The sequence below is a fragment of the Tenrec ecaudatus genome, chromosome 9 (assembly GCF_050624435.1).
Source record: "Tenrec ecaudatus isolate mTenEca1 chromosome 9, mTenEca1.hap1, whole genome shotgun sequence".
In the NCBI taxonomy this organism is placed as follows: Eukaryota; Metazoa; Chordata; class Mammalia; order Afrosoricida; family Tenrecidae; genus Tenrec; species Tenrec ecaudatus.
This window is the reverse complement of record NC_134538.1, coordinates 51,382,225-51,526,403: the sequence shown is the minus strand read 5'-3', so window position 1 is coordinate 51,526,403 and position 144,179 is coordinate 51,382,225. Positions and strand designations below refer to the sequence as shown.

General features: G+C 47.7%; 1 protein-coding gene across 2 annotated transcripts; it reads left to right on the top strand.

Annotated features, from left to right (window-relative positions):
• The first annotated feature begins 88,233 nt into the window (after positions 1-88,233).
• Positions 88,234-137,699, top strand: ABHD17C (abhydrolase domain containing 17C, depalmitoylase). Of its 2 annotated transcripts, none has more exons than XM_075558075.1 (3): positions 88,234-88,903; positions 125,375-125,554; positions 135,482-137,699. In XM_075558075.1, exons 1-3 carry the CDS (start codon positions 88,326-88,328, stop codon positions 135,534-135,536), a joined length of 813 nt encoding a protein of 270 aa, XP_075414190.1. In that variant the 5' UTR covers positions 88,234-88,325; the 3' UTR covers positions 135,537-137,699. The 2 variants fall into 2 exon arrangements, with proteins under 2 accessions (XP_075414190.1, XP_075414189.1); XM_075558074.1 differs by lacking the exon at positions 135,482-137,699 and adding an exon at positions 131,659-133,592.
• Positions 137,700-144,179: the final 6,480 nt, after the last annotated feature.

Below are 144,179 nucleotides of genomic sequence, written 5' to 3'. Positions count from 1 at the left end.
TTGATTTCCAGTCTACTGTTGCTCCATCCACTGGCACTCGTCTTCTTCCCTAGGGGGTCCTTGACATGTCTGAAGAGGGCATCCTTCCTCAGACAGCCCCCGGGATGGCTCCCCAGTGGCAATGTCTCCAGCCCCTCCAGGTGCCGCTGTCTTCATTTGCTTGATTCCACTCTCTGTTTGCTTGGAAAGGTCCCATTGTTATGCAACATATTCCAAAACAGCGTGCTGACAGGCTGATAGAAGGACTTCCCAGGAAGAAGGAACCTTTTCTGCTACAGGCAGCCGGCCCAATTCTGAACAAAGGCAGAGTTAGACTGCTCTAGGGCCCAGGGCTGAGGCCGGTTGCTGAGCGAGGGGCCGTCCAGAAGCTGGATGAAAAGGAGCAGAGTGGGGTGCTGGCTCTTCAAGACTCTATGGCTGGCATGCCGCACTGCTGGCCCTCCAAGGGAAGTATTTCTTCCATCAAAGACAGACACACTACCAAGCCCATTGCTGCTGAGTCCATGGTGAGTGTCCCAGCGGAGAGCTGCCCCATAGGCTTGCTTGACCAGGATCTTTACGGAAGCATAGCTCCAGGCCTTTCTTCCACCGCACTGCTTGGTGGATGGCAACCCCCAACCTTTGGGTTGGTAGCCAAGAACAGACCATTTGCCATGAGCCAACATTCTAAGTTTTCCTCTACCGATTTGTCTCCCCCTCAAATGGAGCTGAATCAGAGCCTGTTTTTTCCACTGGGATTGGCATAGGAATGGCTCATTTCATCCTGGCGGTCCAGGGACACATGAGTGTGTGGGAGGGGTCCTAAGAGGATGAGAGACTATAATATAAGCGCCATAAGGACAGTCGCTGGGCCTGTCCCCAATTCTCACCGCATCCGCACATCCCTCATGGAAACACGAGGCCACAATCTAATCAGAAATTCCCAAGCCCTGTTTCCAGCCGGTAAGGAAGCCTGTAGCTTGTAGCTTCTAATCTTGGAGGTGATGCTGCGTCTTGGACTCTCTCTTCCTCTTGTCCTCCCCCCCCCCCCATGCTGCTTAGGTTTTGTGAGAAAGAGTCTAGAATAGAGGGTAGAAAACCTTCTGTAAAGGGCCAGGGAGCAAAGGCTTTGGTGGGTCACACAGTCTCCATGGCAACTCCAACTCCAGCGCACGGCCATCGGGTCGATGCCAACTCATGGCGACCCTACAGGGCAGGGTAGAACTGTCCCCTGTGGGTTTCTGAGGCTGCAGCTCTTTCCAGGAGTAGAAAGCCTCCTCTTGAGGATGAGCACTGGTAATTTCGAACTCCTGACCCTGCAGTTAGCAGCGCACTATGGCACCAGGGCTCATTTTCCATCCCTGCAAGTTGACTCCACTGCGGCATGAGAGGAGTCCTGGACGTAGCCATCAGTGTGGTTGCACCCCAACAAAGCCTTTCCTTATAGACCCTGAAATTAAATAGCCTATAGTTTTCACAGGTCACATAAAGAGCTTTCTTAGCTTCCCAGCTGTACAAAATGAGGCAGTTGTGCCGTGTTGGGTTCATCGACTGTAGCTTACAGACCATTGGTCTAGAATGTTGACTGTTCTCAAATGTCAGCTGGGAGGAGAGACCCTGGACTCTCTGTTTTTCTAAGATCCTGGGCCTTGCGAGCCTACATCTGGGCCACGTGGGTCTTCCACCGTTAATGAGCCTTCTGGGAAAAGCACGCGTCTCTGCATGGGATCTGTTCCTGCATTCCTCTATCATGGCTGCGTAAGCCCAGCTCCAATAGCCTGGTCACATCCGTTTGCGTCTTAACGTGGTGTCATTGTTTGGAAGGCTTGGCCCACACCAGAGGAACATTTGACGGCTGCCTGAGCTTTGACTCATTATTGCAAAAGGGTAAATGCCCCAGAATTCATGTCTTACGGAAAGAAACATGATTAAACGGAAACGTGTAGGGTTGAGGACCTTAGAAATGGAACAGGAAGCCAGGCCTCTGGGGAGGTTGGAAGTAGCTAAGAGTTGGGATGGGGCACTGAGGTGGACCACAACACGGACGCTATTCCTTGAGCTCAGCACCTGCTCCGTTTCAAGCTCAAAGGCATTTGCTACACTCAGCTCGTTATTGTTGATTGAGGCCACTGAGTCATGTTCAACTCACAACAGGCTCGTGCGACAGAGTGGAACTTCTCCTGAGGGTTTTCTTGGCTGTGAGCTTGTTGGAAGCAGGTCTTCCGGTGTTTGTCCCACAGACCCGCGGCTGGGTGGGTTTGAACTGCCAGTCTTTTGGTTAACCATTTCCACCACCACAGCCGCTTAAACTCAAAGGTTAAGCACCACCACGTATGCTGTGACAAGGAAGAGAGGAATTCTGTTTTGTTTGGTTTGGGCGGAAAATGCAGTGCCTTTTCAGTATGATTTTAAATTGTTTACAGAAAGTTGTTTTCTGAATCTGGATCAGGGAGTTTTGAGTTCTGCGAAATGTTGTTTCTTTTAAATCCTTCCTTTGTCTTAGGAAAGCCCCGGCTCTTGTTACCCTGTGCTTTCTGGCTGCTTGGCCAAAAGCTTGCTCGTTGAACTTTGTCCTTCTCTACTTTACGGGGAATGGAAGACCACATGGCTGGGGTGGAAATACCAGTGAGCTAAGTCAGAAGACGGAGTGTGTCGCTGAGCAGCGGGTCGGTGGACTCTTTATAGCCGGGGTGGCTGACTTTGGAATGGTTATAATTCTCCCCGGTGGGCCTACTACTGCAGAGGCATCACAGCATGAGAGCAGGGTGAGAGGGTTGGGCCAGATACAAAGGCCAAGACTTACTGGCCACAAAAGGAAACCGTTTAGGGACCAACCTTCCAAGTTGGCTCCAACAGGGTGACATCCACCATATCGTTTCCTAAAGCTGGCTTGGTTGTAAATATATATTAATTTTTCTGTACTTTATATTATTTGGAGTTGCATTATAATCCCTATATGTTGCATTATATTTGTATATTATACATTACTATGGTTACATTCCATCTATTAAAGATATGATTTCAGTTGAAAAGATATGTTAACACATATTATGGGGAGAAGACTCCCACAACATATGTTCATCTATAATGAAGAATACATTCAGGTAATTGAGTCTTTAACATATTTTAATAATTATGTCATTAATACATAGTCACTGAGGAACGTTTGAAAAATACAGAAAAACAAAAAAGAAAATAGATGAAAAGGGTATTTATTAACAAAAGGAATACAAAACCTACACTCTCAAAATGAGAAGACATGGCTGAAAGAAATTAAAGAACATCTAGATAATAAGAAAGAAATTTCATATTCACAGATGGAAGGCATAATGTTGTTAACATGGCAATACTCCCCAAATTGATCCTTAATTTCAACACAATCGTTATAAGACCATCAGCTGGTTTCTTGGCAGAATTGACAAGCTGATTCTAATATTTATGTAGAAACTTAGGAGGTCCAGAGTAGCCAAAAGAATTGGTTTTAAAGGAAATATTATGCTTCCGGATTTCAAAACTCACTACAAACTGTAATAACCAATAACACACGGCACTACAAAAGTTAAAGACAGCAAAGGAAAGTACTAGTGTCTACCCAATCCTACAATAATAGTAGCAATAATCTAAAGGGGTTGCATAAATAGAGACCAAGCTGACTCAGGGTGGGAATGTACATGAAGCTACACCACCCTACATAGGCATAGAACAGACACAGGAGATTTCTGCAATGTATTTATAAATGCTGTAACTATATCCATGAGCACAGTAGAGCACACAGTGGGCACACTTAGGAAAACAACCTAGACATCACTAAACACCTTGACGCATGAGTCATTGGACCTAGGGGCTCAGGACCCTAGTCTCAGGGGACACTAATGTCAACTTACATAGCATCGTCCACAAAGACAATGGGCTGCATCTTACTGTGGTGAATAGTGACCGCGGTCTTAAAGGTTTGTAGGCAGTCACTATTGGACTCTCCCTCTCTGGGTCAAAGAAGAGTGAAAGAATCAAAGGCAAAGGAAACGATTAGTCCAAAAGATAACAGACTCCATGAGGCCCAGCCTCTATGGCCCTGAGGCCAGAAGAACTAGATGGTGCCCGGCTACCACTGCCAACTGCTCTGAAAGGATCACACTAGGAGGGTCCTGGATTCAATGGGAGAAAAATGTGGAACCAAACTCAAAACCATGCAACGCCAAGACTCACTGGCCTGATAGTCTTGTGGACCCTCCAAGCCCTTAGACATCCTTCATCCTGGAACTGAACTCACCACACGGATCAACTCTCAGCCAAACTACAGGCAGGCAGGCAGGCAGGCAGGCAATCAAGTGAACCATTACATCAGGGAGGGAGCTGCTACACTCCTTAGAGCAATCAACCCCAGGAGACCAGAGGGGCAGCATTCCCCCAGGGAGAAGGCTCAGATGCAGGAAGGGCTAAAAAAAGGATTAAGGAAAATAGTAATCTTGGGTGGGGGTGGAGGTGGGGGTCAGGGGGTGGTGACCTGGAAGGTACTATTACACTGGGAGGATTGCAATCAGCATCACAAAACAAAATACACATGAACTGTGGAGTATACATTTTCACCCAAATCACAAGAAAAGGTTATAAATAAAAGTGTGATGCTGGCACGAACTAGGCATACAGTCAATGGAACACCGTCAGAATCCATAAGCAGACTCTCACGTTGATGACCAGTGGATGTCCCCCGAGGTGCCGAGATAATTCGATGAAGAACGAATAGTCTTTGTACCAATGGGGCCGGGCAACCAGATACCCACATGCAAAACACAAAACGTGGACCCCGCCTCTCTGTAATTACAAAAAAAGAAAAACATCAGCTCAAAGTGGGTGAGATGTCTAAATGTAAGAATCACAGCTAGAGCAATCTAGAAGCAAACGTAGGTGTACAACTCTTCATTATCTTGAGTTAGGCTATAGTTTCCAAATCGAAAGTACAAGTGACAACAATCAAAGGTAAACCGAATAAAATCAATGTTTTAAAATTGTGCTTCAAAGCACACCATCAAGAAAGTAAAAAACAGCACACAAAAATGAGAAATATATTTGCAAGTTATATGTCTAATTAAAGAACTCTTAGGGTTCAATAATGAAATGAAAAAATAATCCAAATTTTAATGGGCAAAGGATATGACTAGACCTTTCTTTAAAGCAGATACCTAAATTTTCAATAAGCACATGAAAAATAAAACGCTCAACATCACCAGCCACTGAGAAATGCCAACTAAACACGCAATGAAATACCACTTGGCACTCACTAGACTGGCTATAACCCAGTGGTTCTCAAGCTGTGGGTCTCAACCCCTTTGAGGGTTGAACAACCCTTTCACAAGGGTCACCCGATTCATAACAGTAGTAAAATTACAGTTATGAAGTAGCAACAAAAATAATTTTATGGTTGGGGGGGGTCACCACAACATGAGGAACTGTATTAAATCTCGGCATTATGAAGGTTGAGAACCACTGCTCTAAAAAAAAGATACCCCACCACCCCCATACCTAAGAGAAAAATCCGCCATCTTCTAATAAATTCAACTCATCGTAACCCTACAGGACAGAGAAGAACTGTTCCTCTGGGTTTCCACGCCTTTAAGTCTTTTCAGTCTGCAGAGAGACTGGTGGGGTTCAAACTGTGGGCCTTATGATTGGCAGCTCCATGTGTAACCAACTAGCCACCATGAGCCTGCACACAACTTCCCTTGGAAGTCCCTTAGTACCTACTTCTTTTTCAAATACTTCTTATCATTTTTGTCTGATCCTGAAATCTGTGAGTCTGAATTCTTCTTATATTTAAAACTAGAAGAGAAAAAAACAACCCTGCTGATAAATTAATAAATGAGTATAGCTTAATGGCCGAAAATATAGTGGAATTTCATATCTAAGAAACTAGAGTTGATGTGATCTCCCCAATGCAGTTTTCTAAAGCAGGGTCCCAAATAACCCCAGGCACAGGCCTTACAACCAAGACACCAGAGGAACAACGTGCTGTAGTTGTTGTTGGCTGTGTGGGAAGACTGTTGGGAAGGACAGCGGGAGCCTCTGTGTACTCCCAGCGGGGCCATACAACAGTGCGGCCCCTCTGGGCACCAACCCGCCGTTTCTGCCACAGATTAACCATAGCAATGCTTCCTACCCCATGGCCTAGCCACGTCACTCCTAGAACTAGACCTGAGAGAAAAGAAGCCCCACGCCCTACAACGCTATTCAGGCCAGCAAACAAGTAGGGAAAACATCAACCAACTGTAGAACCGCCACCTTCAAGATGGCATGCAGGCAGTTCCCAGGTGGCAAGCAGCAAGGTGGACACCTGGTGCTTGCCTTTTAGTGTTACGCAAATGTGTCCTCACTTTGAAAGGATTGAACCGACCTCTCCCCTGCAAGGGACAATCACAGCCACCTTCCTCTGCTCTCCTGCAGATTTTTTAATCCTTGGAAAAGGTTCGAGCCTTTTCGTGCCCTACATTAAGACTCTGAGTCTCATGCGTGAGTTCTGGCTCACAAATTCTTCAAGACCCACTCAGGAATGACCTCGTTCGTGACCCAGGCCCTGCAAAAAATGGAGTACTATTCAACCCTAAAGGAAACGAAGGACTGACCAATGCTACAGGACGGGCAACCCCGAAAGCATCTTTCTACATGAAAGAACCCAATCACACAAGGGCAGATCACTTATCACTTCATGCACACGAAATGCCCAGAAGAGGCAAATCTACATGGACAGAAAATGTATTCAGGTTTTCTAGGGCTAGGGACGTCGGGGGGTGGGGGGGTGGGATGGGAGGAGACTCCTCATGGAATTTCTCCATGGAGTGATGATGGAAAGGTTCTAAAATTGATTGTGGTGATGGCTGCGCAGCTTGGTGCGAACAGCAAATGCCACTGAGTTGTAGTCTTTTTATAATTGATTTTCAAATGTTTATGTATTTTTGTTGTTATTGAAAATACACAGCATAAGGACCTGATGCAAGGGGCTTAAGCGGAGAGCAAATGTTTTGAGAATGATTGGGGCAGGGAATGTATGGATGTGCTTTATACAATTGATGTATGTATATGTATGGATTGTGATAAGAGTTGTATGAGCCCCTAATAAAATGATTTAAAATTTTTTTGTTTAAAAAAAAAAGAAGAGAAAGGGGGAGCGGGGAAGGAGGGGGAAAAAGAGGACCTGATGCAAAGGGATAAGTGGAGAGCAAATGCTTTGAAAATGATTAGGGCAAAGAATGTGCAGATGTGCTTTATACAATTGATGTATGTATATGTATGGGTTGTGATAAGAGTTGTATGAGCCCCTAATAAAATGTTTTTTAAAAAAAGAAAAACCTGGAACTAAAAAAAGAAAAAAGTATGATAAAAATAAATAAATATAAACTGTTAAAAACAAAACAAACAAACAAAAATAAAAGAAGAAAGAAAATAATACAGAGCACACATAAACTCGCTGCCCCCCAAGATTCCTATTCACTTGATCCCAGAGAGACAGTTCTCAAGGCAGGCAGTTTTTACTAGTTAAGCTAAACTGCTAACCACTAGGTCAGTGGTTCAAAACCACCAGCCGACCCAGGGGAGAAAGTAGAGACTCTATACTCCCATAAAGATTTACAACCTCAAAAACCTCACACGGGGTCATTATATAGTTCACTGGACTTAATGACCACGTTTTTGTTGTTGTTGGATTTAAGAAGATTTCAGGTGATATTTAGTTTAAGGTTTAGGACGATCCCAGGGCAATAATTTCAGGAATTCATCCAGCCTGCATGGCTCCAGAAGTCTGGATTCCATGGGAACAGAAATTCTGTTCTGCATATTCCCCCTTCTGATCAGGATTCTTGTAAAGCACTTTGATCCAAATGTTCAACTGCAGTAGCCGGGTACCATGGAGTCCTTCTATTGTCACGACACAGGAGACATTGTTCAGAAAGACACTTAGCTGCAAATTCCATATCCTCCTCCTCTTCCTGACTCCTCTTCCGCTATTGCTCCAGGTGAATAGAGACTTGTACAAAGAGACAGGGCTGAGAATGATGGCTGTCTTCCCAGATACAATATCAGTGTGGGAGGCACAGAGCCTAGATTCAAGGTATATGTCATTCCCTCAATGGGAAGTCTAAGATTCAAGCTATTTGGCATTCCCTCTGTGAGAAAATATACATGGGAATCTGCTAGGGGCAGCCCTTGGGGGCGGACAGTGTACAAAAAGAGGGATAATAGAAGGAGTGATAATATCAGGTCCCTGCCTTCAAGGGTCACGACTTGATTAACTCCTTTCAACCAAACCAAGCCCACTGCCTCTCTAGCCTGGAGGGTTGCTGTGGGCCAGAATCGACTCAATGGAAGGGTGTGTGTGTGTGTGTGTGTGTGTGTGTGTGTGTGTGTGTGTGTGTGTGTGTGTGTGTGTGTGTGTGAATCTAATGCAGTCTTGCATTACTTCTTTCTTTTTACTCAACATAGCTGATATGATATTAGAGGCAGACTTTCTTATACCTCTTAATGAACTGAAAACTAAACGTCTCTACTATTCTTTAGTCTCTGGGTATGAAGGTGCTGGGGAACAACTCTCCCTCCTGGCTGGCCTCAGTCCCAGTTCTTCTGGTTCCCATCCCACCAGTGACAGGACAGTCTCCATGCCAACAGAGGCTGGGCACTCATCCCTGCCTCTAGGGAATGGGTAACGGCCTCCCCCATGTGGCTTTGTGGCTTGTCCCCCACCTCCATCCTTTCCCATTTGCACGAGTTCAGAGAGAGGGACAGGCAGTGCTGGCAGCTGTGAACTTGGGAACAGTTGTAGGAGCTGCGGAGCCTCTAGCAGCGCCCTTGAAGTTAGATCACTGCCCCAGGCACCAGCATCCCTTAAGCATCCTACCTTCTAGGTAGGACCTTCTGGAATTATGTCTCCAAAGGGGGGTAGGTTTGGTGAGCTTCAACCAAGCAACAGAAAGTTCCCTCGACCCCTAGAAACGGGTGCTGGCATATTCTGACTCAAAGGGCCGTGCCTGGTTGAGTCGTGTTAGCATCACTGGGGGACTTTTTGGAAGGGCAAGGTCTCGGCTACTTCGCCAAGGCCTACGTCGTCAGACACTCTAGGGATAGAGCCCCACGCTGTATTCTAAGAGGCCTCCGAGGAGCTCCTAATGCACTCTAGTGTTTGGGAATACTGCTCCTAAAGGTGTGGTCCTCCCATTTGTCTGCGCTTTGCAATCATCAGGGGAAATTCCAAGTAGGCCGATGGCTGTCCTCGTCATGGGCAGCAGCCAGCTTGTATCAGTTCCTGAGAGCTGATTGCTGAAAACTCAGAAATTGGATGAGCCAGGTAGTTTACACAGTCATGACTTTAAAATAAAATATGGAAACTTATTTTTTTAAAGAAATATTTTAAAACACAGGTAGTAAATATCCAAAATGTATCCTTTCCTAATGATCTTTACTAAACTTTACTATTATCCACGATCTCCAAAAAATTTTCATCTGTTTTCTATTCTTTGTGACTAGATACAAGGATACAGGGATACATGATACAAGGATAATTGGGGGGAAATTGCTGCAAAAGTCAGAGAAAGTTTTATTAAAGGAAACTATTGGAATCGATGCCTATTGTTCTCAACACATCCCCCATCTGGGTTGTACACCTTCTGAAGGCCGTGCTTGCCTTGATCCAATCTGCTCACGAAGGAGCCCTGGCTGCGGTGCTTTAGACACTGCGCTGGACACTGCTTGGCGTCTGGGACACCCCAGCTGCTCCAAGGGAGCGAGGTGAAGCAGTCTGCTTTCCAAAGGAGTTGCAGCCTCTAAGCCCCTCTGAGACAGTTTTACTCTGTCCGACAGGGTCACTGTGAGAGAGAGAGGCTTTCTACTCCTGTGCAGAGTTAGTTTCGGACCCCACAGGGCGTCCTACCCATTCCCCTATGGTCGTTATGAGTCGGCATCTACTCGATGGCAGTCCGTGGGAGTTTTCAGAAGGTAGGATCACTAGAGTCTTCTCGACAGCTATAAGGTTTTTGCTTCTTTCTATTGGAATCTCTTCCCGCGAGGAATTGGTACTCTGAGATTTACACCAGGGCCTAAAAATGGTTCTGGCATCCTTGAGCGATTTCAATTCCAGTTCCTTTTAAATCTTATTTGAGTTTGGGGGAACAAAAAGAAGTCTGCAGGAGGTAAAGGAGGACCATGGGGTTGATGGGATGGTTTCCCAGCAAAATCCTCATAGGACAGCCCTTGAAGGAGCGTTGTTACAATGGAAAAAAGAAAAATTCCTGGGTACACCTTTCCTGGCCCTTTTCTCACCAATGCAGTTTTTTATGTTCTTAAAACTTCTTTATAACAAGCCCCTGTGATCATTCTGTATCTTTTGAAAAAAAAAAATCTGGCAGAAGGTGGCACCCTGGGGAACTGAAGGAGTCCTTCATGAAGCCTAAAAACCTCTCTGCCTTGAATGGAACTGGTCCCCCCAGAAGTACCCCACCCCCCTCCCCCATATTCCAGAAACCATTGTTTTGGTGGGACCTTCCCCCCCCCCATCATTTAAGGTCCCCTAATGTGACGAAGATAAGCGTATTACTGAGAGAACTTGGTTGCAGCTATCCGCTGATGGCAGAAAGGTATAAGCCTGTTTTCTTTGGAATAAGCTGTGCACTTAAGAACCAGAACCCTAAAAAAAAAATTTTTAAAAACCAGAACCCTAAAGCAATGCTGTTGGCTTCTCCTGTTAGAAGGGTTTGCTACTAAACTTCGTTACCAGCGCTGTGTTCCCTTTCAGCACACTGGTGACTTGGAATCAACCACAATAGTCCACGATGGGAATATGGATGCCGTCACAAACAGGCAAGCCAGCCTGCTGCTCTCCAAGTGAGTCTGACTCCCGATGGCCCGCTGGACAGAGGAGAACTTTCCCATTAGATCAGCAAGGCTGCGATCGTTACAAGAGCGGACTGCGTCTTGCTCCTCCAGAGGGGCTGGTGATTTGAGCTGCTGACCTTGTGGTTAGCCGATGAGTGCTGACTCACTGCTGTCAACTCTGCCTCAAAACGAGCCCGTAGGGCAGAGTAGAACTGCCCCCGTGGGTTTCCAAGACGAACTCTTTAGAAGAAAGCCTCATCCTTCTTGTGCAGAGCAGCTGGTGGGTCCGAACTGCTGACCTTGGGGGTTAGAAGCCTAAGGCATAACCCCCCCCCCCACCAAAAAAAAAAGCCACGAGGACTGCTATTTATAGCCCAAGAATCAGCAAAGGCTACACAGCAAGGCATTTCCCCCCAGAGAGCCCATTTTAAGTATTTACCAGGATTGGACGGCCTGCGTCCTGTTCCAGACATGGTGATTTGATTGGTGGCCTGGGGAGTGGCCTGTGGTTTGTACGCCTTTGAAAGCCCTCAGACCGACTCTAATGCACAGCCAAGTGTGAGGACCACCATTCCCAAGGGGGATTGCTTCCAGGGGTCAGTTCATGCATCGCCTTCAATAGGCAAGGCTGACGGTCGGAGGGAGACGCGGGAAGGAACTCTCGGGCTTCTCAGCCACGCGCGTGTCTTCTTGGGGCGAGGCAGGTAAATTTGAGTGAAGGGGCACAGGCAGGTGACAGGAGGGGAGCTGAAGAGTCCGCTTCTCCCCAAAGTGCCCTCCAAAGTACACGCCGCTCCTGTCATGTGTGGCATGCTGGCCCAGTGCTGCCAGTGTTCTGAGTGGGTTGTTTTTTCCAGATGAAAACTGGATTGTACGCGGCACCTCTCTCAACGCATCAGGCAACCCAGAAGGCCAATCCAAGCATATTTGCCGTCTAGCCCCAGCCAGCACCTGCTTCGCAGCCCCTTACCTAGCACGAGTGTGCCCAACGTGGGACACAAACACCTGGCAACATCACTGACTGTGTCCCTAAGATCCTCTGGCGCTCAGGGGCCGGCCTGGGCACCTCTCAGGAGAAGCGAGGACTGTGCTCACTCACTGGCCCTCCTCACCATGGACGGGGAGGCCCCGGCCCCAGAACGCAAGTGACTCGTGCTTTCAGAGCTTGCCTCGTGGGACCCACGACTCCCCACACGCAGGGAGAGTGTTGATGCAATGAATGGTGCAGGTCTATCGTTGTTTGTGGTTGTTGTTAGATGCCCTCATGGGCACCCTGTGGGCAGCACTGCCCAGCCCTGTGCCAGTCTCACCATTGTTCCTGTGCTTGAGCTCCTTGTTATAGCCACTGTGTCACGTATCTCCCCAGAGGGCCTCCTTTTAGTTTTTGGTTGTTTTTTTGGGGCGGGGGGTGGTGGCCACTCTTCTACTGTGTCAGTCTGGGTATTTTAGAGAAACAAATCCACAGAAACTCATGTATAAGAGAGTTTTATATAAAGGTTAAGTGTGTATCAAGAAAACATCCCTACCCAGTGCTGCCCAAGCCTACAAGCCTAACATTAACCCATATTTCCGAAACCAATCCACAAAGCCCTCCTGCATCTCACAAAATACACACAATGATGCCGACTGCAGGAGGAAAGCCGAATCAGTGAACGTGTAAGCATCTCAGTGCTGGCAGGGGTCTCCACACGGCTGCTCCAGCACCCACGGCTCCATCGGGGTAGCTCCATGTGGCTTCTCCTTGGGGATGTCTTGCAGGAAGTGAGCCTTGCCAGCTGGAGCAGGGAACTGACTAAGGCAGCTGCACCCTCGTCCTACTATCACAAAGCAAGAGACCTGAGAACTAGAAAGGTGAGGCTCACTAAGCCATTTATCCCTCCTCCCTTCAATTAACCCCACATGTGTTTATCGGCTAGTTTGGCGCAATAAACTAGGTACCTCATCTACTTTCCCAATCATGATGCCCTTCCCAGGGATGAATCTCTCCTGACGGCGTGTCCAAAGTACATCAGGCAAAATCTCGCCGACCTTGCTTCTTAGGGGTGCCTGGTTGTGTCTCCTCCAAAACAGACTTGCTTGTTCCTCCGGCAGCCCACAGTACTTGGTACACTCCCCACCCTCTCTTTAACTGAAAGGCCTCAGTGTGCCCTCCCTTTGCCTTGTTCAGTGACCAGCTTTCCCGGGCATGGGGCAGTGGGGGGCCGGGATTGAAATACCAGGGCCTGGGTCCTCAACATGACCCCCTTGCTCGTTAAGACAAAAACGTGTATCTGAGTGTCCACAGCGGTGTTCTTCATACTAGCCCCAAAGTACAACTGCCCATCAGTTGGGGAATAAACAACACGTGACCTATTATCTGGAATTGTATCCAGCCATCAAAAAAAAAAAAAGGATGTTCTGACATATGCTACCCCATGGACGAACCTGGAAAACATTATGTTAAGTGGAAAACAAAGAGTCACAAAAGGACATTTATTGTATGACCCATTTATTCAACATATCTGCAATAGGCAAATCCATAGGGACCGAAAGTGGATTAGTGGCTGCCAGGAGCTGGGGAAAGCAGGGGGTCATGGATGCGGGGTTTCTTTTTAATATGATGAAGGTGTTCTGGAATGGGAGGTGATGATGACGCGCCCTTTTGAAGATGCTGAAAGCCAGTGATTTGTACACTTGAAGTGTAAACAATGTTAAGAAATTACCTCGATGTATTTACATCATCTCTACATACCTTGGCAAGAACATATCAACAGCTCCTGTTTCTCATTGTGGAGCAAGTCAGGACAGAAGGAAGCTCAGTGACACTCCCCCGATACCAGCTGATACTACAGAGGCCCAAACATGCCGGCGTTTACAAATATGTATTCCCTCATGGCCAGGCGGAAGCTGGGTCTGAAGACACATTGTCTGGAACCCAAGTGCCTTACAAACACAGAATCTGGAAATGCAGAGAAAATGCCAGCAGACGAGGACCTTCATGTTTAGATTCCTGCGCAGCTGCATTGAGTAGTAGGGGACAGGGGGTGGGGTGGACCTCAGCTGCCCAGAGGCCCTCTCCAGGGACTCTGCCTGCTTCACTCGCCTCTAGCCATTAACCTCATGCAGCTGAGCTAAAATTGGGGCTGTAGTAACATGACCTGAATTTGGCACGCCTAATTCTTTCAATTCATGTAGGCACTTATTTATTTTGAGTTTGTGCGGATGAGCCTGCAGAAGGGCAGCTGACTGTATGATGAAAATCCGGGGGGCGGTAATGTTACCTACCGTCACCTGGGCCTTCCTGGGATGACAAGGCACACACCTGAGAGGAGTGTTTTAAACAGACAATTGATGGGGACTCAGACCTGCAGGAGGGTCACGTCTTGGAGGTGTTGGACGCTGCTTTCCATCTGCAGGAGGAGGATGCGGTGGGTGGTCAGTGTGCCGTCGGGGAAATGGAATCCCCCGCCTGTGTTCCACATCGCAGTCACTAGCACGTTGACGCTCCTTGTTTTGACCCCGTATGTGTCAGAGCGGAAATGTCCTCCAGACGGTTTTTAGTGTCTTGATTTTTTTCCCTTGGAAATAGATCTCCAGGCCTTGCTTCTGAGCCACCTCTGAGTGGACTTTTGGACTCACAGACAAGAGCACTAACCTTTTGCACCCAAACAGATGATGGAATTCCATACCATTTACAAAGTGGTTTCAACGTGTTGTCGGGAGAGACCAGTCCCTGGCAGGACATCACGCTTGAGAAAGTGGAGGGGCAGCGGGAAATAGGAAGACCCTTGAGGAGCAGGCTGACACCATGGGCTACAACAAGGGGCTGGGACAAGCGAGCCACTGGGAGGATGGTGCAGGACTGGGCAGCGTTTGTTCTGTTGTGCACGGGGCTGCCGGTTCCTGACAGCAAGCTCGAGAAACGTGGGTGATCCAGAGACGAGGACTATAGGAAACTTATCACTCCGAGGCTAGAGCCGAGGACCTAGATCTCTGGGACGTTGTAGCTTCTGCTAGTAGCGCAGCTCTGGGAGAAGCCAGAGCCTGCAATTACGCTGCGACTCTTGGAGCCTGGTCACCCGCATCACCCCTGCTGGCCTAATCCCATGCGAGTCACACGCCAGGCCACTGAGGGACCTCCTGCTGTGCTCACCGCAGCCTGATCCGCATGCACTGTCACCACCAGGCTGTAGGAGGCGCTAGACCCAGAAAGAAGGGAAAAGGACTTCTAGCTGGCTGCTGTCCATCATAGCAACCGTGTGCACAATAGAAGGGCTGTCTAACTGAAGACCTGGCCTTTTCTATCATCTATGCATGCAAAGAATGGACGGTGACTGAGGGATGTGGACGATTTGATTAGAAGAACACGGACTACCTCGGTGCGTGCTGGAAGAACAAAAACGTCTGTGTTGGACCAAGCACAGCCAGAATGCTTCTTAGAAGCAGCGGCGGTGAGGCTTCGTCCCCTTTATGTAGACTCTGACATCAGGAGGGGCCGGCTCTTGGAGGAGGACATCGCGCGTGGTAAACCAGAGGGTGGATTGCCACCGCGGCTGCAACGGTCGACTGAAGCAGAGCAATGATTGTGCGGCTGGCCCGGAACCAGGCAGCGTTTCCTTCTACCGTGCATGGGGTTGCTGTGAGTTGGAGCAGACGTGACGGCACCCGGCACCCTCCACACACCCAGGCTGAGAGGTGGCTGGACTTGGGCCCTGGCCAAGTGAGTTTAGGTGGGGCAGGCAGGGAAACAGGCAGAAGAGAGTGACAGAAAGTCGCAAACGCTGAAGGGGAGGTCCACCAGGGGACGCACAGCAGCCGGTGCGAAGGTTTAGCTGTGTACAGGGAGAAAAGGCTGTGCGGGAGCTGAAAGGGGGCCCAAGGCCAATGAGTTCATGCAAGACCACGAGGTCTTAAGTTCATTCTGATTCAACTGTTACGAGCTACAGCCTGCGGGGGTACTTCACATGCGCACGGACTGTACTCCGTGTGCTGTGGTTACCTGTGTCAAGGTGACCGTCCTTAGGAGAATCACTAAAGGGCCATGAGCCCGGTGTGACATGCAACCCAGGTGAGATCAGATCCAGGTCGTGTCCCAGATGTCTGCTGTTGTTGTTGTTGTTAGGTGATATCATCAGGTCAGTTCCCACTCAGTCTCCTTATGTACAACCGAATAAAACACGGCCCCATCCGTATGCAGTGGTTGTATGACTTGCAAAATCTCTATAATGTCCATGTTATCTGTGTAGAAAGACTGCAGACCTTTTCACCGGCAGCATCTCTGGGTTGACTCAAACCTCTGAATGCTCAGGTAGCGACCAAGTTTGTGAAACGTCCGCACCGTCCGGGAGCCCCAGCCCCCTATTTGGTTTTGTCAGGAGGCATCGTTGTAGGGAAATGGAGAAGACTGGAGAAGGGCAGAAGAGGCACTTTCTTCCCGTTTGTCCTGATCTTAGCGGGGTCACCCCGGCAGTGGCAGTTGGCTCCTGATTCCAACTTCTTTCGACACTCTGCAGAAGCAGCCTGGCCCATCTCGCTGGTGGAACACCTGGTCTGCTGCGTCCAAGGGCATCCCCTGAGTCCCCAGCAGTCAACATTGCCCAGGACAAAAAGAAGAGGCCTTAAGAAGAGAGGGAAGCCAGGGTACCGGAAAGGGGAGACCTGAACGGACATAATGGCACTTGAAAAGGTAACCAATGTCCCTGGACACTACGTATCCACCCCAAGCGAAGCGCACCGCCCTGCAGTCTGTTTGCACCCGTGGCAACCCACCATAGCGTTGCCACGACTTTGTAAACCTTTATGGGACCAGGCAGCCTCCTCTTTCTCCCGAAGAGGGGCTGAGGTGTTTGACCTGCTGACCTGCTCCCAGGGGTCCTTGAACAATATGTATCTAAACTGCTAAGGAGGTGCGGAATCTGTTGTGTCAGGTGTCGTCACAAAGACACCATAAGCTGTGAGCCGTGAAAACCAAAGATTGGCCCAGCCCATTTCCTTGGTGACACTTTTGATCCTGCTGGGCAAGAAAAGTAGTTGAGGTCTTAAGTTTTAAAAAGAAAAGAAATGAGGAGAGGGGGAAAAAAGTCATAAATCAGATAAACGGCTTAACTTCTTAATGTAGATAAGGGGCTTCATGGAGAGGTGCCTTGCTCTAAGCACCAGAGACAAAGGGGCCTTTCAATCATGGCAAGAGGTTGATTTAGTCTGTATTGACATTCCAAACTTAAAAGCTAGAAAAAGAAACAGCCTCATTGAGACATCTCCAGACATCAAAGAAATAGCCAGAGTTATGCAGAATTTTAAAGCTAGGCAAGAGGTTTAGGGGAGAATCATCCAATATAATCTTTAAAAATGAAAAACAGACAAGGAACAAAGACAAGCGCAGTGTGCCCTGTTAGCAACAGAGCAAGCCTGCAAAACAACCGCCCAAGGTCATAGCCTGAGGCCTTGAAGGTCATCCATAGTCATCCAAACTGTGTGCCTCGGGTTCTGAGAGAAGACCAGAGCAGGGACCGGGACAGCTGAGACTGACTTCCTGCCCACCACCTCCCTGAGTGTGGAGGGCAACGGACTCAGAGAGGATGCTCAAGGAGAAAAAACAAGCATCCTACTAGTTTCCTTTTTTAAAAAAATACACAACTCTACCAATGTTTTTTTGAAAAAAGAAAACCTCTAAAAAGCCAACGTCATTTTCTGTCTTATATGGTGAGAATGATCAGAGCCACCGTTAGGGAACCCACTGGTATCCAGTCGATTCTTACGCACGGTGACGCTGGGTTAAGACAGCCTCCCCTCTCTCCACTGCAGGCTGGGCTGAGGGTTTGCACCTGTGCTTAGCAGCCCAATGCCTAACGCACAGTGCTACCTGGCTCCTTCTGGAGACATAGGTATACAGATATTTTTGGTGAGGGTATAAATGTTACATGCTTTCTGGAAGACCATTTCTCTGTGTATATCCAAAGGCTTAAACCCCCTCTGAGCCTCAATCAAGCAAATCCACTTCTGAACATTGATTCTAGGGAAATAATGATTGATGGACTCAAAATAGATCTTGTAATGGCTTTTTTATTTGGATGGAATATTCATGATAGGGAAACATGTTAAGCAAGCTAGGTACTCAGCCATCGAAGGGTTAAATAGGTTCCTATAAATTCACCCTATGAAATGCTTGTTAGACATCTAAAATGATTTTGTAGCTAATATGTATCGACACCTACAAATGTTTGTAGCTGGTTAGGTAAAAATATACAAGTTTAACAGTGACTAGGTGCATCGAGGTTGATGCCATTTCTATTAAAGACACACACCCCCTCTCCTCACTCACTCAGAGCCCTGGTGGCACAGCAGGTAAAGCACTTGACTGTGAACCACCATTTGGTGATTCCCAAGCACCAGCCACTCCACGGGGGAACCAGGCTCTCTGAGACCATCAAGATTTACAGACACAGAAACTGGAAGGGCCCGCTCACCTTTATCCTAGAGGGCGGCTGTGCCTGAGAGCCCACCCAATGGAAGTGGGTTTGGGGTTTTTATTGTTGCTCTTTTCCTGACTTCCCTACATGGTTAGATTCCAAAGACCCAGGATGTCTATGTTCATGTGAACATGAGTATAATCACCATACATCACACAAAATGGAAGAGCACACGGCTATGGAGCTCCATCACTCCCAGATTTGATCACTACATCGCTGGCAAACTCCATCTGATCCAGTAGTGATCACAGCCTCGGAAACCCTATCAAGGTCTCTATAGGTAGAAATTGCCTCCATGGCGGTGATTTGGTTTGGGTTGGAGATGTCAAATATACCATTGCATAACTTTCTCACCACCGAGAATAATCATGGAGCAGCCATAACCTTAGCCACCACAGTCTGTGCGCCGCTTCCCTTGCCTCTCAGTAGTTTCTCCATCAGCTAAACCTACATTGTTCGAGGACCCCTGGTGGTGTGGTGGTTACTGGGTGAGCCGCTAACCCAGAGGCCAGCACTTTGAAGCCACAAGCTGCTGGGGGTGGGGGTGGGGTTCTACTTCTTCAGAGTCACAGCCTTGAAAACGCACAGGGGCATTCTACCCTGTCCTGTAGGGTGACTTTGAGTCAGAATCAACTCGATGGCAGTGAGTTTGGGTTTTGGGGGGGGGGGGTTAATGAGAAAAAATAGAGTAGCTTTTTTTGATTTTGTTCTTTTGTCTTAAAAGTGAAAGATTGGATAAATAGTCGATAAGTGAGGAGAAGGTATATGTGATTAATGGGCTACATAAAAATGGTTGAAATGTCAAATTTCACTATAGATGAGAAAGCTCTAAAAACTGTGGAAAAATTTCAGGCTCTCCTGCCCCTCCCCCGAAAAGAATTTGTTCCAAAGGACGACATTGACTCTGCAGCTATGGGAGATGGACATATTTGATCAGAGCACACGGGAGCAGAGGAAGGGGCAGGAGGAGAGAGTGGAGCACAGCCTGGCCCACCAGGCCGTGAGGATGATGTTCCTGAGTAGAGCAGCCAGTTCACAGAGAGAACAACATGGCTGGCCCTACTATGAGACATGATGCCCCTCAGTGACTAAGGGTGATACAGGGGACAGCACCGGAGACACAGTGTGGGAATTGCACCTGACCTGATCCCACCACACCGAGGCAAATCACTGGGGGAGTGCAGTGGAACAGCAAGGGAATGGAGCAGCAAGGTCCCCAGGGAATGCTGAAAGTGGACTTTGGGGCCAGGGCGTGGTGCCCCAACAGACTGGACTGGAAAACGCTCCTAAGGGCCAGCAAACGATCCCTGAACTAACTACAAGTTTTTCTCTTGTGAACTGTTTTGTTCTGCTCTTTTTCAGTAGTTTGTTTTTGTTGTTTTGTTGTCTGGTTGTATACTGTTGCTTTGTTTTCCTCTGTCGAGTTTTCGTGCATGTTAGTGACTCCACAGGTCTGTCTGAATAGGACAGGCTGGATGAACTATCTGGAGGAAAAACAATGGGACCGACAGTTCCGGGGGGACTTGGGGTGGGGGGGTAGGGGGGGTAAGGAAGTAGTGTTAACAAACCCAGGGACAAGGGAAAAACATGGGACCCCAAATGGTAGAGAAGGGGGAGTGGCAGGCCTGGTGGGAAATGATCAAGGATAAGGTTGCTTAGAGAAGAGGTATACTCTAGCCCAGGTGGCGATGAAGCATGGTAGTAGGGCAGGAGGAAGGTCAAGGGAGATGGAGGAAAGAGCTAGGAGTCAAAGGGCATTCATGGAGGTCTAGACAAAGACATGTACATGCAAATATATATAGGAGGATGGGGAAATAGATCTATGTGTCTATATTTATAGGTCAAGTATTAAGGTGGCGGAAGGACCTTGGGCCTCTACTCAAACACTCCCTCAATGCATGAATACCTTCTTTTATTAAATTGGAACTCTATGATGCTCACTCTCCCGACACAACGGCTGGAGCCAAAGTGGGTGAACAAGTAAATGTGGTGAAGAAAGCTGATGGTGCCCGGCTATCAAAAGAGATAGTGACTGGGGTCTTAAAGGCCTGAAGATAAACAAGCGGCCATCTAGCTCAGAAGCAACAAAGTCCACATGGAAGAACACACCAGCCTGTGTGATCGAGTGGTCCCGAAGGGATCAGTTACCAGGCATCAAAGAACAAAAAATCATATCATTGACTGCACACCTCCATGACAGGATCGCTGAAGACAAATGGGTGCATAAGCAAATGTGGTGAAGAAAGCTGATGGTGCCCGGCTATCAAAAGAGATAGTGTCTGGGGTCTTAAAGGCTTGAAGGTGAACAAGCGGCCATCTAGCTCAGAAGCAAATAAGCCCACATGGAAGAAGCACACCGGCCAGTGCGATCACGAGGTGCCCAAGGGACCAGGTATAAGGCATCATGCAAAAAAAAAAAGATATAAGTGTGTGTATGTATGTATATATATGTGTATATGTATATATGTATGTATATATATATATATATCATATTAAATGAAGGGGGAAGTACAGAGTGGAGACCCAAGGCCCAAGTGTCGACCAATGGAGATCCCCTCATAGAGGGGTTTAGGAGAGGAGATGGGTTAATTAGGGTGTGAGGTAGTATCGATGAAGAACACAGCTTTCCCCCGGATCCTGGATGCTTCCTCCCCCCAACTACCATGATCCGAATTCTACCTTGCAGGACTGGATAGGGCAGAGGCTGTACACTGGTACATATGAGGGCTGGAGGTACAGGGAATCCAGGGTGGATGATACTTTCAGGACCAAGGGTGTGAGGGACGATGCTGGGAGAGTGTAGGGTGAGTGGGTTGGAAAGGGGGAACTATTACAAGGATCCACATGTGACCTCTTCCCTGGGAGAGGAACAGCAGAGAAGGGGGGAAGGGAGACTCCCTATAGGGCAAGATATGACAAAATAATGATGTATAAATTACCAAGGGCATATGAGGGAGGGGGGAATGGGGAGGGAGCGGGGGGGGGGGGGGGAAAGAGGACCTGATGCAAGGGGCTTAAGTGGAGAGCAAATGCCTTGAGAATGATTGGGGCAGGCAATGTATGGATGTGCTTTATACAATTGATGTATGTATATGTATGGATTGTGGTACGAGTTGTTTGAGTCCCTAATAAAATGTAAAAGAAGAAAAGAGAAAAAAATGATTAGGGCAAAGACTGTACAGATGTGCTTTATACAATTGATGTATGTATATGTATGAACTGTGAAAAGAATTGTATCAGCCCCAATAAATTGTTAAAAAATATATAAATAAGTAAATAATAAAAACCCCCCCAAAAAATTTCAGGCTCTTTCATTTCCATTTTCCACAAACTTGTTGTAGCCTCTATGAGTCAGAATCAGCTTAGTGACAGTGGCGTCTATTTCAGCATAATATTATGTTTTCAATGTGAATATGTCTGAAAGAGATGTTTTAAGGGAAGTTTTTAAAATTATTATCAATCATTCCATTGGGGGACTCCCATGAATCTTATAACAACCCATCATTCAATTGTACTAAGCACACTTGTACATATGTTACCATCAACATTTCCAAAGCATTTTCTTTCTACTTGAGCCCTTGGTATCAGCTCCTCTTTTTCCCCTCCCACCTTTGAGAATCCTCGATCAATTATATATTATTGTTGTTCTTATTTCATGTCTTACACTGTCTGTTGTCTCCCTTCACCCACCTTTCTGTTATTCACGCCCCATGAAGGGAAGTCTTTGAAAGTCTTGATGCCCCAAATCAGTTAAGCCCAGTAACTCCCTGGGCGGGGCCCAGGCCTTGGCAGTTGCTGAAAGCATGGTGAGTGATTCCCGGGTGCAGGGTGCAAAGCCTGGGTCTAGCACAGGGGGGTCCAACTCAATGACAACGCGGGCCATTTGGGGCAACAGGCAAGAGTCGCATGGGCGACACACATTTACAAATGTTAAATTTACATTTTGAAGTGAGGATTCAGGAATAGGGATAGGATAATTAAAACACTATAGAATTGCTTTTATTTAAACATTGATTTTATTTCATGGATTTATAAAACCAAAATTATTCTTTTTTACCCGAAAATTGCCAGCGCTTTCCTCCTACTAGTTTCACTGACCTCTCATGTTGTGACCGGAAAATATGATCAAGTAACTAATAAAAAACACAAATGATGGACAGCTGACAAATGTGAAGCCTAATCCTAATGGCTTCCCTCTAAACATGTTCACTAGCGCTGCCGCTGGGTATGATTCATAACAGCACAACCCAGAGTGCTCTTTTTAACCTTTTCGCTATTGGGATCTGTTTACATTACGTGACACTGACAGTGGCAGACACATTGCTTCCAAATGTCACCGGAACTGAGTCAGTGCATTTAAGCAGTTAAAAGGTTAACGAGGGAATTGCCTGTACGTTATTGCCTCGATCTCCCCTGAGCACTATTTTCTTCATAACAATTTTTTTCTATTTTCATTTTATTTCAGAACATCGTAGGCCACAGAAAATTACCTCGGGGGCCGCATGAGGCCTGCAGGCCACCAGTTTGACACCCCTGGTCTAGCACATCCGCCTTACATCGCCCTCACCCTCACCCCCAACATGCAATGTCCCATTTGGTCATGTGGCTCTCAACTGATTTCCCTTGGGGATCTGGTGTCTGGGATATTTTTGATGCTGAAAGCTTGGGGACTGACAGATGACCTCAGGTCCCCAGAGGCCATGTGACCCAGTCAGAGTAGACCACCCAGATCTGAGCTAATGCCCATCGGGTCTGAGTGGTATATTAGTTCAAGACACCTGGTGGGACAAATGGGTTGCACTCGCCTGCCAGTCTAAAGGTTGGTAGTTCCAACTGACCTGACAGCTCGGTAGGAAAAGGACCGACAACCTCTTTCTACAGAGATCAGAGCCCATGGAGAAGTTCATGTGTGGGGTGGCCATGAGTTGGAATTCACGTGGCGGCAATGGGTTTGTTTGTTTTCAGTAAGATTCTCCCCCAGTTATTGCATCCTTAGGAAGTGTTCCAGCAGCAGCAGGAAGGCAGGCGGCTCACAGCACAGACGGGGCGGACGGCACGCCGGTTTGTTGTGTCATTGCTGGTGAGTCAGCACAGTCGTGGAGCACAATGCTTTCAAAGGGGAGGAAGGGAAGGAAGGAAAATAGCTCTAAGCACAACCTTCTAGGAGAAGTGTACACAAAAGGTTTACCAAGCAGAAGGTCAGGCCAGCTCCCCAGCTGTTGCCAAACCTCTGAGGGGTCTGACGTGACTTAACCCATCTCTTTCGTTAGTAGTGTTTGGTTCAGTTGAATCATTTCCTTTGGAAAGGAAAGAAAATGCCTCAGTTGTTTTTGACAAACTCCATTCACCTTTCAAAATACTTGGCAAAACCTTTTTCCAAGTTGGAAAGCCTTCGACTCCTCTCGATCTGGTCTCTACTGGCCCGACGGACAGCCACCTCACGCTGCCGGGGAAACTTGACCGACCAGGCACGTTTTTTCACAGGCGCACGGAAAGGGACCTCAGCTGGGAGCTGAGGCTCAGCGCATCAAAGACCTTCCTGGCCTCGAGTCATGCGGAACACTGGTAGCCTGACTGGGAACAGAGCTAGGTTTTCTGCCCCGTTTCTGCCAGACCACCCCGTGCTGACAACATACATTTCCTTGGCACTTTCTCCAGGGTCACCAGACTGTTGCCTAGGGCAGCCCTGAGTGCACATGCCCAGGTTGAATCAAATCCACGCCCAACTAGTTGGTTGTGAGAATTTTGACAAGTTCTGTATCCTCTCCTTGCCTGACCTTCCACATCTGTATAACGGGGGTTGACGGGATTCGAAGCTCCAGAAACCAAACTCACTGCCATCGAGTTGATGCCGATTCGCAGCTACCCCAGAGGACAGGGGAGAACTGACCCCATCGGGTTTCGGAGACTGGCACTGTTTGCGGGAGCATCGTATGTTTTTCTCCTGCCGTCTGCCTGGTGCTCTCCAATGGCTGGCCTCTAGATGGTAGCCCAACGTGTAACTGCTCCGTCCCCACGAAGGGGGTTCCGTAAGGCACTCGCCACAGGGGTCTTCCATTTCCCCCACTGTGTGCCCCCCAGGGGACTGGGCCTCCACGTGGACCCAGTGGTAAAATGGGGTGAAGACTGGAGACCTGCGGGGAGCAAGGGGAGAGGTCCTAAAGCCGGTGACTTCTGAGCACGCTTGTCCAAAGAATAACGGTTGGTTTAGCCCAACAACAAACCATAGTCCAGTCGTAAGTGGTGCCAGGTGAGGATGCCAAGAGAGGGATCCCCGGAGAGCAATGAGGTTCTCAGGAAGAGTTGCTCTGTAAGTTAGGAAGGGTAGGGGCCAGAAGTAATCCGTAGACCCTGTAAAGACAGATACGGGGATCGAGGGTGGGGCATTGCCCTTTCCTTTAACATGTATTGCACAAATTAAACAGCCAGGATGAAAATGAGGGGGAAAGAAAAATTACCCCAGCCCTTCCTCTGACACATCAGCTGTTTTTATTTTTCCAAGTCCCTTTCCAGGCCCTGGTAACATTTATGCAAAAATGTTACGTGGTCAGGGCTTCCAACTGGTTCTTCCCAGTTCAGTCCCAGCTGACGAAGTGAAACTGGAACGGACCCCGATTCGTAAAGTGTGGGTGTACCAGAATGCTAACCAGAATGGGGGACATTACAGCCCGATGCCCTGCTGGAAACGTGATCTCCCGCGTGGAAAACCAGGCAGCCTGTGCATTGCAGAAAGACGCAATCTCTTGCATGGCCAAGTCAGAAACAATGACACCCTGCTCACAGATGGCCGTGGGCCGCCCCACTCTGAATGGGTGTCGTTCTCTGCCCCCCGTGAAAAACACGACTGTCGAGTCGACTGCAGCTCATAGTGACCCTGTCGCGGGGTTCTGGCCAACGTTTACTGGGCAGCCATCGCAGTCCAGTGTTGACCTCATCCCAGCATGGTCCAGCGCCCCACTTCAGATCCTGAAAGGGCTGACCACGCCCATTCCACTGCTCCCACCCCAAAGCTCTGACCATTCACTTTTCTCCTCTAATCATCACCCGCCTGATCCAAATTTTAAAATTCAGGGCTGGTTGGATTGTGCTGCGTCGCCCACGGCTGCACTGGTTCAAACCAACTGGGAGCCTGGTTCTGGTAAACACAAGGCAGACGCAATCCTGAACTCAGCTGCTTTCGTTTAGACTCGCATAGTGCGGATGCTTCCATGTTGTTCCACAAACTGCGTCGGTTTAGTAACTGCGCCGCACTTCTTCAGTGATTTTTCCAGTGCCCCCAACAGCCAATGAGGATACCCCTTTCCCAAAACGTAACTGCTGAATAGATTGATGATTGGAAACATTTTGCATTTGCTAAAAATTTTTAAACTTCATTGTTTTATACACACACACACACCTTTTCCCATTTCCTTGTTAGCCGGAACAGTTGATGCCATACTGATTTCTTGATTTGCCCATTAGATCATCTCTTGCTCAAACGATCTCTTTGGATTCTTTCGGTTCCCTGGATCTACTGCTGCGCACACACACTCTTTGTACAAGGAGACTAACCCTCCCAGTTTCAGCCAGGACTGGGGCGGGCATATCTAGGATGTGGGGCGTTCAGGGCTTAAACCGGGACAAGTTAAGCCACCCTCTCTATAAGATGAGCTTAGCATGTTGAGATAGGTAAAGTTTATTGTGCCAACCTGGCCAATAAACACACGTGGGGTTAATTGAAGGGTGGAGGGATAAATGGCTCAGTGAGCCTCACCCTTCTAGTTCTCGGGTCTCTTGCTTTGTGATGGTCGGACCAGGGTGCAGCTGCCTTAGCCAGTTCCCTGCCTCAGCTGGCAGGGCTCACTTCCTGCAAGACATCCCTGAGGAGAAGCCACATGGGCCTACCCCGATGCAGCCCTCAGTGCTGGAGCAGCCGTGTGGAGACCCCTGCCAGCGCTGAGATGCTTACACGCTCACTGATTCGGCCTTTCTCATGCAGTCGGCATCATTGCATGTGTTTGGTGAGATGGAGGAGGACTTTGTGGATTAGTGTAGGACATGTGGGTTAATGTTGGACTTGTGGGCTTGGGCAGCACTGGGTTAGGATGTTTTCTTGATGTGCACTTTCATATAAAACTCTCTCTTATACATAAGAGTTTCTGTGGATTTGTTTCTCTAATGTACCCAGACTAACACACACGTGCACGTAAAGCTCTCCTCTCCTTTCTCAACAGAGACGTCCTTTCTTCTTCTTCTGTAGTGGTGCTCTGAGGGGCGCTGTCAGACTCGTGTGGATTAGCTATGTGGTGCACTTAGACCTGCAGGTTCTCATGCCAGCATGTTGCTGAGAGACTGCACGCTGGGCCGGGGTCTCAAATCGCAGATCACCAGTTGGGCAGGTTTTAGCAGAGAACGCACATCACATGAAGACCCACCAAGAGACGCCTGGTGAAAACCCCTTTGGAGAAGAGACAAGCCTTTGGGTCACAGCCAGAGTACTGTCCAGTTTGGTTCTAGGCTATGAGTCCCCTAGGTTGGAAGCCACTGAAAACACACAGTGGCCACAGCCCTGGGCTTGAGCAATCGGTGATTTTGAAGACAGTGCAGGACTGGACGTTTCATTCTGCTGTCCCTGGGGCCATCGTGAGTTGGAACTGACTTGATGACCCTTAGCAACAACAGAGCACCGAGAGCTATGCCTAGGGTGAAGGTCGTGCGTCCTCAGTTGGGAGGCAGCGTGTTTAGCCTGTTGACTTAGCGTGCGCACCATGGAATCAGATAGCTTAGGTTCAATCCCCTCTTTCTTCCTCTACAAAATGGAACTAGTAGCTCTCTGCTTCGCAGAGTGGTTATAAAGATTAAATGAGCTAATACATGCAACAGACTGGAAATAGTAAGCTCCAGTTACTATTTATCGTGGTTTAAAAAAAATAGAATAAAGGGGCTTTTAAAAGTTTGTGGGAAAGTTCCATTGTCTTTTCATTTCACTTTCCACAACATGTTGGTGGTCCTTCGTGATATATGTTAATAGTTGCCATTCATGACCCCCTGCTATGTGTCAGGGCCGGCAAGGATGGCTGCAGTCGGTTAAATGGTGTTTCCAAAAGGATAGGTCCACATGCTAACCTCGCGAACGGGTAGATGTGACCTTACTTGGAAATGTGATTAGCTTAACGATCTAGGGATGACCTGGGCAGGTCCTAAATCCAATGACAAATGCCCTTGTGGGAGACAGAAGGGAAGGCCAAGATACAAAGAAGGAGGCCGCCGGAGACAGAGGCAGAGTCGCAGTGATGCGGCCACACACTAGCTGGCAGTGGCAAGCAAGAGTTCCTCTCCAGGTCCTCAGAGAGCATGTGGCCCTGTCAACAGCCTCCTCCTAGAATTCTGGCCGCAAGATGGTGAGAAATAACTGCCTGTCACATTAAACCACCGTGTCCATGGTGATTTATTCCGGCAGGCTCAGGAAATGTCTATCAATGGTCCTAGACTTCCTGGGCTTTGCACAGAGAATCCCACCTGCCAGGGAATCTGGGAGTCTTAAGCCAAGCGGAAGGTTGGTTCCTGTAGGTACTGTAAGAATTTGACTCCTTCCCAGCTTTCCGACCACGCTCCACCACCATACACGGATAGAGCTGGAGGCTCCTAATGGCTAACAGGAGCCCTGGTGGCACAAGAGCTAAGCATTTGGCTCCTAGCCAAAATGTTGTTTGTTCCAACCCACTGAAGCGGTTGCAAGCAGGGGAAAGACCTTCTGGTTCGCTCCCAGAGTGATCACAGCCTGTAAGAGCATCTGGGCCACTTCTTGCCTGTCCCCTGGGATTGCTGTGAGGGAGTGTCCCGTCTGTGCTGCACAACAACAAAGGGGCAAGCACGATGGCCAAGATGACAGAGCTGGAGTGGCCAGAGCCACTGGCCCCAGACCTGACTTCTTCTGAAGTAACCGCCAAGTCTTAGCTGGGAAGGGTCTGGATCCTACCTGCCAAACAGCTGCCTCAGTTGATCCCTTTACCAATTTCAGTGTTGTTTGGGTTGCTGATTTGCACCCACATGCCATCCTCACCATGTCTGCCACGACTTCCTCACCAGCAGGGTGGGCACCAGGGGCGCACCAGGAGCACCATCCACTCTCCCGATGGCTCCCTGTGGCGTGGGTCGCAGTGTTGGATGACCACCTACCCAAACTCTCCCACTGCCTTTGACTTGATCCTGGCTCCTAGCAACCCTGTGGATTTGCGAGGCCATACAAGTCATGATGAGAGCCTCATCTGGTGGTGGTGGTGGTTGGGGTGGGGTGGGGTGTTGAACTACTGACGTTGGAGGTTAGCAGCCCAACACATAAACACTGCACCTCCAGGATTCCTGGAGTGAGGGGTTAGGCCAGTGGAAACTGCCTCCCTCCCCTCTCCTTTTCTCCCCCAAAGTGCATTGTGGGGGTGCCACAGGGGCCACACAGCCAGCGAGCTGAGATCAGCGCTAAGGAAATGCACACGCGTTTCAGCGTTGGGAATGGAAACATCGGAACCTGCCCTGTCTCTGCGTGGAAGCTGTTCAGGGGCGTGAGGCCTCCTGTCGCCTGTCCTGGAGCCCCAAGGACCTGAGGCAAGGACGTCTCTCCATCACCCTGTACCTACAGCTGAACCCAAGGCACCTGGAGGGAGGCTGTGCCCAAGACCAGTGTCTGTCCAGTAGAGCTGCCCAGGCCTGGAAGGCAGCCTCTGGCTTCCCAAGAGGGAATGAGACCCAACAGGGCTTGCTGTGGTGATAGGAGTTGTCTCCCTCCTCTGAGTACTCCCACACCTGCGCTTCTTTGAACAGACGGATGTATCCTTCCATTCCATTCCCTCTGGCCTGCCCTCCCTCATCCCTTTAGATAAGGGCAGATGTTTTAGGACTGTAGACTGTCCTCCCCTAAAGCAACACAGTCTTCAAGACAGAGTGATCATCACTGGAAGGACTCAGTACTGGACAGCGCGTTCCCTGTGTCCCAGAGACACGGTGCCATGAGCTTTGCCGTCCCTCCTCCCTTGCTGGTGCTCATCGTTCGGTGCTGTGGTGTCTGCGCCGACCTATGAGTAGAATGAAGTGCCTCTGCGCCCAGCTCCGTCGCCACGCTTGTTGGCATGTTTGAGCTCCTTGTTGCAGACACTGTGTATTTTAAGTGCTTCTGACCAGGGGGGGCTCATCTTCCAACACAGCATCGGACAATCGCAATATTCTATTGTGACCCATCGGGGTGATACGGGCTAATTTTTGGAAGCACACCAGCAGGCTGTTCCTCTTAGTCTGTCTTTAATCTCACTCTGCTGAAACCTGTCCGCCACGGGCGACCCTGCTCGTACTTGGACTACAGGCTGCACACAGAGGTCACCACAGTCTGGTGCCAGACTAGGAAGAGAGTTGCTATACTGTGGCAGGACAGAGCCGGGCTAGCCTCTCTCTCCTTTTGCGTTCTATATGTCTACTATTGCAAACTAAAGTCACATTCTTAAAATTCCACTGAAATGTTGGCACCCAGAGATGAGCGACAATGGAGGGTGAGTGGTCTTGAAAGGGAGTTCATCGGGGTCGAGAGCCACCCTGCCCCCACGGAGGAGGCCCAGCCCTGCAGGGCTCTGCAGGGGCAACCAGCCGGGGCAGGCACAGGTCCTGCAGGGGTGAAGTGTGAAGAGACCCACAAAGCAGTAGCACAGGCTAAGGCTGGGGATAGCTACTAGCAAGACTCTGACACTCAACACCTTTCGAAATATATGCCAGCCAGTTGGCAACCCCTTGAGGAAAGCTGTGGTTGGGACCCCTTTGAATGCTGCCCTGCTGTGTGCTTGCAGGAGGGTATGTCCTAGGAAAGCATCGTCACCCAGAGGAAGCCCTCCAGAAGAGGCTGTGTTGTTTGCTCGCTCTCTAACGTGCCTGGTACAGCAGTTTTGCCTGGAATTGTTAGTGATTGACACAGTTCGCCTGGCCTTCCCTGGTTTCCCCTCTCTTTCTTCTCTTAACAGAGAGCGGTGAGTAATTTTATCTGACTTCATCATCACATCCACTGGCGTAGCTCCCTAAGAAGACTTTTGGTCTGCTGCCTGCCCTGCAGACAGGGCTGGGCCAGGGGGAGGATACTGATACTCAGGTCTCATTCATTCTTCTCCGCTATGGATTGTGGTTTTCTGGGAGAGAAGTAAATTCCGCTCCAGGAGAAAATGGAAACTCAAATTGTTCAATAGATGATAAACCTTATTTCCTCGCTTTTACTTTTAGAAGATGAATTAGTAACTCACTTTAGGAGTGACTCTGGCGCTTGCAATACAAGGCTCTGAATATTTAGACGTCGTCAGCTTCTGTGGTACCTTTGCCGATTGTTTTTACTCGGTCTGTATTTTGTTGTAAAGACATTAATTAATCTCCCATGCCAGTAGGTTTACTTCACTGGGGCATTTAGGTGTGTTTATTGATCACACAGCTCCTTTCAAAAAACCCTTTTTATTGTGAATTGGATGACGGTTTATAGAACAAGTCAGTTTTCCATTCAACAATGCAGACACTTTATTTTTTCAGATTCATTGATTGCGATCCCTACAATGTTAGCCATTCATCCCACGTCCTCCCTCTGTTTCCGATGTCTATTCCTTCTTCTTTCCCACTCCTTCCGGCCTCCTGAAGTTTGCTTTGGCCAACTGCTGCCTTTTGAAGTAAGAAGTCTGGGGGCACTGAGGAATACGCACCTCCCTAGTGTCAATGCCCCCTTCACAGAAAGATGCACTTCCATCGAGCCCAAGGGAACTCATAGGGACCTACAGGATAGGGTAGAACTTCCCCTATGGGTTTCTGAAACAGTTCATCTTTATGGGCATAGAAATCCTCATCTTTCCCTCGGAGTGTCTGGTGGTTTCGAGCTGCTGACCTAGCAGTTAGCAACTCAACAGGTAATCAATGCGCTATACCACGGGGTTCCTTACCTCCCTCATAGAGTTGGCGTAAGGGTTAAACGTGCTTCGAAAGGTCCTGGAGTGTAAAGAACGCTCCATAAATGTTAACTATGATGTCGTCGTAGGGTGCTTGCTCTCCCTGCTCATCCAAGGTACTTGCATGGTCTCTCCTATTCTACATGAGTCCTGGCAATGCAAGGTCAGTAGTTCAAACCCACCAGCCGCTATGTGGGAGAAAGGTGAGATTTCTACTCCTGTAAAAAGTAATAATGTTGGAAACCCACAGGAGGCAGCTCGACTCTCCCCTGTCGGGTGGCTGTGAGTCAGAATCGACTCGATGGCAGTGACTTTACCTGCTGAGCAGTGAGCCTACAGGGTGAGTTCATTTCCAGGCATGAAGGGTGACGGAGGACCGGTCTTGGGGATCACAGGGCTCTTTGTAAACAGGCCAAGAAAAGGGGGAACCACTCATCTTGCCACTTTCTATTCACTGCACTTCAGAAATACACAATTTCTTCTGACCCTTCCCGACACCCCGTGCTCTCTCCTGCCCCCCATGCCCTTGCACTTGCTGTTCTCTGCGAAGAAAGGCTCTCCTGTCATTCTCTCTGGAGTCTTCCCACACAGCGTTAAAGGACCAGATGGGCGCCACCCCTTCGGACAACATTCAGTAGCCACTCCCTGAGATGACCTTCGGGTCCCTGGTCTGGTGGTTGTTAGGAGCGGCGGCTACTGCTGACTCAGCCCCCAATTCTTGGTGGCCACACACACCCCTGAACACAGCGCTGCCCAGCCTCGTGCAGATTCGACCACTGAAATCCATGGGATTTCCATTGGCCGAGTTTTTGGGAAGTAGATAGCCAGGCCTACCTCGTCTATCCCAGATTGAACTCTGAATTCATTGAAATTGAAATTCATTGTTCAGCCTCCGAACAAGCTTCCATTCACGGATGCTGGTGGCCGCACATGAGGTGTGCTGGGCGAGAATCGAACCCAGGTCTCCTACATGGAAGGTGCGTTAGGTCGGGTTCTCGAGAGAAGCAAATACTAGTGGCGCTTGTACGTTTTTTGCACATAGAAGGGATTTGTATCCAGGAATGGTGTATGCAGTCAGAAGTAGGTAAGTCCCGTCCTGTGTGATGTAGATGAGAGGGAAGGGAGAGGCTTCTCCTGATTCCTGGAGCTGCTGGACCTGGTGAGCAGGAAGCAGGAAGACGAAGCTGCAGAGCCACAGGCTGCTGGACACAGGGCTGGAGGGGCCTGAGATCAGCAGTCAGCTGATGACTTCTGTGACGGGCAGGCAGCGTAACAGCAAACCCATGAACCAGACATAGGATTGAGACCTGGCAGAACATGAAGGGGCAAGAGAGAGTTCATTCTTCCCAGAGTCTCTGTAACACAAAAGGCCACATCCACAAGGCAGTGTGGTCATCAGGATGTGACCTGATAGCTAGGTTGGGTTTCACCCCTTTCACCCAGATAAACCACGTTGACCTAAAATCGACTCATCACAGACCACCCGTGGAAGGGAATTGGTGGAGGCTCAAGTCTGAGAATTGGTGGAAGGGTAGTGGCTCTATTCTGGTGATTTGAGTTAGACTGCCATTCACCTAATCTAGAATCTGTTTTGTTCCTAGGGTAAGGTGACCAGATTTTAACATTGGTAAAGCAGGACACCAGCGGGACACCATTGATAAAAACTCATATCCTGGCGAAATAGCCACATGGCAGCTGAAAACTGTATACCCTAGCTTATCGTGCATTCTTTCCAAAAATCTGGACTTTTTAAAAACACCGTGGGATGTAGGAAAAATTATTAAAAATCGGGACTGTCCCACCCAAAGCGGGACGTCTGGTCACCTTATTAAGGACACCTTGTCTAAATAGCCAAGGCCATAGCTCCGTATGGGTCAGGCTATTTTGATGACTGTGAGCTGTCCATTATGAGGCCCATGCCCACCTTGTTGCTGTCCATTGAGTGCCGCCACTTGGCCCCTAGCCCCATGGGGCCCATTTCAGCACAAGTATCTTAGTTCATATAGGGCAGTCCCCACTGTCAAGCCTGGCTGGCATAAAAGAGCAATCACAGGAGATGCTGGGGGCGCCCATCACAAAGGTGTTTCTTACTCTTTGAGTAAAAGGTAAGTCCCTTTGTGGGCATTTGGAGTTCTCTTGATAAATCCGCCCCAACGGGCTAACTTTTCTAAGCATTTGGTTACTTCCTTTCATAGTATTCCAAGGTAGGTCTGGTTCTTCAACTTACCTTAGTGTGGACCGTCTCAGAACCTGTACTTCCTCGAACCAACCACTTAAACTATTTGACCTGCCTCTAATCTCTCGAGCCGAAACCCTGAATGAAGAACCTGTACCTAACGGGTCCATCTCGGCAAACTCAGACCGATCTAAGCTTATGTTCCTTGCACCATTATCCCACACACAAGATAACCATTGCCACAGTCATGGTCCAGGTGTCTGTCTGTACATATTAGAAAATCCCAGCAGCATCTTCCTAGGTGTATAGTGGGCATCTTCCTAGACCACCATCTGGGCTTCCCCTCTGGGGACTCATGTGAGTCTAGTTACAGGTCTAAAGCATCAGTGGGCGGGGAGGATGTTTCCTGAGAACACGTATCAGTAACTTGTGAGGAAGGTGGCTCTGGGAATGCCCCAGATAGGGCCTCTGGTGCCGTATCAGCATGTAGAGTTAGGCTGATCGCCTTTGGTGGGAGTGGGGTCAATAATGGCTTCACTGAGAGTGGATTAATCTCTTCGGATAGGAGGGTTGGGGCTGGTGTCTGGAGTGGCCCCAAATCCGAGGACTCAATGTCTCCATCGTCTGCATTATCAACCCATAGAGCCCCATCCCAAAATTCAGGGTATCTTTTCTGTCCAATCAATGCTCTCAGTTTTTTATTTCTTTTATGTTTTATTCTTTTAAAAAAAGTCTTATTGGCAAATAATTCACATATCTTACAGTTCAGTGGCTTAATCATATTAAAAATAGTTGTGCAGTCATCACTGCAATAAAGTTTAGAACATTTTCTTCTGTTTTGTGCTCATTAGGGTTAGCTCCCAACTTCCCTCCAACGTCCCCTGTCATAAGAAATGCCTGCTCTGCAGATTTCCCTATCCTGTATTTCAGATACAGAGAGCATACTACAAACAAAACAATGCAGGCGTAACAAAATAGAACCTTAACCAAAAGGAATGCAGCAGATATTAAAAGCTGGTGCAAATTTAAAATGGGTCAGAAGGGAGATCAAATGGCAAAGTGTTCAATTTTCATCCAAGAGCATCTGCTTTGGTCCACTTTCCCGTGCATGGTCTGGTAGCAAGGTTAATTCACACCCCGGGCAATCGCCAGGGGGATTAGCCAGAGGCTCAGTCCACAGAGGGACCCTGCAAATGGGTTCTTTGGGGCGTGCATACCATTCTTTCCTCTGGCCTTGGATTTTATTCTTTACAGTCATTGGATCGGACAGGCTGGTGTGTTTCTTCCATGTGGACTTAACTGCCACCTTCCTTAGATGGCTGTTTTGAACTAGCCTTTAAGACCGAAGACGCTGTATTTTCTGACAGTCGGGCACCGTCAGATTTCTTCACCACCCTTTGCTATAGCACCCATATCTTCATTGATCTCTTCATGAGGGGACTTATCAAGGAGGTCTGCATCATAAGAATTCATTCATCTTAGACTCGGCCTATGATTCAGTGTGAATGTTCTAACTTAAATGCCAGAGACCTTTCAGGTTTAGAATTAAGCTGGCCTTTTAATTCAGCTACTTGTGTGATAAGACTCTCGGTTTATTTTTCAGCAATATCAGTTTTGTTGCTAGAAGAGATCAAGGCTTCTTTCGTAGGACAAGTAGAGTCTTTGAAGTCTTTTATGCAGCATTTGAACCGGCTTTCTGAAGCTCTGAGTCCACCTCTTTCCTTTACCGGGTTGTCTTTTGTCACAGTACACCAGCCACCCCACTTCCCTATGCTAGGTAGGGAGAAACAGGGACAGGGGATTGTCCCCCTCCATGCCTGAGGCTACCCCTACAGGAGGTTGGAAGAGAATCAGGTGACCCCTTAGCCAGCCATAAAGACTACTGGGCATGCGCCAATTCAAGCCTGAGCCAGGTGGGCGGTACACCTGGTTGGCCCAAACTAGGCCCAGGTGGGCTGAATTCAGCCAATGGGGTAAACCAATACCTTTGACCAGGACTCCCAGCCAGCAGCCTCAAGTACCTGGACTGCAGGACCACCTCCGCCCTCTTTTTTTCTTCGCCTTTCCTCTTGGCCATGCCACAGTCTCTCTGGCCTCGGGCTACCACAACGTTGCCCGTGTTCCGTGACTGTAAAACCTGAAACTTCTTCTGTCTCTTATAAAAAAACCCTTGCATCACAAACCAGGCTTCAGCATGAATTCTCTCTCATGTGAAGGCAAGAACCAAGGTATTTCCCACCCAAGACATCAATACCTACACAACTTATTTTAAGACAAGCCTTTAAGACCCCAGACCCTACTCCCTCTGGTAGCCAAGCACTGTCTGATTTCTTCACCACACTTTGCCATCAGCACCCATGTCTTCAGTGGTAGGGCCACGTTAGAATGCAAACTTTACAAGGGTAGATGGGTCGCCAGTCCTGTCAAGAGACTGGATGGGTTGAACTGTAAACTCAGTTAGCTGATGAGGCTTCAGCCATTGGTCAACCAAGACGCTTGTATCCAACCCCTGTGGTTGCCAGGTGTCATTGAACAGTTTTAGATGCATAACAGCCCTATGTCCATGAGAGCAAAGCAGAGCCCATTCTTTGACCGTCCTCACGATGTTTGAGCCCATTGTCACTCGGCCCATTCATTTTGCTAACAGTCTTCCTTGTCTTCAATGACCATCTACCAAGAATGATGAGCTGCTCAAGGGTCTGGTCCCAAGTAAGTTATACAAATCTTCTTAGCCTCATTTCTAATAAGTCTCATGTGGTGCTTCTTCCAACACAGGTGTGTTTGTTCTTCTGGAAGTCTTTGTCAGGTATACACTTTAGATCCTACACACACACACACACACACACACACACACACACTTTAGGATTTGAAACACAAATAATTGATCTTGTGAGGGTAAGAAATTTTACATCTTCTACTACCAAATACTATTGGAAATACAAGGAAGTGGTGGAAAGAGATAACACAAATTCAAGGATCTATTCCTTAATTTACAAAGCAAGATACCTCCTTCTGCGTCTGAAGACCTATGGGAATAGCAAAGGGACTGGGACTCCATTGTCTTTGTTGGCTGTAGTCTGTATCTCTCTAGGAGGGACTCAGCGTCAGACTGAATTTTGTAGTAAACAAAACCTCAGTTGCAATCTTTAGTTCTTCTCATTCTTTGCTTTTTAAAGTGTATCGGGTGGGGAGGGCTAAAGAAACGCAATCCTCGTCAGCATTCGAGGGCAGGTATCTCCAGAATGAATGAAAACAACCAACTCCCAGGAATCTGTTGCGTTCTTCAGTGCTGTTCTGACCCATAGCAACCCTGTGCACAACAGAACAAAACACCACTCAATCCTGCTCCACCTCAAAACTGCTCTTAGGTGTGAGCCCATTGTGTCCGTCCATCTCAACAAGGGCCTTTCTGTTTTTCACTGCCCCTCCACTTTACCAAGCGTGATGCTCTACTCCACAGGCTGGTCTCTCCTGACGACATGCGCACCGTGTGGAATATGAAATCTCACCCTTCTTGCCTTTAAGGAGCATTCAGATTCTACTTCTTCCAAAACCAGATCTGTTTGTTCTTTTGGTAGCCAGCCCCTGGTGCTTTCGGTATGATTTGCCATCACCATAATTCAAAGCATGGATTCTTTGATCTTCCTTATTCCATATCCAACTTTCACGTGAATCTACGGCAATTGAAAATACCATGGCTGGTGAAGAAACTAGATGGTGCCCAGCTATCAGGGAAAAAAATAGCCTACAAGGTCTTAAAAGCTTGTCTTCAAATAAACAGCCATCGAAGAGAGGCCTCAACTATGTCCGCATGGCAGCAGCACACCAGCCTGAGTGACCCAAGGATTATAAATAATAAAATACAAACCTAAAGGAGGGGGTGGTATCACAGCTTAAATTGCGAACGCCTGGTTCACAGAGGCTGTGGATGACAGTGGAAGCCCAGAATCCATTTGCAGGCTGAGACAGTTAACGTTTATTGAGCCAACCTGGCCGAGAAACACCTGTGGGGCTAATTGAAGCACACAGGGATAAATGGCTCGGTGAGCCGCGCCTTTCTAGTTCTCGGGTCTCTCATTTTGTGATGGTCAGATGAGGGTGCAGCTGCCTTAGCCAGTTCCCTGCCTCAGCTGGCAAGGCTCACTTCCTGCAAGACATCCCTGAGGAGAAGCCACATGGACCTACCCCGATGCAGCCCAGGGTGCTGGAGCAGCCGTGCGGAGACCCCTGCCAGCACTGAGATGCTTACACGCTCACGGATTCGGCTTTTCTCGTGTAATTGGCATCATTGTGCGTGTTTTGTGAGATGGAGGAGGACTTTGTAGATTGGTGCTGGACATATGGGCTAACGTTGGACTAGTGGGCTTGGGCAGCACTGGGTTGGGATGTTTTCTTGATGTGCACTTGCCCTTTACATAAAACTCTCTCTTATACCATATCAGTTTCTGTGGATTTGTTGCCCTAGTTTACCCAGACTAACACAATGCCATAAGAGTCCACTGTACTTTGAAAAGCAACTCATTCTCAGTAATATTTTGAGTGCTGTCCAACCTGACGGGCTCTCAGGAATACCATCTTAAAATTTCAAAATAGCAGCGACTGAGATGAAATATCCTGTGTACAGAAAGAGGAAACAAGGCTCAAAGGGCCACATAGGAATGGCCTGGGAGGGAGCAATCGGGAAAAACCTTGTTCCACAGAGGGGAACATGACTCATGTGAGCAAACCCGACGTGTAGACCTTGTTGCTGGCACACTAATGTGTTCTTTAGACGCTCGCCCAAACCACAGTAGACTTAGGAAAGAAAGGAGAAAAGCCTGGCATTTTCCAGCCGTCATTGTAAGATCAGAGCAAAGGCCTCAAAACTGAGAAAATGTTCATTTCCAACTTACACGTCTCCTCCCACCAAATTAATGATAAATTAACATCCCTTCAGTTTCCTAAGGCTTAAAACAACAACCCCCTCCCCGTATTTCCCTTTTCAGGAAGCAATTGGCGGGAATTGGCCATATAAATGAGGACATCTAAGGAAAAGCTTAGATGGACTAATTCCACTCAGCTTCATCTCCTCAAGGTGCGTGCAGGTGGTGCAGTGTTTCACCTCCATCCCTATTCTAGTCTACGGTGGGTAAGTCCCGACGGTTATTTAGCCATCCTTCCACTGATGGGCATTTAGGTTGTTTCCTCTTCTGATGATTATGAATAGCACTGTAATGCACGTGGTGTTTATGTATTGACTCGTGTTTCAGCTCTTATCTCACCAGCCTAGAGGGACTGCTGGGTAATGCGGCATTTGGACCTGCAAGACTGTGGCCCACAGTCTAAGTCATGCCCACTTTAGAACAGCCAACTCTTTCAGATCAAAAGGGCATTGCTGAGTTAAGACAGGAGGGATGGGAACAGGAAACACTGGGAGGGGGAGGGACACGCAGCAGTACACTGAGTGGACTAGAACAGTTGAGTTGAAACAAAATATATTGGAATTATTGGCTGCAAACCTGTTCATCTGCTCTGTATACCTTTACCTAAGTCACACTGAAAAGGCTTTGGGCTTTTCGTATTTTCCTTTTTTTTGTAATTATAAATTGTGAAATATTTATTTCTAATTACAGATAAATGAAATGTCTTGAAGCATGGTGTAGCCTGGCTAACTATCTTTTTAAAAAAATCATTTTATTGGGGGCTCGTACACCTCTTATCACAATCCATACATCCATCCTTTGTGTCAAGCACATTTGTACATTTGTTGCCCCCATCAGTCTCAGAACAGCAATTTGCAAAGACTTTAAAGAATCTAGTGAACGATTCATGGCAAAATAAGGTCATGGGGCCCAAAAGTAAATCCAAGGCAGAGAAAAATAAAGGGCTCTACAAGAAAGCACGGCTTAGCAATAATAACTGATTTTCCTATAACTATGTTGAGAAGCTGAGAGGACGGGGCGAGCATGTAAGCAGACGTGTGTGTGTGTGTGTGTGTGTGTGTGTGTGTGTGTGTGTGTGTGTGTGAGAGAGAGAGAGAGAGAGAGAGAGAGAGAGAGAGAGTTTGTTAGAGAGAGAAAACTCAGAGTGGGGAGAGTTGTGATGCTGTATTGCTATATTACGGGAAAGCTAAGTCTTCGGTCATCATGGCATAAAGTCAATAGACCATATCTAAAATAGATGAACCAATAAATAAGCCTGTAAAGGCAATGCCTTTTTAAATGTACTGATTGTCAGGGGAAACTGCTAGGAGAGAAGACTACAGTCTTCCATGGAAAACGTTGTTGTAATATTTGATCTTTCTAAACTCAAAGATGAGCAGGAAATTGAACAGGATATTTTATTTGAAGAGGAGACGCAAACGTCCAAATCATGAGGAAAAAAAATTGTTTAACCTCTGAGCATCATATACAAATTAAGCCTGAAATATTTGAAATAATTAGCAAGCCAAACAATATTAATGCCCCCAAGGGGGTGGGTTGCTTACATAGACTGTGATAGATTAAAGGGCCATATGAATATGAACCAATCTTGGCATAAATGCAAATCTTTACATACATGTAGAGACATAAATAGTCTGAAGGATATATTGGTTGATGTATTAGTGATGCTTGATCACAGAGTGGGCCTGGGAATAGTCCTGGTTTCATTCAGCTGTTCTGTGGTTACAGATTGCTTTTATAATGAACATATAATGATTTTGTCCTATGAATTCCTCCCCCAGCAGCATCGCAAAGACCTGGACATTTTCAGGTCTGGAATGTTCAGTTGTTCTTTGAAGCCAAGGATGTCCACCATGCTTGTTTGGTTGTGAATCCATTTTGAGCATAAGAGTGAAAGATTTGTTTGGGAAAGGGGAACAGGGAGGTGGGGGGAAATGAGGACCTGATGCCAGGGCCTTCAGTGGAGAGCAAATGTTTTGAGAATGATGAGGGCAATGAATGTACGCTTTACACAATTGATGTATGTATAGATTGTGATAAGAGTTGTATAAGCCCCTAATAAAATGATTTTTTTTAAAAGAGTGAAATGGGGAGAATAAACCTTTGTTCAAAGTGTTACTGCTTTACCGGAGCAGCTGTTTAACTTAAGTGGCACCTTTTAATTTAGATCATTCTAGATCAGCGGTTCTCAACCTGTGGGTCGCAACCCCTTTTGGGGGTTGAACGACCCTTTGACAGGGGTTGCCTAAGACCATTGGAAAACACCTATTTCTGATGGTGTTATGTACTGAGACCCTGCTCCTCTCTCCATCCCGAGGAGGGTCCGCCCACATGCAGATATACCCACATATGAGTACCTGGCATGAAGACTGTTTCCCAGGCTACACCACGCTTCAATACAAAATTTCATTTCTTTGTAATTAGAAATAAATATTTCACAATATATAATTACATACTATTTTGGGGATTGATCACCAGGCTTTAATTATATTCCATTTGTAACAATAAAAATACATCCTGCATATCAGATATTACATGATAATTCATAACTGTAGCAAAATTACAATTATGAAGTAGCAGTGAACTTACTTTTATGCAGTGGGTGAAGGGAGATGTCGGACAATGTAAGATATGACACATAATAATTTTTAAATTATTAAGGGTACAAGAGGGAGAGAGGAGTGGGGATGGAGGGGGAAAATGAGGAGCTGATACCAAAGGCTCAAGTAGAAAGCAAATGTATTGAGAATGATGATGACAACAAGTATACAAATGTGCTTGACACAATGGATGTATGGATGGATTGTGATGAGTTGTATGAGCCCCCCCAAAATGATTAAATCTTTTTAAAAAGAAAAGAAAATACTTTTATGCTCAAGTTGAAAGCAAATGCTTTGAGAATGATGATGGCAACAAATGTACAAATGTGCTTGACACAACGGATGGATGGATTGTGATAAGAGTTGTACGAACCCCCAATAAAATGATTTTTTAAAACAAGAAAAGAAAACACTTTTATGGTTGCAGGTCACCACAACACGGGGAACTGTACTGAAGGGTCGTGACGTCAGCAAGGTTGAGAACCGCTGTGCCAGAGGATGGACGCCAGGAGGGAAGGTCAAGCAATCTGTTTTGATTCCTGCGGTCCCTTCCAAGCTGTTTCTCGGCTTCCCCACTCTGCCTCCAGATAGCCAGCTCCTCTACCAAGGCGTTCCATCCTTCATCCCACGTACCCGAATGGCCACGCTTCCTGGTGGTGCGGGTGATTAAGTGCAGATCAGGAGGGTAATGTTGGGTAGTTCAAACCTACCCAAGTGCCTCAGAAGCCAGCCCTGACAATCTGCTTTGAAAAGATCCCCACCAGGAAGGCCTTATGAAGCAGAGCTCTGCTCTGGAGGCCCGGGGGCCACCAACCAGCATCTGCTCACCAACTGCCCTGCCACTCACCCCATTGCTAACTCGGACCCACTTCTCAGGGACCCTTCCCGTGGTCAGAAGGAATCCGGCTCCTGCCTTGCCGTCTCCCCTCCACCCGCTGGCGGACTTCACTATCCAGGTGTTCACTCGGCTTCTTTACTTTTCGTTTGTCCGCCCCAGCTGCGCCCCCAATTTCCCAGCCTCACACTCCAGCCCGGCTGTGGTGTCTACTGGATTCCAATTTATAGCACCTCAGAGGAGAACTGTCCCATAGCGTTTCCAAGCATGCCGTCTATGGAAGCAGACTGCACTGCCAGGTATTTTTCCGTGAAGCCGCTGGTAGGTTTTTGTTGTTGAATTTCTGGTTAGCAGCCAAACACTCAACCATTGCTCTGGCCCGTCTGGGCTAAGTAGGCCACCAGTGAAGTGACCTTTTCTTAAATCTCCATTTCAAGCATTTACTCTTTCCAACTTACACCACTCCAATCTTCTCTAAGTCCTTTAACCCCCTCCTTCTTCCCATTACGTTTTTCGCTTTCGTGGTCTCTCAATTTCTCATCATTGTAACTTAGTTCCTGACGGTACTTCCTCTTCCCTAGTTCCTCTCTCCTCTCATTGTGTTTACCTGGCAAAATGCCGATGCTGGCTGAACCCAACCTGTCACTTCGTTCTTGCTCCTGATGGCCTGCAGACAGCTAGAGAATAGGTCCAGAACCCGTATGACCTTTTCTGGTTCCGCTTAGAAACCCCATAACCACAAATGGCACTCAGGGTCTACCAGAGAAACAGAACAGTAAGATGTAAGTCCACTACTTGGCTATCCACTGGCCATACTGTGGTAGCCCGTGTTTTGCTGTGATGCTGGTGATGCACCACCAATATTCCAAATACCAGCAGGGTCACCCATGGTGGGCAGGTTTCAGCAGAGCTTCCAAACTATGATAGACTAAGAGGAAAGGCCTGGTGATCAGCTTAGAAAAAGTAGTCAATGAAAGCTATATGGCTCACAAGGGAATATTGTCTGAAACAGTGGGGGAAGGTGAGCCCATGGCGATAGCCCAGGAGTGGGTAACATTCTGTTGTATTGTACTGAAGGTTGCCATGCGTTAGAGGCCACGCAACACCATGACTTCAACAAGATGTATACATATCGTGTGTGTATATCAAGATGTACACACACATAGAGACTTTCAAGAATCAGTTCACATGATTGTGGGGATTGTCCAAGTCCAAGCTCTGCGGCTCAGGCAACAGGCTTGAGGTCTGTCAGCCTTGTCTCCCTGGATGCATGCATCACGTGACGGGGAAGAGCTTTCTACACTCTTGTGACCTAAAAGTCAGGCATGAGTATTGAAGAGTGGGAAGTTTGAGGCAGATGCTGATTTATAGTCTGAAGGCAGATTACAGTCCAGGGAAGACTCCCTTAATGCTCTTAAATCTTTCCACTGCTTGGATGAGTCCCATCCACGTTCCAGAAAGGAATGTGCTTTGTTACTTTAACCTCACATAGCTAATTCACAAAAGAGCCCCGGTGGAGTAGGGGTTATGCATCCAGCTGCTAACCAAAAGGTCAGTAGTTCAAAATCACCAGTTGCGCCTCAGGAGAAAGATGAGACTTTCCACTCCCATAAAAAGTTGCAGTTGTTACACTGGTGCAGATAGGAGCTGGAGACACAGGGAATCCAGGGTGGATGATTCCTTCAGGACCAGGGGTGTGAGGGGCGATACTGGGGGAGTAGAGGGTGAGTGGGTTGGAAAGGGGGAACCAATTACAAGGATCCACATGTGACCTCCTCCCTGGGGGACGGACAACAGAGAAGGGGGTGAAGGGAGATGCCGGAAAGGGCAAAATATGACAAAATAATAATATATAAATTATCAAGGACTCATGAGGGAGGAGGGAGCAGGAAGGGAGGGGGAAAAAAAGGAGGACCTGATGCAAAGGGCTTAAGTGGAGAGCAAATGCTTTGAAAATGATTAGGGCAAAGAACGTACAGATGTGCTTTATACAATTGATGTATGTGTATGTATGGATTGTGATAGGAGTTGTATGAGCCCCTAATAAAATGTACGAAAAAAGAAGTTGCAGTAGGACAGTGTAAGATATGACAAAATAATAATTTATAAATTATCAAGGGTTCATGAGGGAGAAGGGAGGGAGGGGGAAAATGAGGACCTGAGGCCAGGGGCTTATGTGGAGAGCAAATGCTTTGAGAATGATGAGGGAAATGAATGCACAAATGTGCTTTACACAATTGATGTGTGTATGGATTATGATAAGAGTTGTATGAGCCCCCAATAAAATGATTTTTTAAAAGGTTACAGTCTTGCAAATCCACAGGAAAATTCTACCCTGGCCTTATAGTGTTGTAATGAGTCCGAATTGACTCATCAGCAGTGAGTTTGGAGTTTTAACTAATTCGTAACAGCATCTGGACTGTATTTGACCAAATAACTGGCACCACAGCCGAGCCATGTTGACAAAAAATGAATAATCACAATAATCAGCACCATATTGTTTTTCCTGGTCAATTTCTTTTCTCTGTTCTTCAGGGTGACCAAATTCATCTTAGGCTGCTTCTCCTTTTATACCATGTTGATGACAAGATGTACTTTTGGACACAGAGAGGCTGTTTATTGTCCATGATCACTCGGAATGGAACTGAATTTACTCGTCCCGTCCAGAAGGCTCCCTGGTGGCCCTGTGCATTGAGTATTGGGCTGCCGAATGCAACAGGAGCGGTTTCAATGCGGCAGTTGCTCCGAGGCAGGAAAATGTCTGTTCCCCATAGAGATCCATATGAGTCAGAATCCACTTGGTGGCAGTGGGTTCAGCCCAGCTCAGGCTTGACCTCAAACATACCAGTTCCTCTGTACACTGCTGCTGTTTCTGCCCAACTGAATATAGCGTTGACTTTGACGGCACCCGATCCTGATGGCAGTCCCATTCTCTCGGTGACTCCTCAGGGCCCTGTAGTGGCACCAGGACCGGCTGGGTGCTCAAGAGTACATTTCAGAATCTCTTTGGGCGTCCACTTTGGTCTTTTCTTTCATTGCGGTCTTTTTTATGACAGTTTGGTTTTCCACGGATGCTCTCTGATGCCCTCACCGGGCCTTCTTCAGTCATTCGTTTCCATTTTCTTCAGGGTCAGTGTGAACTGGCATCAGGGAAATTGGCAGTCTGCTCTCCAGTCAACCCTGAGCCTTGTTATAACGGATGGCATGCAGGATTTCCATGATCTTGTCCTGCAGATGTAGTCCATTGATCTCTGTGTGTTCTATCTGGCAAGGTCCACCTGTAGAGTCTGTCCATTTATGTTGTTGATAAAACGATTCTGCAATGAAGAACTCATTCATATTACAAAATTCTATCATGTGATCTCTGACTTTGTTTCTATCACCAAAGTTATTTTTTCCAGCTACAGAGCCTTCTTCCCCTTTGTTTCTGACTGACGAGTAAGATATGGATCAGGGCTGTGTCCTTTCTCCATATTTATTCCGTCTGCTTGCTGAGCAAATAACCTGAAAAGCTGGACCTGAGATGAAGAAGACAGGGCCGTCAAGATCAGAGAGAAGTCCATCAACAACCTTGAAAACGCAGATGACGCCATTTTACGTGCCGAAAGCAGAGAAGACTTAAAGCACTAGCTGACGAAGATCCAAGACTACAGCCTTCCATATGGATGACTCCTCAACATGAAGAAAACGCAAAAACGGACAACCGGGCCAACTAGCGACAGCACAATAAAAGGAGACAAGATGGACGTCGCCAAGGATTTTGTTTAATTTGGATCCACAATCAACACCATGGAAGCAGCAACCAGGAAATCAAACAACAATCACCCTGGGAAAATCTGCTACCAAATGGCACTGAGGGAGCAGGGCACCAATCCCCCCACGGGGAGGGTATTGTTACATCTCCACAGGCAAGGGACAGAGAGAGCAGACCTCATCCCCCGGCTCCAATCCTTGAGGACAGCATACCTGCAAGGAGCAGCCCATGAACAGAGAGACTGCCGGCTGGCCCCAACTCGAGGCACCAAGTCCCCTCCCTAGATCACAGAGCTACAGAGGACAGCACTGAAGGGACAACGCAGGGGCGCAGCCAGCCTGACCTCCCTGAAGGTGGGCAAACCAAGAGGGGTGTACAACAGATCACCAATGGGAGCAAAGCCATGAGCTCCCTGCAGATCCCCAAAATAGACTTCTGACATGGGGGGGCAGTGCTTGGCACCTCATCTCAGCTGGTTGGGTGATGTTCCCAGAGGTCAGCAGTTAGACCTGGAATTAGGTATGTGGTTGCTTTTTTTTTTCTTTTCCTTTTCGATGTCTATCTATAGAAGATAGACAGGATAAGCAGTCCCAAGGAGACAGCTAAAGGACCAACAGTTCTGGGGCAGGGGTGGGGGGTAGGGTCATGGGAGAAGAGGAGGCAGGGGGAGGGGAGCAGTGAGCAATTAAGTCAGGGACGGGAGTAGCAAGGGATCTGAAATGGATGGCAAGGAGGGGTTAGCATTCCAGGTGATGGTTGACCAATTGTAATGTATCTGGGAGGCAAATGATGGGTGAACATGATAGTGGGGCAGGAGGAAAGAAAATAGAAATCGAGGAAAGAACTAGGAAGTAAAAATTATATATACAGGTATAAATATAGATAGGTATAAATAAAGCTACATAAAAATTTTATATCTATATATAATTATAAATATAGCTTCCTTGTAGCATATATAGATATAGTGCATATAAGGAAGCCGATGGACTTCGGGTCTCTACTTAAATCTTACCTTAGTACAAGAACAATTTGTTCTAATATTGTGGCAAGGCATGATACTCACCTCCCAGGCAGGATCACTGAAGACAAAGTGGGTGCATAAGCAATGTGGTGAAGAAAGCTGATGGTGCCTGGCTATTAAAAGATATAGTGCCTGGGGTTTTAAAGGCTTGACGTTAAATAAGCAGCCATCTAGCAGGGGAACAACAAAGCCCATATGAAAGAAGCACACCAGCCTGTGTGATTATGAGGTATCCATGGGAACTGGTTTCAGAAGTTCAAAAACAAGTAATCAAATTGATGTGAAGAAGCATGGACAAAGTAGAGACCCAAAACCCACCTGTAAGATAATTGGACAGTCCCTCACAGAAGGGCCACATGGAAGGAATGCTATATTCCAGGTATAGAACAGCACTGAGGACACACATAACTATATTCTAGTTCTTTAATATTTCCTCCCCCCACTATTATGGCCTTAGTTTTGCCTCACTAATCTTGCTAGAAATGCATATGTACACTTGTACAATCAAGATCTTACAATGCACAAAACTGAAGATACATAAACCCCTCAGAAACAGTAATGGGAGTAATGATTCCCTAAGGGAATGGGAAGAGAAGGGAGGATATGGGGGAAGGCAGAACTGATCACAATGATAACCCCATTCAAGGGGAATGAACATCAGAATTTTAGGTGTAAGATACAAGCAACAACAATAATAATATATGATATACGAAGGATCCATAGGAGGTAGGGGATGTGGGAGGTAGGGGATAAAGGGGGGCTGATTTCAGAGAGTTCAAGATGAAAGAAAATTATTGAAAATAATGACAGGAATTGTAACAATTATGCTTCAGCTAATGGAAGTAACTATGAATTGTAGTGTATCTGTAAGAGCTCCTAATAACTTATAAAAAATAAAATAGAGTATTAAGCAAAAATGCCACTTTGAAGACTTACCTTGTGGATCACCCCACTTGCTGTTGTCTAGCGACAATAAAAGGCACCTGTGGGTTTGTTGTTGTTAGTGGCCATCAGGTCAGCCTACACTCCAGATGGATTAACTTCCAACATCTGGGGTCAGCACGTTTTTGCAGCTCTCCAGGTGGTGAGAATGGGCAGACGCACTCCTGGTGATTCGATGTACAGTGAGAAGGGACTGCTTTGATCTACGTGGTTTTCAGTGACTGGGTGTTCTCAGGTAGGTTGCCAGACCTTTCTTCCTAGTTTTTCTTCGGGAGTTCCACTGATACCTAGTCAGCATCCTAGCCAAGCGCAAGCCTCCACTGACAGATAGGTGATGCATGTGTCGGAGTTGCAAAACCCGGGTCTCTGTGGAAAACGGGAATTATACCACCAAACCACTGGTGCCCCAGTTCAAGACTTTAGGGGTTGCAGACATCATATCCAAGCTTTGAAAAACCAACGAGTATCATCACATTAATTGAGACTTTGGGTGGAGCCATGTGTTACGGAGTAGAACTCCGCCTCTGGGTTTCCTCGTCTGTAATCTCACAGAAACAGACCATCGGGTCTGTCTTCCATGGTGTGGCTGTGTGGGTTCAAACTGCCAATCTTTCCATCAGTTGTTGTCAAATGCTGTTGAACTGGGGCTTCCTTAGAGTGTCCAGGAGGAAGCCATGCCCGGGTCCTGGGTCATTCTCACAACCATAGCCCTGTTGGAGTCCCTTGTAGCCACTGTGTCATCCAGCTCATTGATGACCTTCCTTCCCTCCCTCCCCCCCAATGAACCTCTGCTTTGCCAAACATGATGTCCTTCTCCAGTAACTGGCCTCTCCCAGTGAGATGCCCAAGTAAGTGAGAGAAAGTTTCGCCATCCTTGCTCCCAAGGAGAATTCTGGTGGCACATCTTCTAACACAGATTTGTTCGTTCTTCTGATACATCATGGTTTATTCCATAGTCTTTGTCAGCCCCATAATTCAAAGGCACCAATGTTTCCATCTTCCTTACTTATTGCCCAGGTTTCCCACATGTGTGAGGCATTGAAAATACCGTGGCTTGGATAGACACACATTCATCCTCAAGGTGATACATTTAAAGTAGATATTTTCCAGCAGTTTTGCCCAGAATTAAAATTCATCTAATCATGTGAGTCCAGTTTCTATGGATGTTGATTGTGGATCCAAGTATTTCAATTGGTAGTGAAGTGCAAACTCTTTGGGCCAATCGGGGACCCTACCTTCATACAAGAGATGAACAGATGGAAGTGCAGACAGGTCAGCCAGCATGCTCAAAGGAAGCCAGCCAGCTGAGAAAGAACTGAGCGGCACCCAAAGCATCCCCTTCTTAGTCAGTCTAATGCTCTACGAACTAGGCAGGTGGCTACCAAAAGTATCCACAAATTTTAATTCCTTGGAAATCTTTAAAATTTCAAAGCCCTTACAGATCTATCTAGATAGGATGGACTGAATGAATAATCTGGAGGAGAAAACAATGGGACCAATGGTTCCGAGGGGACATGGGAGAGAGGGATGAGGGGGCAGGGAGGTGGTGCTGACCAACCAAGGGACAGGGGCGCAATAAGTGATCCAAAATCAGTAGCAAGGAGGGTGTGAGTGGCCTGGTAGGGAGTCAGCAAGGGCAAGGTAACCAAGAGAAATTACTGAAACCCAAATGAAGGCTGAGCATGATAGTGGGACAAGAGGAAAGCAAAAGGAAATAGAGGAAAGAACTAGGTGATAAATGGTGTTTATAGAGGTCCAAAGACTGGAATGGACATATGTAAATATATTTATGTGAGTGTGGGGAAACAGATCTATGCACATATATTTAGAGGTTTAGTATTAAGGCAGCAGATGGACATTGGGCCTCCACTCAAGCACTTACTCAATGCAAGAACACTTTCTTCTAATAAATTGGCACTCCATGATGCACACCTTCCCGATATGATTACTAAAGAAAAATGTGTGCATAAGCAAATGTGGTGAAGAAAGCTGACAGTGCCTGGCTACCAAAAGATATAGTGTCTGGAGTCTTAAAGGCTTGAAGATATACAAGCGGCCATCTAGCTGAGAAGCATCAAAGCCCACATGGAAGAAGCACACCAGCTTGGCTGAACACGAGGTGTAGAAGAGACCAGTTGTCAGACATCAAATAGCTAAAAACCTTATCAGTGGGTGCTCACCTTCCTGACACAACCACTGAAGACAAAGGTGTGCATAAGCAAATGAGGTAAAGAAAGCTAATGGTGCCCGGCTATCAAAAGACATAGCGTCTAGGGTCTTAAAAGCTTGAAGATAAACAAGTGGCCATCTAGCTGAGAAGCATCAAAGCCCACAAGGAAGAAGCACACCAGCCTGTCTGACCACAAGGTGCAGAAGGGACCAGTTATCAGACATCAAAGAGCTAAAAATCATATCAGTGGGTGCCCACCTCCCTGATACGATCAATGAAGCCAAACGTGTGCATAAGCAAATATGGTGAAGAAAGTAGATGGTGCCCAGCTATCAAAAGATATAGCGTCTGGGGTCTTAAAGGCTCGAAGATAAACAAGTGGCCGTATAGCTCAGAAGCAACAAAGCCCACATGGAAGAAACACACCAGCCTGTGTGACCACGAGCTGTCAAAGGAATCAGGTATCAAGCATCAAGGAACATAAAATCATATCATTGAAAATGTGGGTGAGTGCAGAGTGGAGACTCAAAGCCCAAGGGTAGCCAACCGGACACCCCTTGTTGAGGAGTTGTGGGGAGGAGATGAACCAGGCAGGGTGCAGGGTAGCAACGATGAAACATATAACTTTCTTCTAGTTCTTGAATGCTTCCTCCCCCCACTATGATGATCCCAATACTACCTTGCAAATCTGGCTAGACCAGAGGATGTACATTGGTACAGATAGCACTGGAAACACAGGGAATCCAGGACAGATGACTCTTCCAGAACCAGTGATGAGAGTGGCGATGCCTGGAGGGTGGGGAAAATGTGGGGTAGAAAGGGGGAACTGATTACAGGAATCTACATATAGCCTCCTCCCTGGGGGATGGACAGCAGAGAAGAGGGCAGGGGTAGATATCAGACAGTGTAATATATGACAAAATAATAATAATAATATATGAATGATGAAGGGTTCATGGGGTGGGGGGAGTGGGGAGGGAGGGGGGAAATGAACAGCAGATATTAAGGGTCCAAGTAGAAGGCAAATGTTTTGAGAATGATGATGGCAACAAATGTACATATGTTCTTGACACAATGGATGTATGTATGGATTGTGATAAGCATTGTACCAGCCCCCAATAAAATGATTTAAAAATTTGTTTTCAAAGCCCAGCCTACACTCCCGATGAATTCAATACCAATATCTGCTATCAGTACTTTTTGAAGCTCCCAGATGGTGGTAGTGGACAGTCACACCTGGAAACCACAGGCATACCTACACTCATGTTACTTGTCCTTCCACGACCTCGTGCCCAGCGGAAGAAACAGTGTCTCGGTGCTACACCCTCTTCAGGATCATTGGTCTGCTCAATCCATTGTTGCAGCGAGTGGCTATTTTGAGTGCCTTCCAATCATGGGGACTCACCTACCAGCACTATGTCAGACAATACAAGGGGGGTAAGGCCCCCCCCCAAAAAAAGATCCTCATTTGTTTGTTGTTTTAGGTGAGGGAGATAGTGCATTTGGAGTTCGTTCCACCAGGTCAGATGGTTAATCATGTTTTCTCCTTAGAGGTTCGGGAAAGATTGCTTAACAGAGTGTGACAAAAAAGGCCTAACGTGACATACGGGGACTGGTTTTGGCACCATGATAATGCACCTGTTCATGCAGCCATCTCAGTGCACCAGTTTTTGGCAAAAACAGCATGCCTTTCTTGTCCCACACACGTCACTCACCTAACCTTGCTTCGTGAGACTTCTTTTTGTTTCTGAGAATGAACAGGGACATGAAAGGGCAGCAATTTGATGCCATAGAAGAAGTGAAGAGAAAAAATGAGGGAGGCGCTGTCAGCCATTCAAACAGATGAGTTTGAAAAATGTTTCCAAGAATGGAATTGCAGATTTGACAAATGTATTAAATGTAATGGAGAGTACTTTGAATGTGATAAGGTTGTTTTGTTAAAAAAAATTAAATACATATCTTTGGGGGGAGGGGCCCAGTTTTTTGGGGGGGGTTTGGCACTCCCTCGTATTCTGTGGTGATCCATGGGGTTTTCATTGGCTGATTTTCTGAAGTAATTTTCACCATGCCTTTCTTAGCCCTGTAACACCGAGTGTGATGTTTTTGTAACATTTAATTAAGATGGATATATTAATATATATTGATAACTATGAAAGTAAAGAATAAAAACAAAAAAAAACTTTTTTCCCTGAAATTAAAAAAATTCAGGCATTATAGGGTTAGTTTGGAAGCTCCACTGAAACTTGCCCACCATGGTGAACCCTCCTGGTATTTGAAAGACCAGTTAGCTTGGCTTCCGTCACCATCGTACAGGGGTGGGGGACTTTTTTTCCCAGCAAGCTCCATTTGGATATTTATAATATCATAAAAAATGATTGACTTAAACGTTATCCATTAAATGAATGACACTATCAATAAAATACCTTATGGCCCAGGGAGATGATTTATAATGTTCTCCATCATAAAAAGATCATGTCTCCAAAGTAAACCAGCGACAATTATAAACCATAGATATATGAATGGATTTTGGACTTGGACTTAATTCTAGCCCCAATCAAAGAATAATTAGGGTTTTTTAATTGGCACATAATATTTGCATTTATTGTGGCAGCCAAGATATATACCTGTAACAAAATAGTTTCTGTTTTCAGCATGTACATTTTAGTGACATTTCCATGTTGTCACCATCATCACTTCGTCTATTTTATTTAACAGTGTTTTTATGTATGTTCATCCACATATCATAAAATTCAATCATTCAATGAGATCAAGAAGAGTTGAACAATTGTCACCATACGCAATTCTAGAACGTTTTCCCTCATAGTCATTGTTGTTCATATAATGATTGTTTTCTAATTGTGACAAATGCATACACCACAGAATAGTCTCCAATCCCACAACCTCTACTTGTATGATTCCATGTCATTGCGTACGCTCTTCGTGTTGTACAGTCATCACTGACATCCCTCTCCAAATGATTCCACCACCAATGACATACACACAATACCCCTGCACAACAACTATTTCCCTTCACCTATGGCAACCATTGGTCAAGTTTTGTTTTGTTTTTTTCTCGTGGTTTCTTGATATAGATTTACATATATACTTCCATGGTTAAATTGCCTTTAAAATTAGTCTGTGGGCAATTGGACATCCCTTGCAGAAGGGTTGCCGGGAAGAGATGAGCCAGTCAGGGTGTATTGTAGCAATGATGAAACATACAATTATCCTCTAGTTCTTGAATGCTTCCTCCCTCCGACCCCAATAATGATCCCAATTTTACCCTACAAATCCGGCTGGACTGGGGGATGTACACTGGTACAGATAGGAACTGGAAGCACAGGGAATCTAGGACAGACGAACCCCTCAGGACCGGTGGTGAAAGCCGCAATACCAGGAGGGTGGAGGGAAGGTGACGGAGAAAGAGGGAATAGATTACAAGCATCTACATATAACCACCTCCCTGGGGGGACAGACAGCGGAGAAGTGGGTGAAGGGAGATGTCAGATGGTGTAAGATATGACAAAATAATAATTTATAAATTATCAAGGGTTCATGGGGGAGGGGGGAGCAGGGAGGAAGGGGAAAAATGAGGAGCTGATACCAAGGGCTCTAGAAAGCAAATTGAGGTAGTTAGTTTATTGTGCCAACCTGGCCAATAAACACATGTGGGGTTAATTGAAGGGCGGAGGGATAAATGGCTTAGTGAGCCTAGCCTTTCTAGTTCTTGGGTCTTTTGCTTTGTGATGGCCAGACCAGGGTGCAGCTGCCTTAGCAGTTCCCTACTTCAGCTTTCAAAGCTCACTTCCTGCAAGACATTCCCAAGGAGAAGCCGCATGGACCTACCCCGATGCAGCCCTGGGTGCTCGAGCACCTGTGTGGAGACCCATGCCAGTGCTGAGATGCTTACACATTCACTGACTCTGCTTTTCTCCTGCAGTCAGCATCATTGCATCTGTTTTGTGAGATGGAAGAGAACTTCTTGGATTGGTGTCAGACATATGGGTTAATGTTGGACTTGTGGGCTTGGGCAGCATTGGGTTGGGATGTTTTCTTGATGCGCACTTACCCTTTATATATAAGTCTCTCTTATACATGAGTTTCTGTGGATTTGTTTCTCTAAGTACCCAGACTAATACACAAATGTTTTGAGAATGATGAGTGAAATAAATGTACAAAAGTGCTTGATACAATGGATGTATGTGTGGATTGTGGTAAGAGTTGTGCAAGCCCCCAATAAAATGATTTAATTATCAATAAAAAGAAAGAATAGATCACTCAAAATCAATATTTTAAAAGCCAGAATGACCTTTTACAAGATAAAAGCCAGATAAGAAATTTTTGTCATGGAACAAGCAAGAAATACTTGAGGCTAGAACAAATTCAGGTTGGGTCAAGAAGGAGGTCAAGTGACCAAGTCTCAAGTTTGATCCAGCGTAATCAAGTTTACAATGCTCTTTGTCTGACAGTAAAGCTGTTGGAGACCCTTGCCTGTGGCTAGAGGCGATGTCAGAAGCTTAATCTGACTAGACACTCCACAGATGGGTCTTGGGCTCCCACTGTCCTCCATAGCCTTCTACAAATTGGGCGTTCACAACTTAAGCTCTGATACTTTTCCTTGATCATCTTTGGATCACACAAGCTGGTTTGCTTGTTTGATGTGGACTTCGTTGACTCCTCCCTTACATGGCTGCTTGTTTGAATACAAGTCGTTAGGACCCCAGACACTATTCCGATTGATAGCCAGGCACCATCTGTTTTCTTCACCACAATTTGCCATAGCACCCTTATCTTCAGTGATTCTTTCATGAAGGTGTATCGAGTAGCGGCATGTTAAAAGTGTTCTTCCATTGGGGCTAGAGTTAAGCGGGAGCCCAGAGTTCTGCTTGTCCATGGGTTATGCACGACTCTGGTTTACTTTGGCAGTCATATTATGACAAAATCAAAACCCCATAGACAAACAGCAACAAACCAACCAGGAAACAAGCAAACCAATTAACAATAACAACAACAAAGACAAACAAAAGGCAGAGAACAAAAACCCAAAGAAATAAAAAAGAAAAGTACTGTCAATCATCCCCTGGGGTACAAGGCGATTGCATTGATAATATCAACATTTTTTTTCAATGACACAGCACGCCAGACACTGTCAGTATGTGAAGTCTATGTGAATACAGTTCCATTTCTAGCTGCAATCTCCCAGTCCACTGAGCGCTGTCTACCTTGAGCATGGGGCTCCGTGCCAGGGGAAAGCTTCCTCGATCCATTCTTACAAGTGCAGATTTTCTGCCCAAGAGATCAAAACTGCCATGTCAATGAAAGGGAGCCTTTGAGGTACCAACTACATGGTGATTCTGTGTCTTTTTCCATTGTCAGCCACCAAGGCAGGGGTTCCCCCCACCGAGGTCCAATGACCGCCACTTCCACAGCCCCGGGTGACCACTCAGAGTACTCCAGTCCTCAGTCCAAGGGTACAATTGGCTTCAAGGTAGGGCTAAGTTTATTCAGCTGGGTCTCTATATTGAGTCCCTCTGGTGTGGACCCTGGGGGATGCCAGCCTGCCTGTAAGGCCAGCGTCCATGATCATGATGGCGCTTAGTCCCTGGTGTGGTTCAACAAGGGTTGGGTAGAAACATATTCATAGTGTCTACCCAAGATCATAGACTATGAGCCACTGACCCCCCAGGTTCCCTACAATCATTTTTTAGCATCCCTTCCCAATGTGAGGTTGCTTTTCCCCGTTTCCCCACCATATTTGCCAAAAGAAATATCAGTGTCTCCCCCAAACTGTAGATGCTCCCCTCCCCTGGTTTTAGCTTGTTTTCCAGTGAGGCTCTCCTCTCATTCCTGAGGGTGGGGGTCTGTTGATTTTTCACAGCCTGCCTTAATGCTGTACAGCATCAAGGGGATGCTCTCCATCTTGAAGGAGTGACCCCCAGCCAATCAGAGGGCTCATTCATCAAGGTGGCGCATGAAATGCATACAAGGGAGATGATGTATGGTTCATGGCTGGCAAGTACCCCTTTACCCTTTTGTTCAGTAATAGGTCCCTAAGATTTGCTTAATTGGTGTTTCTCCTTCTAGTAGTGGACTCAAACGATATTTGTCTTTCTGTGGTTGGCTTACTTCACTCAGCATAATGGCTTCCAGGGCCCTCTATGCCATACGATGTTACATGCTTTCATGGCTGTTGTTTAGGGATGCATAGTAATCCATGGTGTGAATATACACCTTAGTTTCTTTATCCATTCTTCCCTCTGGGGCACTGGGGCTGCTTCCAGTTTCATGCTATTGGGAACTGTGTTGCTATGAACATGGGGACCATACATCCACTGTGTCATGTTTCTTGTTTCTTTAGGGTATATGCCTAATAGTGGTATTGCTGGATCATATGGAATTTCAATTCCATTTGCTTAAAGTGTCTTGCATCATTTTTCATAGGGGCTGTATGTATTTACAAGTCCACCGGCAGTGTATATGAGTTCCAATCTTGCCACATCTTCTCCAGCATTTGTTGTTTTTTTAAAAATTGGTCTAGCATTTTGGGCGTAAAGTGGTATCTCATTGTGATTTTAATTTGCATCTCCCTGGTGGCTAGTGACCGTGAGCATTTTTTCATGTTTTTTATAGCCATTTGTATTTCATTTTGGGTGGACTGTCTGTTCATGTCTTTTTCCCACTTCTTAATTGGATTATTTGTTATTTTCTTACTGAGCTATTGTAGAGTTCTATATATTTTGGTAATTAGCCCTTTGTCCGATGTGCTGTTGGTAAAAAAGAATTTCCCAATCTGTAGGCTCTCATTTTACTCTCCTGATGAAATTTGATATGCATAGCGATGTGATTTCAGCATGTCCCAGTCATATATCTTGTCCTCTGTTAAAGGTGCCTCTTCTGTTATACTTGGCAGTCCATGTAGGCCCTGCAATAGGACCCTGGAGCTTTTCCAGCCCCGATGACCCTTAGAGCTTCGGTGTTTACATCTGTTGAAGAGGCTACCTTTATCCCATTTGAAAGATTAGGTGCCTGTGGGCTGATGCCTTCGGGTCTGGTTTTCTGTTCTGACCCATTGGTCTTGCTGTACCAGCACCAGGCTGTTACTGTGACCTCTGTGACTATGCAGTAGGTTTTTAGGTCAGGCTGTGCTAGGCCTCCTACTTGGTTCTTATTTTTAATAAGATCTTTGCTCATCCTGGGTCTTTTGCCTGCCCATATGAAATTGGTAATTAGTTTTACCATTTCTTTAAAATAACTCCTTTGGCGTGGGGAGCCTGGTGCTAAACCAGACGACCTGCTTCTGGGTCGGGGTTTCGTACGTAGCAGAGCAGCTCCCTCGCTGCGATCTATTGAAAGTCAGCCCTCGACACAAGGGTTTGTAATAAAAAAATAATAATAATAACTCCTTTGGGATTTGAATTGGCGTTGCAGAAAAATTACTTCTTATGACACAGCCCTGCTCAGTGCTTGCCCTCATGAAGAGATCACTGAAGATATGGGTGCTATAGACAAGTGTGCTGAGGAGACCAGATGGTGCCCGGTTATCAGAAAGAATAGAGTCTGGGGTCTGTCTTATAGGCTTGCCTTGAAACAAGCAGCCATCCCAGGAAGCCATCAACTAAGTCCACATGGAAGAAGCACACCAGCCTGTGTGACCCAAGGGTTGTAAATGATAAAATCAAAATTCAAAGGAGAGAATGGAATCAGAAATTAAATTGTGACCACTCAGTTGGCAGAAGGCTCTGGATGACAGCGGAAGCCCAACATTTATTTTCAGGATCCCCCCTGGTTAAGCCTCTGGTGCATCCCCTCTGGCCGGAGTATGAGGATGTAAACAGCCTTGTTATCACACAGTGGACGTTGTAAAGTCGATTGTGGCAGAAGGAGTTAGATTATAATGTTAATACCTTATCATGTGATCTCCTTTTTGACCCAGTTTAAAGTTGTTCCAGCTTTTAATATGTTCTGCTTTCTTTCGGATTGAGGTTTTCCGAAGTTTTGTTCAGTGAGTCATTGTTGTTGGGTTTTTGTTTGTTTACTTCTTGTTTATGTTTTGTGCAATCTTTTGTGTATGAAACCCAGGATAGGTTGATCTAGAGAGACAGTAACTGGATGGATAATTGCCTAGGAACCAGGCAGGGGACGGTGGAACAAATGGGGAGCTAGCAACGTTGAGTACAAGAAGCAAATGTTCTGAAATTGATTGTGGCTATGAGTAAGTCTCCTTAATATGATCGAACAATTAAGTAGTATAGGTGAGGTGAGGTATTAAATTAAAATGTAAAAATAATCAACAACAACTTTAGCCTCCTGTGTTTGCTGAAATGTTTCATTAAGTCATCTCTAACGTGATTGCTCTGGATCAGAACCATCTCGTGGTGCCTGGTAAAAATGTGATGGCTGAACTGCTTCTTTCCGTGAGGCATGTGACTTTCTCTGATATTGATTTCTCAGACTTATACGGCCCACGGGCCAGACATTCCCACCTTTGCCACAGTACAGCAAACTGACAGATGGCGAGAGATTACAGACACACCCAAATAGCTGGAGAGCAAAAGAGGACAGATGGGAGGCACGCCGTGCGGCTGGCTTGGATCAAGCGTCCTGTGATTCAGAGGTGGGAGAGGCCACTTCCTGCTCCCAGGACCAGGTGAACTGTCATGAAGGATGTGGCCTTTGAGTCTGGCACTAAAGGCATTGGACGTCCAGGCGTGGAGAAGAGTTGTCTGAGGAGCAAAGAACAGGTGTCTTCAGTCATTCGAGGGAACGGCTGATTAGTCAGGACTCTTTTAAAGGAGGAAGGAAAAGTCTGGGTTCACGGAAGCTACAGATTGAACAACTCCACTAGGGAGGCTTCTGGAGCATCAGGAATCATAGACCCAACAGTACCTAAGATCCACACCAAAGTGATTTGCACTTTGTTATATGTTATATGCAGGACCTTCCATAACAGCCCAAAGGTGGAAACAACCAAAATGTCCACCCACAGAGGCCATAACCAAACTGTGGCCAACATGCAAACTGGAATACTGCTGAGCCCTCCAGGAAAATGAAGGTCTACTGCATGCCAACGTGGCCGGGCCTGAAGGGCGTCGTGCTGAGAGAAGTCAGTCCACTGGTTGCAAAAGGATGCATACTGAATTGTCTCGCTCATAGGACATGCGCATCTACCTACAAAGCAAAGCTCATTGGTGGTTGTTGTCAGGGGCGGGGGAGTTTGTGCCCAGGCAGCACAGAGCTTGCATTGACGTTGGTGGGGTGAATTGGAAAGGGTAGGAAGAAGGGGCCCTCAACGTGAAGAATGTAATCGATGTCCCTGAATTATTCCGATGGAAATTATTGAGATAGCGTGGCTTACTGTAGATATCCTCACCCCAATAAAAAGAAACCCCACCCCCCAAAAGCGACCCCCCTCCTTGCTTTTTTCTCTATGGAGATTTCATCCTCTTTACTTAGACGGACGCTCTTGCTGTGAGAGGAACTCTACCGCAAGTAACTCCTCTCTTGTGTTTCCATCGGCCTCTACTTCCTGACAGCCGAGAGTGAGTCTCACCCTGGTGGAGGAGTGTGTGTGTGTGCACAAAACTACTATTTGCTTCAAAATAAAACGAGAGGAGCAAGTGGACCGTTGTGGAACTGAAACAGGATGGCAGGTGTTGGGACTTCCCTGTAAAATGTGTTTCACATTCAGAGAAGGAGCCCTGTTAGTGGATCCTGACCCAGTTATCTCGGCCTCTGGATCAGACAGGGGTCAGGGCAGGGTGTCATGTGAAGGTCGTGGCAGCTTCACGAGGATCTCCTCAAGGGAGCGAAAGGATAGGTCCCCGGGGTGGTGCAAATGGTGAACCCTCCCAGCTCCCCAGATGTGTACCCAGATGCGCCTCCAAAGCAAGGCCGGGCAATCTAGCTTTGAAATATCAGCCACTGGAAACCGTAGGCAGCACATCAGGAGCAAGGAGTCATCGTAAGTCAGAGTCAACTTGAAGGCAACAGGCTTTGAAAGGAAGGCGCGATTCCCAGGGTGCAACAAGGGGGTGAGGGCTTGCATTTCCAGAGAAAAGAATGGAGGGAAACCTTGGGGGAGATGATCCATTCCATAGTGATCCCCAAGTTTGGGCATTCTTTTTCCTTCAATGAGTCTCCATCCCTCTCCTGGGCTGTGGGCTGAGATTCCGGAGAATCATCAGGTTGTCCCCGTGTGCACCTCTAAGTTGACATGTTCAGAGCATGCCTCGGTATCAGCTCCTGTTCCTCCTCCACCCAGTCAGTCCCGCCGGACGCGTCTGAGTCATGTTCTACTGCTCCTACTCCTTTGCAACCCCCCTACCTCTGTGTTGTCAATTCTACCGCCAAAAGAATGATCTTATCTGCCCCTGCCTCCCGATTCCCAGCAAAATGGTGCTGATTCAGAAAGCTCCCAAACTCAATCCCTTCCAAGCTCACCCTGCCACAGTCAGCCCCCCACAGCTTTCCCCAGCACTCATTTGATGGCTTTACTCTTTATTTTTTCCAATATAAAAAATACTTTTATTTTTATGTTTTAGGTAGATTGACATATTTAAAAATACTTTTGTGGTATATCTAGATCAGAATTTATATACATATTACCTATATATCATGTATGAATCATTTGTCACATATATCATCTAAAGGATAGATTCTATATCTATGAATTACATACATAAACCAAAAAGCCATTCCAACACACTTTATGGGAAAATGTAGGGACTTAATCATTTTATCTTTGTGCGCTCAGTTTTCAATGGCTCCTTCGTGTCCCACGATGACCATCAGCATTAAGGTCCTTCCAATCCCGATCCTCACACTGCGACGAGAGCTCCTGGCCCAAGTTCTCGCTGGGCGGGGGGCCAGGGCCTTCCCCCCTCCTCGGTGCATTGCACAGGTTCGTTCATCTCTCTGAGCGTGCTGACCTCAGTCTACAGGATTTCGTTTAAAATCTGCCTCCTCCAGAAGAATCTCTCGGACTCCTCCAAACCGCCCCTAACCCACCCACTTCTTCTGCTCTCTTGTGTGGTTGTCCTGTACCATGGAGTCCGTTTCAACTCACAGGGCTGGCCCTACACGGCTGAGTGGAGCTGGCCCCACGGGGTTGCTGGCATCGTTAGGGGAGCAGGTCGCCAGGTCTTTGCTCCGGTGCAGTGGCTGGAAGCCCTCACCACCCACCCGCCGCTTCATGGCCGAGCACGCAAGCAGTCACATCAGCAGTCCTCTGAACTCCCTGTCGTGACCTCTTTGTTCTAACTCCTCTCAGGCCATGTGGAAATTACCTGTTGACCTTTGCCTCCTCCTAGTCCCCCACCCCCGGGCAAAAACCCAGCCTCAATCAGAAGGGTATCCCCTGCACATCAAAGCAGAGTAAATAATTTTCAAACGCATTCTAGACCCTGACCACGAATCAAATCTAGTGCCTGCGAACTCTCTCTTGAAGGGCGCGTTCTACTTCTGGGAAGGTTCTCCTGACGTGCATCCCTAAATCCTTTTCCCTGCAGCTTTTGCCCATCGGTCCGAGGTCCATGCCTCAGACTTTCTGGATAGGTCGTCAGCCTTCTGGAACCAGCTCTTACGTTCTTCAAGCTAAATGCCAACCATCCCATGAAGAATTCCTGTTGACATGTGGTTTTTTGAGTGGCTTCACCTCTGAGCATGCTTCAGCCTGTCTCCAGCCTTCTGAAAAAGGGGCCCGGGAATTGTATGCAATACCCAGGTGTGGCCTGATGCGGAACAGGATGTCAACAAGAAGTGACTAAGAAGTCTGCTGAGCAGAATTGAGGCCACAGCTGACATTGCATAACCTGCGTATCTACTTGCTCGTAGTCATGCACAGCAGCCATGACAATTAAGAATAGAGACAGGCGGGTGTGCTGATCTAGAGTGGAGGATGGGCAAACTAAGCGGAGGGAGGAGACCCTCTTGTGAAGTTCATTCCACCCCATCATCCCATCTTTTTACATTCTCATCTTGGGAACACTCCCCTCATTCCTTGAAGACTTTGGCATCTAATATGAACTTGTTCAAACTTTCTTCTCTATCTTCGCAGGATGCATTGCACTATTTCTAAAGGAATTCTACCCATTGTCACCAGGAATCTTGGTAGTGTCGTGGGTTATGCTTTGGGCCACTAACCACAAGGTTATCAGTTTGAAACCACCACTGCTCCATGGGAGAATGTTGAGGTTTACTACTCCCACAAAGAGTGCGAGTCTCACAAGTCTACAGGGACAGTTCTTCCCTGTCTATAGCGTTATCATGAGTTATAATGGACCCAATGGCCATGAAGTTTGCTCATTATTTGTCCTGACAAAGGGAAAGACATGTTTTTCATAATACTTTTCTAATCCTATTACTCCTTTATAGAATGACAGGAGTAAAAAAAATAGAGTTTCATATTAGATGTTCCAAAACAATATGGAGTTTCAAGTCATCCATGATTGAAGTCCTTTGGAGAACAAGTCATCCATGATTGAAGTCCTTTGGAGAACAAGTCATTCATGATTGAAGTTCTTTTGAGAAGCAGGTTCCAAGGCCAACCACTTTGGACCTCTCTTCTTGGTGGGAAGACTGTGAGAGTGGTGGATCTGGGACGTTTGTGTGGAGCCTGCCCCTCCTAGAGTGGCCCTTCTGAGAGACACAAACACACAAAAATGTACTGCCTTTGAGCTGATTCCAACTCCTGTCGACCCTGTTTCGGAGAGAGAGAGAGAGTGCGACAAAGCAAAGCGGGAATGTATATGTATGGATTGTGGTAAGAGTTGTATGAGCCCCTAATAAAATGTAAAAAATAAAAAAGATAAGGAAAATAAAAAAAACAAAGCGGGAGAGCAGCACACCAAGGGCAGGCTATGTATCGCCTCTTAGATCAGCATCCTCCTAAAAAACCAGCTGCGACATGAGTTCGAAAAGTCAGCATTTCATTCAAGCAAAGCTGAGAAGATTAGGGGGCAGGGACACTAGAGTGCTGAAAATGAAACAACCAGAGCACTAATAGAGAGAACACTGACACGTTGTGGGGAAATATCACCAAGGGCATCTTCAATTTGTGTGTAAATCATCAGATGGGAAACTTTCACCAAAAGCACAATGAAATATCCTTTGAGACAAATAATAATAAGATTCAAGAAAAAATCAAAGCAGGATTAACTAGTCCAGGGGAAGGGATTTCTCTGTCAGAATCCAAGAGGCTACATAGGAAGATTTTGAGCAATGGCAAACTGACGCTGGCTCGGAGAGGGCTGAGAATGGAAGTCTATGTCCTAGAGACAAAGCGACCAGATCAGAAGGGCTAAAGGCTGAGTGTAAAAGAAGAGGGAGACACACCTGGAGCGACCTGTGAAACCAGTTCCTTTGGAAGACAGGTCTGACTTCTGCAGGAGGAGCCTCATGATTCACATGAGGAAGCTGTTTGAAGAGGACTGGAGGTGAAGCCAACCCTGTCCTCGCCTCCATGAGCATGCACGCATCCCTGGTATTAAGGTGGATTTGAGATCACGACATGGTCTAATCTTTGAAGGATAAGGTGACGTGGATTACTAGGAACACAAGCTAGGACTGTGAGGATTGAAAGGTATACTCCCCCCGCCCTTTTCTTCCTAATAGCGTTAGAAGGGAAACTGGGAGAGTGCAGACGAAGCACAAACCCATATACCAAGGGCCCGGCTCTGTGTTGGGGCTCGGGAATGTGATCCGCATGGAGACAAACATGGCTCAAGTCTCCATGAAGCTGAGAGGAGAGAGAGCATGGTTTGTTGTGGGCACGGGGCAGAGGTTATTGTGTGGCGGGGTTGGGGTTGGGGTTATTGTGAGTTGAAGTTGGACCCACAGGCAAGGGCTTGGAAAGTATACGGAGTTATTTGACCTTAATTTTAATGTCAAGTGGCTATTCCTGAAGGATTTAAATAGGGACTTAACTGGATCCCATTTTGGGGGGTGGAGAGGGAAACAACTGAGACAGAGACCTAAGGCTAAGAACAATCTAGGTGCGCAAGGGTAGCAGTCTGGTTTCAGGTAGTGATGGAGTCAAAGACAGGAGTTAAGATGGAGATACCTGGAGAACAACTGGAAATACGGCTGGGGTGGGGTGGAGGGAGGTGTGAGGAAGAAGAGGAAGGCATTAAAGATAGTACCCAAAATTCTGCTTTCAGGCAGCACTATTCATTGAGTTCCGGAAAGAGGGTTTGGGCTCGGTGGGGTGAGCGTTTGGGAAGATATTGAGCGCAGTTTGGGACATTTTGAGTAGCAGGAGCCTGTGAGTCCTGCAATAGAGACGGGCAGGCAACAGGTGGAATGGTCATGTGAGGATGCAGGGGGGGAGGGGCAGTTGGCTGGTGTGCCAGACTTCCGAGATTACCAGCCAGGCTCCTGAGTGACATTGTGCATCCGCACATGAACCCGTGAGATAAAGTGAGGGCAGCAGATGGCAGCATTTAATTTTAACACCGATTCGACTCGTGCTCACTCATCCCACAATGACTTGAAAAATAATTTTTTGGGGGTAAACATGTTGATGACACCACATTGGCCAAGTCAACATTTCCTACCATGTACAGTTCAATGCAGTATCAGCCGTGCTGCAACAAACTTCCTGAAAGAAAGACATCGGTAAGGATGCTGTGTCCTGTCCATTCAGAATGAGATTGTCTCCTGCGGAGGTATGAGAGACACGAGTCTGAATGGAGAATGGGAAGATCTAATAGAGGCAGGCCATCCCCGTCTCCCCATCAGACCCTGAATTTGATAGTTTAGCAAAGGATAATGCCTTTGTTGTCAGCACGGGAAGTCCAGTTGTTGACTTAGGTATTATTGACCATAAAGTGTGTGTGTGTGTGTGTGTGTGTGTGTGTGTGTGTTTCTTGTCTACCTGCTTAGGGTAGACCTTTCCTTCTGATCGATGTACTGAAGGCCTGAGGCATAGTAGAGGACCCATTCATCCTTAGAATGTCTAATTGGTTGCTGAGTTCCCAGACCAGCAGACTGTGCCCAAGTAAAGAGATCCCCTTTACTTATCGAAATTCTTCAGAATCCATCTCCGGATGTGCGGGTTTAAGCTGCATCTCAGAAATTGGTGGGACACAAATGGTTCCGCCTCCCTCTTTACATGAAAGGTCCATGCCGTGCTTCAGGGTGTACCCGACAAAATCATGCCCTAATTACAGGCTAGCTCCGGGTACTGCCTTCAATTAACCCAGCTGCTTCCCAGTTATCATTATAGTATCCATATTTATAGCAGTTGACATTTTCACAGGACTCTTTAATCATATTGTAGGTGGGCTGCCTTAATCTAAATCACTCCATGTACTTGGGATACCTGATGTTCCTGTTCTCTGGATCGTCAGATGGAGAAACAAGGCCTGAACTAGTCATCCAATGACAATACCTGAGAGACTGAACAGGTCAGTTCGGTAAAGTTGAGTAGGTCAAAGGGAAGCTAGGACACTGGACTACCGGCGTCTTTAGTTCGAAGATCTGAGCATTGGACTTGGCCAATGAGTGCAGAAAAACCTCTCTCATCCTGACCACCCCAGACCTTCAAGGAAAGGCTGTAACAGGGCCTCTGCTATTTTTTCTGCCAAAGTAACTCTGGTTTCCTCACTCCTTCTCCGCTGGGTCTAGCAGTTCTGTGGTCTCCACAGGCAGTTCTACCTTCTTTTGATTAGACCTTGGAGCTCAGGTGGTGGCTTGCTGTTGTAAGCCTCCTCAAGTCCATGGGCGCTCATGGTGACCCCATGGCGGCCTTGATGAAATCGGATTGCCACCTCTTCCTCCGATGGAGCAACTGGTGGGTTCAACCTGCAGACCTTTACATTGCCCTCCTAGGAGTCCCCCCCGGGGTGGCAATGGGTCTGAGTCTGAGTAGTGTCTATATGACCCCAATCACCTGATCTCGGTTGATTCCTTACAAAGCTGGAGCTTCGCACCTCGATGGCAGAGATTCTGAAAAGAAATCATGTGTGCTCACAAATGGATCATTTTACCCTCCTGGTTTGCCAAAGCTTCACAGAGATGTTGACGCCAACCACAATCGCCAACTCTTTCGGTCACGTCCCATTTGGTCGGCACAGTCACATGTGCAGATCCAGGACATTCCTGGTCCATTCTTCCCCGAAACCATGGCCGAATCCATATGGAAATGATATCCCTCTGTCAGCCCCTCTCTGATTCACAGTGAACACCAGTGAATTAACAGCCCCTCCCAATCCTCCAAGTCATAAATTCCACCCACCACCAGATTTGTAGACCTGGAAATTATGCGGGTACAGGCTAGGATTTATGAAGCCAATTTTTCTGCAGTGAATATGAAAGCAGATGAATGTTCGATTGCCTGGTGTTTTTACTTCTGACTTAATGGTGAATACTGTGCTTTGGTTTTACTTTCTCTCATTAGATGATTCATGTTGACGGAGGACATTTCACAATGTCCTGGGGTCCCTTCCCAAAGTTCAGGGTTACCAAGCACAACTGGCTAGATTTGTAGCTGTCGTGACTCAGCAAAGTTCTCCTTCAGTGACAGCCTTCCTAGACCGCCGGCTGAGTCCATCCTGCTGCTCACCTGTGATCACACCTTGTCGTGTACTAGCATCAGCTTCCCTTGCTCACTGACCCAAAGCCTTCTTTATCCAGCTATGGTCAGCAGATGACCTGATACACAAGTTGCCTGCCAAGTTAAGAAGTCCTTCAACTTTACTCCTTATGAGCCCCAAATCTTCACAACATACGGTTCCTCCCTTGTTCACAATGGACCTTGCAGGTGAAGAATTATCTTTGGTCAAGCCTAGCCATTCATTTTCTACTGTCCTACTTCCCTTCTCCTTGCTCCATCAAATACCCCGCCCCCCAAAAAACCTTCTATTTCTTCTCAGTGGACCCTTCTTCCTCTCCCTGCAAAAGTGCCGAGTGTCCTCTCTCTTAGGTAAGAAGCATCCTTCTCTGAAAAGACAGTGCCACCTGTTCTCAACTGTTCATCGGCAGATTCTTCTAATCACATTCTACATCCGTCTCATCTTCTTCGCCAGATACACCCAACAGAGTCCTGAGTCTTCACATATGTATCTGTACATTCGAGGGTAAGTCGAAAAGTATTGCTGTAAAAACATAAACAGCAACATTGAAGCATGAAGCTCTTGTCTCTTGACATGCCCTCCAGCTAGATCGACATACTTCTGAAAGCAGGGATTCCATCTCTCTAAACTTTCCCTGAAGAATCCTGTGCTGTTTGATTTATACCACCTCAAAATGCCCATTTGGGCACTGACAAGGGACTCAAATTGTGTTCCTATTCTATTTTTTAGTTTGGGGAACAAGAGGAAATACCAAAGGGCAAGATCAGAGCTAGAAGGTGGATAGGATAAGGCTTCCCAAGAGAATCTTCATAGGACAGCCCTGGCTCCCCTTGAAGATTAAGCAGGTACGTTGTCATAATAAAAAAGAATTCTTCGGTATAACTTTCCTCACCTTTTTCTCACCAATGCAGTTTTCCCTTTCTTCTAACTTCTTCCTAATAAGACCCTGTGCTCATTTTATGGCCTTCTTGAAAATCTATCAAGACTATTGCTTTGGAGTCACAACCTCCCCCCCCCAAAAAAAAACAATGGCCATAATCTTCTGAGCTGAACTGTCTTCCTCGAGTTTACCCAGTGCTAAAGCTCCCAACTATTTTGATTAGACCTTAAAAAAATTATTTTGGAAGACACCCTATGGAGATGACAACAAGTGTATTACTCAGAGAGCTGGTCTGCAGCCCTCTACTGATCACAGAGGTGTTTAAACATGTTTTGTATGAACTAGAAGAAGCCCATGCACATATGAATCGAAGCCCTAGCAGCAACCTGGTCGGCTCAATGTAATCATCGGGGTCCTTAGAGAAGGGGGGACGATGATAAGAGTCAGTAGTCGGAGATGTGGTGAGGAAAGCAAGAGACTGGAGTCCTATGAGAACGGGGCCCCAAGTCAATGAACCTCTCAAAGCCGAAAAGATGTGGAAAAGTACCTCTCGGAGGTACATTGACTTTAGTCCAGTGAGAACGGTTTTGGACGTATGACTCAATAACTACAAGCTCATTGGTTTCAAGGTACTAAACCTGCACTGGTTTGTTATAGCTGTCTTAGGAAATGAATGCAGACGCCATGCTCCAAACTCTCAATCACAGTAACAAGTGGCCACTACTTGAGCTTTGGTTCCTTTGAATTAGACTTCCATCCTCACAGCTCAACCGAACATGTGTGCAGAAGGTAAATGCATCAAACGCTTTATCCTCCAGTCTGGGCTGATGGCCTCATCTTAAGCTCCCCATAACTCTCTCCCTGGCACGGAAATCCACTGTCTTCCTTCTATCCCCTAATTCACTGTCAATGTCTTTACTGCTCCTCTTCTACCCACCCTTTAATCTAGACACTCCTCGGGGGTATCTGCTTAGCTTTCTTCTGCCTTTGTCCTCTCTCCCCCGAGAGATCGTCTACCTGCGGAGCTTCAAGCATCACGTCTACCTCCATAGCGCTCCAGTGTGTTTCAAAAGCCCTGCCCTTTTCTAGAGACTTCAAATCACTGTTGGCACCTGCTTCCTGCCTCTTTCCACCAGGAAGAAGGTCCTGCAGAGACCTTCCACGGACACTGTCTCTTTCAAATGTGCCTCCCTATCTAGTTCTTTCCTGGTTGTGGGACCCTACATCTCCCATAACCAAGGCTCATGGTTATGTTTGGTCCCCCTTCCCCAGTTAGCTAGGCGCTGGACTGCTAACAAGGTAACCCAGACTCACCAGCTGCTCCTCAGGGAAAACATGAGGCTGTCTGCTCCCATAAAGACTGACCGTGTTGGAAACCCTAAGGAGCAATTCTAGTCTGCCCCCCATAGGGTCCCCATGAGCTGGGACCAGCTCAATGCAGTGGGTTTGGGTTCCCCAATTAGTTTATAAATCTTAATGATCCTACCTTCTTGTCTCTTGCAAAACTCTCCTTTCTATTCTGTCACCAATGGCTGGGTCGCAGTCTCTTTACTTCTTCCTTGGCTTGTTGCAACGAGCTCTTAATTAGGCTACCAACTTTTGTTTCTCCTCATCTGCAACCCAACTGTCCCTCTACTGCACCTGATATATTTCTGTAATGCATGGTACTTCCCCGATTAAAAAAAATCATTTTATTGGGGTCTCTTGCAGCTCTTACCACCATCCATCCATCCATCCATCCATCCATCCATCCATCCATCCATCCATCGTACATCCCTGACTGAAAGTCCAAGACCGTCGCCTATCACCTGGAAGAGAAAGAAGTTCAAGGTGCTACTCCTGGCACCTTGCATTTAGTTCCCAAACTCCATGGCCGTGGATGCTTTTGTTGTTGTTTGCTTTTGGTGTGTAACCTAGATTTCCCATCATTCCTCTTAGCTTCACCTGCGAATGCTCTGGAGCCCCTAGGAGGTGCAAATAATTCATGTGTTTGCACGCTAGCCAGCGTTGGAGATTCAAGTCCAACGATCAACACTTCCCTCACTGACTTCTGACAAGGCAGCCATTGATAACTCTATGGCGGACAGGGTTACTCCACTACACACAGGATCACCACGAGGCCACATTGAGTAGACAGCAACCGGCATTTGCTTACGTGCTCCCTAGAGCAGAGTTTCCCAAACTTTGTGTCATTATCATAAGTCCCCCCAGGATCCTTTTTAGACATTTTCCCTAATCACATCACCATCCCCACTACCCCCACCACAACAATGGAATTTTACCAGCACAGTTAAGCTGTGCATCTGCTTCTGCACTGTGACCTTTTGAAGGGTCACTAGCCATTTTACTCTCTAAGAGTGTTTTCTCCTCCAAGAACTAGTTTTTATTCCAATGAAGACACCATCACCCCAACAGAGAGTGAGTGTGGACACGGAAATCAGAACCAGCCTCAAGTCTCTGCTGTACGGTGTGCAAGCTGGGTGACATAGGCGGAGTGCTCAACGGCTCTGATCTCGAGGCTCCCGTTTCTCCTCTTGCCCTTTCAGGGGCGGCGATCCCACGAATGCTTCCTGATAAACTGCCTGCACACTCATCTCCGTCGAAGACTCTGCTTTCTGCAAACCTCATTTGTGATCGTGCCTCACTTACTGCCAGGCACAGAGAAAGGCTCACTACATGTGAATTCTCTCCCTCTGATCAGCCTTTTGGGCTGCCAGTCACACTCTGTGTCGACATGTTCAGACCTCTTCTCTGGTCAACAAAAACCACCTTTCGGAAAGCCGATTCAGACTGTCTACTTTCCCAAGGATGGAGCACAACTGCTTCTCCGATATGTCACTTGTTTGCCGTTGTTAGGATCCCTGGTGACGTAGTGGTTACGAGTTGGGCTGCTAGCTGCAGAATCAGCAGTTCGAAACCCACCAGCCACTCTGGGAGAGAGATGGCACTTTCTACTCCCATAAAGAGTTACAGTCTCAAAAACTCACAGGGGAAGCCCTACCCTGTCCTATAGTGTTACTATGAGTCAGCATCGCCTCGGTGGTAGTGAGTTTGTTTTTTGTTGGTTGTTTTTTTACTGTTGCTAGCTGCTGCTAAGGTGAAAGCCGTAGGTATCACAGAGCAAAACATCACCTAGTCTTGCACTAGCTTCGTGATAGTGTGTCTGAGGTAATTGTGTAGTGCCTTCTAGCCTAAGGGCTTCATCGTTCAGTGCTGTCTAGAGCCAACATTGTGCTGCTGTTGTTTCTATGGTTTCCACTAATTAATTTTTGGAAGTACATCCATCACCAGGTTGCTCGTCCTCATCTATCTTAGTCTGTAAGCTCCGCTGAGGCCCATCCACCATGGGTGACCCTGTTGGCATTTGCAATCTCAGTGCCCTCGCTTTCTGTGTCACGGGCTGCCCTCGCTGGGCACTAGAATGGCTCCTCTTACCTATCTTTCTCTCCTCTGTTCTGAATTCTGAACATCCTTTCCACTGTCAGTAATGCTCCAGCCTTCCCTTCTGCTCCGTCCGGTGGGCAAAGAAACCTCTGACTTTGCCTTAATGGTAGAGGGATATAAAGAAAATTAACATAGTCATGATCATTGATGTGCCTGATATGATTCCACTGTTGTGACTTGTAGGCCAATCTGTCTTATTGAGAGCTTCCCCCAATGAAAGTTGGTCCTCTGTTTTTTTTTCTTTTATTTATTTATTTTTTTAGAGTGAGAGATTGAGAGTGTGAGAGAGTGAGAGAGTAAGTGAGAGAGAGAGAGGGAGAGAGAGAGAGAGAGAGAGAGAGAGAGAGAGAGAGAGAGAGAGAGAGAGAGAGAGAGCTGGTCTTCTGTTTTAACGAAGAGCTGGGATCACGATTAAGACCTCCACTGTTAATTGAAAGACGGACAGTTTGAATTTACACGGCCACTCTGCAGAAGAAAGACCAGGTGATGCGCCCTCATATTCCTTTGGGGCAGTTCTAGTCTGTCACATGGGGTGGATATGCGTTGAAATGGACTCAATGTCAACTCAACATCAACAAGAGCAACTCCATGATATAGCCTTTCCTAGTGACCGACGTTTCCTGATGACATGTTCAAAGTAAGCAGGGCTAAGTCTCAGCATCCTCATGTTTAAGGAACATTCTGGTTGTGTTTGGTCTAAGACTGATGATGTGTTTGTGCTTCCAGCAGTTCATGGTAAATTCAACCGTCTTCACCAACACCATGGTGTGAACGCCATCCAGTCTGCTTCTGTCTTCCTGGTTCATTGCCCAACCTCTGTATGCAAGCTCATCTATGTCACCACTTACCTCACTGCAGTGGTACAGAGCAGGCACAAAATGCTTGCTGAGTGAATAAGCAAGTTCTGCCTGCTGAGCAAGACAGTGAGCTGTCAAAGTCAGGTCCACCCTTCTGGTGCCCATCCCAGGTCAGAGACTGTGCCTCTTTGCTGGGTTCCAGGTCCTGCTCCAATTGGCTCACCATGTCCCACAAAGCCCATTTATCAACCAGCCCTGGTGATTGACAAATGGTTAAGCACTCAGCTGCTAACCAAAAGGTCCGAGGTTGGAATCCACCTGAGCAAGGTGAGGTGGTCTGCTCCTGTAAAGATGTACAGCCTTGAAAACCCTCTGGGTTAGTTCGACTCTGTCCTGTAAGGTCACTATGAGTTGGAGTCTACTCAATGAAAATGGGCATGCTGGTGTGTTTAGTCCACTCTAAGGTGCCTTGGTGGTGCGGTGCACTACGTGTCAGGCTGCTAACTGAAAGGTTGGAGGTTTGAGCCACTGCACTAAGATGAGACTGGCCGCTTCTGTAAAGCTTTATTCTGATTCACAGCAAGCCTCTGGGACACAGAACTGCCCCTTAGGTTAACCAAGGCTATAAATCTTCAAAGGGGCAGTCAGCCTCATCTCTCTCCTACAGAGCAATTGGTGGGTTTGAACCACAGACCTTGCAGTTAGTAGCCCAATGTCTAACTCACGGCCCCACCAGTGCTCCTCTGAAACCCTATGGAGCAGTCCGACTCTGTCCTAGTCTGAATCAGAATCTACTGGGTGGCACTGGTTTTTAATCTAAGTGTCACAAAGTTCCAATCTTGTTAGATGTCATGCCATGGAAGGCTTTGAGGGTGAGGAGTTTCGACTTGGTTGGTGGCGGTTCTAAATGCTTTGGAAAGATGGAGCAGGACCAAGTGTAAAAGATATCATTTGACTTAATCATTAGATGGGAAGTGATGTTCTTCAAGGGAGCAGCTGCAAGAGGTGATGGAGATGAGTCTCAAACTTGGATACACATCAGAATTTCTTGGGGAATGGGATTGTGATTTACCTGGCCTGGGATGTCACTAGGTAAATCACAATCTCATTTCCCAGGAAATCCCAAGGTGCATGTGAGTTTGAGGCTCATTGCCATACATGGTCGGCAACCCCAGGACTGTAGTGGTTATGAGTTGGACTGCTCCTGCAAGGTCAGCAGTTCAAGACCCCCAGGATCTCTGTGGGAGGAAGATGGGCTTTCTACTCCCAAAGAGTTGACCTGCAGGAGCAGTTCTACCCTGGTCTTTAGGGTGACTATGAGTTGGCATTGACTCAACGACAGGGTGTTTTGTGTTGGTTTGGGCTTCAGAAGTTTTAAAAGACAATCTGATCATTTTAAGGTGCATACAAATTTGATAAGCACTGGGTTGTAGGATTAGTAGGTATTGATGAAGTGAAGCTTGTATATATAGACCATCTTTTCTCAAAGCTTGGCAGTGAGGGAGAAGGTAGTCTAGACACTTGTGGAGCTAGCTAAGAGGGCGTCAAGAAGGTGAGAGCTTGTCAGTTTATCATACAATGAGGCTTGGGCATTCTTGGCAGCAGAAATGACAGACCCAGGAAGCAATAGTGATCAAAGCTAACAGAGTGAGAAGTTTCTAGAACAATCTCTGGGGAAGATGAACCAACACCAATAGAGATATTTATTTTAGGTGAGGAAAAAAAGGGTAACATTTTCTCCAAGACAAGAGGTGAAATAGAGGGGCCTTCTGAGAATGAATGGCAAGGGCCATGCCATGGGTTCAAAGTACTTTTGCCTTTGTAAGCCCCTTCCTCCATTAAAAAAATTAAAGATGAAAAAGCCTATTTCATGACTTATTGTCACGGAGATGAAGATTGCTTAAGTTCAAATGTTTTCTTTAACTGGAGAGTTCCTTTTTCCTTATGGCTTTAAAAAAAGGAAAACATGTTCATCTGGGAACCCGTGCCTGCCGTGTTTCATGGAGACTCCCATCCAGAGAGGCAGCCGGAGCAGCGAGAGGAGTCATATCATGGACTCTTGATTCTAATAGCCTGGAAGGCAGTCAGTCACCTGCAGAGTGCGCCAGGAGACGATGGGCCAAGGGAGGGGAGCAGATTGGGGAGAACGGTTGGCCAATGAGAATGGATATCAATGAGAGTTGCCAAGCAACAGAGGGCACCGGAAACGGTGGGACCTCCCGCTGGACTGGACCCACATTGTGCGTGACCGAATCCAGGTGCTCCTTGGTACTGGGTACTCCCGGAGGATGAAGCAAATGCCTCTTCCCAAACGCGGCTAGGACGGTCACTTTCCCAGAAACCCCTCCTGGCTCGCTCTGGCCTAGAAAAGGACATTACAACCCTTTTAGCCTGGCACAGAGGTATTAAAAAAATACAGCTTATTTTTATTTCCCTGTGTTCCCAAAGTAAGAATGTGCAGCACAGAAAACTGGATCATCCTGCACATTGCCCCCCAAGAAGCATCAACAACAGAAGCCGTCGTTAGGATGGCGTGCAGTGTGGGATTGGGTTCCGGGACCCTCACTGTAAGAGGTGGATCATCACCAAAGCAGATCCCATGAGAGGACAGGTAACGTACAACGTTTGTTCACGTGGCTCCAACCTCTGACTTTCATGTAATTTCCCATCGTCACTCGACACCCGTGCAAGTGACATCACCTAGCGGTTTCCTGAGGGTGAATTTCTTCTCTGCGACTCACAGAAAGGGTGGTGGCTTGAGTCTTACCCCGCGGCCAGGCTTCTGTTCAGATCACAGTCAGGAACCCGCCCCCCTCCCGTGAAGTTCGGTTCTAGGCTGTCACCGGTGGGCTCGCCATGAACTGCAAGTGACTGAAGACCAATGGGTTGGGTTTGAGTCCCTTGCTTGTCTGCATTGTTCTCTTGGTTTAGAATAAGGTCTTCTTCCTCCAAGCCGTCTGCCACGAATCCTACAGGGGACCGAATCCTGCATTCTCAAACCCTTTGATTATTGCTCAACTCAGTCTTCTCTTCGTTTGTTTGGGTACATGGGGACTATTTGTGCAGAGGTTTTTATCCTTTCATAGAAATGATTTTTTTAAAGCTTGTGAGAATACCTAAACTGTAAGCTCGCATCATTTATAAGTGGGCATTTAAAAAAGGAGGAAACCGGAGAAGCAGCAACATCAAATAAAAAGGAAGTTGTCTTCACAAATAGACCTCCCCACACCAGCCTCAAGAGGAACCGAGACGTGGCTTCACGCTTTCTCTCTCGCAGCCAGCGGTGAACGGTGAATGGGTGGCTCTTTGAACTATACAATTCAGTGTCCCCGCGCGGAAAGAGGCGGCTGCGGACAGACCAAATGCTTGACTTCTCTTGGTACGAGGATGAAAAGGGAATTTCCCCCCAGCGGTTCCAGCGAAGAGGGCTCAACGTGCTATGATGAAAGACATCCTTGTTCCAACCATCTAGTGTCAAGCGCAAGCTGCTGCCCCCGTGTGTGTTCTTTCAAACTCCGGTGGCTGTCGCAGGTGCATCATCTCTCTTGGTTCGAAGAGCTGATGGGCTGAGCTAGGTGCCCTTGCTGTCCCCTCCCCCCCCACACACACACACGTGTGGTTGCTTGGCAGCTGAGGGTTGGCATGGTCTGACGGGCTGTTTGCTTCCATGCCTAACACCTGGGCTGGCATAGCTGGAAGGCTGTGGCTATTCGTCTTTCCCGCTCTCTCTCCATAAGAGCACTCCATTTGGATGACGGGAGCAGCTGCCTTTCCCCGGAGGATGCCTCCCAACCGTCCTACCAACACTGTGACTTTCTTAGCAGCGAGTATGCTAGCACACTCTGGAAGTCAAAGCCATCACAGGCAGACTCAGACGCAAGCGGGCAGAGGATTAGACGGCGCCTGCCCAGGGGAGAGCGGCTTGCAAAGGGAGTTAAGGAACAAGTGCAGGTCTTACTGGAGACAAGCCACCGCCACCATACACAGCGCCGTTCAAATAGGTTCTCTATATTGTATCTCATACCCACTTTCAGGAGCCTCGTGCGTGGCAGAGTGGTTACATGTTGGGCTGCGAACCACATGGTCGGCGGTTTGAAACCACTGGAAGCTGTGAGATAAAAAGACTGGGCTTTCTACTCCTGTAAGCAGTTTGTCTCAGAAACCTACAGGAAGTCACTATGAGTCAGCACTGACTCAATGGCAGTGACCTTGGTTTGGGTTTATACCCACTTTCAGCGTAGTCTGTTTTGTTGATTTGTGCTAAAATACACGCTTCACTGAACAAATATGTACTGTGAAAGGTGGTGTACATACAGTCATCATTAGGAGAAAACGAATCCAGGCTCTTTCATTTGCACCAATGCGGTATAACCTTATGTTACCCCGCAGTAGGCCTCCGGTCTTCTCATTTGAGAAGAAGAAGAAGCGCTGTCAGCACTATTCCTACCGAGGTGGAGGTCAGACATGCCTCCTGTCCCACCCTCGTCACCCATTCTGACAGCAGCCAGGAAATCCTCCCCCCGCACTCACTACTTCTCCGCTGCCTTCAATAATTCATTACAGTGGCCACAGAGAACTCATCAGCTGTACTTTCGGTTAAGTGGCTTATTAAGGAAGTAAAAGGGCACAGCTGAGGAAGGTGAAGTCGGGAAGGCTCCCCTGACATGCAGAGCACCTCCCTCCCTTCTTCCACGCAGGACACCTCCCTCAGCTCCTCTTGGTCACACTCTTGTCTCTGCAGCACTGCTTTGCCAGGCCGGCTTCCCCTTGCCCTTGGATGCTCCTAGCTCAGCCAGGCAGCCCGCCCTGTCGTTAGTCTCTTCTTTGGTGACTGACACAGCTCCACGCTGGGGGAGCAGCTTTGTCCAGCTCTCTTAGCTGTCTTCCCGCTGTCACCATCAACTCTGCTTCTGGTCCCTTCTCACTGCTTCAGTGTGAGAATCCTTGGCCCATGCCACAGCTCTTTTAGAAGGTCCCTTGCCCTTTACCATCCTCCCTCTCTTCTCTTCTCTTCTCTAAAGGGCTCTGTTCAAGTAGGCAGTCTTCCCAACCAAGCCACAAAGGAACCCATCTCCTCAGTGGATGATAATCACTTGATATGCATAGTCTAGAGTCACTTCATTTGCATAGGGCATTGCCCAATCCCTGCAAGGTACATACCAGTCAGCGCAGGCTAAAGCTTAGGGCCAGACAAAAAATATCAAACCCCATATGGTTGTTTACCATTTATCCAGGAATGTCAATCAACCTGGACCAAAATTACCCTTAGGCACAAGGGCGATCTCTCAAGTTGCTTTTCTAAAGACCCAAGGTAAAAGGTCATAGACAGGGATTCATTTCCCTTTATCTTAGAAGTTGCTTAACCTCATTGTTCTCAGTTTCTCATTTATACAAGGAGGTACCCCTCCCCCAAATGGAAAAAAGCTCCACTGGGCAGAGCTTTCTTAATACATGCTTTCCCACTAGGCGACCATCCAGTTACTCACTCTGGATTAGTGCACCCTGTGTCATTGCCTGGGAATGTTCTCTCTGGTCACAGTGAATTTTTTTGTAAAATCAGTTTCACTCGAGCCTCATTTTTTGTGATGATTGATTTAAGAGAAGAGTGTGAGGCTGTGAAATTTTGTTTCCTTGCTTGGGAAAAATGCCATGGAATCTGTTGTGATGTTGAACACAGTTTACAAGGACGGCGCTATGAGAAAAACTCAAGTGTACAAGTGGGGTTCTCATGTCAAAAAAGGTGACAGGTCACTTGATGACAAACCAAATGTCGTCTGAACATTAGTCAATTTCCCCCAAATATGAAAATGTCAACAAAATTCATGCACTTGTGCTAGATCAATTGTGCACTATTGAAGAGAAGGGGGAGTTATCTGGTCTATCTTGGAGCCCTGTTCTGTGAATTTTTGTCGTTGGTTTTTGTTGTTGTTCTGTGAATTTTAACAGAAGATTTGGGCATGAGAGGGGTCGCTGTGACACTTGTGCCTTGGTTCTGACTGAGCAGCAAAAAGAGCATCAAACATGCCATACTTCGAAAGAACAGCTTTGAAGTGACCAGACTTTTTCTCCAAGGTCATTGCTGGTGAGGAGACATATGGCTATTCTTATGACCCCAAAAGCAAACATCAACCAAGCCAGTGGAAGATGCCATCATCACCTTGCCCAAAAAAGTTTTGTCAAGTGAAATCAAATATCAAGGCAATGCTCATTTGTTTTTTTTATGTGAGGGGGATAGTGCATTTGGAGTTTGTTCTACTAGGTCAGACTGTTAATCAAATTTTCTATTTAGAGGTTCTGAAAAGATTTTGTAACTGTGTGTAACAATAAAGGCCTGATTTGTGGCAGACGGGGGATGGTTTTGCCACCATGATCGTGCACACAGCCATTTCAGTGCACTAATTTTGGGGGGGGAGAACAACATGCTTCTCTTGCCCCATGCACTTTATTCACCTGACCTAGCTCTGCAACTTTTTTGTTTCTGCGAATGAAGAGGGGCATGAAAGGACAGCGATGTGACGACATAGAAGAGGTGAAGGGAAAAACGAGGGAGGTGCTGTCAGCCATCCAAACAGATGAGTTTAAAAATGTTTCCAAGACTGGAAATCCAGATTTGACCAATGTATTAAGTGTAATGGAGAGTACTTTGAAGGTGATAAGGTTGTTTTGTAAATAAAAAAAATTAAATACATAGCTTGGGGGGGATCTTGTTTTTTGGGCGGGTACCCCCTCATAAAATGGAATAATAGTATCTTTACTATACCTCTAGGGTCCCTTTGAGTCGGAATTGACACAGTGGCAGTGAATTTGTTTCTTTTGGGGGGATACTATACTTACCCCCATGAAACAAACATCGAAGACTAGGTGTTACGTGAAGGGCAGAGAAAGAATCAGATGGCAACCTTCAAGAAAGGACAATGTCTTATGTCTTCAAGCTTTGTCTTCAAACAAGCAGCCATTTAAAGGAGCCATCAATCAGCCCCTGCAGAGGACAGCACAGTAACCTAAGAGTGGTCAAAGGATTTTTAAAACTCATGGTCAGAGGAGGGACTGTACAAAAGCACACACCCTAAGGCACCTGGTTGATGGAAGGATGTGGCTTACAGTGGGCATTTGGACTCCATTCTGAGTCTTGGCTTACGTGGAGACTACTCTTGAATTCTTTCTGACCGTTTGCCAGCAATGTTGCAGCTGTGGCATCTGGAAGAGTGTTTGAAAGTAAACTATCGCTCCAGGGCCAGCACAGGGAGGGGCACTCGCCCAGGGGTGTCCTTAGGGATGGACAGTCCATGGATGCTGGAATCTAGAAGATGGGTACTGGACGATGGCTATGACTGAAGGCCACAAGGCCATGCGTCATGCCCCAACCTTTGTGTAGTCAGGAGTGCAAGTTCTAGGGCCAATCCTGTAAACTTTTCTGATCTGCAATTCTGCACGCATCCTAATTCTGGTCCTTGCCCAGCTTCTGTGGTCCTAGCTGTACCAGTAAGGATTTGTCACCAATTATGATTCTGTGATGATCTCTTTTGTTTCCCATCATCTTTAATTATCCCCATGGTGATAAATCCATCTGCATTTATGTTGATGGCTGTTTCTCTTATCTGATGATTTGTTTTTATCTTATGTCTTTGTCCTTTTTAGCGTCTACTTGGTGGCAGTGAGTTGGGGTTTTGGGTGTCTTATTTAAAGGGTCCCTGGTGTATGAGGGGTGATGCTGGGAGAGTGGAGGGTGTGTGGGTTGGAAGAGGGGAACTGATTACAAGGATCCACATGTGACCTCCTCCCTGGGAGATGGACGGCAGAGAATGGGGGGAGGGGAGACTCCGGATAGGGCAAGATATGACAAAATAACAATCTATAAATTATCAAGGGCTCATGGGGGAGGGTGGAGCGGGGAGGGAGGGGAAGCAAAAAAAAAAAAGAGGACCTGATGCAGGGGGCTTAAGTGGAGAGCAAATGCTTTGAGAGTGATTAGGGCAAAGAATGTAGGGATGTGCTTTATACAATTGATGTATGTACATGTATGGATTGTAATAAGAGTTGTATGAGCCCCTAATAAAATGTAAAAAAGAGAAAAAAATAAAAATAAAGGGTCCCTGGTAGCACAATGGGTTATGCACTGGCTGCTAATTGCAAGGTCAGTGGTTCAAAACCATGAGTTGCTTTAAGGTTGAAAGATGAGGCTATCTACCTGTGAAGATTTAGTTTCAGAAGCCTACAAAGGAAGTTCTATTGTTTTCTGGGGTTGCTATAAGTCACAATTGACTGGGAAGTAAAAAATTTTTTTTTAAGTTTGTCTTGGTTAAGGTTTAAGAAAGACGTCTTTTTATATTATGTTTGAATTTGGACCTCCTCCACTCCAAACAACCTTTTTAAAAAGTTGATTAGAAATGAGTAAGCATGTAATTCAATCATAATGACATGTCTGGAGCCCTTATTAGGTGCGAAGTGGTGTTTGGTGTTAATTATACAAGGAAAAACAAAGTGGGCTCACTTCCTATCTTCAAGTATCTCACCTAGACTCCCTGGGGCTCCTGTTAAGAGCCAATGCACAGGTGATTGAGGGGGATTAGTAAAACTGCAGGCCTGGGGTGACCTCAGCCACAGGAACTGTGGAAACACATTTCTGAGGTGCCTGGTATTTCTTTCTTTCAGTTCTTATCTCTGAGGCACTTCCTCCGCATTGTGTGGATCTAAGTGTCCTCCCTCACTGGGTCCAGTAACCTCATTATAACACTTGGGGGAAGCATCCTAAGGCTGAAAAAGGTCTTTGGAAAAAATATTTTGTCTCCAAACCTTTTAGATAAATGTTGGGTCCTTTAATACAGAAAGAAACAAACACCATTTTGCCAATTCTGACTCATAAAGACACTATAGGGCATGATATATATGTATATATCTAAATCTTAATGTTGCATTAGGATATATTTTGTGAATATACACACACACAAATATATACATAATTCTTTGGCTGGACTCATTATACGAGTATGTTTATTTTATATAAAGTCTTTCAATGTCATTGTGGTAATATAAAAAGTAAATCTTTTATGTCATATATATGTAATATGTATACACACAGGTATTTCTATTCCTAGAAGCCTTGATCTAGTGTTCTATATATGTGTGTTTGATATACGTGTGTGTATTATGCACACACACACCTATATAAAACAAAAGACCAAAACACAATGACATTAAAAGATTGTGTATGAAAAAAAAAAGATTGTGTGTGTGTATGTGTGTGTGTGTGTGCATTAAGGAGTTCAGACAAAGGCAGTCCAAAACTGGAGAAATTAATCAGCAATGACAATTAAGACTCTAAGCCCCATGAAACCTACTGTCATCAGCTAAAGTCTTACTGAGACTGTAAACCTTTAAGGGAGCAGACAGCTTCTTCTTTGTCCCGAGTGACTGATGTGTTTGAACTACCCACCTCGCCTTTAGCACCTACAGGCCTACCTGCAGCTTTGTGCTTCAACATCTTCAACGGCGAGCTTCAAGCTCAGGGTTCCAGGGTGGCTGCTGGGACTCTAGAGTACTGCTTGCAACCCTTGCGGCGCAAAGGGAACTCTGAAGCGGTGCCGGTCCTACTGCAGCTCTTCCCAGGGCGTCCCTGAGTGTTCTCCACTAGGAACGGTGGGCTCCAGCGCCACACCCACATGGGTCCTAAGGGACGGTTGTGTAACTGAGGGGTAAATTAGAGAGACATGAGACTAGGTATGTACGGGCTCACCTCTTCCATGGCAACAGCAACCAGAGTGAGGAAATACTGTATTATTCTCTCATGAGTTTATATAATCTGGGGCATGCAAGCCAGTCAGGACACACGTAACAGGAAGGGGTTGTGTTAGAGGTGTACATGTAACAGGAGGGGGACGAGCTAGGCATGTACCTGCAATAGGAAGGGGCGGTACTCGAGGCAGACCTGTGCTGGGAAGGTAGTGCGTAAAAAGATGGGTGGGCTCTAGCGTTAAGATGGCAGCTTCACCTGGATCATCTCTGAACTGGCTTGACCTTAAGTGCCCCTGAGCTCTTCTCCAGGGTAACAATCTATGATCTTTATCTGAAGGGAGTGGGCCTACTTTAGGGTGGGACAGACAATAGGGTCTGATTGCTCTTGATGGCAGACAGCCTTCAGGCAAGTAGCCTTCAAGTTGACCTTCAAGTGTACATAGTAGCAACCATGTGCTTGCAAGCTCTTTAAGATTGGCATTATTATTGGAGGGGTAGGGGGTGGCATTGTAGGAAATAACTTTCACTTAGGAAAATGTGAGTGGATAACACTTCCAACCCACAAACACAAAGGTCCCCCTCCACGGGTGCCCCAGACTCCCTAACGTACGAACAGAGAGAATTTGGTGTCATATACTCTCTTCCAGGTAATGTTTCTCACAAGAAACCTATTGGCTATCTTCACACGCAGGAGACTGGGAGACTGTGTATCCGACCTGTGTATCCTATCATCATCCAGACCAAACTTTGAGCTCCATTAATAATGAGTAAGGGGGCAGAATGCATCAATTCCTGAGGCCAAGGACATTAAAGAACATGCCTAATGCTCAAGGCCAGCTGTCCTCAAAACTACGGCCCATGGGCCACATTCGGCCCACCGAGGACATTGATCCAGCCCACTGGGTGTTTTTGCCCCATTTGGTTTTTTACTTCAAAATAAGATATGTGCAGTGTACATAGGAATTTGTTCATAGTTTGTTATTTTTTTAAACTATTGTCCGGCCTTCTGGCCCATTTAAAAAGTTTGAGGACCCCTGCTCAAGGCAGACATGTTCTACTAGTTAAGCTAAACTATTAGGCTGTAAGAAGGCTTTTGGGGATACCCTTCGTGGCTCCAGGAACTCGACTATGTGTTTTCTCCCTTTTGATCAGGATTCTTCTGTAGAATCTTTGATCCAAGCATCCGGTGCTGGTACCCAGGAACCATCTAGCCTCTGCCCTATCCAGCCCTGCAAGGTAGAATTCGGATCATGGTAGTTGGGGGGAGGAAGCATCCAGGATCTGGGGGAAAGCTGTGTTCTTCATCGGTACTACCTCGCACCCTCATTGACCCATCTCCTCTCCTAAACCCCTCTATGAGGGGATCTCCATTGGCCGACACTTGGGCCTTGGGTCTCCACTCTGCACTTCCCCCTTCATTTAATATGGTATATATATACATATACACATATATACACATACATACACACACTTATATCTTTTTTTTGCATGATGCCTTATACCTGGTCCCTTGGCACCTCGTGATCGCACTGGCCGGTGTGCTTCTTCCATGTGGGCTTTTTTCCGAGGCTGCAAATCTTATTGGAGTAGAAAGCCTCCTGTCCCTCCCACAGAGTGGCTGTTGGTCTCAAGTGCTGACCCCCCGGTTTGCAGCCCACGATGTAATCCACTACATCACAGGGCTCCTTCCCTGCCGCTGGTCGCTGGTCGCTGCAGTCACTAATAAGCTTTATTCCCCAGGCATTTGCATTTTACCCGGAATGTAAGCATATCTTTACATTTGTCCTCTTGTGATTGACTTATTTCGCTCGGCACCATCATCTTTTCCAGGAGCCCTGGTGGTGGAGCAGTTAGGCCTTGAGCTGCGACCCACACGATTGGCAGTTCGAAACCAGCAGCAGCTCCAAGAGAAAAGGCTAGGCTTTCTACTCAAACTGCTAAGTGTCTTGGAAACCCCTAGGGAGTCACTGTGAGTCAGCACTGATTTGATGGCAGGGCGTTTTGCGTCATCTCTTCCAGCTCCATCGGTATTATAGTATTGACTTTATTTCTCCTGCTGACTAATCACGCCCTGTTTGTAAGTACCACTGTTTACAAGCATTTAGCTGCTGATGACACTTAGGCTGTATCCACCTCCTGGCTATCCCAAAGAACACTGGTGTGCAAGTCTGAGTCTTGGCTTTCCGAGTTTGGAGTAGATACCTAGGAGGGGAATTACTGGAATCAGAATCCACTCGATGGCGAGTTTTGTTTTTTTTTCCCCTATGGTAGCTCTATTGCTTTATTGTTATCATTATGTATTTATTTTTTAGGAACTGGCACACTGTTCTCCATAACAGCTGTGTCATTTCGCATCCCCCCCCCCAGGAAAGGGTAAGCAGTCCTATTTCCCTACATCTTTGCCCACATTTGCTATTTGCTTATTTAATCTAAGCCGTCCCAACAGGAAAGTAATGGTATCTCATTGTGGTTTGCCCGCGTTTATTCTCTTTGTCCTGTAGTTTACATTGGCCAACCAACGTGCCAAGGCCCACGGGCACCTTATGGATGCATTTGAAATGGACTGAGATACTGCCCTCGCGAGTCCTCCCAGCATCCTCTCGTCTCAGTGTGTGAGCTGCAAACGTCACCATCGTCTGTCTGTGCCGCGAGGCAAGAGCACTTGGGGAGCTCTGTTCTATGGCTCCCAGCTGCACAGCCTCCATTTAATGTTCACTCAAATACGCACCGACGTGCTTTCCTGGGGGAATCATGCTTCTTTCAGCCTTCTGCTGTGTAGCTTTTAACAGGATGAAAATAAATACCCGGCTTTTACTTTTTACTTAGTAGTAGTAGTATGCTGAAGTACACACCACAATCCTTTTGGAGGAAGGCAAGTTATAAATAATCACACATGGGGCTTCTTAATTTCAAAACACTGCTACTGGCCAGCTGGAACGTCACATGTGTCTCCTTTCCATCAACAGCACAAAGGACATGCACTTAAGACTGTATGATAGCACACCACCCCCACTCCCACCCCCCGTTATGAACTGTGAGCTGCTCGTGATGCAGAGACAGGTGAGACGAGTCAGGTTTGAGGCAGATTGGCTAACGGGTGTATCGGGCATTCTTCTCTCTCAGTTCCAAACATTCTATTACTGTTTGAAGTCAGATCCTCAGGAAGGAACACAGTTGGATTTCACCTTTGCTTGCCACAGAAATAAGCACTAAGCCACCATGTTCTCAGCTTTGGAAATATGAGGGGTTAACCCCCCCCCAAAAAAAAAAACCCTGAATTTCTTTTTTAAAGCTATGTATTTATTTTTACAAAACAACCTTATCACCCTCAAAGTATTTGCCATTACATTTAATACATTTATCAAATCTATGATTCCATTCTTGGAAACGTTTTTCAAAATCATCTGTTTGGCTGGCTGACGTGAGCACCTCCCTCGTTTTTTCTCCATCACCTCTTTTACATTGTCAAATCCCTGTCCTTTCATGTCCCTGCTCATTCACAGAAACAAAAAGAAGTCGCACGGAGGAGGTCAGGTGAGTCAGGTGTGTGAGGCAACAGAGGGCTGTGTGAGCAGATACATGATCGTGGTGGCAAAACCAGCCCCCCATCTGCCACAAATCAGTCCTTTTTGGCCACAGACTGTTATGCCATCTTTTCAGAACCTCTAAATAGAAAGCTTGATGAATAGTCTGACCTGGTAAAATGAACTCCAGATGCACTATCCGTTCACATCAGAAAAACAAAGGAGCATCATCTTGATGTTTGATTTCACTTGATGAGCTTTTGGGGAGGGAGGGTGAGGTGAGAATGATGTCTTCCACTGGCTTGATGGATGTCTGCTTTGGGGTCCGTAAGAATAGCCCCAGTAATGACCTTGGGAAAAAAAGTTTGGAACGCTTTGGAGCTGTTCTCTCAAGGCAGGGCATGTTTCTACTTGACGCTCTTGCTGGTCAGTCATAACCTGAGGCAAAATCTCCATTAAAATGAACTAAACCGAGCTCTAAGATAGTCCAGATAACCTCCCCATCTCTCCAATAGTCCATCTTTGAGGACAGGTGCATGGATTTTGTTGACATTTTTGTCCATTCGGGAAGCTGACGGACATCTAGAAGGAGGTTTCGATCAACATTTCACCTTTTGAAATGAGAAAATACTCGTACGCTTGAGTTCTTACCACAGCGGGGTCCTTGTGGTCTGTGTTCAACATCACATCAGTTTCTGTGGCATTTCCCACCCCCCCACCCCCGCACAGGAAACAAAATTTCACAGCCACACTATTCTCTTATATCGGCCATCACACACACACAAAATGAGGTTCCAGTGAAATTTCTTTTATGAAAAAAATTTCACTATGTCCAGAGAGAACCTTCCCAGGCAACGCCTCTGGGTGCACTAACTCAGAGCGTGTTGCTGGATGCTCACCTGGGGGGGGAGGGGAATGCATACTATGAAAACTCCGCCTAGTGGAGCTTTTTCCGTTTCTTGGGGGGCACTCCTTCATATATATAAATGCTTTAAACTTTTTCCCCATAGAGGCTCAAGAAAGATAGTTTTGAATCTCCTAATTAAATTGTGAAGTTCCAAGATGTCTTGCCCATTCTGTGCACCTAATGGACATTGTGCTTGCTAGATGGTAGTGACAGCGAAGACCACCCAGCAAGGTGGACTGGCACAGCCAACAACGGGCTCACGCCTAACCATTTTGTTCTGCGAGGAGGGCTCAGGATTGGGCAGTGTTCTGCTCTGTGGTGCGGAGGGCTGCTGAGGGTGGGAGGGAGTCCCCCAATGACACCTCACAGAGCAGAGAGAAATGACATTTGTGGTGATGACAAGATATGAAGTATTCAAGTATCACCCCCTTGGGAACAAGTTACAAAACTCTTGTAGCAAGCCACATAATTGCTGGAATCTAAAAAACTTTGGCTTTTAAGACTTTGTCCCAGCCATTTCCCCATGTGTATGGAACCGGAATGAATTTAAATGCCTTTTAGGGAGGAGTTGCCATCTCAAAACCCCAGAGGCAGTTCTACTCTGTCCTATAGGGAAGTGGTAAGTCAGAATGGTCTCAATAGCAGTGAGAGTTGTTTGTTTTTCATGAAGAAAGGGTCTTGACAGTTAATGATACCAAAACCAAACCAAACTCAGGGCCCTCGAGGTCACTGCGACTCACAGGGATCCCACCAGACAGGGTGGAACTGCCCCCCGTGATTTCCCAAGACTGTAACTGTTTAGAGTAGAATGACCTGTCTTTCTCCCTATTAATGACATCAGGATGGGCAAAGTCATTTGGATGAGGGTACCTGTGTCCCTCTCCTGCCCCAAAGATATGCCGAAGTTCTAAATCCTGATACCTGCGAATGTGACCGCGTTTGGAAACTGGTTTTGAAAGTATTTCCCATTAAATTAACATGAAGTCACCCGGAAGGAGGGTGGGTCCGTCATCCAATAGGAGCACTCGCCTTATAAAGGGAGCGCATTTCCTATGTGGAAATGCATGGATATGCCAAGGAAAGCTCGGCTTAGCCTGGAGTCACCCGAAGCAAGGAGAGCGAGCGGCATGACGGTTTCTCTCTCAGAGCCCCAGCAGACAGCAACACAGCTGATTTGATTTCTAGCCTCCAGGACTGACACCAGTATCTTTCTGTTGTTCGTACCCCCTGAACTGTGAAAACAGCAGTCCCAGGAGACCAAGACTGCCCTCAGAACCTGCTTCTCGGCATGCGTACCATGGCAGCTAACCGTCTTCTCTGGACATGGTGTGAGAACAAGTGCTCAGCGGTGATGCTGCCAACTTCCGCGCCTCTAGACGCCCTGCTTGGCAGTCCAGGAAGGGTATCTCCTGTCAACTCCTGACAGACAGGTCCGTTGCCAAATCCGGAGGGAAAAGGGAAGTAATAGAACAGTCACAGGCACCTGAGCATCAGGTTCAAGGCACTGGATATAAGGGGATTTAAAGCTGACGGCCAAGATGACAGACCATTTATCTACTTACAGATCTATTTCATGGCCAAGACCCCCTAAAATCCTAGAAGAACACAATTCCAGAGACACTGCGACCACAAAGGGCACCTTGCTACTACCAGAAAATCCACTGCAGCCTGTGACTACACACAACCTCGACGGTCTACTAAGTACAGTACCTGCGTACGACCTCTTTATAACAGCTGTTTTCTAGACACTGGGAGATGCTCCGTGTGGAATCATGTCCCTAGAAAGCTAACACCACTGCTTCTAGGTGGAAGCAGCCTGATCCAACAGGAAAATACTCCATGACCGCCCGGCCGATGGCCCCCAACACAGTTAAAGAACCCGTTATGGCACTGAGGATTTAGAGAGGCGGTTCTGAAAGCAGTACTGACCACAAGGGCCACGTGTTTCAGGTTCCCGCCAACTCTTCAGCTCATTCACTTGCCTTTCAGTAGATCAAGAACCCCATCCCTAACAAACACCTGGCTATGGAGAAGGGAATGCCAGGGGCAAGGATGGGAGCAAGGGATACAGACCACTCCGGAAGGATGCCCGGGGACCCTTTACAGTCCCCTCTGGCCCGGAGGCTCTGGGCATAGTCCAGCTGTCCCCAAGTCCAGCGCCTGGCACTTGTGGGGCACGGCGTTGCTGGCGAGCTCCTGCTGGTCTCCGCATGCTGCTTCTCAGAGCGGAGTGGGCACCTCTGGGCATCAGCTCAGTCCCCCAGTTGGCAGACCCCTTAGCTTCGGCCGGCCTCGGGACCGGGGCTCCCTACTGTGACTCCCAGGCTGGTGTAGGTGGCCCCTGTCCTCGCAGGGGGGGAGCCCGGAGCCGCACCCCAGGCGGTGCCCGGCCGCAGCCTGCCAGCGGCGCGCCCGACTGCGCGGGCCCGGGGAGGGGCGGGGGGCGGCGGCCGCGCGGTAACCCGGAAGTGGCGGCAGCGGGCGGGCGCTGGGGGCGGCGCGCAGCAGCCGGCCATGGCCGCCGCCACCGCCTCGGGCTTTGTGTGCCGCCGCGCGCGGGGCCCGGGCGCCCGCGCCGCTCCCGGGCCGCGGGGCCGCCGCTGACCCGCCCCGCCCCGCCCCGCCCCGGCTCGGCACGCCCCGCCCCCGCCGCCTCCGCCCCGCCTCCCTGCTGCCGCCGGGCGCGCGGGCCGCAGCCGCCCTCCGCGCTCGCCCGCCCGCCCGCACGCTCGCCGCGCGCCCGCCCTCCCCACCGCCCTCCGGAGCCAGCCAGCCAGCCTTCCAGCCAGCCAGCCAGCCGGGCCGGCGGCGGCGGCGGCGGGTGCGAGGCCGCCCCGATGCCCGAGCCAGGCCCCAGGATGAACGGCTTCTCGCTGGGCGAGCTGTGCTGGCTTTTCTGCTGCCCGCCGTGCCCGAGCCGCATCGCCGCCAAGCTGGCCTTCCTGCCGCCCGAGCCCACCTACACGGTGCTGGCGCCGGAGCCGCGGGGCCCGGGCACGCCCGGAGCGCCAGCCGCCGCCGCCGCCGCGGCCCAGCCGGCGCCGCAGCAGCCCGAGGAGGGCGCGGGCGCGGGGCCCGGCGCGTGCAGCCTGCACCTCAGCGAGCGCGCCGACTGGCAGTACTCGCAGCGCGAGCTGGACGCCGTCGAGGTCTTCTTCTCGCGCACGGCCCGGGACAACCGGCTCGGCTGCATGTTCGTGCGCTGCGCGCCCTCCAGCCGCTACACGCTGCTCTTCTCGCACGGCAACGCCGTGGACCTGGGCCAGATGTGCAGCTTCTACATCGGCCTCGGCTCGCGCATCAACTGCAACATCTTCTCCTACGACTACTCCGGCTACGGCGTCAGCTCGGGCAAGCCCTCCGAGAAGAACCTCTACGCCGACATCGACGCCGCGTGGCAGGCGCTGCGCACCCGGTGAGTCCCGCACGGTCTCCCAGGCCGGCCTGCAGCCGTGGGGAGGTGGGCACCGGTCGTCGGGGGAGAGGGGCCCAGGCCCCGAGGCTGTGGGCGAGCGGAGAGCCCCTGGGCGCACTGGGTTTGGTTTTCTTCCCCGTCCCTGGCCTTTTCACACTCCCCCTGCCAGCCCCACCGGGGCCCTGATGGCAGGTTCCCGGCAAGCTCAGGCTCAAAGGGCCCCCCTCCCCCCACTTTGGCTTCATCCTCCTGGGTCTTTTGTGGCTCAGCTTCCCCCAAGTGGCTTAGGGGGGAAGCTTAGGGCCCGGGCCGAAAGGAACTCTGGTTGGTGTTGAGCTTGCATGAGCTGGCAGCCCGATGCTGAAGTGACCTTGGGCACGTAAGTCACTAGACCTCTGGTTCGTTTCCCTGTAAAACGAGGGCCGTGCTGTGCTGAAACGACCTCCAAAAGGACTTGGTGGCTGAACAGGCTCCGCGGGGCAGTGGCTGGCAGCCTCGGAGGCTGCTGGAAGATTGCGTGGTATGAGGAGGAGTTTGCCTCCCTCGCGGGGCAGAGTAGCTGGCACTGGATGGGCAGGAAGTTTGCTGGGAGCCGTCGGCCTGGCACCTTTCACCGAGGCTTAGAAACAGACCAGGGTGAGTTTGAAGCTAAAGGGTTTGAGGAAGCTCGTGACCTTGAATTGGCACTCACAGAAAGACTGGGAAGATATTTATGGAAGGCGGCGTGCGCGCGTGCGCGCGTGCCAGCCACAAAATCGGGGGCATGGTTGAGGGGCATCAATACAAGCCCAAAGCTTGGGTTTTATTCTAAACTTGAACAAAAGTTTAGCAAGTCCGGTCGGTCACCTGTTAGCTTTGATGTCTGTGATCTGCACCCCTGCTTCACTGCAGGGATGGTGACCGGACCTGGAGTCCTGTCCTTAATGTGAATTGATTTCCTCACAGGAAAGGGTCCCCAGAACACATACAGGGGATGCTGTTGCTGCCATGGGCCGGAGTAAAGATTTTATCTCATGTATTTGCTTGGCTTATGCTGATCTCCAACATTAATGCTTTTGTTCCATTCATGCTTATCGAGAGACTGATAAATTACCCCTGGCCTGTGTGGGGAATAACTTGTCCAACTAGGAAGTACTCCATAGCACGCGTTGCCCATCCATGCCCTCATTTGAAATGTAGTCACTGGAAAATGGTTTAGGCAGACGAGTATTTATCATATGCGAGTTACTGAGTCGGATCCACAAGTAGTTCTAAAGTTACCGGTTCCAGTGTAGGTTTCCATAGTACGTTACGTGCCTTCAATAACTCAAAAAACCCAAACCCATGGCCATTGGGTTCCTACCGACTCATAGCGACCCTATAGGACAAGGTAGACCTGCCCTTGTGAGTGTCTGCGACTGTAACTCTTTATGGGAGTAGAAAGCCCCGTCTTTCTTCTTTGGAGCCACTGGTGGTTTTGAACTGCTGACCTTGCCATTAGCAGCCCAGCATGTACCACCACGCTACTAAAATTTGCTGTGGAACTACGAGTTGGCATTCAGTGTTTTAAAATGCAACCTCGAGGAGGTTTCTTTTAAAAATTTCCACAGAATACGGTTTCTGTGTGCGGGTATCTGCATTAAAATGAAGGCCTTTCCGGTATAAGGCTCCTCACCCTTTGCCCTGAATCTGAGGGTATGTCTGTGTGACAACATGTGTGAGGTATACGTAGTTCCTGGAGACTGGTCATACTTCGTGTTATATGACATTGTTCCGGATAATGTGAAGGTGTGCATTATCAGGTGGTTTATCTCCGTAATGCCCTGACTCGTTTAACATTATTCCAGAACTCATATCCAAATTGATTATCCACCTGCAATATAGGTTAAAATGTAGAGACTGAAGGGTAGTCTTAGAATTGCAAGAAACCTTAGAAATCTCTTTGCTCGGTGCTTTTCAAACCCGGTTATGCTTCTCAGTTGGAAGAGTCTTGACCAAGCACACCCCCCAAAGCTGCGTCTCCGTAACAGAAACAATTGCTTCACAACAGTATATTTTCCTTCAGCAGAGTGCATAGGGAAATGGGTTTTTAGTCCTCATAGGAGAAGAAACCGAAGGTGGTGTGGACCACTAAATGCGTTTCCTCACCCATGTGCGGGGCCCTGCAACTTCATTTGACAGAGGAAGATAGCTAATTGCCTGGTCACCTAACTTCTAGTTCAGAGCACTCTTTCCACCACACCATGGAGTCCTGTTTCTCAGACTTCCCAAGAGTTACACGTTTACGTGTCCCGGTTATTCCGATTGGATAGAAGTTATCTGATTCTGGAGTTCATCGGGCCCTTAGCACCTCCCAAGGACCCCCATATTGTTTCCTTGGCTGTAACCTCTACTGAAGCAGTTCACCTGGCTTTTCCTCGGGATACCAGATCAGCTCCGTCTTTGAACCTCCAGCCTTTCAGTGAGCAGCCAAGTGCTTAACTGTTTGTGCCACCAGGGCTCTATTTGCACATGCCGTAATTGGTGCCCTGTACATAAATGGGGTAATTTCTCTTTTTGTGAAGTTGGATTCTCATGAGTCCTTAGATGCTCTTTGACTTTCAGAAGTCGAATGTACAGTAACAGTAGTGACTGATAGCGACCGTGTAGGACAGGCTAGGGTTGCCCCTGTGAGTTTCCAAGATCATCGCTGTTAACAGGAGTAGAAAGCCCTGTCTTTCAGAGTGGGTGGTGGTTTCAAACTGTGGACCTTGTGGATTATAGCCCAACATGTAACCAGCACTGTGCCTCCAGGGCTTCTCCCGGGCTGACTGTAGACAAGAAAGAGGCTAAGGTGTATCAGCTCAAGGTCTGGTTCACTTTGCATCCATTCTGTGGATGTTCCTGTGACATTCAAGTGTCATTATTGACCAGAAGAGGAATGCCCTTCCCTCCGTGTTTCTCTGGGCTCTTTATCCCTTACCTTTCTGTGTTAGCTTCGGTGACTATTTAGTGAGCCCTGGGATGAGGGCTTCAAGGACCAATACTCACGTGTGCAGACCCCGAATAACAGGTAAGAGCTGACACTACCAGGCCCTTCTTCTGAGGCAGCAGTTTTCAACCCGTGGCTCGTGACCCCTTTGGGGGTCGAATGACCCTTTCACAGGGGTCACCTGATTCATGACAGTAGCAAAATGACAGTTATGAAGTAGCAACGAAAACAATGTTCTGGTTGGCGAGTCACCGCCACATGAGGAGCTGTATGAAGGGGTCGCGGCCTGAGGAAGGTGGAGAACCGCTGCTCTAAGGCACCTCTGCGTGAACCTGAGCCACCAGCAGTTTGGAAGGCAGCTAAGGCCTTCACTGTGCTCCTCAAGGAGCAGCCGCCGGCAGTGATCCCTCCAAACGATGAACATCACGGCTGGCAAGGAGTCTCAGCCCTGGGCTTCGGAGGAAGTAAATGCAGAGGCTTGAAGATGGTTCCTGCCCTTTGGATAGCAGATGGCTTTGTGAAGCGTTTACAAAATGACCCCAAAGGCTTGTAGCTGTGGAAGAGTTTGTGAATGTCAGAAAGACCATGGACGTCGTGTCAAAGAAGCTCAAGTTGGTAGGGAACCGTGTGAAGGCCCGGTGGAGACAGGGATACGATGCATTCATATGCCCACCAGTCAGCGAGGTTCCTTTGAAGTACATTGTGAACAAAAGCCACCGAGGAATGAATTGGAGTCACTTCAGCCCACTGGTGGGGTGGACACGGTGGGAGTGAGGGTGGCTGCGTTCTTGTACCATGAGCTTGGAAATGCATGGAAAGGCTGTGGTGGGTGAGTGTGAGCAGGTGGCTTCAGACTCCGCAGCCAACATCCCACAAGTGGGCGGCTGTAACGAAGTCCCACAACCTAGGTGGCTGAACACAACAAACATGTTTTCTCGCAGAGTTCCGGAAGCCAGAAATCCGAAACCAAGGCGCCTGCAGGCAAACATGCTCTCTGGAAAATGCTTCCTCCTTCCCCAGTCCCATTCCGGTCTCTACCTCCACCATCACACTGTGTCCCCATCTTTGTCTCAGAGCCTCTCTTTTCATAAAGATGACTGCCATGCTGACTTCTAGCTGACCCTGACGGACCTCCTCTTAATTTGAGTAGATCGACGAAGACCCTATTTCTAAATCAGGTCAAACACTCACAGGCACCGGGCTTAAGGATGTCTTTGTTGGACCTTGCCCCGCCCCCACTCCCGGTGCCCGCAGGTTTAGAGTGTGCAGAAGTGGAAGCAGAGCACAAGAGAGCATGAATCCAGGGGGTCGGGAAGTCCAAACCCAAAGCATCGCATCACCACGGGGGCTGAGGCTCCAGAGAGCCAGATGTTTCAGGTGGAAGTTTTTCATCTGGCGAGGCAGGAGCATGGGGCATTTTGTGATCCGGGTGGGCAGCAGCGTTTACAGATGCTATCCACAGTCAGTCAGTGGTCTCAGCCTTCTGCCTGATGAGAGCGGCAAAGGCTTTGGAGGAGAAGAGGCTTCAAAGCACGGAGAAACATGGGCCCCGTCAGAGAAAGCGGCTGTAGAGAGAGGAGGACCAACAGGCTTCCAGTGCCTAGATGTGCCAGAGCAAATGACGGCAACACGACGAAAGACAGACAGGTATTCCCTTTCCTAACGAACTTCCGGCTGGGCTTCTGCCAGGCACTTTGCCAGCTACCCTTTGCTAATACTTGACTGACTTTTCTTCATCCCAAAACAATGGGATAGGTTTTCATCATGTCTCACTGTTTTAGACCATCAGAAGCAGGGGCCCTGGTGGCACTCTGGGTTAGGTGGGTTGGGCTGCTAACTTCAAGCTTGGCGGTTCGAACCCACTAGCCGCCTTGAGGGAGAAAGGTGAGGCTGTCTCCTCCTGTAGAGATGGAGAGCAATTCTACTGTCTTCTAGGGTCACTGTGAGTTGGAATTGGCTCCATGGTAGTGAGTTTGGTTTAGTGCGTTGGACAATTGGGAAATCTAGAAGTCAGGGCAGGATGGTAGTGCCATTCAGGTGCTGGGATCCCGAAGCAGTACCTTCTGTTGGTTGTGAATGGTGTATTTGGTTAGCATGCCTAGTGAAGTAGCTTCCTGGGCATGTTGAAATGAATGACCTAGCTTCTTTTTCTCTTGGGAGGCTTGGTGGCACCATGAGCTAAGCCTTGGGCTACTAACTACAAGGTTGGTAGTTCAAACCAACGTGCCACTACTTGGGCAGAAAGATGAGACCGTCTGCTCCCATGAAGATTTACAGTCTCAGAAACGTAAAGAATAGTATTACTCTACTATGAGGTCACTATTACTCAGTGGGCTTCCTTTGGATTGTCTCTGTTCCCAGCTCTCTGAGAGACAATACTGTCAGACTGTTACAGGGAAGACTGCGTGGGACCCCCCACCCCCACCCCCTCCGAGTTTGACTGATGAAACCAGAAAGAGGAGGCTCTGCTCCTGGAAAGATTTGTTTAAAAAAAAAAAAAAATTCATTGGCTCAGAAAGTGTCACTGTGACTTGGAATCAGCTCTCCGTCGCCCTTCAGGCCCACAAGTAGACTTTTCCCGAGCCTCAGTTCTCTGCCCACAGTATACAGTCTATGAGGGAACAGTGAATCTAGGACTGGCCACTCCTTAAACAAGCAGCCTTTGAGATCAGAAGGGTAGCATTTGCCTCAGGACAAAGTTCAGATGGGTTAGCAAAGAGGGCGCTGTGGAAATGGGGAAGGCAGGGAGGAAGTAGATAAGGGATTGCCTCCTGCCTGTTTACACATGTCCTTGTTTTTGGTGCCCCGCCCTCTTGCCAAGGGCAGAGCTACTTACTAGTGTGCATCTCACAGTTACTGCAGGGTCTGGCTTTGGTAGCAGGTGTCCCTTTTTGATGGGACTTTGCCCAGGTGTTGAAAGTATCCATCTGTTTGGAAGGCGGAGGCTTTCTTCTCCTGTAAAGAGTTCCAATCTGGGAAACCCACAGCAGCCAGTTCGACCCTGTCCTATGGGGGCGCTATGAGTCGGCATCGACTCCGTGACGGCGAGTGATACAGGAATTTAGAATCTCCACACAGATGTATTTAGGAAGTAATTACTTGGATAACAGAATGCTTTTTTTTTTAAAGGAGTAGGATTGTATTAAATTTCGAGCTTCCCTAAGATGCCTAAAAAATTTGATTTACAAAAGTTGATGAACACAGACCCTATTCTGCAGCCCTCCTTTCCTAACTCTTCTGAAGTTAGTCTAATTGTAGCTCTCAGGTCACGGTGTCATGTTGCACAAGGCACATCGTAATTTTGACTTCACCTCATTCACAATGAAAAGGAGGGGGCCACCCGACTTGGCTTACTTATGAGGCAGCTAGTGTACGTCTGTGCCATGGTTTTTAAGGAAAGCACTTGAGTTTGCTTTAATTGACTGCATGGTAAAATCCAACCCAGTACAATGAATCTCAGGCCTGGCACCTCTTTAGAGTTTGCTTGGCAGTTGAAAAAGGATATATGCCTCTTTGCATATGTATGTATGTAAACATGTACGTGTGTATGTGTGTAGCTCTATACATCTGTGTACACCCTTCTTCACCAATTTGTCACTTGTTGACTCTCATCTGATGTGCTACTTTAAGGCAGTGGTAAAATATGTGCTAGCTGATTGTTTTGCACGTTAATATCTACCTGACGCTACAGGAGCCCTGGGAACATGGTTGGTTATGCAGTGGGTTGCTAAGAAAAGGTCAGTGGTTTGAAAACACAACTGCTCAATGGGAGAGAGACGAGACTTCCTATTCTGTAAAGAGTTCCAATTTCTGCCCGCAGACACAGTTCCACCCTGTCTCACAGGGTCATTCTTGAGTTGGAATAGACTTGATGGCAGTGAGTTTGGGTGTTTTTGTTTTGTTTTTTTGCTTTGGGGTCTGGCAGTAATGAATGCTGAATCGCTAGGCAAGAATAATGCAGTCTTTATTTTTTTATTTTAAATACTTTGATTGGGGGCTCTTACTTCTCTTACCACAATCCATAATTCATCCAGTGTGGCAAGCACATTTGCACATGTGCAAATTCTCTTCCCACTTGAGCCCCTGCTATCAACTCCCCATTCCTTTCCCTCCCTCCCCTGCCCGTCCTCCCTCATGAACACGTGATAAGTTGTATGTAAATTATTATTTTCATATCTTCCATCATCATCCATGGCGGTGGCACAGTGGTTATGCTTTGGGCTGCAATCCACAAGGTCAGTGGTGTGAAACCACCAGGGGCTGGCATTCAGGAGAAAGACGAGGCTTTGTACTCGCATAGAGAATTGCCGACTCGGAAACCCACAGGGACAATGTCCTATAGATTGGATGGCCGTCAGGGGTTTTTGGTTGGTGTCACATGCCTGGGCCCCCAGTCCCAGTGGTTTGGCAGGGAGGGAATGATGAAATGTGCCGGTTAGGAATGTAGTCACCCTATTTTGTAATCTGATGTGGTCATCCTTTATTTTTGCATGCTGCCCACTTTCGGGTAATGACCTGGCCTTTGGAACGTAACCATGTCAATAAGTGATGTAGGTGTATACATCTATAAAACTCACTGCCATCAAGTTGATTCCACTCCTAGCGACCTTATAGGGCGGGACAGAACTGGCCTTGGGAGTCTCTGAGACTGCAGCTCTTCACGGAAGTGGAAGGGTTTCCCCTGCAGAGCAGCTGGTGATTTCAAGCTGTTGACCTTGGGGCCAGCAGCCCAGATGTGTAACCTGTATGCCACCAGGGCTCCATCTTACAGGTGTCAGAAGCTTACTTTTCAGCCATCTAGCTGAGAAGCCTGTGTGATCATGAGATGTCGATGGAATCAGGTATCAGGCATCAAAGAACAAAAAATCAGATTGTGAATGAGAGGGAGTGCGGAGTGGGGACCCAAAGCCCATCTGTAGGCAACTGTACATCCTCTTACAGAAGGGTCGTGGGGAGGAGATGAGCCTGTCAGGGTGCAGTGTAGCAAAATGAAACATACAACTTTCCTCTAGTTCTCCAATGCTTCCTCCTCCCCCACAATCATGATCCCAATTCTACCTTACAAATCAAGCTGGACCAGAGGATGTACCCTGGTACAGATAGGAGCTGGAAACACAGGGAATCCAGGACTGATGAATCCCTTAGGACCAGTGGTGAGGGTGGCGATACTGGGAGGGTGGAAGGAAGATGGGGTAGAAAGGGGGAACCAATCACAATGATCTACATATAACCCCCTTCTTGGGGGACGGACCACAGAAAAGTGGGTGACGTTGGACAGTGTAAGACATGACAAAAGAATAATAATTTATAAATTATCAAGGGTTCATGAGGGGGGTGGGGAAAGAGGGGAAAAATGAGGAGCTGATACCAAGGGTTCAAGTAGAAAATGTTTTGGAAATGATGATGGCAACAAATGTACAAATGTGCTTGACACAGTGGATGTATGCATGGATTGTGATAAGAGCTGTACGAGCCCCCAATGAAATGAGTTTTAAAAAAGTTTACTTTCACCACTTTACTTTTACAAAACACCTGTACGAATATATGCTTCTGCTAACCAAAAAGACATCAGCAGAGCCATTTAAAGAGGCTGCGTTCTTTTGCTGTGGTCTCTCTCTCAATCCTTTCTTTCCCCCTCCCCCCTCCCCTCTTTCTCTTCTCTTCTCCTCTCTTCTCTTCTGTCACTTTCTCTCCTTAATAAAAACCCATTTGGATCACCAAAAAAAAAAAAAAAAGGGCTGCACATACCCTGACCTTCGAACGGGTCTCCGGGCTCCTCCCCGGAGCTACACTCCATTTCTCAGAGCAAGCCATGCCCGTGGCTTTGAACTGTGTCTGTGAACTCTGTATGCTAGTATTGTTTTAGTGGGGATGCTCAAGACATTTTCTCCCATAGAAATTAGTGGTAATTGCTTCTTCACTGAATGCCATTTTGACTTAAAAAAAGGTTTCATGGGACGCTACCTTAGCAGGGGAAACCGTATATTGGAGAGACTGACTTGCTTAACTACACCAGCCCAGAAGAGCCATCCTGAGGCTTGTTGTTCAGTTCTGTCACACTGATTCTGCCTCATCGTGTCCCCATGCATCAGGGTACAACTGCCTCATGGAGTTTCCAGGTAGTAATCCTGTGGGAGCAGGCTGCCTGGTGTTTTCCCAAGCTGTGGCTGTGGGTTCAAAACGCTGCCCTTCCCACGAGCAGTCAGCCCCTTAATCATGGTGCCACCTGGGCCCTTTATTTGGAAGCTAGTGCCCACTTAAAGATGGGCCACAGTATAATTGGCTGAATTTGAGAAAAGAGAATGATAGAGGTTTCTGGGTTTTTAAAAAAAAATCATTTTATTGGGGGCTCTTAACAGCTCTTATCTAACATTCCATCCATCAGTCATATCAAGCATATTTCTACATATGTTGCCATCATTTCAGAAACATTTTCTTTCTACTCAAGTGCTTGGTATAAGTTCCTTCTTTCCACCTCCCTCCCACCCTTATGAATCCTTGATCAATTATATATTGTTATTACAGTATTTCGTATCTTACACTGTCCTTTGCTTCCCTTACCCACATTTCTGGTATTCATCCTCAGGTGTTTTTAACACATTAATATAAATGGTTTTATTCACAGTTCTAAGGTAGCCAGGAATCCGCTATATTCAGCTAGCTGGTTTTACATGTAACTCTGATCTGTACCAAGTGCCCTGGAGGGCTCTGGGTATCCTGTCTTAGCTTTGGGGAGTGGTGAGTCAGTATTTTAAATGGGCTAGCACTGCCTTAGCAAGGTGTTTAAACCCAAGGACGTCCTAAAAGGAGAGGAGGCCTTGCCTGTAAGCCAGCACCTTGCAATTACTTTGCAAACCATTCCTTTTTTTCCTGCCTCCACCTGTTTCCAGGCGTAGCTGTAAGAAGCTGGGCTTGCGTGTTTTAGTATGAACCATAAGACCTGTTTGGACTTAGAATTCAGATTTAGGAATGAGAAAGTAAAACTCATTCTTGCCACTCTTTCCCCGTGGACTTTCTGGGTAAGTTTTACCAAAAGCGGATACTAGAGTTGTAGCTCCTTATCCCTAAAGTTGGCCTAAGGATCTAAATCATATTTCTTTTTAAACTATGAATGCTCCAAAATGCCTTTTACTCGGTGTATTGGAGAGCCTATTGCTAAGTTTTGTGTTACTGATTTGCATTTGGTGTAACAGCCTGTGGCGTTGTGTTGAAACTAAAAACCTTGGTTTCCAGGAAGCCTCTAAAAACTGAATTATATTCACTGCCATTGAGTGATTCTGACATGCAGTGACCTGATAGGGCAGGTTAGGTCTGCGTTTTTGGGTTTCTGAGACCGTCTTTGGGTTTTACGGGGGTACATGGCTTCATCTTTCTCTCCACAGAGTGGCTGGTGGGTTTGAACCACTGACATTGTGCTTGTCATCACAGTGCGGAGCCCACTACGCCATCAGCACTCCTCCAGGAAGCCTCCAGTCACTCTCACTGTCATTGAGTCAATATTGAAATCTATAGAGCTACTCTCTCAGAAACTCACAGGAGCAGTAGATTTGCCCTTTAAGGGAATAGAAAGCCTCCTCTTACTCCCTCTGAGAGGGTGGTAGTTTCAAACAGCTGACCACATGGATCACAGCCATGCATAACCACTACAGTACCAGGGCTCAGTTGTTCGAATTTAAGATAGTTACCCATAGTGCCTCAGTTACTTGCTGGGTCGCTGAGACGAGCCTCATCCCACCTCACCTCAAGATTACTTGTTTACAAATTGCTGCTTATGTTTCACCTGTCTCTATAGATTTAAACCATTAAGTTGAATGATGAGTGAATTACAATTCAATAAAAAGTTTAAAATAACCATAGATCATAGGAATGGGCTTTGAGTTCACACTTAGTTGTAAATCCTAATCTAATCGAATCTAATAATTTCAATACTTGCCCTCATAAAGAGATCACTGAAGACATGGGTGCTATAGCAAAGTGTGGTGAAGAAATCAGATGGTGCCTGGCTAAGGGAAAGAAGAGCACCTGGGGTCTCATAGGTTTGTCCTAAAAACAAACAGCCATCTAAGTAAGGTGTCAGCTAAGCCCACATGGAAGAAACACACCAGCTTGTGTGATCCAAGGATTCTTGAGTAGTAAAATCCAAGACTAGAGGGAGGGAACAGTATTAGAACTTAAATTCTGAGCACCCAGTTTGCAAGAGATTCTGGATGACAAGGAAAGCCACAAACCCACTCACAGAGTCCTCACATGGATTCCGTTCTGAACTTAGGGTCAACGACCCTTTCACAGGGGTCGCCCGATTCCTAACAGTAGCAAACTTACAGTTATGAAGTATCAGCGAAAGTAATTTTATGGTTGGTGGGTCTCACCACAACGTGAGGAACTGTGTGAAAGGGTCTTGGCATTGGGGAGGTTGAGAACCCTGGATTAAGCCTTCTGAGAATCCCCTCTGACCGTTGACTTGGGGTGTGAATAGGCTTGCTCTCAGACCGCGTGCATCGGAAAGTAGATTAAAGTAGATGTCAGATTCACATGTAGCATCTTTTCATCTGTTTACCCTTTGACTCATTTTAGATTTGTTCTAGCTTTTATTATTTTCTGCTTTGTGTGCTTGAGCTCTTTCTGTGTTTTATTTTGTTAATGTTGTGGGGGGTGAGTGGGTGTTGTATGTTTTTCTTTATATGAATTCCAGGGTAGATACATCTATGGAGACAGTGACTGAATTAATAGTATCTTAGAGTTATGACAGGGGAGGTTGGGAGAAAATGAGAAACAAATAATAATGAGTCTAAGAATGAGGAAGATGTTCTGAAAATTGATAGTGGTGATGACAGCACAACTCTTTAATATGCATAAGCCATTTAATTGTATGGTATATGAATTATATCAATAAAACTTAAAATTTTTAAATAAAATAAAAGAAGCACAACGCTCCTGCAGGGTTAATTGTTAGTTTGTTCTTTCTCTTTCTGTTTGCCAGTGGTTACAGGGACATTCAGGCACTTGGGGGGTGGAGGGGTGGGATGGGGAACGTCAGAATACGGCCACGTGGAGTCCGTTTCCAGATGTTAGTTACAACTCCGCGTGCTGGAGCCTCTGCTGCTCATCAACCGAGGGTGCCGAGAGGCCCAGACAGTTCTTAGTGACCGTGCTGTGCGGGACCAAACCACAGGCAGCGATGTGGTCTGCCCTGCTCTCCCTGCCCCGGGGGAGTCACTTCGGACTCATAATGACCCAGCAGGACAGGGAAGAACTGCCCCTGAGGGCTTCTGAGGCTGTCATACTTTAAGGCAGTAGAAAGCCTCGTCTTTCTCCTGTGGGGAGGCTGATGTTTTCGAACTGTTGACCTTGCCGTTAGCTGCCCAGTGGGCAACTAACGACTGATGCTAGGAAGGAGGGGGAAAAAAGATTTTTGTGGGTTTTAATATAAATAACTTCTCCTTAGTGCCACAAAATAGTTCAAGGAACTGTTTCCGCTTCTCCATTTTTAAAAAATATAATGATGTTTTGCTATCGCTGTTGCCCTTTTAATTTGTAAAATTCATGTCTGTGTGGGTGTGTTGGGGGGTGGTGTACCCGCTCATTACCTCTGTTCATGTACTGTACAACTACCACCAACACCAGTCGATTTCCAGCTCATGGTGGCAACCCTTTGTGTGGCCCAGTAGAACTGTGTGCCCTTGGGATTTCAGTGACCGGTTTTCCTGAACTAACCAGACAGGTAGGTGGTTACACGAGGCCCCTCTGGGTGGACTGGGACCCTCCATCTCTCAGAGTCCTTTAACTGTTGGCATTACCCAAGACCCCCATTGTATAACTAGGCTAGGAAAAATAGCCATTTTAAAAATACAGGTATGTCATCATAGATTTAATTGGGAGAAATTGGGATTTTTTTTCCTACCGACAGGTTCAAGGAAACCCTAGAAAGATAGATGGAGAACATACCGGACCCAAACCGAAGCTCGCTGCCATTGAGCCAGTGCTGGCTCACGACGACCCTGCATGATACGGTAGAACTGCAGGGTGGGCTCCCGGCCGTGTCAGTCTTTACAAGCAGAAACCTCATTTCTCACAGCTAGTGGATCCGAGCTTCTCACCTTGTCTTTCGCAGCCCAATGCATCACCATGCCACCGGGTCTTGTAATCAAGAATATAGTGAATTGAAAATATAATGACAGAAGAAGGATGGCTTCCCAGTCTCTGTCTGTGTCCTTCCTGAGACTGTTTACACGTCCAGCCCCCAGGGAACCCGCCACACCTCAGATAGCGCATACTGGAAACATAACTCATATCTCCAGCTCACCCACCCCCGGTTCTGACCAAAGCCTCCCTCTCACCCAGGCGCCAAGCCTCAGGGTCCTCCCAGATGCCTCCTCCTCCTTCAGCCACTAATCTGGCCAGCCATGAGTCTTACTCTTCCTCTGAAAGCTTTCCGTAGCCATCCATCTCCTTTGCTTGGTCACAGTCCCCGAGAACCTATGTCTGCCGCACCCGCCCAGGTTGGGCTCAGGTTGGCTTGCTCCGCTCCGTTCAGCGCACCATGCCTTCCTAGTACCTGGAGTTCCTGGAGCGGGGCCTAGCCCTTGGTAGGTGCTCATTGGCTATTGGTGGAGTGTTCCCATAAACGAGTCCCTTGTTGTAATGGATCCAGTGTTCAAGCTTTAAAGATGACCAGATACTAGAATTTTAAGCCAGGAGTATGAAGGGTGGGTGGTCTCTATTTTTGGAACCCTGGGACTTTTGATTGTAAAGTATTGCTCCCACCCTCAGGCCCTTTAGAATTTGGGGTGATGCTCCATTGCCCCAAGCAGTGCTATTCATTATGCAATTGTCTTTCTATCCATTTACATTCTGCCTCGACATCCGTTTTTACATGTGGATGATCATATACCATTTGTAAACACGGCTCAGCAGAGGCCTCTGACCTCTTGCCTTGCCTAGGGGAAGAGAGAATCACCAGCATCATGGGCCCAAGACCGAGTCCTCTGAAGTCAAGGTCAGGTGTGCCTGCATTTCCAGCCTTCCCCCCATTCTGACCCCAGCGGAATTTCCCGAGGCACTCTCTATTCCTCTGCTGGGCTGCTTGGTCATTTTTCCAATGGCCACTCACAGCTCGTGGACAATACTCAGGGCTATTAGGGACGTAGGTTAGAATTTAAGGTCAAGGACAACTCAGGGCAGAGTTTCTCAGACAGTTTTCCTCCATGCCCACAGGCAGGCCTTTTCCTGGCTCGTTGGCCCTCACCTCCTTGGGTATCTTTGGCCTCTTGTGTGAGTCTGGCCTCTTTCCCACTCAGGCAAACCATGCGGAGCTCAGTAGTCCCCCCAGTAAGTGCCCATGGAGCCCATGCTTATGTGTTGGGTTGCGATCCACATAGTCAGCAGCTGAACCACCAGCAGCTCCTCGGGAGAAAGACTGGGCTTTCTCCTCCTATGAATAGTTACAGTCTTGGAGACCTACATGGGTCCCACTGAATAAATGCCCTAGGTGGGTCAGCCAGCCTAGCTCGGGGGAAAGTGCAGGGGCACCCCACTCTGCCTGTAAGCCTCCTCCTCAGAAGCCCTTAGTGGTTTACTGCTCAGTCTTTCATGTACTTACTCTGACAACTCCCTTACAAAGCTCTCAATGGGAAGACTCCTGGACTTTTCTTTCCCTACACCCGTATCTCTTATGAGAGAGCTTACCACCATGTATCTCTGGGGTTCCTGAGTGGCTCACTTGGTTAAGTGCTTGCCTACTAACCCAAAGGTTGGTGGATTGAAGCCATCCAGAAGCACCTCAGCTAGGCTCTCACAAGCTTGCCCCATGGGCATGCACAGTAGCGGCACAGTTCTACTCTGCAACATGGGGGTTGTCCTGAGGGGATTTCCAGATGGCAGCTGGGTGGCTGGTTTCACTTAGCTTTTGGTGAGCTGTGACTCCTACTGACCCACCTGCTAGGGGTGCAGTCTCCTCCAGGGACAGTATCTGAGTCCTCCCAGGCTCCCCCTGTAGCAGGTTAGCACCCTGACCCGGAGGGGCCTCCCAGTGCTGGCTGGAGGGATGGGCAGAGTCGACCAAAGCTGGTTTTGTACTGATGGCTCATTCCTTTCAGGTTCAAAACTGTCCCAGTCTTAATCTCCTTTGGTCTCCGGGATGGAGGCAGCCCCAGCTTCCTGCTGAGGCCTCTAGGGCGTTGCCTGAATGTGAGCCCCCTCCAAGGCAAGGTAGAGGGGGCAAGTAAGGACCCAGGGTGCAGAGATTCCTTACACACCTGACTTTCCATCCGGAAGACAAAGGCCATTTTCTTAGATGAAGCCTGAGAGGATCAAGAGTACCCAGAGAGATGATTGGCTTTCTCCCCGTGTTGTCCACGGGGCGGGAAGAGTGCACAAGCCAGCCTGGCACCTCCTTCTTGGCGGTGGTGTCTTCTGGGCCAGACACTCGGCTCACAGCGTGCGTGTTGTTGGCGTGTCCCTCTGGTGCATTGTCATCATTTAATAGCCGAGCACAGGGCTGTGTTGCTCTAGTGGAGGAATGCACTAGACAGCTCAAAGAAGACAGGTTTGAAGAAGGCATTTCCTGTGGCTCACGGACTGCATCCCTGCAGGCCTCCCGGGCTCTTGGATCGAGGGTGAGTGGGCTGGAATGGAAGGAGCCAGGACTCGTCTTTTAGCCCATCATTGCGACACTCAGTGAAGAGAGGAGCAGAGGGCTGGGGCGGCTATGCCATGACCTGGCACCACCTCTCCTCCCCGGTTTATAAAACAGAAGGCTTGCCTCAGTTAGGGTAGCCTCTGTTCACTGGCCATCTGCTTTGTTGAAGATACCTTCCATGCATTACATCATTTTAACCATGACCATGGTGCGATGAGACAGAGTTTAGGACCCAGGCAACCCGACAACAATCAGACAATGTTCTCTACATGAGCAGTTTTCCAAGATGGTGGCAGCGAGTGTTCTGGAAGATGAACTCAAGTCTATACACCGTGTATTATTTAAAAGCAAATATGTGTGTGTGTATACACATACACACACCAGGAGCATATAATTTTATTTGTGTGAAAAAGCAGGCATGATTCAAAGTGTAGACACGGGTGCTGTGGGTTAATGATTGCTAACACGTGAACACGAGGCGCAATTAGAGTTTTAGAAAATCAGCCCTTCTACACAGACTTGAGGACCTGATGCTTGTCAGGTGCTGGGCTAGTTGCTAGGTACAATAGCTTCACTGCGACCAGATCTTCTCCAGTGCTGAAAAAAAATGTCTTGAATTTTAAAAGCTGACTTTGAACACCCTTGGAGAGTCTCGGCTCCATGGAATTCTATTCTTTTGTCTAACTATTCTGAAGACGTAAAATGCTTTCTGAGCCTTTGGAAATCCACTGAAAGGATGAAAAGGGGTCTTTTTCTGATGGGAGGGCCACCGGCGTCCTTTCAGCACTTTGATGGGGGATTCTGACTGTGCTGCCGCTTGTCTTGCTGAGGATTCGGCAAGATGGAGATGGCTAAAGACTAGTGCACAGAAGTTTTTAACCTTTGGGCAGGCACCTGGCTCCGAGACTGAGCCAGGAGAGTAGAGCCAGGCTGCCTGGGTTTGAATCTTGCCTCCACTGTTTACGCATCTTGGCTTCCTTTCTGTCGTGTGGGGAAGTGATGGTGGTATTCCGGTCAATGAGTATGCGATAAAATAAATTTTACACACGGGGAAGAAATGAGTCAGTTGGTAGTATATATTTAAAGAACTCAGAACTAAATCCAAATGAAGCCCACTGCCATTGACTCGATTCCAATTCAGAGCCTCCTTTTTTTGCATTGGGCATATCTGCCGCAAACGACTTCTTGAAAGCAGTGAAGTGTCAGTAAGAAAAGCGTGATGCAAGCCGGGATATCTGAATAGCTTCGTATATGCACGAGGAAACTGGACAAGGAGTGAGGAAGACCAGAAGGGACGGCGGCCTCGAACTTTGTCCCCGAGAGTGGCAAGTGGTGCGAAGGGCCAGCCTCCCATTTAGTGGGTAAGGCAGGGCACTTCACGAGCGGCAATCCCGGGCTTGCTCAAGTGTTTCGTCCTCTTCAGAGCAATATTGCACATCATCGTTGTTCCTGAGCATAGTGGGGGGGGGGGGCACAGTTGGGGTAGATGCTGCTATTGTCACACAACAAATTTGTAAACGGAAGTTTAGGGAGAGTCAGTGATTTACCTCAGCCCATGTAGCTATCAAATAGTGAGTTAAAGGTTTGTTAATTTTTTTTTTCTTTAGAACGTTTCGGGTTCGTGACTGCCACTCTCAATTTGTTGCTATGAGTGGTCATTGTGGAGGAGCTCTGGCGGCCTAGTGGCTTCTTCATGGGGCTGCTAACCATGAGATCAGCAGTTTGAAACTACAGCCACTCTGCAGGAGAAAGACACGGCTTTCCACTCCCATTACAATGAACCGCCTCAGACATGCACGGGGGCAGTCAGCTCTCCATCTCAGAAAGTTGCTGAGTCAGAACTGGCTTGATGGCAGTAGGTTTTTGAGTGAGTAGTCATTTTTGTAGTTTGCTTTCTAATGGTTTTGTTGGTCTGTAAACACAGCATTCGCATCCCAGTGGTCCAGCCATCTAGTTTTCCCACATGTGACGCCCCCCCCCCCTTGTTTTATGAACCCAATTTCTTCATCATTGAAGTCGGCAAACAGTTGCTCTGATAAACTGCAGTGGAAGTCCCGGTGCTCACTCTGGTCTGCTCATTTCCCTGGGGCCGTGGGCAGGCTGTGAACCAGCGTTGTGGACTGCCTACCCTTGATCAGCCTCGCTGCCCCAGCCTCACTCGCCCCAGAGGTGTACGGGCAATTCCATCTCTGAGATCCAGGTCCAGGCCTCTCTTCTGAGCTGCTGTCTTCATCCACCGATGGACCTTTGGTGGTCAGGCACCACTCTGGACCACAAGAGGTAGCCCGGCTTCCCTTTCGACATCATTGCCTCAGAACTCAAACCATAGCAAGCACATGACGAGACTTCCCTGCAACCGAGTTATCCTGCTATGTCTCCTCATTGCCTATTTCACGAGGAGTCACATGCTGGGCTGCTAACCAAAAGGCCGGCAGTTCAAATCCTCTAGCTGCTCCTCAGGTGCAGCAGTCCGCTTCCACGAGGATGATAGCTTTGGAAGCCCGTGGGTCAACTCTGCTCTGTCCTCTGGGGACACCAGGAGTTGGGAAGGACTCAAGGGTCGCAGGTTGGTTGCTTTATTTTTTATTCTGGTTCAGTTCTAGTAGTTCATCACCCACTGTCTCTCCCTGAGACCGTTGCGACAGTCACCCAAGTATAAATTCATACCTCGATAGTTACAACTCCCGGCATTGGCCTTGATTAAAGAGCCACACCGACCAATTTCTTTTCTCAGTCAAGTCAGCAGACAGTCACTCTGTTGTTAAACTGCAGCACAAGTCACTCTGTGCGTCTGTACTCAGGCCCCGGGGCCGCGGACAGTCAGAACCCTTGTCACCGTCAGTGACCCAGAGCACTGGCTTATTCCTTAGCCTTTGAACAAGGAACGATGTTTCCAGAGTTGTGGCAACTTCTCTTTTTAGAGGAGGACGTCCGATCTGTCAAACTCCATCTGCGCCGTTGCTGGATCTTCTCCTGCGATCCCAGCCTGTGGGACCACTGTAGGCAAGGGCATCTCACCCTCCCAAAGTTTTACCTGCAGTCTGCCCTCCAGCCACAGCAGTCGTTTCTCTTAGCCAGTCAGCCTCAGAGAGGGTTTACTGGTTGATCCCACACTTGTGTCTGACAAGCTTTTGTCTCTGCCACCGTGGTCACATGCCTTCGAGTCGACTCCGACTGATGAAATTGCCAGGCCCTGTGACATCCCCAGAGTGGAACTGTGCTTCATAGGGCTTTCCTGGCCATGCCATTTCAGAAGTTAATACACCAGTACTTAACCATTTGCCCCATTCCAGGCCCCCCGCACAGGGACAGCTCCAGAGTTAACAATGCTGTAGCTAGGCCTTGACCAGAGCCAGGATGTGCAATGAAGCTGCTCTTCTCGGGGACTGAAGTGGCCTAACCACGCCACCTGCCCCCTCTATCTCTGTGCATTATTGAAAACATTGGAGAGAGCAGAATGGTAGATTTATGTACTATATGGATTTTATTCATTAAAAGCTGGTTTAATTCCAGGGTGCAGTATAGCACTGATGAACCACGTAACTATCCTCTAGTTCAGGGGTTCTCGAACTATGGCCCGTGCAGGCCACACGAGTCCCGCCGAGGACATTTATCTGGGCCACCGAGTGCTTTTGCCCTGTTTTGTTGTTTTACTTCAAAATAAGATATGTGCGGTGTGCATAGGAATTTGTTCATAGTTTTTTAAAAAAAACTATAGTCCGGCCCTCCAACGGGTCTGAGGGACAGTGAACTGGGTCCCTGTTTAAAAAATTTGAGGACCCCTGGTCTACTTCTTTTAATAGTTCTTCCCCTTACTATTATAGTTTTTATTTGTTATACCTCATTGATCATGTGAGATTTGTGTATGTTCATTTGTATATTTAAGATCACTTGGTACATGAAAGTCAAGATAGACAACCCTTCAAAAACAGTAACAGGAGTATGGTTCCCTGAGGGTACAGAAAGAAGGGAGGGGGAAGATGGAACTAGGGAGCTTGTAACATTGATACTGTATAACTCCACTCGATGGAATTGAATTGAACAATAGAATTGTATGTGAATGGATATATTGGATCATGTAAGATATGGCAAAAAAGAAACCCCAAATCTATTCTAGGGAGAGAAAAAAAGGTTCCTGAGGGGTAGGGGGGAGGATAGAGGGGATAAAGGGGGGCTGATATCAAGGAGTTTAAGAAGAAAGAAAATGTATTGAAACTGATTTTTGTAGCAATTGTACAATACTGCTCGATGTGATTGAATTATGGATTGTTTTTTTAAATGTTTTATTAGCGGCTCATACAACTGTTAACACAATCCATACATACATCAATTGTGTAAAGCACATCTGTACATTCATTGCCCTTATCATTTTCAAAACATTTGCTCTCCACTTAAGCCCTTGGCCTCAGGTCCTCATTTTTCTCCCCCCTCCCTCATGAACCCTTGATAATTTATAAATTATTATTTTGTCTTATCTTGCTGGATTATTATATCTGTAAGAGCTCCCAATAAAATGATTTTTAAAATGCTGGTTTAAAAACTTGATCCCCTTGTTTTAGCTTGACTTTTGGATGACCATTAACACTACAATTTCCTAGCACCTCATACGCATTCTTCAAGTGGTTCTTCCCTTTATAATTACACGCACTGCCAGCCAGAGGCCATGAGCATCCGATGGAGATTGAGACATGTGACACGTTGGCACATCTAGTACTTTTCACCCTTTTCTCAACTGTGCATGTGTTAAGATGATGAGACTTGGGCTTCTCATTAATATTAACACTGTGATTTCCCCCTTCCTTCTATAAAATTAGCAAAATACATCTTAAAGCATAGTGAACCTTTTTTTTCCTTCTGTAAAGCAAGTGTGGTTGAGCTACAGTAGGAAGTCTCACCTCCTTCCCTTGCCAGCGTTCCTGCAGAGCCTCAGATGCCATGGGGCAGACTTCTGCAGGGCTGCAGCTGCTGGGCGCCTGACTGAGCCGCGCGCCTGCAGGGGCAGCAGGAGCTCCGCAAGTCCACCTGGTTGTCAGGAAAGCGGTTGCGGAGTTTGAATGGGGTAGGAAAGTATGTGTTCGGGTGAGAGATAGCCTTTGTGTACTTTCTTGACAACACCCCCCCCCACACACACACACACTCCTGCCTCATTGTAAGGCGTTTGAGCATTTATAAGACTCTCCTCAAATTCATTTTTCTTTCTTTCCCCCACCTGAACTATGATCAAATTATGTCTCTGGCTTGTAATTTAGATATTTTTCCCCCCACCAACCTTGAAGAATTTCTTTACAACCACCTATATTCAATTTTTGTTGCAGTTTTAAACCCCTTATTTTGCCCATCAACATCTCCTTGCCATTGACCTTATTAAGCTTCCATCTTGATTTTTCAAAACACACTTTATTCTAATCGCTGAACATTAGCATCTGCTGAGTTGGAGAGCTGGCATGCCACTGCGACCCAGCGGTGTCATCTTGCTGCTCTGGGAGCAGAGAGACTCTGTTGTGAAGGGCGGGGTGGCGCAGAGGAGGGATGGCTGCTGCATCAGGTGTACCGTCAGTCAGGCCTGGCGAAATGATGGGTAATCACACCAACCCCAAAGCACAACCGAGCAAACTGGCCGGGACCTCCCACGTCCCCCTGAGGGCTGCATATTGGACTATTTGTGAGCCATATGGTTTTGTCGCTGATTTTCTAAAGTAGATCACAAGGCTTCAACGCCACAGAAACTCACTGCCATTGAGTCGATTCTGACTCAATAGCGGCTCTATAGGACAGAGTAGAACTGCCCCTGTGGGTTTCTGAGACAGTCTTTTCAAGAGTAGAAACTCATCTTTTTCCACCCGAGTGGCTGGTGGTTTCAAACTGCTGACCTTGCAGCTAGCCGCTTAACATGTAACTCACTGTGCCACATTGGTCCCATGTGGGTTTCTGAGACTAACTAGAAAGCCTCGTTTTTCTCCTATGAAACTGCTGGTTTCAAATTGGCGGTCTAATCTGTCTTATTGCAGAAGCTTTGGTGAAACCTGTTCAGTGTTTTGGCAACACACGTTTCCATTGATAGACAGGTGCTGGCTGTGCATGAAGTTCCTTGGCTGGGAATTGAACCCTGGTCTCTCATAGGAGGTGCCCTCTCCCTTCGAAAACCCTTCCACCCTCCTCCCAGGGCCCTTGGATCTGAGTTCTGCCCCTCAGTGGATTAAATAGCAGTTGTTCAGTCTAGCTTATTGTCTCTTCCTATTTTCAGTGTTTGATAGTTATTTTTGGTTTTCCTGTTGGTGGTATTTGTAATTTATAAACTGTATATTTAGACTCCTATTTCTTGTTCCATTCAGTTTTGTCATTATCTCAACCCCATTTACCTTCCTGTGCTGGGGAAGCTGATACTTTGTATCATTTCAACTTAGACTACTACAATACCAAGATTGTAAACATTTGCATTCCTTCCGGTCACTTGTAACTATGGCAGTTTCCCCCCACTGGGTTTCTTTGTAACGTTTGAATCTAGTAAGTTAAAAGTCAGTGAATGCTGCTATTGTTGGGTCCCTTGTGTTAGAATAAGTTTTTCATCTCTGCACACAGGCGTGGTTTCATTGCTGCCAGACTGCTGGGAACAGTGATCATTCTAGATCTGTGCAAAGTTACATTGTAACAAACATCAGTTTGCTCCATATTTTAATCATGGTGGCTTTGCAGCGTCAGGAGCCCTGGTGGCAAAGTGGATGATCCATTGGCCTGTTAACCTCAAAGTCAACACACCTGCTGCACCTTTTAAGCCTCAAAACCCAGGATTTGTGATGAAAATGTATCTAAAATATTGAATGTACTTATTTTCCACCTGAAGGAGAAGATATAAAATATGTGAAGGGCTTCAAACAGTTAATAAAAATAAACAATTTTTTTAAATTCCATTTTCTGTGAGATTTTTGAAACTCCATGTATCACCAGTGAGTTAGGGGTTGACTGTGCTTTCAGAGTGCCTGTACTTGCCTGGGACTGAAAGGTAAACTAATGCTGTCAGGTCAGTGGTTAGGTATGTCCCTGTTCAAATCCCCCAGTCCGAGAAGGGAAGGAGAAAGAAACATTTGATTTGAAATGCAGAAGGAAGACAATGGTGACTTGTTTTAGTGGGTCTGAGGAGTTCTTGGCCTTGACTCTGCTTTCTGGGTTCTTGAACAGCTACGTTTTAAAGTCTTTCTTTTCTCGTGTGAGGGATCAGAATTCCTTATTGTAACTCAGTAGATCAATGAGTGACTTCAGTCAGTAGATGGAAGAAACCCTGGTGGTATAAGGGGTTCCGACTTGGCCTGTTAACCCTAAGGTCAACAGTTCGAAACCACCAGCCATTGTGAGAGAGAAAGATGAGGTTTTCTTCTGCTCCACAAGGATTTACAGTGTCGGAAACCCACTAGGACAGATCTACCCTGTCCTGTCGGGTCACTATGAGTCATACTTGACGGCAGTGAATTTGAGTCAGCAGAAAACATCTAGTAACACGTGGTTACAGGTAGTCCCAGGATTGCAAACAAGCTCCATTCCTAAATCTATCCTTAGCTTGAATTTGCAGATGAGTTGGAATTGTTGGCTAGGTTTGTATATGTTTTTGAGTAATCAAATGTCTGCCTTAGTACATGTACATATATAGCATCCCTTTTGATGTGTGATAAACAGCATCAACATAATAACACATGGATAATGTTGTGGTGTCCGTGGCAAAATAGCATGTTACTGTGAACCATTGTATAAAGCTCCACTTTTTAATATGCTCGTCTCTGTGTGTAAGTCAGCTGTTCACACCCAAGGACTGCTTGTACTAGAGAAATTTGAACTGAGAAACTAAAATTCTCCAGCTGATGAGACATCGCTTATCTTCCTCGTGCCCTTGATAAGGAATGTTCTCTGTGCCTTTGTTCTCCTTTCTATCTCAAAAGACCAAATTCTTTTGCGCTGTGCAGGATCCACTGACAATCAGTGACATGTACATAATTGCAAAAGGATATGATGAGCTGGTTTTCCTGAGATAGCTGGGGAAGCACTTGGTGAGTAAAGGGAGAGGGAATGGAGAAAGAGGAGTACTCTTGACGTGGGCCCCTTCCTGGTCTGCAGCTGTTTGTGGGGCTGCTGGGAGACATCGCTTAGGGTAGAGGGGCTGAGTGTTAAAAGCCGTTGCCTAACCTCTATTCAGGACCAGGGTCTGCAACCTGCCAACTTTATTTAAAAAACCAAAACTAAACTCATTCCCAACAAGTCCATTTGAACTCATAGTGACCTAACAGGACAAGTAGAGCTACACCTGTGGGTTTCCAACATTGAAACTCTTTGTGGGAGTAGAAAGCTTCATCTTTTCTCCCACAGAGTGGCTGGAGGTTTCGAACTGCTGACCTTTCAGTTAGCATGTCCTTTGACAGAGCACCTAGCTACTGGAAATCTAGTGTCCTGGTGTTCCTACTGTTTTGTAGTTAGGGTTTAAGATAAGCCAGGTGAAGCCCCCAGAGACCTCTTGGAACCCAGTTATTAGTAAGTATACTGGGGGATTGCCCCTGTGTGAATTACAGCCTGAAAAACACAGGGGTACTTTCCCCCTACAGAGCAGTTGTTCTCCACCTTCCTCGTGCCGCGACTCTTTCATACAGTCCCTTATGTTGTGACCCCCAACCATAAAATTACTTTCATTGCTACTTCTTAACTGTAATTTTGCTACTGTTGTGAATCTGGCGACCCCTGTGAAAGGGTCGTTTGATCCCCAAGGGGGTCTAGACCCATAGGTTGAGAACCACTGCTATAGTGTCACTTTGAGTCAGAATCAACTCAGTGGCCCACAACAGACTACGAAGCCCCTCATGACCACAGTGGATTTAGCTGGGTGCCTCGGGGTCTTTCTGATGAGGAACATGAACCAGCTACGCTGTTGTGAGTCCCCTCCTCCGGGGTCCCTAGCCTACAGGAAGCCCTGTGAAAGTGAGGGGGCCAGATGAGAACTCACCACTGCCTGGGGACAGGAAAGGGGATGAACCCTCTTATCTGCTTCATCTAGTGTGATTTATAACCTGGTGGAGCTGAGCATGGAGGGAAAAAGCAGGCCCCATCCTCATCCATTTCGCCCACTTTGATTGAGAATCCAGAATAAATCAATCACCTCAAGGTTAATGGCTGGGGTTGCGTCTTAGAGTCTTCGTTAGTGATTGGCGATCCCGTGATCTGTGACCTCTTGGCTTTCGCACATCCAAGTCAAGGCAGTGAAACTAGGGGAAGGGTTGAAATCTCTCTCTCTCTCTCTCTCTCTCTCTCTCTCACACACACACACACACACACACACACACACACATACACACACACACACACACACGCGTGCGCCACCCCCCTTTACCCTGGCATTGATTGTGATGCACAGTGACCCATGTGTTAAAGAGCTCAGCTGCGCTGGGGGCAGGGGTGTTCCGGGTGGGTGGGGGGGTTCTTGGCAGTTGTCTTTAAGGCTGCAGGTCACCAAGGCGCTCCCTTGTGTGGTGCAAGGTGGGTGGGTGGGTTTGCTGGCTACCGACCTTTCAGACTATAGTTGATCACCGTCAGTGTGCCACTCAGGAACTTTTTGACCAAGCGTCATTCAGTCCAGTTTCTGGATAAAATGGAAATGTTCCTGAAAAATACGATTTCTCACCAAGTATCAAGTTAAACCTCTTAAGTCCATGTTTTTCTGAGGTCCCTTAATATTTTCCAAAGCACGTGTACTATCAAAATAGCAGGACTTTAAAACCAGGCACCCTTGCTTTTGGGTAAACCTAGCGCACGTGACCAGAGATCATTCAGCTACGTGAAGTACCTGTGAAGGTGAAAACCACAGCTTCCTTGTTCCTCCTCATCCTTCACATGGGCATCCTATCTCCTCTATCTTAGTTCCTGGGAGACTCAGAGGGCACAACGCTGTGACCCCTCAGCCATCTCCACAGTGACACTTGTCAGCAAATTGACTCACTCCTGGCGGCTTCCTGGGTATCAGAGCAGAAGTAAGCGCCCTGCTGTTTTCAATGGTTCTGGGAAGTCCACTAAGACTTTCCTTCCAAGACACTCGTGGGTGAACCCCAAACTGTCCACCTTTTGGTTAGCAACCAAGTACATTAACCGGTTTTTGCACCAACCAGGGCTCTCAGCCCCTCCGGAGGGGGGGCGAAAACCTTGTGTTAAAATTGAGGCATGTGTTGTATAGTCACTTGATTAAAAAAGTCACCGAACGGAAAAGGGATATGACCTTCCTCCTACAATTGACCCAGTGCCGAAAATCAAACCTACACAGACTGTCTGCGGGGAGTCAGGCACATCTGAAGTCATCAGGAGTAGGATAGGTGAAAGAGCCCAAGGCATTTGCATGGAATTTGGAGAAGGATTGATTGCGGTCCAGTGGGCTTACGAGAAGCAAAGGATTCAGGGGAAGCTGGTTTTGGATGGAGGAGCAGCTGAAAAAGTTATGAAAGCAAGCCAGCTCCCCTCCCCACCTGCCCCGGCCCTTCCAGTATCAGTATTCCCAGGGGGAGGCGTGAGACAGCGTTTGGTGTGAGATGTGAAAATAATAATTTATAATTTGTCAAGGGATCACAAGGGTGGGGGACGAGGGGAAAAAAGAGGAGCCGATCCCAAGGGCTCAATAGAAAGTAAATGTCTAGAAAACAATGATGGCAACCTATGTACAAATATGCTCGATACAATTGATGTATGGATTGCTGTAAGAGCCATAAGAGCCCCCCTAAAATGATCTTCTGATTAAAAAGAAGAAGAAAGCCAGATCAATAGAGGATCCAGGCGAGCATGCAGGAGCGCACACGTGGAGGCTGTAGATCAGCCTTCCCCCTCAAGCAGGTGAGGACATTCCATATGCTCAGTGCAAAGGCAGCACAGGTCAGGAGCGGATTCCCCTAAACTGTGTCTAACCCCACCACTCTTCCAGTCTCACCAGCACACGCACGCACGCACGCGCGCACGCACACTTCCTGAGATAGGAATCGCCTGCACCAGCCTCTCTCAGTATGTCCAAGAAGGACATCAGATACTGGTTCTCATCTGCAGCTTTTGCAGGGACAGTTTCCTTTCGGAGCAGAAACCTGGGTCTCTGTGTAACTATGTGAAGCCTGACTGATTATCGGTTTTCTTCTGAAATGGTTTAAAATAGGAGACTGGCGGTGTCTCATGCCCTATCAAGAAAGCCATGACCCCTACAGGACGGGTGTCAAGGAGGACTTAGAAGTTGCTGGCACGGTTTGCCACGTGGGCTTGGGTGGTAAAACTCACGAAAATCCTTACTTCAGAGAATGTGCTATTGTAGGCTTGGGTTGCCCACGAAAGACATGGGTTCTGCTATTTCTCTGCACCCCCTCGCCCCCTCCGGTTATTGCAATGCACTCCTCCAAGGACGGGGTGTTAGGACACCGTCAGGTAGCAGTGCAGTGTGCGGAATGGAATGTGGCTGGGCATTGGTGAATTATTAATGTCATGGTATTCTCAGCGGCTTCCTCTGTGTGATAAATAGGTGTGGGGTTTGTTTCCTTATGTTTGCACATTACTTAGTTGTTAGTTCAGATATGCGGTTGAAGTCATCTCAGGGTCTTATTTTAGACCCACCTGCCAGAGGAAACGCAGCATCTCTCTGTTGGGAAGGCCTCTGAGTCACCCCGCCCCAGTGGGTTATGTGGTGGCCATGGAGGATGGGCTGCTGCGTAGAATCCCAGATCACATGTCCTTGACAGGCTGCTGGAGGTGATATTTTAGAACAGCTGACCTCCTTAACTGCCCTTGAGTGCTCAAATATAGACATTGGGATTCTGTTACAGTTTCATTCAAATTCAAGGGAAAATGGAAGGCACTGCTTAAAGAAACATGTCTGCTATAGCTTCCACTCCTGGCCCTCTGTGATGCTCCCCCGGGGAGCCTTTCACTCCCAAAGAGAGAAAGGGTAGCCGAGCACTTTATTTGTGCTCTTCCCGGGGTGACTTGGCTTCTTGTCTCTTCTTCTTCTCTCTCCTTTTATAGCTCTCCTGTGAGATGCACCTTTCTATCATTCCACCAGATTTGTAAAATAATACAGTACAAACCACTTGCATATCTATATAATCTTTTTGTTTCTTGCTTTTGGATTTTAGACATTTTATTATAAAATAAAAACATTACTGCTTGAATGATGGATTGAAAATAGCTTTCATAGGAGTACCTCATTTGCAACTCAGGAGAGATAAAACAGCCTTTTGTGGCATCGAATAAGAAAGGACTAGTAGACCTCAGATTTAAGAGATGTTCGTTTTTAAAGTACCGTTGACATCAAAGATGCCTACGCTGGTGCTTCTGGACTTTCTGATTCCAGTACACTTGTGTCTTTATGTTTATTATTGAGCACCTAAGCACCAACCCCTTTCATCCCCGTACTTATTCCATCTGTATGCCGAGCAGATCGTCCGAGAAGCTGGTGTTTTCTCAAGATTGGAAGAAGGCTCGTTAACCTGTGGTATGCAGATGACACAACCGTGTTTGCTAAAGTTGAAGAGGACTTGAAGCACTTACTGCTGAAGAGGAAAGATTATCGCCTTCTGTTAGGAATGTAGGCCTTAACCTACAGAAAACAAACCTCTTTTTACGAGATCCAGTGTGCAACTTCCTGACACTGGGAGAAAAGACGGACATTTCAAGGATTTACTTTTCCTTGGATCTGCGATCAACATTCGGGGAAGCAGCAGGCAGGAAACCAAATGATGCCTTGCATTGGGCAAACCTGCTGCAAAAGACCTCCTTTCAAAGGGTTAACATGTAAAAACGTTAGCTGAGCACTAAGGTGCCCTTGACCCATGCCGTGGTGTTATCAATTACTTCATAAGTGTGTATGTAAATGCTGGACCCTGAATGAGGAAGACTAACGAAGACTTGACCCATCAGCATTCCGGTGTTGGTGAGACTATTGACTGCCCCACAGACTGCCAGAAGAAGCATCTTGGCGGACTATAGCCAGTGTGGCCCTGAGGAATAAGGGTGCCCGGACTTTGTGTCACACACTTTGGCCGTGTTGTTGGACCTATGGATGTGGACAGTTCTTGGGGAGGGACACCATGCTGAGGGAAAGAGTCAGCAGGATCAGAGACCGACCCTCACCGAGGCGGATTGCAGCCGCGGGCTGCAACAGTTGCGGGGACGAGGCAGGAGCAGTGGCATTTTGTTCCGTTGGACATAGGGTCACGATGAGTCAAAACTGACCCCGCAGCTCCGCACAGCAAAACAACAGCCCTGTCAGGTGAGGGAAGCAGCACAAAGGTCAGAGTTGACTGACTCGTGGTCACCGCACGTGCATCGAGAACTGTGTCCTCTAAGTCGACCCGCAGGCTGTCACAAGTGTCACTGAGTGTGAGTGTGTGTGTGTGTTTGTGTGAGTGTGTGTGTAGCACCTTGACAGTTTCCGTGTAGGAACTAAAGAGATCCGTAGCATTAACCATCTCAGTTAGACCCACAGCCATTGTCAAGCAAACACTTGGATCGCCTGGTTGGTGTCTTGTCTTCACCTGTTACAAGCACTCTCCTTACAGTGAGATAAAATCATTGGAAATTGGATACTCGTGTTTCTTGATCTGAGAAGGAACCTCCAGCCTTGGTTTATGGGTTAAATCAAGAGTACAACTGAATTAGATTTCTAAAGGTTTTCGTTTGTCCCCACGCCCTCCCAGAGTTCGCTACCTCACTTTTAACTTGCAGCTTTTGGTGGTGACATTAGGGAGCCTCCCTGAGGTTCTCTTTTGGTAAAATGTGCACATTTATGTGTGTTTGCTGTGGACAGAAGTGACCTGTATTGAATATCTGTTTGGTCAGATGCCTGTTCTAGGCGCTTCAAATGAACCAGCTCATCTAGTCCCTTCAGAACTCTTCTGGGGGAACTAGTATTGCAGCCATGTAGCAAGTTCTTGGGGGAGCTAGCAATATCTGGCTCTCCCCACATGTTAGATAATTCCAGAATGCCGAGAGATTGTCTGATCATTGGACCAGCTCCATGCACAGTTATTCTTGAAAATGGTCAGGCGAATGATTGTGTTTTCTTTGTAACAGATCAAAGCGTTCATTTTTTAATCACCCTGCCGTGTCTTGTTGATTTTTGCTGTGACACGGAGCAGGACTGCTGTCCGAGTAGAAACAGCCTCGACTGTTATAAAGGATTCCGTTATTCTGGACATCAGTTTAGGCTGGACACAGACAACCCTGGCCTGATCTGCCACTTGGCGCCTTTTCTTTTGTGACCCGTGTGTGGAAAGAGTCCTCCGTGCCCGGATTTTTAAAAACTTCCGGAGGTTATAATTACCTTGCTTGTAAGTGTCCCTTTGAACCAGATTGGCTTGGGCAGGGGGAAAAAAGCACAAATAAAAAAAGTGACACCGCTAGCCTTTAAAAGCTCGACTTTTCTCAAATCGCACTCACGTTAAACACATGTGCCTGCGGCTTTCCCCACCAGAAGGACAGCATGTGAATGCCACCTCGGGAAGCTGTTTAACCTACAGTGAGTGTCTTCCCTGAAGGAAAGGGACGCACGGTCGGGTTAGGGGTACTTTCTAGCTTTCGCATGAGTAAATTAGGGAGCACGCATTTGTTAAGCGTGTGCTACCGGCAGTCAAGAGAGTGGTTTGCCCTGTGTGTACCTGGAGGCAAAAGTCCTCCCAGTGGCCGTGTGTGTGTGTGTGTGTGTGTGTGTTTTGGCAGGGCGTGTTTACATACCTGCTTCCTTCCCATGTACGGTTGGCCCTTTCACTGGGAAGCTTTGCTCTAAAGTTGACCAGGGTCTCCGAATGGCCTCCTCCTTTCCGTTAGCATTCAGGTTACCTTGTGTATTTATCTCCGCCCTTTGTTCTGAAAGATGCCCACCAGGCAGTCCAGCTCTGAAATATCAAAAAGGTTGCCTTCAAAGGAGGTGGAAGTGGTGCAAGCACGCTTCTCTCTGAAGACGGGGTTGGGGGGGGGGATGCTCTTGACTAAAGGACAGCCAGGCTCACTCACCTGCACAGGATGCAGCATGTCTCAGGGAGGCGAGACTAGATAACTCCACTCGGGAGTACGCATAACAGAATGGCAGGGGAACGGATCCACCGGATGATATAAGCTAGATCCAACAAGAATTAATTAATATTACAACAACCAGGGCTCCTGCAGGCTAGGGTGGGGTTATCAAAGAGTTGATATTAGCAGAGTTCAAGAAGAAAGACAATGTGAAAATGATGGTGGCAGCAATTATACAATTGTGTTTGATCTCAATGAATGATGGATTGTTATCCATAAGTGCACACAATAAAAAGAAAAGAGAAAGCCTTATGTAACCGAGAAAATCACCCGCATTTACCTTGAACTTGAGTATGCCTCTAAGGCACAGCATCCTGTGGCTCCCCAACCCCTCCCACCCCATCCACATGTGCTCCGCACCTCCTCTTGGGTTCCTGCTGCTGAACCCTTGGCTGTAGGGCTCCTAGGGGCTTGTCCCATAGGCTGGGTGGGACTTGAAGGCTGCATTTGGGATGGTCAGCCTGTACTCAGCATCGCTCGTGGCCTGAACTAGGGCGTGGGCATTGAAGACAATATGAGCAAACCTTTTTGGTGTCAACTCAGGTGAGTATGCACCACACGCTGCTCATCCATACAGAGATTACTCAGGGTCACGGCTGCCCCCTCGGTAAAAGGCGGGAGAGTGGAATGCATACCTGCGTTTTGGCAGTGCGCCCTTCTCTTAGACATGAGGCCGCCACACGTCAAGACTTGGCTCAGCGGTAGCCAACAACAAAGTGCCTAACCATTTCGGTGCCCGCTGGATCATGATGGGCCACGTGGGTCCGCCTCAGTTTTGTTGGTATTCAGTCCAGAGCTTCTGCTTCTTTCCAGGTCCTCAGGCAGCTGATCTGAGACTTTTGAGTGGGTTATCACATTTGGGATGATAGCAACTTTGCTAAAAGCACCCTTTGACTTTAATCACCTTCATATTTAAAGCAAGAGGTGGCTCAGTGTCCAGATTCCTGACGGTATGGGGCTTCCAAGTTTCCCAGTGAAACTGACTATTTTTGTGCCCCTTATCATCCTAGTGGCTGGGCAGGGCAGGCCACCAAATGGTTACTCACACAGTTTCTCAGAATACACCACACGTAGACTAGAGTGTTTAGCAAAAAAACGTGTGAAGGAAGTAGGTCAGAGGTAGACCTGAAGCTTCCTAGGGGGTGGAAAGGAGCAAGGAGCGAGAACACCTCTGGGGGTGGGGTGTGTGTGTGTGTGTGTGTGTGTGTGTGTGTGTGTGTGTGTGTGTGTCCATGGGTGTGGAATCCATCCACCAAGACCGAGGGTGCATATGGAGAGAAGAGAAAAGGGCAGATTGTGGGGGGCTAACTCATGGATAGGGACGTTCTATTCGTAGAGTAATGATTTGTTGAAAGATTTGATTAGAAAACTTAGCATGCCAAAAAATTTGTTTTGTCAGGAAGATCCTGGCAAAATGATTTGGAATCGGGAGTCACGTGAAGGTGGTCGAGTGATTCTCCAGACCTGGGAGAGGAACAGGAATGGCTTAGACTGCGGGGCATCCCAGGGAGAGGCCTGGAGAGGGCATGAGTCAGAGTGGAGCCGTGCACCGAAACCAGGTCAGGAATCAGGAACTAGGACACCTGCCCTTGGTCAACCTTGGAAATGGTGATGATGAGAAGACAAAAGGACAGGACAGGGCAGATTGCAAGTCTGAGCAGCCCAGGGACTTCCTTAAAGAGCCCCAAGCACCCTGGGGTGGGCGCAGAGCCAGCAGTGGAGAGGAGCCCGGAAGGGCTCTGGGTCAGCAGGCCCTGGGCTAGTGCGGAGACATTCGCCTTTGGGCTCGGTGCTCATTCATATACGGAACTGGACCAGCAGTCCCCGAGAGGTGGACCAGTCAGGTGTTAATGAGTGACGCTTGCACTTGGACTTTAGCTTCCTCCTCCAACTGCCGGTGTCACATACACCGCGGTCTGCAGGGTGCTGACCTTTGGGCTCCACTAGCTCCCTGACTCATTTCCCAACCCCTGCCGCAGAAGTTGTTTTTGTTGACTTCGTTTTCGTGCCCAACCCGCCCACACCTGCAGACTTCCTGATTCCACTGCCCGCCCAGCTCCTTGATACTGTGCCCGAATCGCTCCCCTTGCCACGTAGCCCATCTGTGGCTTCGCTTGCCCTCCGTACTTACTGTTCTGTAGCCTCACCTCTGTCCGTCGCCGCCGGGTTAGTGTGTTTGCGCCAAAACTTACATCCTCAGCTCTCCAGAGAGGGGAACAAAAGTAACATCCCCATCCCGAGTGGCCCCTGCACCCGAACAGCGTGGCTGTGGGGAAGAAGGAGCTCCGTGGCTGACGTCCCTGGCTGCGTCCTCTTCTCCTTCCTAAGCTGGAGCCTAGGGCTGGCGTCAGGCACAGTAGGGTGGTGAGAGGCCACAGAAAGAATCCTGGAGGGGTCCCACTGGGGGTAGAAGCAGATGGAGTGTACGCAGGTGTGGAGACAGGGAGAAGCCAGAAGGGGAAGGCACCAGGCTGCTTACTGCAAGGTTGGCGGTGTATACCATACACACCAGGTGTTACACGGAAGAAACATGAGGCGGTCTGATCCTATAAAGGTTTGCAGTCTCAGAAACCCACCCCGGGTCTCTGTGCCAGAATAACTCGGGAGTGGTCTGTTTGTTTTGAACTGTAACCACCTGAGGAAGCTGTTAAGGCATTACGTTATGCCCCCCAAAGTATGTGTTGTAAATCCTCAACCCCACACCCGTGGAAGGAGCCCTGGCACAGCAGTTCAAAACCACCAGCGGCTCCCCAGGAGAAAAACCAGGTTTTCACCCCGACTCTGAAGCTCACAGGTGCAGTCCGCCATCCACCAGCGTGAATCCTTCCTAGCCGTCACAGCGCAGATACGAGGGTGTTTGGAAAAGCTCATCGGGGAAGTTCCATCATCTTTTCGTCCGTCTTGCTCCACAGAGGTGGTTAGCTCTATGAAGCACTGCCCCCAGGTGTGCATGTGGTGGACGTGCTTGGCTGCTAACCAAAGGGTTGGAGGTTCAAGACAACCAGCCATTTGCTCACCACATTCCTGCAACCCCTTCTGCCAGCTGCCAGCTCAAATCCACGGCGACCCCACGTACCGGTCAGGGCAGAACTGTGCTCATAGGGCTTGGGGGTAAGTAGATGGCCAGACCTTTGTGCTGAGGTGCCTCTAGGTGGACTGGAACATTTAACCCTTTGTTAGCCGCAGAGAACATTAACTATTTGTGCTGCCCTTGCACACACACCCCCCCCAATTTATAAGGGCCCCCATTTTCCTGTGGAGTCAGCAGGGGTAGTTGAGTTGGATTACCAACGGGCAGTTCTCTTCACTGAAGTCTGTTTCCAGGAAGCATTGTCTATCGAGCTTCGCTGAAGTCAAGTGCCCTGGTGCCACAACGGTGAAACACTCAGCTGCTAGGGGGAAGGTGAGCGGTTCAAAGCCACCCCGAGCTTCCCAGGAAGGAGAAGCCTGATGAGCCGCGGCCATAAAGATTACAGACTGGGAAACCCTCGGGGGCAATTCCACACAATTCTCTGGGTGGCCATGCATGGAACCCCATTTGACCATACAGAATGAGAATACCATCGTAGGACTTACACCCCAAAGCGGGGTTCTTGACTCATGGCTTCAACTTGACCAGGTCAAAGTCACATCATTTGACACCCTTGTCAGCAATGCCACAGAGTAGAGGAGGCCCTCCTCCCCTCCCCCCACCCATTGTTGTCTGGCCTCTTCATCTGTGTCAGTCTCCTGGTCTCCACCAGTGTCTCTGGTTGAGTTTGCATTGCCATGTTGTCCCGGTTAGGCCAAGCACTAAAGCCCCTGTGTGTAAGGACGAAGCATGCTGTTCCCCTTTTGCGTGTCCCTTCTGCATGTCCGCTTTTCTTGTCTCTCTGTCCTCTCGTTTCTAGGAGCTCTTCATAAATTCTGGCTCTTCTCGGTTGTAATGTAGACATTGTCCAGGGCTTCTGTGTTGCTCGGCCCCTCTTCTGTGTGGGCCAGGGCAGGCACCACGAGAGTATATGCTTCCCACCAACATGCCCAAGTAGAGCGTGTCCTGCCCCTTACAACCAGGACATCACTGATGCTCACACCCCTCTGGCCAGAGCTCAGTCCTCTGGGTATATGCAGGCGGTCACGGAGGTTGGGCCACAGCCTGTCCGCATTGCTATTAACGTTTTTTTAAGAAGTTGACAACTCGTGGCAGGCAACGATGAAGTGTTTCAATGTAGAAAGATGTGATTTCTTACCAAGGTAAACATTGACTTATGCTATGGCTTAGTGATCCCAGTTCTAGTGATCCCGCAATGAAGGCAAGACCGTTCCCCGGTGGAAACCCGCGCACCACAGTTCACTAGTAGACAAGTGGAAGCAACCGAAATGCCCTCATCCCTCAAAGGGAAGCACAAAATGTGGCAAATAGGTGCCACGTAATATCATGTCGCTGCCCAGAGAAATGCAGGTCACAGGATGCTGGACGAAAGGGCAAACACCTGTGTGATCCTTTTTTGTGAAATAAGCAAACGTTTAGCAAAGACCATTAGGGTCAAGAGGGAGTGGGAAGTGGGGTAGTTTGTGTTTGGGGACATCATTGTACTGCTGGGTCAGAAGCACCACGTGGGTGACTTTCACAAACACTTATTTGCTTACAGTTGAGGCTGGACGTCCAAATTCAGGACTCTGACTTGACTTTGTGTGAGTGCTGGCGGAAGGCCCTGGTCACTTTAGCTTCGGTTCCTTACTTGGTTGGCGATCCTGTGCCAGGTGCCATCCCCTCTGTTTGGGCTTCCTCCTTGGTACCTAAGCTGCTTCATGAATCCCAAAGGCAATTGGCCATTGACTTACCCCACGTGCATCACTGACACCGTTCACGTACAAAGGCAATCCTATTCCTAAACAGGGTTCTGTTCAGGATTTCCCACACATATTCCAGGGGACACAGTTCAATCCCTAGTAAAGAGTGTTGAGTTTATGTCAATGGAAGCAGAATACAGTGGGATAACGGTGGTGGGACATGAAAAATCTAATCAACATCATTGAATTATCAACATGGAAACTGTGGGCCAGTGTTTTGGTGTGTAGATTTTCACCACAATTTAAAAATGATGGGGGTTAGAATAGAACTATGCCTTGTCGGCCGTTCCATGGCCGTGACCTACCTGTCTAAATCTGATCCCTCGGACTGTCTTCTGAGGGTCTCTGGTGGGTTTGAACTGCCAGACTTGGCCAAAGGTTGACAGTTGAAATGTGTAGCCATTTCCACAACATTATCCAAATAAGAATGAGGAGAGACTAGATTAGGGACCACTGAGGGAGTGACAATCTTGAAAGGTTTTAGAAGACGAGGCTATAAATTATAGCTGCCCCCCCCCTCCGCCCACCCCACCACCTCCAGGAAACCTTTCTCTGACCAATGTGAACAGTCACTTTGAGGGACTCTGAATTATATCATGATTTTCCAGGCATGCTTTTGTTCTCATGTGAGACGTGCATTTGTCATCGTCAAAGAAACTAGAAAGAGGGGTTAAGAGAAAATGAGGAGGCTCCTGAGTCGACACTGGGCATGGAGTTTATGGTGCACTTGTTAAAAAGCCAGAAGAAAGAGTCCATGTTCATTAATTTTAAAGCATTTTGCAGAGCACGGGATCCTAACGACTAGAGCGTGTCCTGAATAGGGCCTTAACGTTTGTGTTAGTCAGATTCACATTCATCGGAAGCTCAAGTGTGCACATTAAATGATGTGGTTTTGACTTGGTGGATTTGAGTTATGCTGGGGTATTCCCCTGTCTCGCTGCCCCCTGCCTTGCGTATTAGCTAACGGCTGCATCTCCGACTTCTCCAGGTACGGTGTAAGCCCCGAGAACATCATCCTTTACGGCCAGAGCATCGGGACCGTCCCCACAGTGGACCTGGCCTCTCGGTACGAGTGTGCGGCCGTCATTCTCCATTCCCCTCTGATGTCTGGCCTGCGGGTGGCCTTTCCCGACACCAGGAAGACATACTGCTTTGATGCTTTCCCCAGGTAAGTTCACACTCTGAAACCAAGTGCCAAGTGGCTGTTAAAGCAGCCGAATACTGTTAGAGACAAGACCTAACACTGCCATCGACTCCGTGCCGCTAGTAAATAAGGACTGAATGCAGCTGTGTACCCGGCCCTGTGCAGGGACCACGGCAGGGGAGGTGGAGGTGAACTGGATGGCTGACCCTTATCCCCTGGGCCTGGCGCATTGGTAAAGACAAGCACCCTGCTAATGCCCGAGGAGCCTTTGCCGGTACCCTAGGAGTGGTTGGCTCAGCTGGAGACGGGGTATTAGGTATTCACATAGCCTAAGGGAACTGATATCCTTCCCACCCCTCAGAATATGTTCATACATTTAGGTGGACATGCCCAACTGAATCACGAGGCATCCCCTGGAAGTTGCTGAAGGTGTGAGGAGGCAGCTTGCAGTGCTGCAGAGCCAAACACCAAGTCAGCTGCTGCCAAGTTGACTCCGTCTCACAGGACAGAGGAGAACTGGCCCAGAGGGGTTCCAAGGCTTTGGGTTGTCGGCCATATTGCCGTGTTTGAGGTGGAAACGGATCCAGCAAATTGACTTCCCACCCAACAGTCCACACGTGCATTTTTTTCAGGCTGTTGGCTTCCATCCATGAAATGTGGTCCTCCCTGTCCTGCCCTGTGTGCTAGTCCCACACTGCCTTTCCCGTCCTTGTGGACGCTGATAGGCTGCCTCATTTCCCCGCAAGATTGCTGGTGGGTTTGAACCCCTGAACTTCTGGTGAGCAGCTGAGCTCCTCACCCTGGGTTCCTTTAAACCAAATTCTCTACCATCAAGTTGATTCCGACTCATAGCGACCCTGTAGGGCAAGGTAGACCTGCCCCTGTGGGTGTTTGAGACTCACTCACGGGAGAAGAAAGCCTCCTCTTTCTCCCTCCAAGTGACTGGGGGTCCCCACGTACTGACCACGGCTGAATGTGCACAGCGCTGCGAATGGGTTCCACGAGCAGTGACATGGACACTCAGAAACGACATGTCTCCACGATCACACGTGCTTTCAGTCAGACCTTACTGGTAAGGGAGAAAGTGCCATGCTCGGCTCACCACTGTACGCGAACCTGAAAAGGAGGAGTCCACTACCGTGGAAGTAAATGTGCTACGGAGAGTCAGTGTGGGTGAGCAACCCCCCTGAAGCCCCGGATCTCCGAGAGCAGCTTACTGCACGCCACTCTGCTCACGAGCTCTTCCAGGAAAGCAGTCCGGGTTCTCTGGCCGCCCACCCTGTCTCTGGCAGCCACGAGGGAAGGCAACCCGCACCCTGGTTCCTTGAACACCTGTGCAGAAAAACCCTGCTTTGAAAGAAAGCGCCCCGAGTTGGAGATAACACTGCCTTGAGTACAAAGCACAACCTCCTCAGCCATTGCCAAATCCACTGCGACAGCAAGACTGACCAGCTCAGATTGCCATTTTAAAGTGTACAGCCCGGGGTTTTGAGGGACCCATGAATTGCTGGCGTGCTTTATGGCCTGCTTTGAAAGAGAAATGCATGCACGAGAATAGCACCGCTTGGTTGCGTGAGAGTCTGCTACCCAGGCTGCCTCATTTCACAGGAAGAAACATTCCATTAGCCCCTTTGAGAAGCCCACCGCCAGGGACTCTGCTTCCACTCGTAGTGGACACCTGTGGTGAACTTGACATCTGCGCACGGCCTGCTGGGATTCAATGAAACTCTGCTTCCTGGGAACGCAGAGCTGCGAGTCCCTAGTTGTGTGGGCAGGAATGCTAAGTAGGGCAAATATGGGGCACAAACGGGCCTTATTTGTGTTGCAGTGGGAATGAGAGGCCAGTTTGCGGAAATACAGATATTTAGCATATCTGTGGCAAGAAATGCCAGGAGTTGCCCAGGCAACACAATGAGTAAAAAAAAGTTGGGTTTTTCCCACCACCACCCTCCCCACCCCCCAACTCTTACACCGTAAAAATACCGTTATTATAACTGATTTCACATTATGAATCAATAACCTGACGGGAGCCTTAGGAGCTCTGGTGGTGTAGTGGTTACCCGTTGATCCGCTGATCACAGTGTTGGCAGTTCAAACCTACTAGCCACTTGGAGGGGAGAAAGGAGAGGTTTCCTACTTACGTAATGATTTATAGCCCCGGACACCGGACAGAGCTGTTCTACTCTGTCCTGTAGGGTCGCTACGAGTCAGAAGAAACTTGATGGCAGGCAGGTGGGTTTGGGGGCTTAGCCACTAATCTTTACCTGATCATCCACACCTTGGGCTAGATGGTTTCCATTGTTATCCCACTTCATCTTACCAACAGTCTGGAAAAAAAACATTGGTCCAAAGAGTGTACTCATTGTTAGGAAACCCGAGGCTTGGTAGGAGGATAAGTAATTGGCTAAATGAAGGTTAATGAGTCTAGACAAAGGATCCCTCGTGGCGCAGTGAGTTAAGCGGTAGGCTGCCAGCCCTCAGGTTCAGACCCTCAGGTTCAGCTGCTCCAAACCAGGAAGATGAGGCTGCCTGTGCCTTTAAACACTCCCAGTTTCAGAATCGGAACAGGGTCACTGTGAATCTTAACTGACTTGATGGCGGCGGCTTTGATTAGGGGAGTAGCGATAATAGTAAATCAGTCCACAAATGCTCTTGTTCCTATTCACTGCCGTAAGTTCGGACCATCGCCGATTTCAAACCGTGAATGCTCACACGGACTCTCATCCTTAATTGAACTTGGTAGTCATTATCTGATGGTGGCCTGGGACACATTGCCTCTGTGAGTCCACCTCTTCCAAGGAAGATACTGTCCTATCGCCCTTTAATCTTGAGAAGAAAAGAAGAGAAATTCTGACCACTGTTGGATGGCAGTCTGTTGTCCTTCGCCCTTAGGAGCAGGGCAGAGCGTTTAACTTCTGCTCCAGCTCAGGCAGCTACCGAAACCCATGCCGAGCCCACGGCCTTGCGGGCACTTCTGGCTCCGAGCAGCCCTCCCCAGGCCCCCAGACCGCGAATCTCTGCAGGAGGAGACAGCTGCTGCTTCCTCTGCAGAGCGGTGGGCGGGTTCCGAGTGCAGTAAACGTTGTTGGGATTGTTAGGCACCACTGAGGCTGTTCCAGCTGGTGTGAGCCTGTGCACAGAGTAGGACTGCTTGTCATGTTCGAGACCATCAGTCTTGACAGGGACAGACAGCCTTACCTTTCTCCTGACCACAGACCTTGAGGGTAGTAGCTCACCCCTAACCCGCAGTGCCACCAGGAGGTGACCGCCAGCTCCAGACTCGCTGCCCCTGAGTTAATGCTGACTGACTGTAACTGTTCCCAGGAGTAGAAAGCCCAGTCTTTTTTCCTTGGAAGCTGCTGGTGGTTTTGAACTGTCCACCATGTGGCTCGCTGCCCAATGCATAACCACTGTGCCACCAGGGCTCCTATACCAGGAAGTAAAAGCTTTCCTAAATTGGGCAGTGTTCTGGGCAGTCCCAAGCCCGTTGTAAGCAAGTTGATGTAGAGCCTGCTAGGACTCACGGCTCCTCCATGTGTGTCAGAGTGGAACCGTTTCCTGGGCTTCCCTGGCTCCTCCCAGAGGGAGATGCCGGGCCTTTCTCCTGAGCTACATCTGGATGGAGCCAAACCTCCAACCTTGAGGTTAATAGCCAAGCACATTGCCATTTGCACCACCCAAGGGTGTCGTGGTTACACCTTGGGCTGTGATCTGCAAGGTCAGCAGTTCGAAACCACCAGCCGCTCCACAGGAATAAAACTATCCCATAAAGAATGATAGCCTTGGAAACGCACAGGGGCAGTTCTGCCCTGTTCTGCAGGCTCACTGTGAGTCGGAGTTGAGTTTGAAGGAACACTAGGTCCATTACAATCATTGGAATGGATTGCGTGGAATTGGACCCACCGAGCTCTCAGGAGAAGAAATCGCTTCGCAGGGAAGTACAGGGGAAAGGAGGTTTCCACACGCCACCCCGACCTGCAGACAGGAACACCGCCTGCACAGCTCTGATTGGTTTTTGCACGTGGCATGGCTCGGGACACTTTGCGTTCTTCCTGGGCTGTCTTAAAAGTACCACGAGGCCTTGAAGGAGCGACTGCCCCTTGAGTTGGAACTAAAGCCCAGCGGACAGCTTGCCGACCTTTGGAATGTGTGCTTCCTGCCAGGGCACTTTATTGTCTCCCCAAGGCAGGCCTGCTCCTTTAATAGTCTCCCAGCCTCAGGGCTGACAGGCAGATGGCAATTCCTTCCAGGTACCACTGAGGGTTGAGCGAGATGTTGCCTGTGACGTGCTTCTTGAAAAGGACCTGGCTCTGGTCAATGTAACAATGCTAGTCATCTTAACAGGGACACCTGATGGCACGGGGGGTAGCGCGGTCAGTTGCTCAGCAAAGGGCTGGAGATTCCAGCTCACCAGCCTCTGCACAGCAGAACGATGCTGCAGCTGCCGGCTCCCGTCGAGATGCACAGCCTCCTCGCACGCCCTGCGGGTCAGAATCGATGCCATGGTTACTGGTTTGGCTTGGACATCACTTTTAACAGAAATCCCCGGTGGCACCTGAACCCATCCAAAGACTCCTGGGAAGAAAACCAAGCCCACTGCTGCCCCGAGTCAATCCCTCTCTCTGGCAGAGCCGAGCAGCTCCCCCACCCCCAAGGTTTCCGAGGCTATACATCTGTACAGGAGCAGAAAGCCTCCTCTCTCTCCCAAGGCTCCGGCTGGTGAGTTTGAACTGCCAGCCTTGCGGCAAGCAACCTAGTGAATAACCAGTTATGCACGGAGGCTCTGCTTTCTCCAGGTCACAGTCTCAAAACCACGATGGAGCCCCGTGACTGCCTGCCCGGGGTGGCCAGGAGGCAGAATGCACTGGGCCGCAGCCTGTGACAGCGCTGCTTTTTACAAACCAAGACTCCACCGACAGTACAAGCGAGCGCCGCTCTGTACAGTAGACAGGCACTCCACACGGAAAGACAAGTAAACTCTTAGGGATGACACTGGCCGGGGTCCTGCTGGCGGGGGGTCTTCCTCTGAGCTGTCGACGTGCTGAGTGGCTGCTGACCGAGGAGAAGCCCCCTGACATGGTCCAGCCCAGCAATGCCAGCAGCTTTCCCAGGTCTTGTTCAGAAGGTGCGCTCAGAGCCCGCAGCTCATTGTTTTGGAGATCCTCACAGAGTCCTCGCTTGAGAGGAGATTTGACTTTTGTAAACAGGTTATTTGTGGTTAGATCTAGGGGTTGTGTTAACATTTCCAGCCAAGCAGTACACGGTTTGATCAAAAATGAAGCATCTGCGTTGGTAGGACAGAGGCTTATGAGGGTCTTGCTAGTTGGCTCCGAACAAAGCTAGCTCTGGGGAAAATAAAATCTGAAACACTCTTGAGAGCAGTGGGTTAGGGATATGACATCCTAAAGAGACATTATCCTGACAGATAACTTCTGTCCCATAAGTATGCGTACACCAACCCTATCTGTCCCTGGCATGCCAGTCTGATGGCTGTTTGGGACTCCAGTTTTAATCCACTGCTTGGGCAGCAACACAGTGGCTCCATGCAAGCTGAGATCCCGGATTGGATCCTGCATCAGAAAGGGGGTGCAAGAGGAAAACTGGGGAACGGTGAATCCAGCCCAGGCATCAGTTAATGGTGGCAGCCCAAGGTGCTTTCTTAGCTGTGAGAAGCCCGCCACCGTGGCATTAAGGCCTCAGTCTCCTGGGGAACAGTGACAGCACTGTTGTCAACGCCACTTTTCCGTAAACGCAGAGGTATCCCCAGATTAACCAGGCTATTTTCAATGACCGAAAAATGGCCACAAACACAGCCAGTGGCCATGGAGTCAATCCTGACGTAGCCTGTGACTCTGTGGGGGTCTTCAGTGACCGGTTGTTTGGGAAGTAGATCCCTGAGCTCTCTCTTGGAAGGGGATCGCCAGATCTTTGTTCCCATGCGCCTCTGGTACCTTCGGGCCACCAGCCCTGCCTTTCAGCTAGCTCGGCTCGCTCCCCGTTGGCACCACTAGGGACCCCAAAGGACAGCGCGTATGTCCTTGCTGTAACGTCACCTAGCTGGCACGCTGAGTGTGAGCTGGAGCTGAACTAAAAGTCCCCTTTCTGCCCCTCCTATTTCTGTTTTGCAGCATTGACAAGATTTCTAAAGTCACCTCCCCCGTGTTGGTCATTCACGGCACCGAGGACGAGGTCATCGATTTCTCCCACGGCCTGGCCATGTACGAGCGCTGCCCCCGAGCTGTGGAGCCCCTCTGGGTGGAAGGGGCCGGGCACAATGACATAGAGCTTTATGCACAATACCTAGAGAGGCTAAAACAGTTCATATCGCACGAGCTTCCGAATTCTTGAAGAAGACACCTCGGTCTTACCTCATCTACTGTGAACAGAAGGGTCCTCTGTTTTGCACACGCTGTCACTGGATCGCTGAGAAGCGGCCTGATCACCATGAAGAAGTGCCCAACCTTCAGGGTGTCCTCATCAATGAGCTGAGGGGCCCGCAGCCTTTTTTATCTCGAGGTGGTTTTTACTCATTCTCACACCATGTGCAACCGAACTGGTGCGACCTCCCACTTCCCGACCTGGCAGGGATCGGGTGGGGTGGGGTGGAGCTGAATGTGGGGGCAGCTGTGTCCCCATCTCCGCTCTCCTCCCTGCCCCAGCATTTAGGGTTCATTCAGGTGGGACTCGGCCCTCTCCACCAGTGTTCTCAGTATTTGAGAAGCAGCTCTCTTTCTCTCCCCGCCCCCTGCCCCCCCTCTTCCCCTCCCTCCCCTCCCTCCTTCTCCTCTCAGCCACTGGATTTCCTGGGTGCGATTGTCTGTAAGCTGTGATGATGTAACTGGAAACGCCCATGCTAGCCGAGGACCCTCCCTCGGTTCATGGTCATTGACATGCTGTTCCTCCCTCAAGCAGCTCCCACTGTGAAGGGTCACTCACCGGAGCGCTTCACGGACAGCTTCCACACCTGTGACCGTCTAGAAAAAACTGGAATATTCCTACACAAATCGAAAATGGTGTGTGTGTATGCGTGCGTGCGTGTGTGTGCGTGCGCGTGTGTGTGGTTTTTAGGGGGCTTTTTGGTTCATTTTTTAGGTGTAAATTTACTACTAGCCAACAGAGTTTTAATATTTCGATTGGTGAATCTAACAAGCGCCTCACACTCTATCCTTCTGAAAAGTCTTCCTTGTGGGCTTTTTCCCTATTTTTTTTAAGGTACTGTACATATTTGCAATGACATTGTACATCGATTCTTAACATGTGGTTTTCTTTCTGTCAGGCTACAACAATGAACTGCAGACTCCTCGTTTGTAATGTAAATGATTGAATACATTTTGTTAATATGTTTTTATTCCTATGTTTTGCTATTAAAATTTTTATAACATTTCCAAGATACACACACACACACACACACACACACAAATTCCAAGTTTCTTCTTTGAAAAAATTTTTTCTGTAATTAAAATTTTACTAATCCTGTCTTGGTTAGGGGATATTTGATTTTTTTTTGACACTGGAGTTCCATCGAGCAAGCATCAGAACTGCAAGATGCTTAAAATTGCTACACTACTTGTATCGGTTAAGGGTTGGGGTTTGGTGGGTGGGGGTGGGGGTCCTTTGATTCTACAAGATGTCCCTGGGCTATGAATGAGCCCCATTCCTAAAATCTGCCTTTGAATTTAATTTTTACATAAGCCCAAACAGTGAAAAGTCTGTCTCTGTACACTGGTGTTCCTTTCTATGCATTAAAGAAACACTTCCCAATAAACTGAGGCATCTTTACCCCAGTAAGAGTTGCCATAGTAACAGTGCTTGGAGGCCCATCCAAAAAATAAGGCCCTTCGTTACGACAAAGCATTGTATGTGCCAGAAGATGTCCCTGGACTCCTAACTGCAGATATCAGACATTCGCAACACGGGGACTCCCCAGGATTTTGAATTCTTTTACAATTTAAAAGCCTTAAATGTCCTGTACGCCTCAGATTGTTGTACACCTTGGTTTCAGTTGGTCGCCAGTTTGTGTGCTCTTGCCTGGATGCAGCACAGTGGTCGGTGATGGAATAAAGGAGACATGAATCAATGCGCGGACTTCAGCAGCTTTTTTTTCTTTGCCCTCCCCCCCATCAAAGAGAACCCTGAAAAGGGAAATAGCATTTTGTCTAGGTTTAAGGGGAAACCCTGCATGTGGCCTGTGAGATGCGCGTCTTTCTCAAGGTGGTACGCTTTTTAGTCTGTACGAAGCCCCAGGTTGCTTCCAGCAGAAACAGCAGCAAAGTGCAGAGCATACCCAGATACCATCCTGGCCACAAACCAAGACAGCATGTTCCAGTGTGGAGGGGGGGCAATACTTGTTTCTTGGGGAGGAAAACATTATCAACTAAACATTTGATCAACAGCCCCCTTTTCAGTGCCCCCCTGGTAATGAAAAACTTGGGTCCTGGAGCCACTGCCCTCGGTCATTCTTGTGCCCCCAGGGGGCGGTCTCCCCAGCTTTGGGTAGCACTGAACTAAAGTACTAGGTGCTCCATAAAGCCTTCTCAGTCTTGGCCACCTGGCCAGCAAAGGACCACTGAGGGATGCTGACTGCCATCTAAGAAGCCCTGATGGAGCAGTGGCTGTTGACTGGAAGGTTGACAGTTCAACCCCGCCTAGCAGTGCAGTGCGAAAGAAGTTCCTGGAGATCTCCCAGGAAGATTACAGTCTTGGAAACTACAAGGCGACTTGAAAATGTTTGTGGGAAAATGAAAATTTCCACAAACTGACACTCTCTCCGAATAGTTTTACTCTGTACTTGGGGTCACTATGAGTCAAAAATGACTCGGCATCCAACAATATTTTTCAACTTGAGCAAGCTTTCCTGATCAGGTGGTGGCGGGAAAAAGGGATGAGTAATGCACACGTGGTTGTGCGGGCTTCTGAACTTGTCTTCAGCGGGGAGCCTACACGGGCTGGGGGCTGGCTTGCCTCCAGAGAGGGCAGGGAAGCTCAATGGTTCTCAACCTTCCTAATGCCTTGACCCTTTAATACAGTTCCAGAGGTTGTGGTGACCACCCCTCCCAACCATAAAATTATTTTTGTTGCTACTTCATAACTGTCATTTTGCTACTGTTATGAATTGGGTGACCCCTGTGAAGGTTGTGCAACCCCCAAAGGGGTCATGACCCACAGGTTGAGAACCACTGCTCTAAAGGGACTATTGCCAAATCTAGATCCCCAAAGGAAGAAACCACTTTGGTGGCTTACATATCTCATACTCAAACAAAAAAAAAGTCAGTTGAGCAATGGCTTAGATTTAATAAGAGATTAGAGACATGATTAGGAACAAAATGAATATAAGAAAAATCTGTCAAATGTATTGGACACGAGACCATGCATCACATGTTAAGAGGTAGATGGATATTTCATCCCATTACCTTGCTGTAGAGTTATTTCCTACCCAAAATTCTACCCAAATTCACTGCCATCGTGTCAATGCCAACCCGTAGCAACCCTATAGGACAGGGCAGAACTGCCCCTGTGAGTTCCCAAGACTAATAGACTATGGCAGCAGACAGCCTCGTCTTTCTCCTGAAGAGCAGCTGGTGGTTTCTAACTGCTGACCTCCAGTTAGCAGCCCACTGTATAACTATTATGCCACCAGGACTCCCGTTCTACCCAAGTGGACCCTATGCATGGTTCCCAAGACTAAATCTTGACAGGGGCAGACAGCCTCATCCTCCCCAGGAACAAAGGGTGAGTTTGAACAGCTGGGCTTTTGATGAGCAGGTCAACATTTACCCAACAACGACACCAGGGCTCCCTAAGCACACCTAACGAGTCCAAAAAGAATCGTCGGTTCCGTTCTGTGGAAGATTGGGAATTTGGAACAAGTCTCCCAGTGAAGAGAAATACCACTATTCAGTGTCAGGGGGAACATCTTTTTAAGCAGATACATGAATTCAAAATCCTTTTCAGCAGGTACATGAGAAGAAAATCGGGAATATGCAGCCCCAAACCAGAGAAAGAATGAGAACTCCGCGGGGAGGGGAACCCGGAAGCTGACCCGAAGGGGATTTGCGGAAGCAGGTTCACCTAAGCATCGGGTTTCAGGCACGTAAGCAACACCGAGCGCCTCCTTCGCAGCTTGGGAGCCTCCTGAGAAGCTGATCTCTTTTAAGGTGAAAATAATCACATGATCATTTCAGCGTAATTGAAGGAAATCCAGTGATTCATTCACAATTTCAAAAACAACATTCTTAAAAAGTCTAGGAACAGAAGGAAATGTCTTTAACCTGAGAAAACTATCAGAGAGGATGAGCAAGCGCTGTACCTAGAGGGAAACATGGTTCCGTCTAAGTTCGGGCATTAACACGCATCCACTGTCCGCTTTGGTTCAAAAGGACATAAAAGACCCCGAGGAAGCCAGGAGGGTAAAAGGAAAAGAAAAGGGATTGTGATTGGTTGCAGAAGTCATTAAGCTGATTCAAAATACTCAAATGCACACTTAACTTATGATTGCAAATGATAGCTTAATATTTTATAGGAAATGAATAACCCCCTCATTGTCTTTTCACCTTAAGCCAAAACAATAACAACCAACCAACCAAAAAACAAACCCCAAATCAGAGCCCCTGTAGAATGGGGTAGAACTGTCTCTGTGGGTTTCCAAACCTTGCGGTTCACAGGCGCACACTGTGCCACCAGGTCTTAAAAGCACACAGGACTCAGCTCGATGAGTAAAGCAGGTCTGCCCTGAGCATTGTGCTCTTCCAGGAACATGCTGTGTAGGAGCGATGGACAGCGGCAATGAGAAAGACCAGCTAGAACCTCAGGTCACAGTCAGCTTGCGTTCGCAGGGGGAGAACGGCTCAGAAAAGGTTTCTCCTTAGATGGCTCGGAACTACCATATAGTTACTCTTTTAGTACCCTGAGTTATTTAAAGTTTTGCCCTGTCACCAACCCCCACTGTTCGTGTAAATAGTGTCTAGTCACTTAAGAGTTTAATTTGTCTAAGTCAACAATTCATGTATTGTGGTTCACAGCTGGCCTGTATTCGTATAATTTCAACTAATGACACTATCAGTGTATATTGGGTATGCATTAGGCTGCTAACCACACGGTCAGACGTTCAGAAACCACCAAGCCAACTCCGAAGGGGAAGGATGCGGCTTTCTACCCCTGTGACGATTTGAAGGCTGGGAGATCCCCAGGGCAGTTCTACCCTGCCTGATAGGGTCACTTGGAGTCAGCATTGGCATTGACTTGGGGGCAGTGGAAGTGATGCCCCAGGTGAATGATTGATAATGTTCTCTAGCATTAAACGACAAGGATGCCCCTAAGGTGAACCAGAGACAGATATAAGCCATAGACGAATGAATGGATTTGGGGCTTGCTCTTAGCATCTAGTCCCAATCTAAGTGATTAGTGCTTATGACATGGCTCGACTTCACGAAGAGATCACTGAAGATATGGGTGCTACAGCAAAGTGTGGTGAAGAAACTAGATGGTGCCCGGCTACCAGAAAAACTAGCATCTCTTAAAGGCTTGTTTTAAACAAGCAGCCATCCCAGGGTGGTGTCACCTGAGTCCACATGGAAGAAGCACACCAGCCTCTGGATGCAAGGGTTGTAAATAATATAGTAGTTCAAATCCGAATGAGGGAATGGGATCCGAGGTTGAATGGTGAATATCTGGTTCGCAGCAGGCCACGGGTGACAGTGGAAGCCCCAACCCCACTTGCAGGGTCCACACGTGGATTAACCTCCAGTGAATCACCTTTGAGCACAGCTGAGGACTAGGAATAGCCCTGTTATCAGAGAGAGCATTGTAAAGTCGACTATGGCAGACGTAGTGAGGTTAGAATGCCATACCTTATTATGTCATTGCCCTTTTTAAGGCTCTTCGAGGTTTGCTTTTGTTTCTAAAGGGGGATGTGGATTAAGCCCTTGGTGAATCCCTCTGACCACGAGCCAGGCATGTGAGTACATCAGAGGGTGGGTTATTATAGAGGCAGTTTGGTTAAAATTTAACACCCTACCATTTGGTTTCCATTATGAGCCATTTAGATTTGGTTTAGTTTTTAGTATTTTCTCCTTTTCAGTTGAAGGTGTTGTCTGTTTTACTTTGCTATTCTTGTTAGTTCTTTTTAGTTTGTTTAAAAAATAAATGAAATCCAAGATAGTTAAATCTCTAAAGACGGTAACTAGATTAATGGTTCGTTCCTTGGGGGTATGGCAGGGGAGGTTGGGGGGAAGTGGGGAGCTAATAAGGATGAGGACAAAAATGAAGAACATGTTCTAAAACCGACTGTGGTGATGATTGTACAACTCTCCTTGGTGTGACTGAACTATCAAATTGTGTGAGATGTGAATTGTATGCCAATCAAACTGCTGGGGCAAAAAACATATGAAAAGCGTTTCAGATACATGAAGACATCTTAAACATAAACCCCAAACCAAACTCACTGCCAGTTGATTCCAACACAGTTACCCTGTAGGATTTCGAGGCTAAATCTTTATAGGAGCAGAGAATCTCATCTTTTCCCCGCAGAGCAGGTGGGCTTAAACCGCAGACCTTGTGGCCAGCCCAGCGCTTCCCACGGGACACCCCCAGTGCTCATGATATTTAACACAAGAACATGATAGTAGTCATGTTTTGGAAAGTCAAAAAGTAGCCCGTGTTTGTTATTTCAAACCACTGTATCATGTACCTCAAACTTTTTACGTCATGTGCTTTGGAGGCATGGGTTCATAACCGGGAGTGGAGGTTGTAGGAGCGCGGGGTAGTTGGCCCAGGGATTGTCTGTAAAACACCTAGGAATGGTCAGACATACTCTGGACAGGACACATGGTGAAGAAAGTCCTAGAGCTTTATTGAAAGACCTTTGAAAAGACATTACTGCGAGGGAAACCATGTTGATGCTTCCAACCTGGATGTGTCATGTTAATATGATTCCCGTCAAGACCCCAGGAGGTTTCAGTGTCTTGTTGTTTCATGGGACTCTCAGCCTAAATGACAGCTCACAGGTTTGGGTTTGGGGGTGCAGGGCAAACATCTCACCCAAAGCACAGAATTGAGTGGAGAGGTGCACTTTGTTGAAAGGTAGTCCAGTTTTAAATTTAAAATGTTGCTGATTCATAGTGAACCCATGTGACACAGTTGAAATGCCTCAATATGGTTTCCTAGGCTGTGGCACTGTGGTTGCTAATCCCAAGGTTGGTGGTTCTAACCCACCAGCTGTAATTCGTGAGGCTGGCTGCTCCTTTGAATTACAGTTTCAGGAATCCTATGTAGATCCTCGAGGAGATGGAGTCAACTCTAAAGCAATGGGTTTGGTTTGGGAATCTTTATGGGAGAAGCTCTTTCTCCCATGGAGAAACTGCCAACCTTTCAGTTAGCAACCAGACAATTAACTGTTTGCATCACCAGAACAACTCCTTCAGATTCTAGAGTGTATACATCCTTGCTTGACGTGACTCTAGGTCCCAGGCCCCTCCCAAGAGCTGGCCCAGCATTGTGCATTACCTGGACATAGCCATCATTACTGCTGGAAGCTTCAAAATATGTCTTTCTAAACTTAATTCACTAAAGGTGTGAAAGATTCATCGCGAAAAATATCTTTAAGGATTAAAAATTTGAGTCTAGGGATAAACTCAGTGGAAAATATGCATCATGCATATCACAAGTACTGTAAAATGATGGCTACTTAGAGCAACCCAGAACATGAAGAGGCTGTCATAACAGTTGAATGCCCATGATAATAAGATCAAGTCAGATTTAAGTAATAAAATGTCACCTTAAATTATAAAGTTGGCGTCGATCTTTAAAGTATGAGGCGGGGGCTTCAAAAGGTTCATGTAAGAATTCCATGCTCATGGTGGAGGAGGTGGGGAAAGGAAAATAAAAGGATGAATACAAGGAAGAAAAGGGTAGTGGGGGCATGGGGCACTAACCTACCCAAGGGGAGGGTATTGTTTATATCTCCACAGGGAAAGTGGGACCAGACTTCAACCCAGTGCCGCAAGGTGTGAATGCAACATTCCGGCGTGGAGTAGGGAACCAGTGGAGAGGTCTGGGAGGCTGGCCCCAGCACCATAAATTAAGTGGATTCCTGCCCCTCCCCCGAAAAGAATTTGTTTCAAAGGAAGACATTGATTCTGCAGCTCCGGGAGATGGACATATCTGATCAGAGCACACGGGAGCAGATGAAGGGGCAGGAGGAGAGAGTGGAACACAGCCTGGCCCCCCAGGCCATGAGGATGATGTTCCTGAGTACAGCAGCCAGTCCACAGAGAGAACAACATGGCTGGCCCTACTATGAGACATGATGCCCCTCAGTGACTAAGGGCGATACAGGGGACAGCACCGGAGACACAGTGTGGGAATTGCACCTGACCTGATTCCACCACACCGAGGCAAATCACTGGGGGAGTGCAGCGGAACAGCAAGGGAATGGAGTGGCAAGGTCCCCAGGGAATGCTGAAAGTGGACTTTGGGGCCAAGGCGTGGTGCCCCAACAGACTGGACTGGAAAACGCTCCTAAGGGCCAGCAAACGATCCTTGAACGAACTACAAGCTTTTCTTTTGTGAAGTGTTTTGTTTTGTTCTTGTCGGTGGTTTGTTTTTATTGTTTTGTTGTCTGGTTGTATACTGTTGCTTTGTTTTCCTCTGTCTTGTTTTCGTGCATGTTAGTGTCTCCACAGGTCTGTCTGAATAGGACAGGCTGGATGAACTATCTGGAGGAAAAACAACGGGACCGACAGTTCCAGGGAGACTTTGGGTGGGGGAGGTAGGGGGGTAAGGAAGTGGTGTTAACAAACACAGGGAGAAGGGAACAACATGGGACCCAAAATGGTAGAGAGGGGGGAGTGGCAGGCCTGGTGGGGAATGATCAAGGGTAAGGTTGCTTAGAGAAGAGGTATACTCTAGTCCAGGTGGTGACGAAGCATGGTAGTGGGGCAGGAGGAAAGTCAAGGGAGATGGAGGAAAGAGCTAGGAGTCAAAGGGCATTCATGGAAGTCTAGACAAAGACATGTACATGCAAACATATATAGTAGGATGGGGAAATAGATCTATGTGTCTATATTTATAGGTTTAGTATTACGGTGGCGGAAGGACCTTGGGCCTCTACTCAAACACTCCCTCAATGCACGAATACTTTCTTTTATTAAATTGGAACTCTATGATGCTCACTCTCCCGACACAACGGCTGAAGCCAAAGCGGGTGAACAAGTAAATGAGGTGAAGAAAGCTGATGGTGCCCGGCTATCAAAAGAGATAGTGACTGGGGTCTTAAAGGCTTGAAGATAAACAAGCGGCCATCTAGCTGAAAAGCAACAAAGCCCACATGGAAGAACACACCAACCTGTGTGATCGCGTGGTCCCTAAGGGATCAGTTATCAGGCATCAAAGAACAAAAAATCATATCATTGGCTGCACACCTCCATGATAAGATCACTGAAGACAAACGGGTGCATAAGCAAATGTGGCGAAGAAAGCTGATGGTGCGGCTATCGAAAGAGATAGTGTCTGGGGTCTTAAAGACTTGAAGGTGAACAAGCGGCCATCTAGCTCAGAAGCAATAAAGCCCACGTGGAAGAAGCACACCAGCCGGTGCGATCACGAGGTGCCAAAGGGACCAGGTATAAGGCATCATGCAAAAAAAAAAGAATATATATGTGTGTGTGTATATATATATATATATATATATATATATATATATATATATATATATATATATATATATATATATATATATATATATATATATATATATATATATAGTGAATGAAGGGGGAAGTGCAGAGTGGAGACCCAAGGCCCATTTGTCGACCACTGGAGATCCCCTCATAGAGGGGTTTAGGAGAGGAGACGGGTCAGTCAGGGTGCGATGTAGTACCGATGAAGAACACAGCTTTCCCCCAGATCCTGGATGCTTCCTCCCCCCAACTACCATGATCCGAATTCTACCTTGCAGGATTGGATAAGGCAGAGATTGTACACTGGTGCATATGGGAGCTGGAGGCAGAGGGAATCCAGGGTGGATGATACCTTCAGGACCAGGGGTGTGAGGCTGGGAGAGTGGAGGGTGATTGTGTTGGAAAGGGGGAACTGATTAAAAGGATCCACATGTGACCTCCTCCCTGGGAGATGGACGGCAGAGAAGGATGGAAGGGAGACTCCGGATAGGGCAAGATATGACAAAACAACAATCTGTGGATTGTCAAGGGCTTATGAGGGAGGGGAGAGTGGGGAGGGAGGGGGAAAAAAAGAGGACCTGATGCTTAAGTGGAGAGCAAATGCTTTGAGAGTGATTAGGGCAAAGAATGTACAGATGTGCTTTATACAATTGATGTATGTATATGTGTGGATTGAGATAAGAGTTGTATGAGCCCCTAATAAAATGTAAAAAAAAAAGAAATGAAATGATTAGGGCAAAGAATGTACAGATATGCTTTATACAATTGATGTATGTATATGCATGGATTGTAATAAGAGTTGTATGAGTCCCTAATAAAATGTTAAAAAAAAAAAAAAGAATTCCATGCTCTTCCAATTCCGTTTTTTCCATGAGCTTTTGGAAGGCCCTGTGGAATGCCAAGGAGCCGGTGGTGCTCTTGGTGAGCATTGTGATCGATCAGCGAGGGCGATGGTTCAAACCCAGCTGCTCCATGGGAAAGCGCTGACACTATCTGCCGTCTGGAATCCCTGAATAGGATCCGTGAGTCAGAATCGCCGTGACGACGCAGCGTGCTCTCGTGCAATGTCCATGGGTGGTGCACCCTCTCATTGCATACCGCTGATAGGATTGCAAATTGGTACAAGGTTTCCAAAGTATCATTTGAATCGAAAGCCTGAAACATGCCCCTTCTTTAAATCAAGCAATGGGCCTCTTGGAACTTCGCTCTAGGGAATGATGGAGGACATGAGCGACTTCTCTAGAGGATAAGCACTCTGTGTAACAGTGAACACCTGCCAACAGTCGCAGCCTCCAGCAACGGCCGTGGCTGTGTCTACACTGCATGACCACAGCCATCGTAACTGATGCTAGAGCACGGTAGTTGTCGTTGTGAGGTGCCGTCCAGTGGCTCTGACTCATAGCGACCTGCTGCACGACAGAAGGAGACACTGCCCAGCCCGCTCCATCCTCACAATGGCTCTTCCATTCGGGCCTACGGTGGCAGACACTGTTTCGTCAGTCCACTCAGTCAAGGGTCTTCCTCTTTTCCACGGCCTCGCTACTCCACCTAGCTTGGCGTCCTTAGTGAGGGGAAACGACTTTTGAGATGCGTTGTTAAGGGAAAAAGCTGGTTGTGAAATAGCTGATGTGGGATGCTTCCCCTCCCACGCCCACCCGCGGACACACACCGGAATGGACAAACAGCTGGATGCGCGTCCAAAGGTTCCCAGTGCGCGCGTCTCGGGTGGTGAGGCTTAACCGCATCTCGAACACAAAAACTGCATGAAAGATGTGCTGAGAGACGCGGCTTGTACTCGGGGATCTGCTGTGTTACGATCTATGTTGAAGTGTGCCAGTGGCTGTGATAATAGCTATCCACCCATAAGGAAATCCAGTTCTGCAAGTGCTCTTCAAACCTAGGCACCAACAACGAGGGCCGGTGACGAAGAAACTGGAGAATTCTACTAACTTCTCCGGCCTGAAACCGATGAAGCATGCAACTGAGATGTATTACTAATTATGGGCATTGGAATACAAAAGCTGGAAACAGAGGAGGAAAAGTAATCAAACCAGATGGCCTTGGTGATAGAAACTAGGCTGTAGATCACATGATAGAATTTTTAAGACCTAATAAAGCGATTAAGAAAAAAAAGAATTTTTAAGACCAATGACCTCCTCGTTGTAGACGCCTTCATTGAACCACAGGCCTGGTGACTGCACACCGGGACCTACCAGGGGGAAACACAGGGATCTATCACACTACATCTGTCAGAGGAGATAGCCGCCCTGGTGGCATAGTGGGTGATGAGGTGAGCTGCTGACAGCAAGGTAGCAGTTTCAAACCAGCAGCCGCTGTGTGGGCGAAAGATAAGGTGTTTTTATCCCTTAAAAAGTTAGTCTTACGGCATCCCTCACTGTCCCATAGTGCCACAAGGGACAATGCTGGAGACAGTGTGGGAATCGCACCTGATCTGAGCCCACCACACTGAGGTGAAACACTAAGGGTGTGCAACAGAACAGCAAGGGGAGCAGAGCAATGAAGTCCCCAGGGTATACCAAAAATAGACTGTGGGGGCAGGGCATGGCACTCCATCAGGCTCCACTGGAAAACACTCCTAAAGGTCAACAAACAGACCTTGAACTAACTACAGGTTTTTCTTTCTCTTTTTTTTTGTCGTTGGTTTTTTGCTGTTGTGTTTTCTTTCGTTGCCTTGTTTTACTCTGTTTTAAATTTTGTTCTTATTATTTGCTCTATAGGTCTATCTAGACAAGATAGGCGGGATAAACAATCTGGAGGAGAAAACAACAGGAGTGATGGTTCCAGGGGGACATGGGAGAGGGGGAAGGGGGGGAGGAAGTGGGTGTTAACAAACCCAGGGACAAGGAAACAACAAGTGATCCAAAATCAATGACAAGGAGGATATAGTAGGCCTGGTAGGGCTTGATCAAGGGCAATGTAACCAAGAGGAATCACTGAAACCCAAATGAAGGCCA

Bases quoted from the DNA above. Each gene is read 5' to 3' on its own strand.
- ABHD17C (XM_075558074.1), top strand. From the start codon at position 88,326: ATGCCCGAGCCAGGCCCCAGGATGAACGGCTTCTCGCTGGGCGAGCTG. The intron at 88,904-125,374 runs GTGAGTCCCGCA...CGACTTCTCCAG, and splicing joins TGGCAGGCGCTGCGCACCCG to GTACGGTGTAAGCCCCGAGA. The intron at 125,555-131,658 runs GTAAGTTCACAC...TCTGTTTTGCAG, and splicing joins TGCTTTGATGCTTTCCCCAG to CATTGACAAGATTTCTAAAG.